Raw genomic sequence first — 144,179 nt, 5'->3', positions numbered from 1 at the left:
AGCATCGCATTGGCAATTACTATTACGTTGTACAGCGCTACGGAATATGATGGCACTATATAAAACAATAAATCATGATAATCATTTTCGTTTCTCATTCACTACTTGCGGAATACAGAAAGATAGAGAAAAAAAAACGTATTTCTGCAATGAGCTTCAGGGAAAAAATATGTTTTTCAATTATTATACCTGAGCGCGGCATATTGTGACAAGCGCGTTCCTCCTACCTACTGACACTCTGTTTAATCTATTAAAACGTCTCCAAAGATAACTCAGTAAAGTGTGGGTGGATTATTGTCAGCGATAGAACCTTTAGATTACTTACAAGATGCGTGTTATATTATTGGATCATAAAAGCGAGTGGAAATTATACATAGTATATATATATATATATATATATAATTAAATAAATATAATAAATTCTAAGAAACTTTCACCTTACTTATTTTAGCCATCGGCCCGACTTACAGCGGCATGCACAGTACATAATCGATATTTGCACTAATAACGCAGTAATACCAGATTGTCATGGTAACAAGAACAACTTTACGCCATTGAACAATATGCATCCTCTTTGATTTCGTTAAATACCGAGGCCATGAGAAGGGATCCCGTTTAGTTACCAACAGACACGGTAACATATGCTAATAATGAAATTGTTTAGTCTGCGTCTGAGAATATAGCCTTTAGTCTAGAATGGCTGATGGGGAATGGGTATGACGCGGTTCACGTCGGTTAAGTAAATGGCCATTAGAGAGGAGGAAATGTGATTATAGCAGGTCTGGGATTTCATGTACTGAGAGACCTAAAAATGAAATGGAAACGCCTGGATTGGCCATAAGGCAGAAGTGGTACCTACTATTGGACTTAGCGGTGGTTCCCTCGCTTCCTTTTATACTCAGTCAATCAAACTCTTTACAAAATTCCCCAATTTTGGAGTTTCCGATGCCATGCCTATGCACTTTTGGGTGAATTTCTTTAGGAACACTCTATATTCAATTCACTAAACCATTAGGTAGGACTCTTTTTGCTTTTGGACAACTTGGTCACACACAAGACCTTACCAGGCACACCTTAGAGGATCTGGTATTGCGAAAGCCACCAAAAGCCCCGAATGGGTCCATTAAGCAAAGTCAGATTAATAGATGGCCTTTGACGGAACTCAACGAGACACTGGGCAGATGTACATGCCTATAGAGTTCGCCTGAATATGACTGATCTTCGTAGACATTGCTGGATGGACACGGGATAAGTTTCCGCTGGGTCTGCTTTGATTTTAAGTGTTTTTCTTCCAAGGGAGACCTGGACAATATGTCTATGTGTTCTGTATGGTAATTGGGGGTTTACTGGCCCATTTTACTTGCCCTTGGCTAGAATTGGCTCATGGGTGAGAGATCCTGTTAAGTATAGTTCTGGAATTAAGTAAATTACATTCATTTGGTATAGTGAACGGACCCGTTATATTATGTTGAGACCCTTATAGTTCCTCCATTGCTCCCGCTGAAGAATCTTTCACACCTTGTGCAAAGTTCTCGCCCACACAAGAGAGATCTGAGCAGAAGTGATGGGTTAGTCCACTAGAATTAGACTAGTAGTGTATTTACCTCCGGCACTGCCCTAGGCTCGCTCCGGGCCGGCACCCTCAGCCGCCCCTCTGCAGTCTCTTTATGGAGGCTTTGCTGAGCCAAGACAGTTTCCATAGCATAAGTAGACCGGTTGAGGAGATCAAACATCCTCCCTGTAACCGGCCCATTTTGTAGTGGGACATTCAAGGGCATCCATGTCTTGGAACCTCCTAAAAAGAGGTCTCCACCTCTCTCATTATATAGGAGCTAGGAAGGCAGGGATGGGTAAAGACGCAAAGCAATCCATAGGTGGGAAAAGAAAAGTAGTTGGAAAGAACAGATGGTAAAATAAATAGGATGGGGTGTGAATGGAGAAGTCCCCCCACAGGCGCTGATTGCCGGTTGGGTAAAGGCAGGTAGGGTAAGCATCGCACTTGGAGGATATCATTGTCCCTTCTTCTGACCTGATTATCTGTGGGACATCAGTAAGCAAACAGGACACTTAAACTTATTCAGTCTTGAGTAAAAGTCCCAAATCTAACGAACACAACTAACGAACATCTGATTTTTGTTATTCACTTGTGCTTTTGGATCTCCCGACAAACCTTTCAACAATCAACTGCATCTGCCCATCGTGGATTAGCGCATGCTTAAAAACTAATATACAAGTAACAAACAGCAACATATTTTATTCCAAATACTTGAAAGAAAGCGGATATTATCCTGGTGTCTTCGGTTCATTAAAGCAATCCTTCAGAAGATCAAGAATATGCAGGGCGGTTAAATCCCACATTATATTTCATTGACCGGCGGAGATTGATTTAACCTTTGATTTAATACCTCAAGAGAAACGCATTTCAGTTGTCCTCGAGAGTACAGGTCAGAGGCGCACATTTGTATCAATGGACGCTGTCAGCCTTGAGCTTATGCCTTGCGGAAGAGGAGTACGAACTTGAATGTAAATGACATGGTAGCGGAGGGCGAAATATAAACTGTTTAGGTTTATTTTACAGAATAAAAACTTCACATTTTTACTCCTTTTATACATCTAAAGTCCTCCGCAGCACTTCTCCTGACTGCACCACTACTTTTACCCCAAATCACCCTCTTCGCTTTACAAATTACTACGAGATCGACTCGATCCGACACTTCACCTCCGGCTGTAAGACCCTCCATTCCTTCTGTCTTTTTTTACAGTTTTTATTAATATGTAAAATTTTCATTGTTCTGTCCTCAAGGCCAAATTTAAGAAGTTTGGGTCCTGTAGCATTATACAGGAAGGGCCCTTTCTCTGGATTTTCTGCCCCTAGCAAGCTCCTTTTCCCCCCTTTTCTCTGCTTTCTGCCTCTTGCATTTTTTATTCTTTCCCCCCTATTTGCAGTATCACTTGCTGACAAGTTTTTTTCCTCACCTTTCTTTTCTATCTTCTTTCCCTTTATTTCTTCTATCTTGTCTGCCATTTAAATTTCTGTCTTTTTAAACTTCTGTTTTTTCCCAACCCGCCCATACACACATATATGCACATATACACATTCATACACATATACATACACATATGTATACACATATATACATATATGTATACCTACACACACTTATATAAGTATAATGCATTCACATACAAATACACACACACACATGCACACATACACATTTGTGTACCCACATCTTCCACTTTCCTCCTGTATGTTCCTTGTGGCCTGTAGCTCCATCAGTGACCGGCGATCCAATTGGGTCCCGCAACGTGAGGCAATCATCTTCCCTCATTGATGAAAAAGTGATGTCATAGCCAGGCGCACAGTGTCAGGGAAGGAGGGTGATTGCCGCATGTCATGGGACACGATGGGATCAACTACCCAACCTGCATAAATACACTGCTGTCCCAAATGCCCCTTCTATTTCATGTCTACAAGGGTTCACAATAACATAACCGTGAATATTTCTTTCATACATCAGTCGCCGTATTAGAAAAAAAACAGATTGCTCTCTTCATTTTTGCGAGATTTCACACACCTGCTGCATTTACTACGGCACTTTCTGGACGGCATCCAGGATTTAAAGCCACGGAACATTTGTTTGAATCGTGTTGTGCAACTATCTTTGTCTCCAAACACTTCTTTTTTCCTACAATTATATATATAAGTATTACATTTTTCAATAATAAAGAAACAAGATTTATCTGCGTGCTGGGCACTTGCGACCAACATGCATTAGAATGTTCCAAGATTGTCCACAAAGATAAAAAGCGGAGCATCCGAAGGTTCCAGTAAGAGGGGAAATGCCTTTATTCAATAAAGGACCATAGTCTGGAAAATTGAAAGGTGAATCAAAAACATGAACGAAAAATTTAAAGCAATATATGTTGGCAATAAATTTGTTAATTAAAATGTGAAGTTGTAGCAACAGTTCGCAAGAAGGTGAGGGTGGAATACATTAAGTATTAAAACTGGCACTAATATATCAGACAGATGAGACATTTTTTGGAACCATTTCATCGGTGGGAAATTTTATTTCAATGTTAAAATATATAATTTTTTTTTCTTAATTAACACATTGAAACGAAACAGGTATTTTTAATTATTTTCAAGTATAAACAACAGGAATATAAAAAAAAAAATACACTTTTATATTATTATTATTTATTGTTTTATACAGCGCCAAAAAATTCCGTAGCGCTTTACACTTTGCGTTGTAATAGGCCTTCCCTGGCAAATGTATCCACAGGAACAGCTGAGCTGGTATAGTTCAATCAGTGAAATAACCTTCAGGCTTTAAACAGGGCAGGCTAGGGTTAGGCCTTCAAATTGTATGTTAAAGTTGGTTGGCTGAAACTGCAACTCTCCTGCCAACTCACACTTTAGTAAATCAATTCCAAAACTCTGGAGTGCCATTGATGGTCATCATGAAGGATCACATGAATATTCTAGAGCAACAGAAAAAGAACAGAAAGTAGAATACCGGCACAAAAAATGTTAAGAAGAAAAGGTTATACTCTTCTTGGTGTGAACAGCCTCCAAGGATTCCTCCGATACCAAATCCAATACATAAAAAAGAGAGCGGAACACCTTTATAGCAAACAACCAATTTTTGGACGTTGCCTAAAAAGACTCAAATTTATATGTGGAGGAAAAAGAGAAAAATACACAACATAACTAAAAAGTTATATTTATTCTTATAAACTAGTTCCAATAAATGATATGCGTGTAGATTACCGGTCACATACCTCATGCAATGAAATTAGGTTCTGCGTGCACACCTTATAGCGTCCGCAGAAATAATGACTACTTTACTGACAGCATCTAGAGCACCTGGTTGAGTCATATTCTAGAAACGTGGTCACATTTGGAACTCCATTAACAAATGAGACTACTGTTGTTGACCTATGCACTTCATATGATGGTAGCCCTAACTGCCCATTCCTATGCCACTGTGCCACAGCAAGTGCTATTATTTAGTACTAACAGAGCATTTAGTTTGGAGGCATCCAGTTGACTCTTCATCCAACACTTGCAACTTTATCATGCCCAGGAAAGCAAGTCTTCCTCATTCTTACTGATGTTAAATCCCTTTGGTGTAACATAGACTCAGACATATTGAGTTAATCTCATTGAGTTGAAGTGAGGTCTGATGACAATGACCCACCTTGTCTATCCTCCAGCACCTTATCCAGGAGACATACGATGAGAAGATGACAATCTGTCTGGCTAGACCTGCACACCTCCTTGACCCCTTGATGATCTTCATAAAAATTGAGATCATGGCTGAAGGTTTGGTGACAGTAACTTAAATACATAGACTGTGATGGCAGAAAAGAACATTGGTTCATCTAGTCAGCTTTTTTTAGTAACTTTCTATATATTAACTCTTTATGAAAGATTTTTGCCATTTCTTGCCAACTCCTTCATGTATCGTAACCTTGCCAACTCCTTTATGTATCGCAACCTATTATACTGTATCAAAAGGGCAATGGCTTCATATTCTCAACGCACTCAAAGACGCAGCTCACTTAGCCCATTTCTTCCCAGTAACCCCTATGGGCATCAGAGTGACACATTTTTTTAGGCCCCTGTAATCAAAATCTAATTAAAAATTATATATTTTTTCTTGTTTTCTCATACATAATTTTGTTACCTTATAAAATAACTAGATATTTTTAATAGGAATTTTCCGATTTGGGAAGCATTTTTTTTTTTTAAATTGGCTATCTCATTTTATCTGCTTTTTAAAAAAAATAAACACAGACAAAATAAATGAGGCTTCCGTCTGCATTTTTACATAAAAATGAGAAGCCATCTGCACCCTCCATATTCCGCTTTTTTATATGAGCAAAGTCATTTTTCACTGTTTAATTTCCATGAATATTTTGCGGTCTACGTCTGTAGGATCAGTCCTTTGTTCGTTCGCACAGTTGCCGAGAAAAGTGCACGGCTCAGATTTATGAGCTGCTAAAATTGCATTTGTGAGATTTCAAATGTCAGATTTGACTTGCGCTAAAAAAAAAAAAAACAATTAACATTTAGAACTGTGCTGTAAATTGTTTTTTGGCCCGTTCCATTAGCCCTATGAAGCCGATATGTTGCTAAGATATTTACCACTAAAAGTGTACTCTTGTCCTCTAGTCCTTCTGTAATTTATTTCATATATCCCGATAGATATGTGTTATTTTTCATCTACCATATTATACTTTACAAAGGGTTAGAGGCAGAGACAATGAATCATTATGTGTAACTATGTCGGTATTATTCACAAACTCCCACAGTGTTATATGAGATAGTACTTCTCAGACGATCATGCACAACACATTGAATTGGCATGCGAGAAAATACCTGCATGATACGTATCTTTATGTAATAGATGAGATTTTATATCTGATTTTCCTAAAACAAAACCAGTTACTGACACCCAAAGCTGAGCTCCTATGGAAGTCAATGGGAGTAGCAGCCGCCAATCACATGTATTCTGAATACTGATTCATTTATAATCCATTTCACACGAATATAACAAATAAACTTATATTGTTATATTTACACTCTACAAAAACCAGGTCCGGATTAGCCAAACCTGGGGCAAAGGTACGTAAGCAAAAAAAAAAAACCATAATGTGCTGCTCGACGTATCTAGCCGACACTTATATCATTGGGTGGCCACAGGCCATAAAGTGTCAGGGCCGCCTAGTCATCTTGGTCGTCCATTTTCCTTATATTTCAGTACGTGTTACATTGTTGAACTCCTCTTGGAACACAAGGTAATCAGTAAGCGAATTCTTGCAAGCAACGAGGAAATTGGAGCTACAAGCACACGAAAATACCACGCAGGTCGTAAAAAACAGGAAACACTTCTGTTGTCCAATTTATTTTTAAGGATCGTAGATCAGAGAGTTCTGCGTGGTGAGCATCCTTCATTCAACCAGTGCAAGACTCCTACGCTTTTGTTTTGTATCTCTTGCTCCTTCACGGGAAGAAAAGCATTTTCTTCTTTGACCGGCTTACTTTCCAAAGCCCAGACTCCTCTCTTCCTCAATCTGCTGAACAGGTTCAAAGATGCCATTAAATGTCTTGTTTTGATTGTTTTTGTCACCTGTTGACATATCTTTTGCATTGAAACCAAAGTCTCCTTTAACTTTGTGCATCGCTGCTTGGAAATTAATCTTGGGAACGATTGCAGTACATGCTAAATGAAGCCCCTAAAAAAATAAATATATAATACCTTAAATATGTTAATATGTCTGTGGAGACCGGCTTATGGTTGATTCACAGTTAAAATATTTAGGTTCATGTACATGTCAGCCAACACCACAACAATGGGCATAATAGATAGAGAATTGTATAGAGCAGAATTAGTCTGGGTCTAGACCAGGACTGGCCATCTGGCGCAATGGGCAATGGCCCTGGGTTCTGCAGTATGTGGCCAGCGTTTCAAGCTGCCAATCAGTATCAAGAATCATCAGACCACCAAATAGGAGGGGAGCTTTACATTTTGGAAGAATGCATATTAAAGTTCTCCCGGAGTTTAGTATGTTTCTGGCTATGCGTGTATCCCAGTGTTCTACAGCCATAAAAGGCACAATAATGTGTTTACAAATTAGTAATCAGTTAAAAAAAATGTATTCTTCTTCTAAATCACATAAATCTACAGCACGAGGTCAAAAAAGTCACCTCAAATGGAAGAACATTTGCCCCAAACCACACAGACCCTAAAACGTAGTTGTCCTTCTTTGGCCACTTGAAACATAGGGAGGTATGTATTAACTTTATAGAATTTTTATCAACCACTTGGGTCACTTGGTAACGTCACAGATGATATGAAAATAGAACTTTTTGATTTTTTTTTGGATCCTTGACACTTAAAAAAAAAAAAAAAAAAAGATGTTTTATGGGATACCAAGAACAGATGGCAGATAGAATCATCTTCATCTCGTGGGATGCGGAGCTAAGAAGAGGACTTGACTGGCTGGAGCATCCTCACTAATAACATAATGACACAGAAAACAGAATGTGAGTTATATAAAGGATAGTCTGCCTACATATGACCTCATCGGTCATACATCATCTACATATAAATTTTAAAATAATAATAATAATAAAAAAAAATACAAGTGCTTTAGTGGATCCTTTATTTGTTAAGTGAATTAAGTCTAGTTTTCACAGTGGTAACTAAATATGTTCTCTTAAAAGTAGCCAGTAAAAAGAATAATTGACAATTCCGATAATGTACTGTACGGTCTTAAGATTGGTTATAATTTTGTCAAGCAGAGGCATGGTATTGCATGCTGTTATGATCTTTTTCTACGTGGAGAGCACTTGAGCACAAACAATGCTGAAACAAAGTTGTTTATAGAACATAATGTCTTTGCCTCAATAATCCATTTTTAGATTAGCCAATATGAGATAATATTTTTTTTTTTCTTTCTGCAAAACTCTGCATGTAACTCTTTACTGATTGGAGTCAAGAAAGATTTCTTTATTCTCCTCTGTGTTTTCACAAAAATACCCTACATTTATCAAACAGAAATTAGAAAAAAAAACGCTAAAATGCTTAGATAATCTATAAGACCAAAAAAGTATGTCTCCTAATTATTGAAATATTTTATAGTTTCAGGTATAAAAAAAATCGAGCACATTGGCAGCATCTCAGTAGGATGGGTCGTACTGAATCGCTCGAAGACTTTACTACTTGATATGTCCTATCTACCCATTGTACAGCGCTACGGAATTTGATGGCGCTATAAAAAACAATAAATAATAATAATAATTTAAACATGGCAGTATCACGGGATGCCACCTTTGCCGTGAGTTCGTTCTTAAAAGTCTTACTTTTTAAGGAACGCTATAGGAGGCAAAAAAGTGTTTCAACCGCAAATGCCCTAGTTTAAGGACCTAAAATGAATTTTAGTTTTATATTTTCATTTTGTTAAGGCATTTGGGGCAAGAAGTCCTAGTGATTTTGCCTTGGTGCGCCTCGTATGTTAATCCATTCTTGTGAATATACAAAGTGGAGATGATCGCTCCATCCAGAGGCAACCAGAAGCTTTCAGTTCTCTACATACTAGAAATCACATACACACAATATATACATTCAAAACTATGTATCAAACATCAATCAAGTGGGCAGCTCAGGTGGTGTGGCCCATCGGAGAGCTATGTTACTCAAAAATAAAATTGATCTATATTGGAACATTTTAAGAAGGACCGTCCAGCAATTTAAGATCTCTGGATTAAACAGTTTGAAGGATGGTTGGCTTGGTTCAACACTTCGACACCCAAATCTTCCGCCCCACTCCCCATCTTAAATGGGGGGGTCCCACAATGTCAGGACACAGGAACGCCCACTGACACCAAAAGAAATGCCCACATGGCGAGGCTTTGGGTAGCCGGAGCCTAAAAGTTTCCAGGTATGGGTACGGGCTATGAATCAATGGCCACATTCTTGTTTTATGGAGTGGGCGGCAGGCCTAGGGCAACACCCAAGGTAAATACACCCCTGGGTACAATACTTGTAAATATAGTAGCCAAAACATTTTGAGATCATTAGTTCTCATGAGCCCAGGTGCGCTATGTGGCATACACTACTGATGATCTGATACCGGTGAATTTGAGGTCCATGAAAAAGATCATCCAGCCACCAAACCCCCAGGTCAGGATGGTTTAGCACCTTGATGTTAAGCTAGACGTGTGTGGTTAACTGGCATAATACATGTGTTTGTGTATGTATGTATGTATGTTTAAATAAATATTGCATTCTAAACATTAAAATGGTATCTGACTGGAATTACCAGGCTGGTACTATTTCCGAGAAGGTGGTCAACAGCTAATCACAGAGGACCACAGTCTGAGACCCCCCAGCTTTTTCCTCTTTGTTCCAGGGGGCATATAAAGCCTCCTGTCCCTCTCTCTTTTATCCTTTTGGGCTTTTTCTCGGGGAAAGGTGTATCTCCAATGATGCCCTTAGGCTCCCTAAGTGACTGGATTCTGGTTGCTAAGCAACCAGGCTAGCTCACTGCAGGGTCTTTTCACATGTATGCTGGGAGCAATGGAGACACATGAAGAAAACTAAGATACCCAAATCTCAGACTTTCTACACCGATAGAACTGTGGCTTTACTGTCCCTTTAGATAACGTTTAGGTGATGTTGCAGCATTATGGCGATTTGCAGATGTTTATCTGAAAATAAAATGGAAAGAATTTATAATGGCATTTAAAAAAGCTGAAAAAATGTGCAAAACTGCGATTGCGAGACGATATAAAATGTCTGCAGAACGCAATGGTTGCACCAAAAAATACATCGGTGAAAGAAAAGGCACTGGAGCGGAGTGCTAAAATCAGACCTGGCGCTTTAAGGCCAGCGGCTATCAAATTCCAGGCAATGCTACTTACAAGTAGGTGAGAGGTCCTATCCACCATCGGCCAACTGGGTATTTGCCAGGTGTGCCCATGGCCAGTCTGTGCCATCACGTCCAGAAGAGAAGTATCTATATGTGCTGCTAACTCCGGTAACATATATCGTTATGACATCATACACTTGTCAGTGACACCCCAAAAGTGATTAATTAACCCTATGAAGTTATAAAACAATGTGAGAGACATGACTAGCCTACTACAGCCTTCACGTGGAAGACGTTACAGGAGTCCAGTATCCTAGTAAGGAATGAAGCAGCAGGTAGCACTCCGGGCGTTACGGATCCGCATGTTCTGTGACACTCAGCCAGCCATAGAAGCGCTTCCGCAACAGCCAGAGAATTGCCTGCGTTCTAAGAGAGTCTTCCGCATCAATCTTAAGGCAAACTCAATTGCACGCTCATTCTTGTGAGGGAATGAGTTGTTTTCAATCCTCAATGTGACAGCATCCCTTGTGGCTATCTGGTCCAATCAGTAGCCGCTTCTATTCTGTCCCCTAGGCTTAGATGGGTGGGGGGCTAGATGTAGAGGGTATCTGTCACTTTTCGCGTTATGGGAAGTCAGCTCATGCATCTAGCATGGCTATGAGTTTAAGTGACTGGTATCATCTACAGGGAGTAGATGATATTAACTTCTACCATTTCTGATGGGAGGCTGTTCCATTTACCAACCGCCCTCTCGGTAAAATACAACTTTCTTACATGAATGAAAAAGCAATCAGTGTTACTGTTCCTTTAAGGTTATTTAACAATGCTTCTGGAGATGCTGTCACTTCTGGATCCTGTAACTCAGTAACACACAGTTTAGCGACAGATATGAATCATTCATCTCATCCCGTCTCTCCATCCATTGGGAAGAGCGCTCTAACGAATAATCTGGATTTTATTCCCACAGGTGACTCATCAGGCAACAGGGTATCTAAAAATGCAGAAGAAAGCCCAGAAAGAATGTCTGTTTTTGTGATTGTGTGTTTATTTTCTGTGCACTGTCCCTTTAAGATCAGTAAGCACAGCTGGGTGTAAAGTGAATTATGAGCATTATCAGAGCAGACAGAAACCCAAAATAGTAGAGAAAAGCACGTAAAAGTAATGGGTCGCTCCCAATAGAGTCCTCTAAACAGAACATGCTCATATTCTGCTTTTTATTCTACACCCACCAGGGCAGCCCCGGAACAAGCAATTGAAAAATCACCAAATGCATCAGGATCTGCACCCTGGAACTGAAAATGTCCCCCATGCCATCACCCCCCATCACATCCCCATTCACAATGGATATCCAAGGAAGACCTGAATGAGATTACAGGGGTCTGCAAACCACATGGCATTGAGTTTCTGGAGTTTCTGCTATATGGGGCAACAGCCCGTCTGCTAAATGGGGCAGTAGCTGCAGTCGGGTAGTTGAGCGGCGGGGTATTACCGGCTGCCTGGCGCTGGGAACGGGGAGCACCTTACGGGCAGCGGCTTCTGCAGCTTCAGGTCTCCGCCTGTCCTCACTGCCCCGCCCCATCACCATATAAGGAGAGGCAGCGCTCGGTAAAGCGCATCCTGGATGTAGCTGCTGGCTGCGGGACATAAACCGAGCCTGGGGTAACTTACCGCAACCAAGCCTGGGGTAATTTACCGCAACCGAGCCTGGCGTAATTTACCGCAACCGAGCCTGGCGTAAGTTACCGCAACCGAGCCTGGGGTAATTTACCGCAACCGAGCCTGGGGTAATTTACCGCTGCTGAGCCCGGGGTAATTTACAGTTGCTGAGCCCGGGGTAATTTACAGTTGCTGAGCCCGGGGTAATTTACAGCTGCTGAGCCCGGAGGTAGCTGATCTGGAGCTGCCTGTCCGGAGACTCTCTCACCCACCCGCAACAGGTAAGGCTCTCCCTGCATCCTCTGGACCAAGTCATACCCATCCCTCTCCGCATCTGCCCCGATACCTGCCCTGATTCTCCTTACCCCATCTTCACTAGGAAGTTGTTTATCGCCTCTGCAGAAGTTAAGGTGAGTGATTAACAATATATACTTTTCACATTATTTTATAAATAAGAAGTAAATATTGTATTTTGTGTTTCTGCTATAAAAACCTGCATATCACCTCCCTTTTACACCGCCTGCGTGTTTAAATATTTGTACACATACATACACACACACACACACACACACATACACACATGTACACACATACACTCACATATACACATACATACACACATATATATATACACTCACACACACACACACACACACACACATATATATATATATATTAATGGGAAAGCTGTTTAAATCTAGATCCAGATGTTTCATATTTTTCACTTTTTAAGTACAGAAGCAAGGATGATGGCATGACAACCGTTAATTGTGTGACGGGCATTGCTAATTGTTAATGTTTTCGTTGACTGTGTTATATTTGACAGCCAGTCATCTAAATACTGGTTGAGAAAGATAATTATTAGAATGTGACTTTATTTGGTTTGTATCTGCATAGAGAAAGCAAAGCTTCAGCAAACAAAGGGTTAACTAGCAATGTGGTTTTTTTTCTTCTTCTCATATAACCCATTTCTTTGTAATATTGGAGGGGCAGTTAATTGAGCTCTGCTTGTCATTTCCAATACGTGTACTTGTGACAGGTGCCTGGGTTATGGCTTTCAGGATGATCCTTATTGTTCTCTTATCTGTACACTTCTTAGACTGATGATAAATTGAATAAAAAGCCCCTGACCCTGTACTTTTATTTAAATTGATGTTAAGGCTCCGGTGTTTTTTTTTTTATCAGTTGTCCTCTGCAGTTTTATTAAATCCCCCAAATCTGACCCAAAGTTAACAGTTTCACATCCAGGGAGATTCGAAATGGATGATTCCTATAACTAGCTTTGCAAAGTTGAAATTAGTCACTTAGTATTATTTTTATTGTTATTGAAATTGTTGCAATCTTGCACTCTGGCTGATAACTCCCATTATGCTGAGCCAGACACACAGGAAAGGGTGTGATGAGGTTGTGGTCCTCAGTAACTGGCAATCCAGACTGGGCAGATAACAGTATATATTCTCCTATATTTAGCTGCTGCTGAGCTTAATGGGCATTGTAGTCCACAACATATAGAGTGCAATATGTTGTGCATCAACCCAATACAGCAGTGGGTTTCTTTTTGGCTTTTGTATCCTCTCTCCATGGCTGGGCATGATGGGTGTTGTAATCCATAGATTCTAAAGTGACAGAGGTTGCCATCTTGTGCAATGCAGAAGTGTATCACCTGTTGATTGTCACTGGAATCTTATTTTTGTATATCATTGGCTATGTGTGATGGGAGTTGAAGTATTGCTTTTTACTTTTCTGCCTTCTTTTTGTGGTCAGTTGGCCATCATATTAATAATATTATTGTTGAAATCGGTTGCCCGCCTTCATATTAATTGCATTTCCTCTTTGTGTAAGTGCGTGTGTGGTCTGGGCTCTGGGGCAACAGGCAAAGCTGTAGGGTATGTGATCTTTAACAACATAGTTTTTTTAATTCTACCAATATTATTAAGGACCTTTAAAAACTTCTCCTGTTGTGAATCCTCTTTCGCAGATAACTGGTGAGACAGTTTCAGATGCTTCGAGATGAGCTCATATTGCACATTTGTAATAAATTAGCGATAAGTGGGTGTTTTGTGCTTTGATGACTTCAGAAGTATTGTTTAGCAAACCTTTGTATTTGCTCATTAATTAAGTTCCTGGGATATACATCGGACTGTGTGTGTTTAAAAATGAAATAATAATATAGTTTACACAATATTTTCCTATAAAAAAAGCTATGTTTCCAATGTCATCATTGTATTTGTCACAGAGGCTTTAGTGTGTTCTGATTGACAATGGGTAGTCCTGAAACCTCTTGGACCCAATGGTTCTTGCAACCACTGCACCACTTTTATGATTTTGCACCAGAACCTTTTTTTTTATCCTTGTCAGTTATGCAAACCACACGTGACAAAAGGTAGGCAATGCTTTCCTGGCCCCTTTCAGCCCCAGAGACAGGATTCAGTCCTGTCCAAAACATATATATAGAATGCAGGCAGGGGAGGGCTGGCAGCCTAAGGCCTGGGGGGCAAGTCTAGTCAACTGGCCCGTTGCACCATCAAAGCGGCTGCGAGCGACATTGAAAGCGGCCGTCGTGCGGCAGTCACTCCACCAGCGCCTAATGAAATTAAAGTGGCCGGCGTGCACGCACCGCATGCCTCAGCTCTTCATCCCACCACTTTTAAGACGTGGGAAGAGGAGCTGAGGCATGGCCATTGGGTCTGACAGCCGCATGATGCAGGGGGGTACCGAGAGTATTTGGCACCTGTGGCAGACCCTGTATGTGGCACCCCCCCACACACACACACACTTTAAAACTGCATAGTTTCTATGATTAGGCAAACATTGACAGGGGTACAGCATATTTGTTATCATTATATGCTTAGGGATTATGCGGTACCACCGTCAATGTGTGCCTATACATTGAGCCAGACACTGACAACCCCTATCACTATATACTAAGCCAAACATTGATGTGGTGTAGGCTTACCACTTTAGTGACTGGCATAGTATATAGTAGGGATGCACCGAAATGAAAATTCTGGACTGAAACTAAAAATTCAGCATTCACTTGGCCAAAACTGAAAAAAAAAACTTTAAAATACTTTATTAAAAGTAACACCAAAATTAGACAAAAAAATCAACAACAATATTAACATATATATACACACAAACACACATATATATAACAACAATCACAATCCTATCATGCCCAGGTTCTAGCATGTGCTGGCTGACTTAGCATGATAGGAGTGTGATTGCTGTTTGCAATTATATATATATATATTAATACTGTCATTGAATTATTCTGTCCAATAAAAGTGTTAACACACCGAAGTTGGACCAAAAAATAATTTATAACAGCAATCACACTCCTATCATGCCTAGGCAGCCACTACATGCTGGAATCTGGGCATGAAAGGAATGTGATTACGGACTCCCTATGCCAAGCTATCCCCCAACACTTACACATCCATGCTATCTGAAACCCTCATTCACAAACATTCAGCATAACACCCATCACTCTCACACACTTACATTCAGCATAACACCCATCACTCTCACACACTTACATTCAGCATAACACCCATCACTCTCACACACTTACATTCAGCATAACACCCATAACTCTCACACACTTACATTCAGCATAACACCCATCACTCTCACACACTTACTAATCCACTCTTTCCTACCTTTTCTTCTTTCACTCTCACTTTTCCTCCTACTCCTCTTCTTCTTCTTCCTGTCCTTCCGGTGCACTGAGTGCGGAAGACGGTGGGCGTGGCTTCAATGTTGTGCCGCGCGCATCGTTTCTGAAGGCGTGCCGGCATGGTGGCACCCCTCAGATGAGCGGCAGCCGGGGCGGACCGCCCCCCTCCCGCCCACGCCAGTTACGCATGACGGCCGCATTCAATCCTGCTCGCGGCCGCTTAGTTTTTAACTTTGCGGCCGCAGCCGCATTGAATGCTCGTCCGTCCGGCCCACCGGCCCGGATTTAGGGCGGCCTGGGGGGCAATTGCCCCCCTGCCCCCCGGCCCAGTCCGCCCCTGAATGCAGGTTAATCCAAAACGAACATGGAAAGAATTCAGCGTAAAGTCCATTTTGCTCTAGACACCCTAGTGGCTATATGTAGAATTGCAAGTAAAACACACTTCAGATCTTTAGGAGGAATCCAAGGGTGCATTTACCTTTCTGCCCCCATTGCCAGCCTTCCGCTGCACACAGATAGGACACCATGATGTTGGGGAGAATGTCTGTGGTTTAAAGTGTTGGGGGTCAGTTTGTCGAGTTTTGTTGTGGCTTTACAAGAGTCCAATTCTTCATAAGCAGCGGTAGTAAACAGCACCACCCTGAAAAGTCAAGGTTATATGACAACTGAGAGATCAGTATATGACAAAAGAGAGGTCCCTTTATATATTCATGTTATCTGGCATTTGGCTCTTTCCTCACCTACCAGCTATTTGTCGCGCATGTGTTGGTTGACATGTGAAATACCACGGCCAGTCATTTCCAGCGAGGGGTCTAACAAGACCATGCGCATGCATAGGCAGAGCATTCCAATTGATTTCAATCGGAGCCCTTTCTCAACACTGATTGGCTGCTTCAAGCAGCCAATCGGCGTGGAGAATCGACAGACCAAAGAGGAGGTTGGGAGCTGAAGCTTTGGATCTCATAAGGTAAGTAGATTTTTATTTAGTTTTTTTAAAGAGTGCATATTAAAGTATTCATCTGTACTTTAACATGCATTCTTTGGTGAGGGTGTGTGGAACATTAAACTGTCCCTTTAATATAGAACCCCTGTTTACTAGAAAGAGAAACTATACAAAATGTTCCATTTTGTTCCTTTTATTTTCACTGATTTATTTAATAATAAATATTTATTTAATAAATAAAGGTTGAAATGGTTAACCAAAATTTATACACAGTTTGTGGCCAAAACCCCATTTTCAGCAGGTTAGCACTGTTGAGCACGGAACGTAACAAAGTATTCCAGACTTTCCAATAACCCATCGTTGTGAAACTAATTACAGACATAACATTTTTAAGATAAAATCTGTATTTTGCTCCGTATATACAATATTAGTCACTTTTCATATTTTATTACTTAAGAATATATGAGGAAATTCTATTTTAGATTATATGCGCTAATTGTCTATGAATATAGCCTCAATCAGTTTGCCAAAAAGGGTTTTGAGGTTTGCCACCCGTAAAATATGGCACAAACTGTTATCTGCTGGCACAAAAAAAATCACCTCTATTCAAGCAGGTGGTGTTCCATACTAAATCCTGAATTCGAGAAAATGAACACATTTTATCCAGGGAATGCTTGGCTTCAGATATGCTCGGGAGAATTCAAAATGATTCATTTATCTCAATAAAGACACTGGTCTGCTTCATGATTCTGCCAGAGATGTGAAAATCATTTGAAAAGACTTGAATGCAGTTTGCAGTTGTTTATACTTATGTATATGTGTGTATATATATATATATATATATATATATATATATTCACATTATGAGACACTGTATTTATAAAAATATATATATTTAAGGTGGTCTTCCCATGATTAGAATCGTGTTACAACATGTTTCCGCAGGATTAGGAAACATGTTATATTCAGCATACTGAGTCAGTCTTACAAATTGGGGTTTTGGAGTCCTGATTTCTGGATTGTACAACCCATTTTGGCGCTAGATAATGGGGAAAGTGTCACTGGTCATTGCACAAAGATATTCCTTTTAGAAAAGATGGTGGCCTTCCTTACCAACATTATGGTCGTTATCGTGGAATATACTTTGCCAACCTTCTAGTAATGTGCCCTTCACCCCTTCCACCCACGTCCAATACCAGTTTGTCTAGGCAATGTTAAGTCTCAATCAAGTCAGAACATTGGTCAACGCTAAGGGGTTTCAAGGTAAAGCATCCGCTATAAGAATTCTAGAATCCCACCATGCGGTTCATAGTTATTTCCCACTGGAAGTCACAACATCAGAAATGTGTCTTTCTCTAGTACTCTGTGGGTTGGCAAATGTGTGTAGGAATTAGGAGCCAGACAATAAGGTCATTATAGTGATACATTAACCCCTTCATGACAAAGCCCATATATGTACGGGCTCGTAATGCATTGTTTTCAATGCGTTTAGGGACCGCCCATTGTCCTTAAGGGGTTAGTATAAAATGGCATAAGCATTTAGGAGCCCATAATCCAGGAGCCATGATGACTTGCCGGCGTGGATTTGTGAAGCAAAATCAGAAACAGGTAACTGAGGGGATCGCAGGAAACCAAGCACCTGGAACCTGTGGAGGAGCAGATCTTCCAACCTGTCTTTGAGAACAATTGTTTGATGTTTTCATCGCCTTTTTCAATTGGAGTTTTATTGGAGTTTATATTAAAGTGTGTCTGTATATATATATATATATATTTACTCACAGAGTCCATTGCACACCATTCCAAATATTCCAAGCCCGGTGCTAGTAACCAGCAGTTTCCATGTAAAACACTTTCAAAAAGATGGTCAGCACTCCAGGTCTTTAAATAGACAATTTCATTTTATTCAAAGTCAAGTCGACGTTTCAGTCATTACTGACTTTCATCAGGACATGACCTGATGAAAGTCAGTAATGACTGAAACGTCGACTTGACTTTGAATAAAATGAAATTGTCTATTTAAAGACCTGGAGTGCTGACCATCTTTTTGAAAGTGTTTTATATATATATATATATATATATACATACATACAGCCCTGGGTAATCTACAAGTTTGACTCGGAGTCTTTGGGTTAAGCACAGCTTCTCTGGATCTCCAGGTCACTTTCCTCTTTCTCTGGGCAGGGGAGCTGCCTTTGGCCACACCCAACTCCACACCCACTTGCCCTTCCTACTCCCATCTCATTTAAGCCTATCAGTGACTAGTCCTATCTCTTGCATCTAGTCCCACCCCCACATATGGCTAGCCTTGCCTCCACACAAAGCCACTCCCACAGAAGAGAGAGCTCTTCAGGTAGCCCACACTGAGAAGTTCCCTGTTGTGTATATTTGACACTCTGTCTTCTTTATTTCTGGTATGGATACAGATGGTTTGGTGTTTTTTTTTTCCATCTGTGGTCAAGGAGAGTAGCAGACTTGATTGAATTATTTTTCACTTTGCTATGCACTCATCACATTAGTAGCGGCCTGATGCCTCTCTCTGGACATGGGGCAATCTGTGACCATCAATGCAGCTCAATATACCAAGTTGGATATGTTTGGCCATAAAGAAGGAGATATAACCTGGGGAAGCTTTGTGGTGGACAATACAAGTCCTTCTAAATTAGAATCCCTGGTGTATCTAATTCCATAGTGTAACTTTTTTTTGTTTCCTTTTTTGTGAATGCTTGAAATTTTTTGTTATATTTTTCTGCTTTCTAGAGGTAGCATTCAGCTGGACATTTACAATATGGGAAATGTTAAAAGGCAATTCATTCACTTGTTGTTAGAAAAGAGGTTACCATAGCAACACGTAGGAAGGCATTTCTCTAACAAGGCAGTGGTGCAGAAAGGGTAAAAAAAAGGAGGGGGGGGTTAAACAATCTCATCATGCCGATATCTCATTAATTCCCAAGCCGCATTGTCACAACTGATAATTTTTTTTATCTTTTGAAATGTTCCTTTAATTATCTTTAGATAACCAATGACGTTCTGTCTACGTGTCTTGGAACACTTTATTGTAGTGGCATTGAGGCTAGCTAATTAAAAGCCATTCCTTTCTCGATGGGCTTCTCCTCTTCTTGCACCGTTATAAGGAGCCTCTGCAAAAAAAATGCACAAAAAAATGCAAAAAAAAATTGCACTAAAACATGGCTTCTGGGTGTGATGAAGTCGTATTTCGGACAAACTATGGAGAATGTCACGATTATTTCTGTGCTGCTGACCCAACAGTCAAAGGGAAACCTATACAACGACCATCAGAACACAAAACAGTTTTAATTAAATGAAATCGAGATGCTCTGAACCTCTTTGGAGCTGCCTCCATACGTCAGTTGAACTTTTGGACCCTCTTTATGACTGCCTTCTAAGTGTTTATTAAATGATGTGATTGCCCTCTCAATGTTTGGCTTGACCAATTGGAAAAAAAATACAGGTGTTCATCACAAATTGTTCTTTCCGACGATTAGTCCATGAGATCATCGCTGGCTGGTAGCACACAAGTCAGGAGGAAGGTGAACATTAAAATACTTGTCTTTTGCCTGGTTCCACAAATGTGTTTCTGTCCGTGAGATTGTAAGCCAAGTAGTAAACAGTCAGCAGTCACCTGACTGTAATGCGTTACGTTTCAGCATGAACGATTGGCAAACAAGCAGGACATAGATACTTAACCTTAAATACTGCCTAGGAAACTAGTGATAGGCTACCCGACGCAGAGCGGTTCCCTGTACCTGTCCGCGAAGTATACCTCTGTTTACCTGTTCCACCTTTCTTAGTGAGACATTTCGAGGAGATCGAGGCTCATGGTTGGAGCTTCTGGATTGCAGTACAAGGTAAGTGGACGTTCTTTTAAAGAAGGTCAAAACATAGAAAACAGCAACTGTGAAAGGGTGAGGAGCAGGGGTGGACTGGGTATAACGAGGAGGCCCTGGCACCTTAAGGCCAATGGCCACCTAATGACGTAAGCACAACCGACGGCACTAAATGACAGGCCGGACGTTACGCTTTATGCTCATGGAGCAGCAGATTGGGTGCATATGGAGCGATGTTGGACAGCAGTCCACTAGGCATTGGCCCGGTGTTCCAGTAAGAGGAGGTCAAGGTTGGCAAATCAGCCAAAGAGCATGAATCTTGATTCTTGTAACAGAGGAAGACCTTTCAGGAGACAAGGAAAGGTATCCGAGTTTCGTTGACTTGTGAACGGCTGCATTTCTAGGGGTTTCATTCAGATGGCCACATCTAGTGTGCACGTGCAAATATTACTGGTGATAGAGGCAACACCACCATGACTATTGCATGAGCATATTGTATTATTTATAATAAATGAAATTAAAAACGGAAAGGCACACAATGCTTTGAAACAGATTATGTTGTCTGTGATTAATGCAGTGATTCTGTGGGGGTTTGAATAACATGGCTGTACTCAAAGATCCATGCTGATCAAATGCCACCGCTGAATATTGATAAATTGGGTAAAAATAACCCGTTATTCATCTGAAAAATTCCATGGTATTACAAGAAAATACTGAAATAAAGCATTTTTTGATGTTCTTTGATATCCTGTTGAGGAACACAAGTAGTCGCTAGAATTCATGAAGCAAACACTACAAATGTATGTACTAAACCACTCAACCATTAGCGTTATCAGAAAACATAGGAACGGAAACACTAGGCAACAATTAAGGTCATTGACATGAATACTGATAGAATGATAACCTATGACGGTGACCGTAGCAAAGCAATAACTACTTTTTAAAGGTCCCGTTCCACTTAGTTAAGATACCGAGCTCTCCAGTATTTTTGCTCACATGAATCTTGGCAGATATTATTCTTTCATCTGAAAGTTTAATCACAGAAATAACGCACTGGAAAAAAACATTTTTTTCCGATTCTATGGCAACAACCTGTCAGTGCTTCTGTGTCACGTGACAATAAATAGGAACGAGGGCAAGATTTTACTTGAATACAGAATTTGGTCTGGAAAGGACTTTCATCAGGTCTAGCAATGATGTGTTATACTGTGTTATACGGCAGGTGGGACTGCACCTTTAACTTGTTAACTTACATAACATACAAAAAACACACTTATAGAAAAATCGAATATACTAATATAACTAATAGAATAACCTGTAGTCTGGCAGAAAATAGAACCGAATCTCCACTGAGTCATCATTTATGGCCGCTTAGGTTTTGAGTTATATTTATTCTCCAACTTGTTTAGACGCAGAAGGTTAATTGGTGTGTAACGTAGTGAAATCAAAGATTACTCAACGCGACTGCTATCTCAGGACAAAACAATTGTCTAATCTGTTCACTGTTTGCAGAATTAGGATAGAAGACTCACACATTTTCCAGAATTTTTAGAACGTTCGCCTGACTGTGAACATCACCATGGTATATATAGAGAGAATTTCTGTCGTCCCTACTGCACACTTTACTTTGTGCTCAAGTTTCTTACAGGAAAGAAAACTTATTTAAGTTAGGGTATAAATCTTTCCACTCTATGGAGTTCACTCTTCTATAATATATGGAAATGTAATTGTTTGAATCTTGATCTCTTAGTAATTGCTAAAGACACTTCATGTTTTGACACGTGCCAGCGTTTTACATATATCTGTGTATGCGTAAATGATTCCAGCAACCGTGATACGACTGCTGTAATAAGCAACATGCCCGAAAAGACTGCATAGTTCTGTTCCATACATTATTTTAAGGATGTCAGATACCCACATACAAGGTTGAGGACAATTCAACCAGGGGCAGGCAGCAGCTTCATGACCTGCTGTAGGGAGTTTCTTGACTCACGAGCTTTTCAAGTTTTAGCTTTTCTTCTGTATGAAGGAACCAACAACCCCAAATATACAGTTTAGCCTTCATGGGCTTCAGCGGTGGAGTCTGGTTAGTGTCCCCCTAGGCAGAAGTGAGCAAGGAGGTCCATGTCCGGTCTCACCTTTACACCGGAGGTGAGCTTCAAGAGTTTTTCCAAAGGGTGGAAAAAAAAGGTTGAGAACAACTCAACCGAGGACAGGCAGCTGCCTAATAGGACCATAGTGGCTCTCTGTCATCATTTGAGTTGTTCTTAAGCTTCTCTGTATGCATGGCTCATGCCTCATCTTTGAAGTGATGAGCAGAACCCATTTTGTGACATAAGTTACACATTAATTTGTAGCATAAAGTGGCAGTTGTAGAAACTGGGGCAAACCACAGGAAAGTTGGCCTCCAGCGCATCTGTTTTTTGTACCCAGTGTCTTCTTTTTCTATGGCGAAGCACATGAGTGTATCACTGGTCCACAACAAGCTAGCAAAGAACATTTTAACATGCTTTCATTATAAATGTATTTTCTATAAAATATCCACTGTTTAAACATCATCTGTCTTATTAGGGCAAATCTTATGGCTCCATCTTCCTTCCTTCTGTAGGAGGCTTGACTTGTAAAATGTATAGTATGAGAATAAAAATGTATAGTATGAGAATGTACCACCCTTCATATGGGGGGGGGTTCCAATTTATTTAACTTTCACTATTTATAGCCGTTTACAGCTGCTCCGATTCCAAAGAATGGAATTAACACCCCAGATTCTACAATACATTATTTTTAATATTTTAATATTTTATTATTATTTATTTTTAATACCAGTCAACTTATATATGTTATATATGTTATATATGTTACATATTGACACTTTGAATGTTATTTATTATTATTATTATTATTATTACTATTTTAATAGCGCTACAGAATCTACTGGTGCTCTATTCATGAATGTAATGTAAATTATTACATTTCAACGTGAAATTATAATTTATGAAAAAGCTGTGTTTAAAGAGTTAAATGATCCTGGTGACGAGAACATACATTGGTGTGTATGTGTTCCCTGTGTAACCTCCATACACGTTGTAAAGATGTCAATTTGTAGAATACAAGGTTCTACTAATGAGAACAGTAATGTTTACACAAGGATCTCCATGGTGATGTTTGGGAGGCAGAAGCCTTTCTTCGATGTTATGAACATGAAGAATACGTAAATGACGATTTATCCTGCCTGCTGTATTTTTTGATTAATGTTACATGACCCCCTGAATACTCATTTCCTTTGCAAGGGAAATATCTATTATATCTGCTTTGAGAAAATCTCTGTTAAAAGGAGCGTGTCTGCATTTATTAAAACGGCTTAAATCCGCTAGAGAGAAGTTCCTGCTTTCTTACCTTCTGTCTTCTAATATTTATTCGTTATTATAGGGAAGAAATGTGCACCAAAGGGCTCGGTCCTGAGCTCGGTTAGATGGAAACCTTATGATTTTGCTGATTGTGTTAAAGCCTTCCAACATTTGGAATGGCTGAAGAGGGACTCGTTGGTTGGTTTTAAATGTGACTAGGTGGTAGGACTTTTAAAAGACCTTTTATGTGACTTTGTGACCTACTGACTGTTATCTATTGTTTTTAAGCCTGATGTACTTAGCTCCATGGCGCTCTGTGATGAGGTCAAGTCACCCCAATATTGTCCCCCACCCAGCTCCAGCCAGAAGGCCAGAGAGAAAAGTAGGGTCTTTGGCTCCCCTTACTGGTGGTGCTCCCCAAAACTTTCAACCAGTAGGACGCTTTAGTCATCCCTGGTGATCACGGTAAAGCTTTGGAACCACAAAGTGTCCTCCAGAGAAGGGCGATAGAGGGTCTGGAGGGTCTAAAAAACTCATGTACAGCCATGATTTTGATTGGCCTTTGGTGGATATATGTGGATGTGAATGTAAGTATGTTACATCCTATTGTACAGCATTGTGGAATATGATAAATCAATAAATAATAACTGATTACATTCTCAATCACATACATACTATGATAATCCACAGCATAGATAACATTTCCTGAAGTAATTGGCAAATACACCCAGTAACTTCCTTAAATCCTCATGTCTGCCCATATTAAGCCTACCTGTTTCATTAGATATATGCATGTGGTTATGGCTGAACCCTAGAGTTTACGCACATATGATTTTATATGACCGTAAGAGTCTCTTCCATCACGCGTTAGCATGACCACTGGCTCGCCTCCACTCAACGGGAATGGAGTAGCACCAGCGAAAATTCATCCTCCCATTCCATCTTGAGGTTATATGAGACAAATACAAGTACCCTCTGTATCTGGCTTTGTCCCAGCTATGCTTTTGTCACCGCTGCCTCAGAAAATTAGTTTTCCTGGAAAAAATATTTCGGGGGGGGGACTTCTATAAAGTCTTAATGAAATGTTTCTGTTTCAGCATTATTCATACGGAGTCTCTGTATTGTTGAGCACAGTACATAATTGCACCCATCTTAAGCATTTGTTATATACTATTCATGGAACCATTTCCCCATATATACGATCGTGATGGGGAGAACAAATTCCTTTTAATATGCAAAGTAAATTTTATAAAGTATAATTATCCTACGATACTGGGCTGTGTGAAGATTTAATTAATGCAAATGTTTTAGTTTCGATTCATTCTGTAGCACTATTGTTTTTATTTCTATAACTCGCTCTCAACCTCTTTTGCCGCCTCCAAACAGCACGACCGATGGCCTCTTCTTAGTATTTTTTAACAAGTTTTTGTTATTTTCAGACATTGGGCTGAATCCTGCCGTACTAATCTTGCCGCGGTTCTAAAATTAGCCTTTTCTGATCGTTCAGACAGATTCCGCTCCTTAGGAAATGAAATGGGTTTGGTTACTCGTAAGACACGTTGGACTAAGGGCTGACATCTCAAAATTTCAATTGATCAGAAGCCAAATTGATTTTTCATTTCAACCCAGCAGCCCTTCCGCCAAACCAATTTCATAAAACCTACACCTAGGAACGTTAACATTCCTACATTCATTTTATGGGTCAGAATCGTGGACATGAAGACTCCTTTGAGGACCACTGTTCTACTTAAATATGCTTACCGGGTATTTATAAATGTATCTAGAATTAGAAGCTTCTTTACTCTTGGGGGGTGTTTGATCACCTATGGTTAGGTATGATGTCTGCCTGGCACAGACGATGGATACATAAAATTAGGAAAAAATGACTTGTTTATATCTCCTGATACTCTGAATCTAGAGAGATTTCTGTATTATGCATTATATAAATATACTTTAGTAGCAAGAAGGAATTTATGAACGTAAAATGAAGCTGCCTGATAAAAGCGCTGGTATCCTTTCTTATTCTTCAAGAAAAAAATCATACCTATGAATAGATTTAATGCCACAATATTTTTTCATTTTATTTTTCCTGGTTTTTTTTGTTTTTTTTAGCTTCCCCTTTTTCACTCGTTTTATTGAACTGGAAATTAGATTCAAAGCATCTCTTGAAACAAACAACATAAACCATTGAAGGGAAGTGTTGGTTTTAAAGTGATAAAAAAAAAATGAGTCAAGCTGTCAGACATAATGAGAAACGGGGTTTGTGATGGTCATTTCACAAATACCCCAATAGGCTGCAATCCGGCACACCGGGTAAATGCTCCAGCGGCAGATCAGGAGCTGCAGCATGCGGACAGTGGTGGGATATGCCTGGCTGCACGCCACGTGGGCATAAAAACGCAGTGTGCGCCATGCATATCCAGTCGTCTGCCGCACTAACGTCATCGGGCAGCTGCTGGCCTTAAAGTGCCAGGGCCGTCATCGGCAGAACTACCAGAGGTACACCAGAATTTGGCAATAGAGGAATAAAGGGAATTTTAAGTATTCTCCTCTATAGCACAGATCTACTTAATATAAAGGACATTGGGGTGTGACATCTAACCCGTAGAGCTCTAGCGCTGATCGGAGATAAATATGGTGTTCAATGCGCTTTGGCCACCAGGAAATATGTTTGGCTAAACATGTCTCTGCAAGCCTAGGAGCTAGGGGGCTGGGGAAGAGGCAAATCATACTCCCTAAGATTTCAATTCTAAGATTATTTTTGATGACATTTCCATTATTATGGATACAGTTATTTTTTTTATTCCATCAGACACAGTGTATACCCCCTGCTCCCATTAAACCATATAAATAATGCATTAAAAAGTCCTTTCATTGTATTTTAAAATACGATCTGATCATCTTATCTTTAAAGTCCAAACGCAGCCGGCAAATTAACCGCTTATATTGCAATGTTCTAAATGGTGGGGTTTTTTTGGGCTGGCTGAGGGTTATTAAATACTTGGTGTTTAACTGTTAGTGACTTCAAAATTGAAAACAGCCAGCTAGGCAGAAGCTAATCCAGCAAGGGAATTTAAACATGCACGAGACAGGCATAAACTATCCTGAATCTAGGATAAGGAACGATTAGGGTCTCTATGTCGGGAAAAATTAGAAGACTAGATGGGCCCAATAGGTCTTGTCTGCCATCAAATTCTATGTTTTAAGAGACCTGATCTAAGCGCTAAACACATTTTATTTTAATTGATGAGATACTGCAGGTGGGTAAATGTTTAAAGCTTCAAATGCTCCCTGTCCTAATGGTAACATGAACAGAAAGGTGGATTTAGCTGGTTCCACACCCGAGCAGCACTGGCCATGTGAATCATGATGCTTCTCTTTTCTCTAATTTGGCTGCCTCCTAACGTAGGTGATATGATCCGGTGCATTATGTTTCAGGTCTTTGTTCTGAGCTGATTTCTTTTTTTGAAAAATACAGCTATTTGACTTTTTTTCCTGTGTTGTAGAGCAGAGATTGGCAGCTTATTCCTTAAATCCACCCACCCCCTACTCGTTCACCACATTTCTAAAGTTCAAGAGAAAAATCAAATGATTTTGAACGTGTCCATGTACTTCTATCATTGCTGTTGTGAACGAAATCTCTAAAACTTCACATGCGTTTTACCGTTGGAGGTCATTTCAAAGCTCAGAATATTCTATTTCGTATAGTTCTTTCATAGAATCCTAGACAGACATGTGTCTCCCTATTCCAGTTCAAACTAAAACCTACTTTGATTTATTTTTATTAATCTAGTATTAATGTTTTCACCTTCCAGCGTGATAATACAATATTTGATTTATTGGTAGTTCAGGTTTGACATACATAGAGCATTCTAATTCTCATTGTACGCGATCAAATGTAGGAGTTCTACATCCATATTGTGTACCCAATTGTGTTTCCCATGGGGAAGAGGAAATACAATGTTCCACGTGTTAGGCGGATGAGCTAGAGACGTATCATTAAAACGAGGAAAGAGTAATTGGTAATCTTTGGTAACCAGACAAGGAGAAAGAGAACGTCTCTGTGGTTGTTTAGAAGTATGAGGCTGTAAGATGTTGAGCAATCAAAGTCAGTCTAGCTTCCGAGGTAGTGAAGGTTTGAGAGAATTTTGTATCGGCTAAAGTCCAAGGGCTTTCAAACTAAGAAAGAGAAATACGATATGACCCTCAATATAGGAAGCCAGGGATTCTCATCAAACAAAGGTTTGATGTTGAAATCCCAAGAGGTGGTCTCAGGTTCCTCCACGTCAACCAATTTAAAGTAACAAATAAAGCCTAGCTGGACTCACAGACCAGGTATCAAAGTTCTCATGCTAGTCTGTGCTGATGTCTTAATGAGAACAATAACTCGGAGAAAGCCTTATTGCCTTCTTGGCACACCTACCGCTGATGACCCAGGAGTTTTGTGAAAAAGTAGGAGAGTAACAAGGTATTTAAGAAAACTAACGAGGGAAGCAAAGTTCACCTTTTTCCCAGCTCTAGAACTGGACTCAGATCCAGTCTGTCCAAGTTGGAGCCACAGACGTAAAGTTGTAAATAAGAAGGTTGGAGCTTGGCTAGCCCAATTGGGACAAACAACCCGTGGCACTTGGCCCTTTTTACCCCATAACTCAATCACCCCTGTAGGGTTGAATAAGATTTGTGCCCTTATACTTTCCCCGGTATTCTGTACAAAATAGAGCGCTCCGAGAGGGCTCAGATCCGAGTAGTATGTGGGTTTTCTTTATTTATTTCTTTGTTTTTGATGTTGCTGTAAAAAGCCGTGAAACACAGCCTCATTCTGTTAGCCTTGACTGCTGACAATGGGAGTTAATTTTCCAATTGCGCAAAATGCTTTTAGCATACTGGGAAATTATATTTGTGAATGCAATGTGTCAGCTGTCAGCAATGGAACCGCAATATGTTTTCGTAACTGTTGCTCCTTAAAACACTATCAACAAACACCGTTTTGTGAAGGTGTCTGACAGTATGTTGTTTACATCTGCTAAGCATCTTATATAAAACAGGAGGAATCCATTTAAATAGCTACATTTATTTTAAGAGTTCAAATGCAGTGCAGTATGTTCCTAAAACGCTGCAAATACAATATGGCCACCTGAAACCGGCAATGGAGAGAGAGGAGTGGAAAAATATTGGGGGGACAAAGAGTCATAAAAACATTGATGTGATGGATAAGAGCCCATAATGTCTTAACTAGAAAGGAGAAAGACTGGTATAAAGCCCCAGGAGGAGCCCTCTGCTGACGAGTAACCCTTTATCTGTAATTCTTTCAAGCCCCTTCATTCCTTGCTAGGATGGGACCCAGTAAAACTTTCTCTTTCCGTTATCTGATAGGAAGGTCTTTAGAGAAAAGTCCAGAGAGTAGTTATGTAATGATGAAGAAACTAGACTAAAATCCTCTTGAGGTGGAATCTCAGACACCTCATATTCTTGAGATCTAAAAATAAGGAGTCGTGAAGACCTGAAATGAGAAACTCCTTTCTTCAAGGTAAAACTTTCATTGCCTTTGCCTCCAACCGTATTAATGTATTCATTTGCTCCCAGCAGGTAAAGGCAGCAGTAGGCTCTCTGGTGGGCATTCCAATAAGACTCCAATGAGTTCCCCAAGCCTTGTTGTGAACACCATTGGCGTAATGGGGTAACTTAGTAATTAAGGAGAAAAAAGTACTTATTGCCATCAAAATCCAAAAGAAGCCCCTCACCCAATTAAGCAATTTTTTTGGCTTTTGACACGTAGGGAAAGTTGGGTGTTCGGGTGTGTTAGTTTGTGTAACTATATTACTGTGTGTGTAAGTGTGTGTGTGTTAGTGTGTATGTAAGGGTGTTACTGTATGTGTTAGTGGGTGTTAGTGTTAGTTGCGCATGGGAGTAGCTTTGGGCGATTTTTGTTATGCCACCGGTGAACACCTCTGTCTTTGACAGTTTACGGTGAACATCTCAGCTTATTCTGATTATATGATTCCAAGTATCTTTAGAATACTTAACGTATATCTAATGAACTCCACCGGTTTCTTCTTTTGTTCTATAAACGGTTAGAATCATAGGGATTATGCAGACTTTTGTTAAACAATTAAATGAAAGTACAAGCGTCCAACATTGTCTACCAATTTCTTTAATAATCCCATTACATTAAGAGTGCTCCAATTTCAATGACAATCCACAGCCTAATACAAAATACAGACTAAGGTCAGCCATGAGCACTCGAAGGCTGGTTTAGCTCCGAGACTAAGGTGTGTGAAGTATTAGATTTTGGCCGGGGAGTCTTTATGATTCAGATGCTAACATGATCCTGCTGAGCGGTTGGCTGACGAGTTCGTTTTACGCCGTTCACCCGGGCTCCACATTGTCTTTTTATTCATTGCATTCAAAGCTCTTCTTGAATGAAGTAGCGTCCAGTTTCGGTACCTCTTTCACAAATAAAACAAGAGACACTTCTTTATTTCAAAATTTTATTAACGTCAGAATGGAATTATTTGTCCGCGGTGCGGACTTAAACACTTCAGCACCGCGACACTCAACCTTTATTAATATGTCATAAAGTGTCAAATATTATAAACACAACAAATTTGACACAACATATATCAATAATTATTGTCAAAACGAAAGACAACATAACCAATTGTAACCATTAATAACCAAATTAATAACCTGCTGGTATGGGCGTGCCCACCTGTATCTCTGCTGGAACTGCCGGCGTCCCCTAGCGCGGCAGTCACATGACCTTACGATTCACAGAGGCGCATGCCCCTGGAGTGTCCTGCACTTACACCTCTGTGCACCACAAGTAACCATACCTAGATGGTTAACTCCTGCACCGTACCAGCTTAACCAAACCAGAGTACCCGGCCAAGGCCGGAGAACGCGACCCCTTGCGCTTCACCGGCTCCCCAACACAGCCTCGGCCCTCTCTAAACCGGACCGAACGTCCAGCAGCCAAATGTCCAGACCAATGTCGGACAAATGAACACCGTCATCACGGAACAACCCCGCAACGTCACCCACCAAGTCCCTATGCCTAACCACTATGCCACCCCGAAAAGCCACAAAACGCGAAACCGACCTATTAACCTGCTTGCGTGCCCGTTCAATACCGGCCAACGAGTTGGCACCACGCCAACGCAAACGGCGCACTATCTCAGACCAAACGAACACCGTCTCCGGGTAAGCGGCCCAAAGCTGAAGCAGGTCTGCCTTAATATCAGCTATCAGCGCCCGGATAGGAACCGAACACAAATCATTCCCACCGACATGCAGGAGCAGGATCCGGGGCACCCCATGGATCTGAACGTGGCGAGACACCTCTCGGGACACACGATCCCAACGCATACCTCGGAAACCGAGCCAGCGGACCGTCAACTGCGCGGGATCAAGACCCAGCTGTCTCCCATTCGGACGCACAGCAGCCCGACGCGCCGCCCAGAAGACATAGGAGTGCCCCGGGATCCAAACTGCTCCTAAAAAACAAACAAAGAAAAACAAACGTCAAGAAAACAACCTTCACAGCAAATGAGGACGAACATACGACAGAAAACGGCTAGACTCCCACCTGCCCAACCTCATAATCACCTCCTGACGCAACCCCCACCGCGCAGCTTCCGTAGCCGCCCCAATCCGGAAGGAATGGGACCCATACTCATCAGCCGACAAACCGAGGTTCGCCAGGGCCCGCTTAAACAAGGCAATGAACTGAAACCGGGACAGATGGGAACCGTCCATATGCACCAGCAAAGGCCCCCCAACCTGAGGCCGAACTGCAAGATAAGCCGCCATACAGTCATGCGGGCAAACCGAAGAACCGGGAAGAGACTGCAAAACAATAAAACGACCCCTGCCCTCCTGATCCGTCTTGGACCTCCGAAGACCCAACCGGACCCCCCCACCGGACAGCAAAACATCATCGAACAGCAGGCCACCAGGGACAGACTTGCTGGGACTCACAAGCTCACCAATACGGAAGGCACCAAAAAAGGCGAGGACAAACGCCAGCCGAAACAACAAGAACTCCTCCCGCGACACACAAGCCCCGTCTAGAAACGCCACCAAATCCAACAGCAGAGGGTAGGAAACCGGCCTCCTAGAATCACGCCTAGCAGCACCCCGCCGATACCCCCGCAGAGCCTGACGGACCATAAAGGTTTTAGTGAAATCAGGCTCACCCCCAGCCTTAAAATGAAAAGCAAGAGCAGACATCCGGCGACCCAAACCCGCAACAGACACCCCACTACTAAACCAATAACCCACCAGCCACAACAGGCACTCCGCCCTACTAAGACCCTGTTCCAAGGCGGACGCCTCGGCCCAAAAAGCAGTCCATTCACCCCAAACCTGATCGTAAAAACCACGAGTAGCAGGGACCAGAGAACGTTGCAGAAGGACCTCTACTCCAGCTCGCCCAGACTCCACATCCAAGCCGGAAAATCCGTGCCCACCTTGTCCGCCCCGGGCGCCAAAGCGAAGAATCGGTCCCACTGCAAACGAGAAAGGGAGTCAGCTATACAATTGTCAACACCAGGAACATGAGAAGCCCTAAGGCACATATTAAGCTGAAGACAACGCAACACCAAGCGCCGCAACAAGCGCAACACGGGAACCGAAGAGGAGGTGAGATTAGAAATCGCCTGAACCACGGCAAGGTTGTCACACCAAAAACGAACCTGGCGATTAGCGAGACGATCACCCCACACCTCCACCGCCACCAAAATGGGAAACAACTCCAGGAAAGTCAAATTCTTAGTCAAACCCGCACGAGCCCAGCCGGCCGGCCAGCTCCCCACACACCAACTACCCCCAAAATAAGCACCGAACCCCACCGCACCCGCGGCATCCGTCCACAACTCCAGGTCCACATTAGTGACCGGCTCCTCCATCCACAACGTCCGACCATTATAATCACGCAGAAACAAATCCCACACCTCAAGGTCCTCCTTCAGGGATCTCGTAAGCCGCACAAAATGATGTGGGGCCGATATACCAGCAGTCGCCAAAGACAAACGCCTCGAAAAAACCCTGCCCATCGGCATAACCCGAGACGCAAAATTCAATTTCCCCAACAAGGACTGTAATTGCCTCAAAGTGACCTTGTGCAGCCGCCGAAAACTCGCAACCAAAAAACGAAGCCTCAGGGAGCCGATAAGACATGTCCCCCGAATCAATTGCAATACCCAAGAAACACAAGGAACTACACGGCCCCTCAGTCTTATCAGGTGCCAACGGGACACCAAAAAGACGCGCCACCTGTTGCATCGTGGCCAACAAAACCGCACACTGAGAAGAACCCGCCGGACCCACACACAAAAAATCGTCCAAATAATGAATAATAGAAGGGAGACCCGCAACCTCCCGAACCACCCACTCCAAGAACGTACTAAACGTCTCAAAGTACGAGCAAGAAATGGAGCAACCCATCGGGAGGCACCTGTCAACAAAAAACCCATCACCCCAAAAACACCCCAACAAATGAAAATTTTCCGGATGAACAGGAAGGAGACGGAAGGCAGCCTCAATATCAACCTTTGCCAACAACGCCCCCCTACCAGACACCCTCACCCAATGCGCCGCCCTATCAAAAGACGCATACGAGACCGTACACAGAGCCGGGTCAACACCATCATTCACCGACTGCCCTTTCGGATACGACAAATGATGGATCAACCGGAACTTGTTTGGTTCTTTTTTGGGGACCAGGCCCAACGGGGACACCCGCAAATCAGGGATAGGGGGGGAAGGAAACGGACCCGCCATCCTGCCCAAACGCACCTCTTTCAACAACTTGTCAGAAACAACAGACGGATTGGCAAGCGCCGATTTAAGGTTACGCGACCGAGCAGATAAACCCTCAACCTTAGACGGAATGCGAAAACCCTCACGAAAACCCTCCTCCAGCAACCGGGCAGCATCCCGATCGGGATATTTAATCAGCCACGGCAGCATCATCTCCAGCCGCACCGGAGTCTCCCCTTTTGCCAGCACTGGCCCTACCCCCTTTCTGCCGCTTGAGGCACTTAGTAAGCGGGTGTGCGCCACTACAGCCGGAGCACTCATGCTTAAAGCGACACAACGTGCCCCACTTGCACTGCCCCTCATTAAACTTCCAGCAGTATCCTTTCTGTTGCCCAGCCGACACCCCTGAACCGGAAGTGCCGGCTCCCGTCTGAAAAGGCTGAGACCCAGGACGACCCGGCGTCATAACGCGCAGCCACAGTGCTATATCTTTATGGTCCCAACGGACCCCAGGACGCACCGCCATGCGCTGCTGGAACTGCTCATCATACCGCAGCCACGCCTGCCCACCATAAACCCGATACGCTTCCCCAATCGAGTCAAGGTAGCAAAATAACCCCGAACAATGCTCAGGCGCCTTCTGACCAATGACACTGGCCAAAATGGCGAAAGCCTGCAGCCAATTAGAAAAGGTGCGAGGAATCAAACGGTATCTACGCTTCTCCTCATCCTCCTTCTTCAAATGCGTACCCAAAGGAGCCTCAAAACAAACATATATCTCCCCACGGGCAGCGTCCGCTAGACGAACAGGATCCACGTCAGCGCGCGAACCCCCAGCAGCCGGGTCAGCAGAAGCGCTGCTAGCGCTAACAGGCGCAGGAACAGGCGAAACAACAGGCGCAATAACAGGCGCAATAACAGGCGCAGTAACAGGCGCAGTAACAGGCGCAGTAACAGGCGCAGCAACAGGCGCAGGCGCAACCTGCCCCACGGCCCCAGCCGGCACCCCAGTAACAGCCGGTACACCTCCACCACTCCCCAAAGCACTGAGACCACCAGCCCCAGGCGCACCATATGACCCCCATACCTGCGCCGGCGACGCACCCTGACCCCCCAAACCACAAGTCGCCACCAGGTCACGAAAAACAGTAAGCAATTGGAGCGCTACCGCCGAGCTATCCCCAGAAACCGCAGAAGCACTCCCACCACCCCCAGCCAACCCCCCAACAGGTGTAGAGTGTGAAGCAAAATCAGAAAATAAAGGAAACAAATGCTCACCCTGAGATGCAGCGCCCCCAGCGGTGGATGTAGAAGGCACAGCCTCCGGAGAATGTGCAGCTGCAGTACCGGAACGGAAGGCAGCAGGAGTGTCCAGCAGGTCGTCCGCGGCCTCAGTGCGTGGAGCAACTGAGGAACAGCCGGCAGCAGCAGCCTCCCCAGCGTCTCTGCAGGCACCCAGGGCTCCACGGGCCCCAGCACTGGCCCGCAAGCTAGGCCGAGACGCAGCCTGCGTGGGGTTCGGAGCCCTCAGCGGGGAAGCGGCCCTCCGCGACGATCGCACCCGGGCGCGAGCACCGGGGCGCCCAAAATCGAGGCCGCAGTCGCGGCCTGTACCGCCAGGCCGCAAGGAACCCGCACCGGCGGCGCCAGACGCCCCGGACGCTCCGGCAACGGAGCCCTCGACCCCGCCGCCAAGCTCCTCCCCGGAGCTGGACCTAGACTGCGGCGGGGATGATCGGTGCGGCGGCACCTCCGGGCGAGGCCTGCCGGCCCTCCCGGAACGTGCCGGACGGGAACTCCGGCGCTTGGTAGGCCCGGAACGGGACACGGGGCGGACCGGAGACGCAGCAGCCACTCTCCGGCCAGACACCTCCGGGCTCAGCCTGACGGGAGGGCGGGAGACCCTGGAACGGCTTGACCTCGACGTCCCAGGGGCAGGTGAAGGACCAGGAGCCGGAGAAGAAGACAGGACCCCGGACAGACGCTCCCGGAGCCACTCAACATCTCCCCCAGCAGCCTCCTGAAGTTCCTGAAGCAGGGATTCCATGCTGGACGCCATCAGGACCTGCAAGACAAAAGGTGAAAAAATCTCTTTGAAAATAATTGCCCCTATAGGCCACGACCCTTCCTTATATATCCCCCAGGGAGGGTAATTACCCCCTCCCCTCTGGCCCTGCACGTGCCTCCAAACTTAACTCCTTCCGTGCTAAAATTTCCGCTTAGTCATGCCTTAACCCCTTAAACCGGCTTGACCATGGGTACCTCGTCCGCACTACATTCATGGGGCCCCTCTGTCCAATTCTTTCCCTCCGGGGCTGTTCTGGAACGCCGCAGTCTCTGAAGGAACCGTTGACATTTACATGGAGAGAACAGGGATCAGACTGCATTTATTTGGAGTCATTTTAGAAATCACAGCCATTGCTTATCATCATAAAGCCCTATTCCCTTTCTGTAATGACTAAAGAAATTAAAAGGGAATTGAACCACTTTAGGAGTCTTGGGAGTTCTGGCCACAAATTATTTGGAAAACGACGGTGTTCTGTGTCTGCATGACACTTTCAAAAGGTCAGCCATGATCACGTTTTAATTGGCTTGCCAAAAAGAAATAAAATAATATTTATACCTAATTAGTAGACGTTCTCTTCCAACCTTGTTCCCCCTTTGTCTTGTTTGAATGATAATTGATCTCATGACACTGCCATATCAGCCATCCAAAAAGAGTAAAACACGTGAAGCTAAAATGGTGATTATTCATATCTCAAATAGGAGAGGGGAATTATTCCTATTTATTTGATTTGTATCACAGTATTTTGCATATGTTACCATTTTGCTAGGTATGAATTCTATAGGGAAGCGTTTGCTAGATTTTCTAATTTATTTTTTTCAATACATGAAGTACAGCAGGTTATCAAGACAAAATATACAAGACTAATCTTTACGACCTAAGCTGGTGATCAAGAGATTTTTAATCGTGTCTGTGGCTATTTTTTTTTTTACATTTTTCTATATTTTGTTATTATTCTTGCCTCTCTGACACTTTGTCCGTAGGTTAGCCCTAGAGGAGGCATTTACCCACACCTGGAATTTAGTTTATCCGCAGCAATTGTTACCAGCAATTATCTATGCTATACCATTAAGCTATATGTTCCTAAATCATTGAGGCTCCTGGTTGGAAGGGTCAAGATCCATTTGTGCCCTCACTTAAAAATGTTTCATAATATCCATTGCCTTGGGTGATGCAATAAATCAGTTTCTAGGCGTGGCGATGACCTCATATACTTGCAGTGTACTACCTCTTGAATATACTGTCAAACTATCCTAAGCGTTCACCATTAGACTTAAAATATTATACTGTATGCTTATCACATGACTTGAATGGATTTAATCAACACATAAGGACAAATAGGCAATCATTATGACTCTAATAAACTTAAGACGTGGCCAACCCAAAAATGGTAGCCTTGCAATGAATGTCGTTTCTACATACAGCTTAACCCCTTAAGGACAATGGGCGGTCTCTAAACCCATTGAAAACAATGCATTTTGAACTTCTAAATACAGGGGCATTATATGTCGCTATTTTCACATGTACATTAGTGGCTTAAGTGTTCTTTTTTTGCAAGGAAACTATGTGTTGAATGCATAGGGTATGACTATATGGTGATTTGGTGGGGGGGAGGTAGAACTTAGTCACCCCAGCCAACTATGAATTATGTCGGTAATGCTCTTCAAACCCATACTCATTGTTCATTATGTAAACCCAATGTGTGTACCTTTTAGCATAGAAACCACAATGAATAACAATGGTTAATAGAAATCAGAGAAAATCCAGAAAGAGACAATGCATTTATTTTGCGCCGCGTTATTCGATAGGGATTGTGTTTTTTTATTACTTTGAGAATTAACAATGAGTAACATTTTTGCTCTTCTGTAATTCTCTTCTTATGAAAACCTGATAAATTAAATTACTGTCACACTGAAGTATAATTACTGTTATACTGGATATTCAATGCCTTTCCTTAATGAGGTTATATTCAGGGATCAAATATTTTTATCTGTTCAATAAAGCAGAGGATGGCTATCTAATATGTTCTGATTATATGTATAACACACACACACATATATATATATATATATATATATATATATATAAAAACACACTGAGACCAAAGTGTCACCCCCCCCATAAACACAACACAGAAACTTTTAAGCGTCTATGGCAACAACCAATCAGCACTTGACACATGCCAACTAAGTATTCCTGTCAAAAAAATATGAAGCAAAATTGTATGTGATTTAAGAATAGATTCTGGCAAAAATGTTTTGGGCATCCATCACTAATAGGAAGGGGAAAAAATTAAATTCAGAGGAGCAGGTGGAATAGAACCTTTATTCCAAAAGATGTTCTCTTTTAGATATAGATCGGGGAACTCGTTATGGTATATGGTTATCACTTTTCTCTGTAACCGGACCATTTATGCTAGCTGGCATATACCTATGTAGTTCAACCTATACAGGCAGAGCAAGGGGATAAGATGCCAAAGAAAAGGACCCTCCTAAGAGCAGGGCCGGCCCAAGACAAAATGCCGCCTGGGGCGAAGTTTAAAATGCCGCCCCCCCATTATCTCCCCCCCCCCCCTTGTACTTACCTTTCAGCAGTCCTGCGGCGAGTCTCCCTGCTCGGTCTCGGTGCCGGCTTGTAATGCTGAGTGCCGGAAATGACGTCATCTTCCGGCGCTCAACATTACAAGCCGGCACCGAGACCGAGAAGGGCTTGGGCCGCCTCTTCAAAAGTGCCGCCTGGAGCAGTTGCCCCACTCGGCTCCATTGTCGGGCCGGCCCTGTCTAAGAGGATGCCCTGGGTCAGGCATTACTAAATATTTGTTTGAACTCAACCCATCAGTACCCAACACATGTGGGGAGTTCCCAGATAGATGCTCAAATATTTACATAGCATGTTTACGTAGTTATCATTTGATTTATTTTCCTATAGGACTATAACCATGTCAACGCTTCTGGAGATAAAAAGCAGCGTTCTTAGACAAGTGCAGAATCGACAGTCATTTCGCCGAAGAGCTGAGACCGAATCTAACATGTCCTCTCAGGAGATCTGCCAGGCTTCTAGCTCTGTCAGGTAATTTTATGGACGTTTTTCTTGGGCACAGTTGCATCTTCTTCTTGTTATGTGTATGATATGATTTTTTTTCTTTTCCTTTAAATTTTTTTTTTTTTTTATTATAAACTCCCTGTGCTGGATTAAAAAGTGGCAAATATTTCAGTGGGAAGTCTGAAAATAAAGCCACAGGTGACGGCGTAGCCTTTCGCGTCAAAAAAGATTAATGTCAACTGAAGGATCTGTAGGACTTTTATGCTAGCGTCAAGAAGGTTGGGGGGGGGAGATATCCCCAAAGGAAATGTTCATTTTTGGATCTCTGATGTGAGAGATTTGCAAAAGATATGCCCTAAACACTCATATAAACATATAAATATAAATGTGAACGTTAACATGCAAAAATTTGGAAAATTGGTGCAGTCATACAAAAACAGAAAAAACCTCTAGCATGAAATATATATTATATATGCTTATATTTGTATTGGTATTATTATTATTTTTTATTATTATTGCATTTTATTTATAGAGAATCATCAGATTCCAATAGTGCTATTACAATGGAAGGAGAATCCTAAATTAACAATAACATGAATATGCATTAAGACTTGTGCAGAAGAAGAGGGCTCTGCTCTTTTGAGTTATTAGGAGGTTGATGGGGATGAGAAAGAAGGTAGACTAAAGAATTGCTATTTTAACCCATTAAAATTAGAACCAAACCAAAAATACATACCCACGAAAAATAAAGCTAATACCTTTAAATCTATCCAAGCTTTAAGGCGGAAAAAAACAATTTCTCCCATTTCCTGGTCACTTTTCCAGTTTGATCAGGAACGCCATAGAATGAATTGTTTTGCAGATCAGTGGTTACTGGTACCGTTCCGGATAAGCGAAGTATTGGTGCACGTCGTACACACAGCACCGTAATTAGAAAAGTAGGTTTCCAAGCAAGGAATCGCTATCTGTAATGTAAACAGTGTGATTAACTTTGCTGCGTCTTAATTAGAAAAGTGCAGCTTTGGTGACTGGCAAATTACAGGCAGGGGCAGAGAGAGAGAAAAAATAACACAAAAAGCAGCCCCTCCCTCCCCACTGCTTTGGTTTTCAATTATTGTTAAAAGAAATGACCCCAATAATTTTTTTTATAATCAGAAACATTGTCAAAAAAGCCCCACTAATGACCTGGTTTTATTTTTGTAATTTTAATACATTTTTAAAATTCTTATTTTAAAGATTTTTTTTATTACATCAAGTGTTAATAGGATACTTTCCAACAAAACGGCCCTTCAGTCTGATGAAGGTTAGGATTTTAGTTGTGTCTTATATAAAAAAATGACCAATGACAATTTGGATTGAATTGTATTTGTCATTTTCTCCTAACAAAAAATGCCAACAGGTCTTACTAATATCAATTGAAGGCTGCTTGAAGGCTTAAAACGCTCTCTCTCTCTCTCTCTCTCTCCCTCTCTCTCTCTCCCTCTCTCTCTCTCTCTCTCTCTCTCCCTCTCTCTCTCTCTCTCTCTCTCTCTCTCTCTCTCTCTCTCTCTCTCTCTCTCTCTCTCCTCTCTCTCTCTCTCTCTCTCCATTCCCTATGAAGAATAAAAACACGTTCAGTGGCTACCTTTTATTTTTGTAATTGTTTTTTTTTATAATATAACTAGGAGTTCTGGTTGAAGTTGAGCTGGCAAAAACACCATTTTGGATTAATTTTAGGAAAACCCCTTTCATGTTTGTGTCTTCCCCTGGATTGACTTTATCAGACATTAGTCAATTTTTTTATTGTGGGGGGGGTGTTATGCCTCAGGTTTCATGTAAACAGATAAGATGATGTTGACTAAAGCTTTTAATAGCTGTCCTGTATCTTTCCAGTAACCAGCTATTGATTCCTCCCCATCCATCTCTAGTTTTTGTTTTTTAATTAGTAAATTATTTTGCTCCTCTGCCGTTTTTTTTTTTCAGAGAGCCAAAGCAATATTATCCTTTGCCTTTGCGAGCCTTATTTTCCCCCGAAACTTTGGAGGATTCTGAGAATTTTAGCTAATGATAGCGTTCTTAGAACACAGAGATTAATGCAGGATTAAAGGAGACGTGAAACGTTACTCCATTGTCCCTAGGTCACAGTCGCCCGTATGCTTTGAAAACATCTGAATAGAGAAACATTGTGAGAAAAATAAAACATTACCGTGCATGGCTTTTTTCCCCATTGATGGGATTTCAGTAGGAAACGTGGAGCTGTCACACCGAACAAAAGCACACATCTACCTCCTATGTATTTTTAGAAAACTGTAATTTTGCCGTGTATATAATTGTAGTATTCATGCCTAATGATTGGTTTGCAGACACTTTGTACTAAATAAGTAAGGCTCCTTAGTCATCATCTGGCATAATCATCATTCATTCTCAGGTGCTAGCTGTTTATGCTGGTTTTCTTTAAAAAATGTGTTGCTTTTAATGTTTTTAGAAACAAATTCTTTGTTATTCTTTATTTGTCTAATCTTCATTCTGCGTTTATCAATAACCTAATATCTCAAGAAAAGGGCATGGGATCACACTTTTAACTAACCAGTACTGGTGGCGATGTCATAAAGCTTGGCAGAAAGTTTAGTTTATATTCAAAAAATGACTTCAGCTTTTATTAGTGATGGATCTTGACTGGACATAGACCTCGGGCTGACCCAGGCAGCTCCCCAGCCGCCCACCATTACTTACTTTCATAGCCGCCATCCTATCCCTGTAAAGACAGGCGGCGTACAGAGTACGTTCACTATGGAGGCTGTGCCGATTATGTTAGGGATATTAATGAGACAAAATAGGTAAAACCAATATTTTATCACACACGCAAAATAACGACGCTACCAAAGATTGTAGTACCACATCCACAATATTAATTTAAGGAGATACCCTATATTTTATCTCCGATCCTAAATCCTTTCAGATCGCCGAAAATTATAATTCAAATTAGATATATATCACCACGATAATCAATCAAAATTATTATTTATTGTCAAGGCAATTTATAAAATTTATATATAAGTCACACAGTGCAGAATACAAAATATAAAGTTCTTAAAACATGTCAAATTGCAGTATATCCAAATACGGTATATTATCGAAAGTTATCAATATGAATTAATACTTTATGAGTCTAACACAGCATTAATTTCCATCCCACTCAGCAACCAAAAATGATAATCAGGGCGGTAATAAAAAGATCACTAACTCTATTATATTAGTTTAACTAATATGACAATTTAAAATAATTTAATAATGTCTAAGAGTAGAGTATTTAGTGAAATTCCTAATAGATGCAAATAATGTCAAACTTCATCTATTGGTAAAAATACCTTTTCATTATTGTCATTATCACGGGTTATAAGCTGCAGTCTCACAAGCCGTCATATACAATAATGCAATATACTTCCCAGAAATAGGGAATTCTATACGAAGAAGACAAAATTCACCTCTAGTTAGAATAATAAAACAATTATATTTACCACCACTTGTTGCTGTTGTCCAACTGGTCCTTGTAGAAGTTAATCCAGGTTCAGTGGCAAGAAATTAAGTGGAAAGAAATATAACTTACTAAAAGTTATATAGGTTGGGACTCAAAGTAATTCTAAGAGTAAGATTATGGTGCCAGGATCTTAAAATTCCAATTCTCTGGGGTAAATTTAAATGAGTCCGTCAGGGTCTGTCTGTTTCAGGTCCGTTTCTTTTTAAGGTCAGCCTTAGGGTCAGTCTCATATTTACACCGTTGTAATTTCTTAATTTACCTCCGAGAGACGCTCTGGTCTAAGAAATAACTTAAGACCATTACATATGTGTTAGGAATTCATTCATGGTCACCCTTATCTTTAGATGTTACCTCCTATATAGTAAATCAGGTCTTTGTAGTCACCCATATCTCCAGACGTTGCCTCCTAGGTAGTAAATTAGGTTTTGGTGGTCTTACGACGTATCCCCAGTGGCGTCGCTACAGGGGGGCAAGGGGGGTTAATCCTTGCCCCCCCTGTTGCCCCCCTGCCGAAATTGGAATAAAGTCGCAATGCGACTTTAAATCCAGTCTTTTTTTTTTTTTTTTATGTGGAGGAGAGAGAGGGTGCGGCCCGCGTAAGATCGGCAGCCAGGGCAACCGATCTTACTTGGGCCGCACCTCGAGCCCTGCTACTTACCTGTGGGAGGGTCTTCTGTACTCTGTTCTCTGCATAGAGGAAGCGGAAGCTAGCAGAGAAGGCAGAGGGAGGCCGCGCCCCCTGCTGAAGTCTGTCAGCAGCATCGAGGAGCTGCAGTGCAGGTAAGGGGGTGGGGAGGGTGTTTGAATGGGTATGGGTGATTGAGGGAATTAATCTGTGAATGAATGAGTATATGAATGAATGTGTGTGTGATAGCATGGATGTGTAAGTGCTGGAACCTTGGCATGATGGAACTGTGATTGCTGTTAGCAATCACACTCCTATCATGCCAAGTCAGCCAGTACATGCTGAAACCTAGCTAGCTGCCCCCCTTGTGTATTGATGCTGCCAGCAGTATGGGGTCTGCACATCACTTACAGCCACCCTGTACCAGCATGTACTGGCTGACTTGGCATGATAGGAGTGTGATTGCTAACAGCAATCACAGTCCCATCATGCCTAGGTTCCAGCATTTACTGGATGGATGTGTAAGTGCTGGAACCTAGGCATGATAAGACTTTGATTGCTGTTAGCAATCACACTCCTATCATGCCAAGTCAGCCAGTACATGCTGAAACCTAGCTAGCTGTCCCCTTGTGTATTGATGCTGCCAGCAGTATGGGGTCTGCACATCACTTACAGCCACCCTGTACCAGCATGTAGTGGCTGACTTGGCATGATAGGAGTGTGATTGCTAACAGCAATCACAGTCCCATCATGCCTAGTTCCAGCATTTACTGGTTGGATGTGTAAGTGTTGGAACCTAGGCATAATGGGACTTTGATTGCTGTTAGCAATCACACTCCTATCATGCCAAGTCAGCCAGTACATGCTGAAACCTAGCTAGCTGCCCCCTTGTGTATTGATGCTGCCAGCAGTATGGGGTCTACACATCACTTACAGCCACCCTGTACCAGCATGTAGTGGCTGACCTGGCATGATAGGAGTGTGATTGCTAACAGCAATCACAGCAAGCACAGTCCCATCTTGCCTAGGTACCAGCATTTACTGGTTGCCTTGGTATGATAGGAGTGTGATTGCTGTGTGGGCAGTGTGGACGCAACTTGTGATCTATGCCTGTAATTTAGGGGTTTTTAAATATACCTTTTAATGACGTGTTTTTATGTGAATTCCAGTTGATCTATGCCTGCAAAGCTGGGTTTTTGCGTTATTCTGTAGAGCCATATCTATATATTTCCATACATTATTTATGTATACCTGCAAATACAGGGTTTGTATGTCTTATTCAGTTGATTAATACCTGCAATGCTGTTTCCATGTATTTATTTGATCTATACCTGCAAATACAGGATTTGTATGTCTGATTCTGTTTATTTGATATATACCTTCAGTGCTGAGATCACAAGTGAATATCAGTTGATCTATACATGTAAAGCTTGGTTTGTGTGTTAATGTGTTGATCTATACCTGCTATCGGCAACTGGGGCTAATATTAATATATATATGGGCAGCAGAGGCATCAATACACAAGGGGCAAAAACACTAAGGGGGGTATAAACGACAATGCAGTGTGAAAAATCCATCCTGATGTAGACGTCTGTGACGTAGATTGTGTCCTGCTGTTTGTGTGTTTTTGGTTATCAGTGTAGCAGAGCCTGTCCTTGGGTGTGTGTGTATAGGTGTTGGTGTGGCAGAGCCTGTCCTGGTGTGCGTTTGGGTGTTGGTGTGGCAGAGCCTGTCCTGGTGTGTGTGTTCAGTTGTCAGTGTGGCAGAGCCTGTCCTAGGGTGTGTGTTTGGGTGTCAGTGTGTCAGAGCCTGTCCTTGTGTGTGTGTGTTTGGATGTGGGTGTGGCAGAGCCTGTCCTGATGTGTGTGGGTGTCTGTGTCGCAGAGCCTGTCCTGGTATGTGTGTGTGTGTTTGTTTGTCGGTGTGGCAGAGCCTGTCCTGTTGTGTGTGTCTGGGTGTTGGTGTGACAGAGCCTGTGTTGGTGTGTGTGTTTGGTCATCTGTTTCCTGGCACTTAACTTACAGTAGGAATTATGTAATTTATATTTATCCAGAGATAAAATGCCCTCCTGAAGTTGTAGTGACTTCAGGGGACAAAACGTTCAAGGCCCTGAAATCATTTAGTGGAAAAGTTATTTATTGTGTTATAATATTTATTTCAAGGATTAGTCGCACTCAATTGTGGCTTCAGGCTTCCCATGTTGAATGATCAAGTATTATTTTAGCCCAATAACAAAAGTATAATTCCATAGCACATTACTTTTGGAAATTATGAATGCCCCCCCAGTTTGACTGTGATATCTTGTGTGCCCCCCCTATATATTGTTTCTAGAGTCGCCACTGCGTATCCCCCATCCCAATTTACATTCCTAAGGATATGTAGTGGCTACTCCTTAACTTTCTCATGGAAGATAACATTAATTGGATCATATATACTGAATACTTCTTTGTTCTCAATTATAGAGGGAACAAAGACACACAGAAATAACCGTTATATGATTAAATAAAATAAAATGGCTCTGACTCCATTTTGTGTTCATGTAAAATACAGAATATATAGAATACATGTTTTCTAGCATAAAATATCTGACAGTTAGGAATAGTGCCCCATGGTGTGCCCCATGGTGTGAGATCTCCGCCTAACGGCCCATGGAGCAGCCACCCCACTGAAACTGCCACCCTACGTTATGTCACTCGTCGTATTTTTGTAAAAGGGGAGGAAATCAGTCCATATACTTCTGTGCAGACAGTAAATTACATTTTAACAATATATAAATAATTCAATAAATTAGAGTTTCTCCTGTGACATTCGATATGTCCGGAACGTCCTTCGTCTCGGAAATGTATACTGTTATTTATGTGTACGGATAAAAATACAGAAAGCCAAGTTTTGTTTGGTGATGGGAAACGGAAGCAGACAGCTTGCTTTTATTTGGTTATTTGTGCTTCTAATTAATGTTTTTTTTTCCTTTTTAGTTTGTTCTGCATTATTCAATTGAAAAAAATGTTTTATTGCGGTCTTGTTCTTGTGACATGGAAAATGCATAATATTCTTATTTTCTTCCATCATGATCTGGTCCATACCCTGGCCCTCAGCCCTTTATGTGTTATTAATTGTTTCTGTAAGGGAATTTCACCTTTTGTGTCTGTTGTTTGCGGGATTGGGTTTTTCTGGTGCCCAACATCAGGCATATCTTTAGCATTAAGCATATCTAGGATATGATGGACACGTTTAAATACATATGGGGGTCATCTAAGCCTATAACCTTCTAATGTTACACTATGACAACATGTCCTAGCATTTCCCCTTTTTCTAAAATATACTCCTCGGCTGTACCTTAATTGTTCCCCATATGTATTTAAACGTGTCCATCATATCCTCCCTTCTTACCGTAAAGGCATGCTGTCCCCTGTATGAAATTCTAACAAAGCCGTACCTTTCTTCCTTTTTATCTTGCAGTTATCCATAAAGCAAAACTTTTCACTTAACCCCATTTTGTTGATTTGTTTTTTTTTGTAGCATTGGATTATTTATTTTAATTATTTTTGCTATATTTAGTTTGATCCCAATTTTATCTTGTGGATTACAGCTATATATTCTTCTCTGTAGCATCTGTTTTTTCTTTGTAGAAACCTTTTGTGTATCATTTAGGACGTTACTCTATATTTGGGGAAGTTCTTCCATAAAATGCATTTTCTTATTTTAATATTAAAAAAATAAAAAATAAGCTGTGATTAATAATAATATATGAAGGCTCAAACATTATGCAGCATGTAATTATCTTTAATATAGTTAACAAGTAACCCTAATACAGTGGTTGCAAGAGATGAGTTACAATGTGTTATATCTGAAGAAAGGGAAATATTATGTAACTTTACATCTTTTTTTTATGTTGGCCCAATGAAATGATCAACCCCAACAAGACTCCATCTTCGTGGTTTATGGAATGGATAATATATTTCAGATATCTGGCATTGTTGTGCAGCATTTCTGTGCCAATATATCCAGGGTAGAGCATCCATAAAAGCGGATTAAGCCACCTCTTAGGGTCTCCTACGGTCCAAGGGGCTCCGTGGAACATGGATGGGAGATACGAATGGTGCGACACAGATATCATGTGACGTATTTTTCTATATTACAAATTAGTGGTTATAATTATAAATATTGCATTCCTCGCTTTATTTTTGTGTCAAAGATGGATTCCAAGTAAATGTTTTTGCATGCGGCCCCCAAACTTCTTCAGCTATCAAGTGTCCCTGAATTTCAGTCCTTGTGATTGTTTTTGACATTTACCAATAAAACAAGTTAATCCTTTTTTGATTAACTGATTGAATTGATTATAAATGATCATTTGGTGGATATCACTAATTTTCACCAATTAGAACTAATATAGTTAATAAAACTTATTTTGTGTGTGGGTTTGTATATATATATATATATATATATATATATGCAACAAAGTAAAGAATCACTATTTAATACTATTTATTTTAAATACTATTTAAAATAAATACACCGTGTGGTCATATATTGCTAGCACTACTATGTGGTACCCCGGTTTTGGCGAGCCCCATCCAACGGTAAAAAATGTTCAGTTCCACTGGGTTGCCTTTTTAACCCCGCTGAAGACGTTCAATTCCTTAGTAGTTTTCTGAGTATTAACCAAGACTTGCGAAGTTTACGGAGACCTAATATCTTTGCCAAATGATTTCCTTTATTACCTGTAAACAACCCAACAAATTTCTCCTCCGAGCTGTCTTCATATAATGGAGACAGTTGTTACATTGTTATTCTTTCTTACGTTGTGTACTGTGTTTCCGTAAGAGATTGAATACTAATATAAATATTCATGGGGTAAAACAAACACAGTGGCTGTTCGGCGTGCTGTAAATTGGTGGTAATGAATGTCTTCTTTCCTCTGCATATACTAATATCAACCTTCAAGAAGGCCCAGACAATTTGGATGCAAGGTCTCGGTATAGAAGGTTGTCATGGAAACTGAAATACATCACACGACAAAGCGAGGGGTTCCCATGCTCCTGCTGCGTCCCTACGCTTTTAAAACCCACTTCTTTTGTGTTCTGATATGTAACGCGCATCTCATTACCTTAAACTTCTATTTAACTTCCCAGAATGTTCCCGTCATTAAGTCTACGTCAGTCTAAGTCAAATGTGCAACTTTAAAACGATTATTTGTCAATTAAACTACAATCTACAAAAATGCAAACAGCATCGATTGCATTTTGACTTATTTGTATTATTTTATTACCCAGAAAATCATGTTACGTAGTAAATTTGTACGAGTCACTATGTTGCTCAGGCCTTAGTAGGCCACTTAGATCTACAGGGACCTCTTAGCCTAAAAAAAATAATTGGTGCTCTCCTATGCGCCAAGCTCATTGTCCTGATGAATACATTTCTCTGAAACTACAATTTAGCTAATTCAGCAAGCAGTAGAGGCTATAAGCTTTTGCCCGATCCAGAAGGAGTACATAGGCCTTTTGAAGTAGTCTGGTCATTAAGCAGGACCTTTTACTTGCAAACAATGCTTTGGCCCCAGGCTTCTGCCTCTTAAATCTTCTTTATATATAAGAGGTTGAGATGTCTATGGCACTCAATAAATGTCATTCATTTGAATTGATTCTTTTATCTGGAAAACGAAGGCATTCAACAAATTGTTTATTGCACATTTCTTATATACTTCATTTCAACAATCACAACATTCCAATAAAGGCGGGATGGAAGGACCAACAGTACAGGAATTTTCCATCAAACTAAAACATTGATGAAAATAGACATATTACTGATCCTTTATTTATTCATTTACAACAAGGAGCACTTGGCCAACAGAGTATTGGTACTCAAAAATAAATACTTAAAAGGAAGAAAGAGAGTAGCAGTACAGAGGAAAAGAGAGGAAGGAAGAGGAGAAAGCGTACTGTTAATGAGAAAGAGGAAAGCAGCCTGTGTCTGAAGAAAAGAGAGACAAGAAAACTCCCAAGAACCAGCACAGGCAGCTACAAGCTAGAGGAAGCTCTGAAGAAAGAACATGATGTTGCCGTGGGCTGGTAGTCCTTCAAGTTGATGCTCTTCCGTGAGCTTAATGGAGCTTTTCCATTCTGTCATGATGACTGCAGAAGGGTAATGTTCTCTTCAATTGTATATGGCAGCCCTAATTACACCAAAGAGCTCACCAAACAACCTATATACATCTTGAAGCATCTAGAAACACCAGGTGGTATCCCTTCTTTCAGAACATCAACTGGGAGAATATAGAAAGTCGGTGTTCAGTTCCTGCACACCAGCAGACATCAACATTAAATATTCACCTGAGGAAATTCTAGCAGATTCCATCGATTTTGGAGATCAGTGGACACATCGTCCACATCCAGTTGCCAGGCCTTTTCTTTTGTTACTCCAGACTAGATGCTCTAAGTCATGGCCAAGTGTCTCCATATTTGTAGAAAACAAATCATATTTTTCATGAAACCAGAACATACTTTATGTATATATATATATATATATATATATATATATATAACGTCCTGGTCTCCAAATCTCTCCCCTGTGGTTCTGTTGCTGATTATTACTGATGTTTGATCCATGCGGCCTTTGTATGGGTAGATTGAGGAGAAAGGAGAACTTCAATAAAAGATTAATACTGTACTGCTCCAATGTTTGGCCACAGCTCTCCTTACTTTACACAAAATTTCCCCAAAACAATTACACTGATTGAGAAACAGCGCACAGTTTTAATAAAGGAATTAATCGAGTTATGCTGAAAGCTGCGACAGCGTCCGTTCCCTTTATTTCGTCTTGAGGTCCACTTCAGCAATCAGCAGAAGTTAAACGCTGGGTTGTGTGTTTTTTTTTTGCATCGGAATAAAAAGAGAAGCGAGTCTTAAGTCTAATTTAACAGCAGGATACAATTTATACATGAAAGCTCTTTGTTGAAATGCCCTTTCCGAAGTCCTGACACAGAGCACACTGGTGGTTTCCGAGTTTTCCATCCTGATGTAAATTTCAGCCTTTTTTCTTTTTTGTCCATCAATTTGCCACATTGCTCCGTTCCTGGACAATCTTACGCAGCGGGGTTCTCCCGATTAAATGATTTCTTCTAAGATTTCTGTGAATCTCGATCGCAAATTATTATAATTAACCAAAGGCGAATAGGTTTGGTGAGGAACAGCTCCTGAGAAGTGTCAGTTTACTTTGCAGAAATAAGAGAAATTGATTACATAATAGTGGTTTAAGAGAAGACAAAAAAAAAATAACCACTTTTATAATAAAATAGGAGGTTCTGCTTAAACTATTACCTGCAGTGAATATCACACCACATGCTGGATTAAAGTCAAATGTTAATACTGAGCTATAATCCATTTGTGTCCTGCCACTCATCCAGTTTAAACACTCAACAGAATTCCAATGAACTCACATTTTGGAGGTGAAAAAGGTCTATTTCCATCCCCAATCAGCCTCTGATTCTTCTTGTTTGAGTACTAAGAAGACTCCCTGGGACACAGTTTATCCTAAATAATCCATAAGTGAACATTTCTTCTTCCTCTTTGTTCCTCCTGCTGTCCCTAAACATAAAAATATTTTGTAGCCAGCAGATTTTCAGCAAAATTCTTTTATATTTAGAAACGAACATTAATTTTATTAGCATTACAGTAGTAAGTTGCCCCTCGTGGGAGGTTACAGCCTGGAAACTAAAGGCTGTCTGGGACTAGCCCCTCCCTTGTCAATATCCCTGCATCTACTGGTGAGTAACTCCACCCTTCATAAAGCCACTCCCCTGAAGAATTACCTTCTGGGCGAGGGGTTTCCAAATGTGGGCATATCCTGGCACTCGGAAAGTTAAGTGGTAGCCTGTTATAAGGTGTGCAGCGGGGGGCCAAGGACTGTATAGACCACTGATATTAGAGCATACAGACGCAGACTGGCCATCTGGCACATTGGGCAAATGCCCAGTGTGCCGCTTGTCAACAGCGCCACACACTGCTGCATTGGGTGGCCACCGACTGGATACCCCCAGCCGGACGCTGCGTGAGCATACAAATATAGAGTGTGGCCACGCATATCCAGCCATCTGCCTTACTTATGTCATCAGGCGGCCGAGGGCCTTGAAGTGCCAGTGCCGCCTGATCATTGCCAGTCCGGTGCTGAGGGCACCAATACTTTGTTACTCTGTACTACTGCAACAAGACGATATCGTTATTTTTTCATCCAGCAACTTTCTCAAGAATACAATTAGAAGGACCAAAACTATTCTACATTAACTGTAGACGTTTACTATATTTTGACGGCAGAAGAAGGAAGTACGACAAGAGGTCATAGTCTAAAACGAGAAGGTCAGAGGCTTGAATGTAATTTTAAGATTTACTTCACTAAGAGAGTGGTAGCTAAGTGGAATAGCTTATCAGCAGATGTGGTGGAGGGTAACACTTAAATGTGCACGGGATAGGTATATGGCAATTCTGAATCCAAGCAGAGACCAAGGAGAGGACAAATGGTCCAACTACATTATCTGCTATCATTATATATATGTGTGTGTGTGTGTTGTGTGTTTTATTTTTCTTTATGCAATGCAGTTTTATCTGTAAGATGTGGTTAAGTGAGTTGTATGTCAGGTTGTCACACTGGGGATAGTCAAGGCAACATCACCAGCTGGTTAAAAAGGTATGATTAAAACGGTATTCCTGGGGTGAAAATGCCAGTGTTCAGAATCCTGGCACTTTTCAGCAAAGTGCAGCAGTCAGCCGAGCTCATGCCGGGATCTCGAGGAGTGACAATCTCCGTGACAGAAGACAATGCCTTCGCCTTCTCCCCTGGAACCCAGCCATTCTCTTCACGCTGAATCGTATACAAAAAAAAAGATTCCAGAATTATTTTAGAAAACTGCGCTTGCACTCGATGAGCAGATGGAGAGCAGCTGATTGGCAGCCGGAGGTCTTTTTATTTTTTAACAAGGGGTGAGAGAGCGAAGAATAAAAAGTACCAATAAGTTTCACAATAGAAGGCGATGGGCTAGAGGACAATATTAACCCCTTAAGGACAATGGGCGGTCCCAAAACCCATTGAAAACAATGCATTTTGAGCCCGTACATGTACGGGCTTTGTCATTAAGGGGTTAATGTCTATAAATAGATCCTGGCATGGATCAGTGACCTCCAATCTAGCTCTAAATCCATCCTGCATTAAAGCAAAAAAAGCTGGAAATTGTGCCTTTCTCTAAAACCTAGTAATTCAATATAGGCATTTTTTTACAGCCAATAAAGGTCAAAACAAATTATAATAATGATCGTATCATAGCAACGGAAAAGCTGAATGAGAAAAGGATAAAATGAAAAGAGCAAACCTTTGTGTTACTTACAGGAAAGATCTAGATGGCTCCATAACCTGTGACCTAAATTGTTTTTTTTTCTAGTATAATATGATGATGTTTATGTAGATAGATGCAACTGCAATAATATTTGTCTGCGTGTCAGTGTTCTAAATTAGAATGACGTCGTGATCGTCTCTCGTTGCTTGCTCAGAGATTTTCGTTTTCAGATACAGTAGAGTCTTTATGAGGGTCAACCATACCTGAATAATCAGAATTGTCTGGCAAAGGTTTCTGGGAGTTGTAGTTTGCTATCAACTGGTGCACAATACCAAAGCCTGTGCAATGCTAATGTTTATCTTTTCAGTTTTTCACTTTTAAAGTTTTAAGTATTGCCACGGAGCCTGATTTGTAAAATACATTTTTAAAAAAAGTAGGAGTATGGAAATATACAAAATAGCAAAGATCTCCACTGATTATGCAGCTCCCTGGACCAATCAGGAGAGATCAGATGATCTCCCCAACTTGCCCATGATCGGGGGTCGGTACCAGCATTGCTCATGGTGGACATTTACTGGGGTCTGTGGTGGACACATTTATGATGTTTTGTCGACCATCGCAAACTTTGCCATGGACACTGGCGTCCTTGTACAGACATTTATCCTTGCCTATCCCTGCCCATGATCTTCACTGCCCCATAAAAGTAGGCAAACTATGAGTAACAGTGCGCTGCCCCGTAAAAACTGGGACCCTAGTCTGTATACATGTCCTACCCATCTTGTCTTATGGTCAGGCTCTGATTTCCCAATTGTTACATTATAAAACTGTCTGAAATAACATTCAATACAAGATACAAATACTTGTACTGCAATGACAGTAAAGCATATGTTTGCACCAATTTCTATCTTTGCAGTTTGCTGTTGGATCAAAAAAAGACTTAATTTAGATTATTATTTGATATTTAAACAATATGTTTTCTGCTACAGGTGCCCCCCCCCCAACCTCTAGTTTGCCAAAAGCCTAGACCTGGCTCCACTTGGTGGCCAACTCTTCGTGTTCCTCTTTGTCTTCCTGGGGAAAAAAATCTTGGTATTCCAATAGATTCGCTCGTACGGACCTTTAACTCCTGCCGGCGAAACTCCCCCCTGGGGAGACCATTTCATGTTAGTTTTCACGTTCGCCCGAATACGAATGCACTAGTCTACGTTTAACACACATTTTCCATTTATATGGGTTTATCTAAGAGAAACATCTTCCAAATTAGCTCCGGAGGTCTTGACTCGCCGTTTCCCAAGTTTATTATTATTTACCGTGCATTCTAATTATCCAGCACGTAGAACTATTGTTAGTTAATCATACTGAAATAGTCACCTACTCCAATACACGATTTGCCTTGTGTGAAAGTAAAATAAAATTGACCTTTAGATTCTTTTCATCTGTTTTGAGGTTTTTTTGTATTTATATTTAAAAACAACGAATTTTGTATTCCAAATGATATGTATTGTATAGTGTGAGTACAATAATTCCTATTAATTCACTAATAAATAATTGCACAGTGTATCATGCTAGGGTAAAATAACCACGGAGAGCTGTCTTGTTATCCTGGGTTTTTACAAATTATTTTCATGCTAATTACTTTCACAGAATTGACCTCTGAAAAGTGTTTCTTTTTTAACAACCTTAATTGGCGAACTTCCCCAAGCTGTTACTGAACCACCATCCACACAGAGGAGCATTAAAGATCAGACTGTCAGATGATAACGGAATTATTTATTTTCTTTGTTTCTTTTATCTTGAACCGAGTAACCACTTTGTAAGTTGTCTGCTAGATCTTGCTTACTTAGAACCTGCGTCTATCTGAAGTGTTGACAGGATCCGTCTTAAATTAGGGGTTTATTCTCTAAACCATCACAGTACATTAAACTCGTGTTTAGTAAATAAACAGAAGCGGATCTGTCATTTTAATCTTTTACCTGAATGTTTTATCCCAAAAAGAACAACGCAAAAGCTTTGAAGAAGTTTTTTTCAGCTGGTATTCCGACAAACTGTGCCTGCATTAGGGACATGTGACAATTAAGCATTCCCTAAAAAAAAAATTGATCAGGGCAATATTTTATTTTATTATCTCTGGACCTGGCCAGTTATAAAAGTGTTATTTTTGGAAGATATAATAGAATAAAGTATCTTTTTATCTCACTTTAATTTGCGTAATGATGGGCCAAGGCTGGTTTGATCCTGTATAGTACGTAGTTAAAAGGACAGTTTAATGTCCCAGGCAGCCCCTGTAAGAATGAATGCATCTTAAATGACTTTAATATTGCTTAAAAAATAGAAGAAACAAAATAAAAAACTTACTTGATGTGGAGGCTGCAGCCGTGCAGCTGCCCTCCTCCAGGGACTGAAAATTATTTCCACTGATTGGCTGCTTGAAACAGCCAATCATCAGCAGGTAATCAATGCCATTGAAATCAATGGGAACCTTTTTTACAGGCATCTGAATGAAGCCGATGCTAAAGCTGACTGGAGGTGAGTTTAGAAATCCAACCCTATGCCATTTTTGGCAAAAATCTGCAATTACATCAAATGTTGTTTTTTTTGTTTTTTTTTAAATAGTGTTCAGGAAATCTGCTTTTATTACAGTTAATTCGTTCATCCCAAAATCACTAATATTTTTCATATTTTAAATGATTCGATAAGATTAACACTGAAGAACAAATTAACAATACGGGCATTAAGTGCTTCCCCGCCGTCTCACAGTAATTTCTGGGCTCCTGTAGAAAACTATATTGATTATGCAAAAAGAATTGTTCCGTGCTGACTTTCTAATTACACATTGTTTATTTGGAAGGTTACAGACAGTAACTCGGCCTCCTGGGTAGTTCAAATAATCAGCTTGTTGGAACTAGAGAAGAAATGCCACCAATTCCAGCCCGCGCCGTATAAACAAAATGTCCTGACAGCAAAAAACACAAAACAAACAAAAAAATTATGGTGTACGAGAATATGTAGCATTTCAAGTAATGGAATATGTGATGTCTTTTTTTAACAATGATCTCAAGTCATTTCATCTTAGAGAACTGTATGGAAAAGGATCCGAAGATCCAATGGAATTTTATCCTAAAGGGTGTAATAAATTAAATGCTGCTATTACATTCAAAAAAAAAATATGTTTGGAACAAATTCTAGCCAAATTTCTGGATTGAAAATTTTGATGCGAAGAGAGGTAACAGTAAGGTAATTCAGCCACAGATCTCAGCTTCATTAAAATAAAACATTTGGTATTTTAAACCAAAATCGCTCCAAACAAAATTACAATGACTGACAAATAAAAGGAGTTTTGGTAAATTAAAAAAAGGCATATTTTGTAAAATTGTAAGCTTGTAAGCACAGGATTCCCTTCTCCTTCTGTACCGGAATATCTTAACACGTGTTCATGTTATTGTCAGTTTTGTAGATTGTAAATTTTAACGTTTTTGCTAATTTTTACCCTCACTTATTGTAACAGCGCTAAAAAAATCACATTAATTTAGAGTGAAAATAACTAACATGCGCCGGAATAGTTTTGGCCTGCAGTCCTATGGATGTACCCGCTCCGTGGTTCATCATTTGGACGTAGAAGAGGACAAGAGGATCTAAACTGAGTCTAAGATGGGCATCAAAACGTATTTGTGTGTTCAGATGTTGAGGTTTTGACAGCTGCAGCGGACTCATCACCGGCCGCGGGCTTCGCCTGCCAGGAAACCGCATGAATATGGAACCAAAGAACAACATGGCGTGCCAGACTTCAGTTCTGATTCATTTTATTTGTGTGTCGGCGCAATCTCTTGTATAATCTGAGCAAAAAAAATACTTAAATTAAGGGGAGTGTATGAATGATCATCTCCCTGACCTGTACAGAGACCACCTAGAATATTAAAATGTATATGAAATCGAAATGCAAATGCACCAACATTTCAACAGATATCTATTATCTACATTTTTGGCACATTTTGCTTTATTTAAGTTTAAAAAGCAAGCCAACAGAAAGCCAAACACGCAATTAAAATGTCAAAAGATACCGAAATAATTGACTTAGTTTTGGTTAGTTTAGCAAGCGTGGGGGAAACCTCTTGTCATCAGCATCGCCCAACAGCCATGGCTGGGAGTACATAATGGCCGGACATAAATATGAAGTCAAATGTTCCGGGAGACCTGGAACAGGTCCTCTTATACACCCTAGATAGGTGCGGTGGCGGCATTTAATTCTCTGAATGGACAGAGGTCCAGAGACAGCAAGCACTGAGCGCAAACACTATGCCGTAACACCGTGGCCATGTGCCAAGAAACTAGTATAGCAAGGAGAAAGGTAAGCAAGAACAGCCGCATGAGCACTAAAGAGCCATAGAAAAATACACAACTCCCATCACACAGGGAAAAGGAGATATGCATTCCTCCACTGCATGTGCTGGATGTTGGGGTTATTTCCGCAATCGAAATAACTGATTTTTTAAAGATTTTTGCATTTTCATGCATACAAGGCAAAATAATAGTTACCAGGAAATGTCGCTATGATATGAGGCTGTTTGTTTGATACGCTATGGATGCTTGTTTTAGTTTTGCCTTTAACATTTTAACAAAAATTGTTCCAGGTTGAGCAGGCGCAGAACAGATTGGAATCTATGACCTTTGTGACTTTGGTCTTATGTTGTTGATGTTCAGTACAGCCTCCCGTGTTGGTCTGGATTTTCTGTCCCTGTCAGTAAAGCAATAAATAAAATCCTCGGCTGTGCCAGGAAGGGTTGTGTGTACTTTCTACCAGAGCAGGCAGTGGGGAAGCCAATTACCTTCTGTAGGACACCTTGGGTAGGCGAGCATCGTGTCCACCATGGGTTGAATTGTTGATACTCGGAACGCTCCTAGTCTTGGTTGATTTGCAGACCAGACATGCTTCTTTCTGGTTATTTGCGAATGTTTTCTACTTTGGACTGGTAGATGTTGGACAAATACATCTCCTGTCCACCCCTTCACCATAATTCTTCTTGTTAAGAAAAGGTTTCCTGGAAAAAAACATCTTCCAAATTAGAACCACAATAAAAATCCACAGATTATTCAGACAGAGGTAGCAGCCTCCTCCCGATTTTAAGGAGGCATCCAACTAGGTGAGGGCCAACAAGCAGGATCTGAAGAAGACTTAATCGAAGCCACCAGGCGTTCACCATGTTGTATTGCGATATTATTATTTCATTTAGTTTTGCCTTTTGAATAAAAGCTTAATCACGTCTGCTCTCCGCAGGGAGGACACAGGCGACTTCTTTGACAGGATGAGAATCGTACTTCAGAAACAAGAAAGTATGCAACGTTATTGGAGGAGCGAGGTACAAAATACTTTCCTTTTGCATTTTTTTTTTTTTTAGTCAAGTCACGTAGTAAAATTAATGGGAAAATACCTCTCAAACAAGGAGACCTTTAAATCTATTTCTTTCACATTAAATATTGATACGATAGAGTGATTAAAATTTCTCATTTATAATACATGTTAGTACAGCTGATTAACTTGAACATATGGTCTTAGGAAAAAAAAATCAAATTTTAGTTTCTGTTGTTTTTTTGGGGGGGGTTGCCTCGAGTCAAAGTAGAGCGTTTATTTTCTTCTTTTGTTTTTCAGAGTGTTTTAAATAACAATACACCACCACCCCCAGAAAATATTGGGGAACACAAAGCGGCGGAGAAGCTGATATTAACTAAGAGAGAGGTATTTTTAAATGTATTTCAAGAAATATGGTTCAGCCAATGCTTTTTGTTGGTTTATATAATGCCCTGCAGAATGGATTTTTCATAACAATCAAGAATTTAAGGTTAAAGAATGATCACCTTCCATGTAAAAAGAATCTGTTCCGAAAAGATGTCCATAATGTGTAATGAATGTTAGATGTAATGTTACGGAGTTTGACGCATTGTGGCCTTTTTTTTCGTCTCTAAAGATAGAAATGTTGTATGAAGAAATTTTGTATACTCTGGTGTACAGAACTGGAGCTGTATCTTCTGAACATGTGGCCAGTGAAGAAGACCTCTTTCATTATCTGCAAAAGGTAAGTTGGACACATGCAACTTTGTAACCAACCAATAAATCCTGCCATCCGGTTTATAGATTTTGTTTAGCGTTCGTAAAAAATAAATAAATATATATATTTGCCTCTAAATGTAGAAATTCTCCCGTTTTTAATAATTTCAAATATGAGCGTCTTGTATAGCAGGGAGGTCATTATATTGTTCCTGTTGGCTTGAATTATAGCATAGAGGCCGGGAGAAAAATGGTGCTAAAGCAATCCGTTTGTTAAATGTGTGACGGATTCCTTGTTGTAAAGACAGAAATTAACTAACATCCTATGTTAAATCTACCAAAGTGACCATAATAATCTCTGAAGACCTCCCCATTGTACGTATAAATTGCGACGATTGCCACAGGAGGACATTACATCTCTTCCAGTCAACTATGGACACTCGTGCAACGGTTGGGTTCCTTGATTGGAAATCTCCACCAGCCCAACGACCCACAGAACCTTTCTACACTTCTTAAAAGACCCTGCACTAGGTTCATAGATTTTTTCCCCTTTGTTAGGTTGACCTTGCCAATTCATGTCCCTAAAACTGTAAAAAAAAAAACTAAATTCTACATAAATGCGTCCAAGCTAGAACCATAGGGTTAGCATAAAGCTTTATCGATGTCTTTGTGTCTAAAAAATGTTCTCATAATAAAAATGTTTGAAGGCCATTAAAAAACATTTAAAAAAAAAATTTCTACAGGTATTTGGAGTGAGTAAAAGTGACCATGATTCCATCCTACTCCGAGTCAAGGAATCAAAGGTAATATCAAAATTGAGAAATTCTGTAACATTCAGTATATTTCGGTGGCTGCCCTAGGTGGACATGGAATGTGATGGGCGTTGGTTGCCATATTTTTGGGCTATATGGGCAAAAAACAAGTTTATCTTTATAAAATTAACCAATCCTAACAAGGCGAGTAAATGACTAGCCCATGTCTAGGAGTTCTCAGTTCCATTGGGACAAGAGTCCGGCGGGATAATCGTTGTGGAATCCGTGGACAGCGGAAGTCTTTCTAGCTGTGAATAGCTTATGCAGCTTTTCGAGAAAAATAAAATAGGTAAATAATAAAGGTCAGGAGATTAAGAAGAGCTACATGCTGGTAACCTCCGCGTCTCCTACTTACCACATCTGCTCTGTTCCTGGGTGAGTATAATGCCACTGGAGGGTAAAAGGTCTAAACTTTTTACATATAAATAATAATGAGGTTCCTGGAGCAAAGCATAGCTACAGCTCGGAACAAATAATTCTAACAAAGGTGACTAAAAACAAGATAACATCCTGGAGATGGGATTCGAGAGCTATAATGACGGTACGAGAGGCATAATGCAAGTAGGTGCTTGTGTCGAAGTATTAAGGACTCCAAGTGCAGGCCGGAAAGAGTAATTAGGTTTGTTAAGGACGGGAGATACAGTGTTTCCATTCCATAGCAAGGGTTTTTTTTCTTTCTTCAAGGAGGCATTTTTTCAGATGAGACATTGGTAGGATGAGAAAAGAATCCAGCTTGGTAAACACTTGTACGGGTCATTTAGTTCACGTACACTGTTTTCATCAACGCAATACCAGACGGAACATTATCTCTGCATTTTGTTGATGGCAATTATCTGTCTAAAGTAATACATACCATTCGTATCGTGCGCCTCTTCAATGATAAAATTGTGAGACTATTAGAAATGTCAGTTTAGGGGTTTTTTCTCGGAAAGTGGATTACTACTGGTCTTGATCACTTTATTGTATGTGCATTTACTATTTCTAACAGATCTTGCTATTATAGCTTGGCCACTAAAACACTCTTGGTGGCTCTAGTTCTGGTTTGGTGGTCTTGCTGGTAGCCTTGCTTCGCTGACGTAAAAACAGACATCAAGAAACACTTACAGATGTTCTCTAACCCCGCAAAATGTTGGGCTAAGAACTACAAGAAGCTCTTCAAAATTAACCCTTCACTGTGAAGTCAGGTAGCTGGAATAATTCCAACAAACGGGTCATAAAATACAGAGATCCAGCAGATATGCCATAAAGCTACTCAAGAACTCATCTGGCCATGGTACCTTTCTAATAATAATTTAATATAATCTAATTATCTAGATTATCCCAATCTGGAGTGTCAATCAGTGCATGGCTGGTCTATCGCAAGATGGTTTAAGGGTATGTGAGTCAACCAGCTCAACCAGACAAACGTCATTCAGTATCTGTATGTGTGTGTGTGTGTATATGACACCCATGGCAGTATTTGTATAAAGCAGATTATGCCGTATTGTTTTATCCTTAGATAAATAACAGCGTTCAAGACCAGGTAATACATTTATGGCCATGCCTGGGTTGTAGTGCAAATATTCAAGATGCCAATTTTTTTTTCCCCCGTAATGACATCGGTTTTCCGACACATGAATCTGTCATCTGCTTTCCTCTCGACTTGCACAAGAGAGCCGTCTCACATCTCGGAGCTCTGATAAAATGCATGCTAGCTCATCTCATAATCTCATAATAGAAGCCAGTATCATTTAGCGCTAGGGACCTCGATCGTCAGACTTTGAAATGTCAGTGGTAAAGGGGATTTAGGAAATGGAACCATCCAGTATTTCTCACTTGCTTGTCTGTTATCCCTGGAGTCGAGAGATTAGGAGGTGATGGCCGTAGTAGCATTAATCTTATCTCTGGGACCTAATGAAAAGGTCTTATAATGGGCTTTTTCTCAGCAAGTGTCCTGAGCAGTAACTATACCGATATCCATTCTTCACTAAAGGACCAATGGAGATATCTTATCGAGATGTGTCCAATATGTAGATTTCAAGAGGTTACTCAACCGTTAAGTGTACCAAGAAAACATGAAATAAATATATTTTAGTTGCGATTATAATAAAGTACCTTTTTTTTTTTGTTTACTTCTAGGCTCCAGTCTACGCCTTAAAAGTCACAGTTGTCCAAGCCAGAAATTTGCTTGCTAAAGATGCCAACGGTGAGTTGATCCCTTTAAATACTGCCAAGACGGAATGGTTTGAAAGATAGGATTCCTTTGCGCCCGGCTTCTCCCTGGCTCGCTTCCTAATGCTTGAAGCGTAACGAAAAAAAAAGAGCTTTTATGACTTTGCTGTAAGTCAAGTGCTGGTCTTTTTCCTTATCTGTGATATATAAGACAATTTCCTTATAAAACTAAAATTATTTATTTTGATTTAAAGGGGCTAACAAATTATTTATAAAACTCCTTATCATACATTTTTTTTTTCTCAAGAACATCCAAACCACTTTAGGCGATGATACATATTAACAAACTCTGATAATGGAAAAAAAGTATATTAGGGCGACTTAAATAGTACAATACGATCTCTACATTTTATTAGGTTAATTACTAGAAGAGATTGAAATTGTTAGTCTTATCTTTATCTAAGTGGTTGTATTATGGGTATCGTGGTTTCGACATCTCATTAGAGGTGGAGGAATGAGTAGGAGCTGAGGTCTCTTCCTCTACCATTTGTGATTGAGTCTCGGTAAGAAGGGCCCGGGGTATGAATCTTTTGTTGCCACCGACCAGCTTGTTGGCTGACAAGAGTGTCAAGAGATGATGATGCTGGAGGAAGGAAATATTTGGACTTCACACGTCTCCGGAAAAGGAGCAACTTCTTCCTCCGCCATATTATAGTGGCCTACTAGTAGTTTGAGATAGAGGGAGAAAAAATATTGGTATTGGCCTACCCAAAATCTCATAGCCTACAGCGAACAGCATGCAATCTGATTATCAGGGAGCTTAAAAGTGCCTGCATCCCCATTAGCATTAAAGAGACTTCTGATTCCAGCCCGCAAAAAGATAAGCAACGTTCCCCAGTCACTGAAACCCATCGCACCATGCTTTGGCCAAGAATCCTTCTACTACACAACGGTGTCCTTCTCAGCTTTAAAACACCCGTCGCGGTACGTGGAAGTAGCTGCACTTATTTTTAGCTCCCTTTAATTTATAATTCACAAAGTCTCTCTGTATAATATATCAAGGCAAAGAATAAAGTCATCGCCATCCGCGTCTGAGCGCATCTGACATAGGCCATAGAGACAGGAGGCCTTGTGCTTTCATCACAGCGTGCACCGATGTAAAAGTTTTGATTTTCATTCATACTTAAACTACAACTTCCGCTCTTGTCTTTTTTTTTTATAAAGGATTACATTAAATGGAATAGTTTATTATCATGAAGTTTATTTAATTCTTCTGACCCCAGCCAGGAGAATTTCCAGCGGCTTGTATACTCGGAGTTACAAGTCACTTTTCCAAGGCTGTCAGTTAATGTTCTGTCCTTAACATCATCTACCAGTAGTTAAAAAACAGCCCTGGAGACCTTGGGCGGCTTTTACTGTAGATACGCAGCTGCGAAATCTTCTTTTCTTAGGATTGCTTCCGACCTATATGGAGGACCGAGGCTACAGACTTGTCAAGAACCATTAACATCTCTTTAAGGGAGTTTGTTGTATGTGGATCAGAAGCACCCGCTGAAATATACAGATCTGGCACGTATCAACTGTAACTCAAATTAAAGAAAAAAACATCATTAGATACAGTGGATAATTTGAGTTGACGCAGCAATGTTGGCCGTGAGGAACAGCGGATTGTGGAATATTGTGTTCCATTCTCTCCACCTTTGAGTCATTGGTGGTCCACAAGATAACCTGGCTACTGTATAGGACCCCAAGCAAAATAGGAGGAATGCGCAAAAGCGGGCTTTATAATCCTGCATATTGTGATTGTGGCCCCCATATTGTAAATTAAGGATAAAGTTTCAACCTTAGGGCAATCCCAGTAGCATTATACCCCGGTTCTTCATGTGTCAAGTTACCATATCTTCCTGTGTCACTAAACTTATAGAGCCCTGTACACTGTGCCATCTTACATCTATTTCTCTCTATTGCACTGAGCATTCCCATTAGCCATTCTAAACCCTCGTTCAGCCCTCATGTTATATGACCCATTATGAAACCAAAACCCTTTTCCCCCAGACCTATACCCATTGAATTATTTTCTCACATCATGTAGACAAATAGGGGGTTAGTTAGATCGTTGTAAAGTGTATTGCCACCCATTGTCCCAACAATATTCCATTTATTGCTCTGGTGGTTGGCAACAAGACTTGCTCTTTATAACTGACCTGCAGTATTTTCCATTGTAACAAATATATTCCGCTCCCATGCATATACACCCAGCGCTGCTTATTCTGTTTGCCTTTGATATTATCGAAAAACTCAGCAGATTATGGCTGAGCTTCAAAATAAGATTCTAGGTTCAGATTTAGAACGCTTAAACCCTTTAGATGATTGTGAAAAGTCGAGGAAGGAGTAGTGGTGAAGTACAGGTGAATCCTTCTGGTGGAGAAGCGTTCTTAACCTTGCCGACCTCCAGGATATGCTTGAAAATGAGATACCGCTCGTTGTATTCTTCATGGTGGAATATTTTGAAGGCATGGGTGGCCACCGAGGGATAGGCAACCTCATTAAAAAAACAACAACAAAAGAAAACATTCTTTGTAAGCCATACAATATATGGTTGACTGCAAAGTAATTTTTTTTCTTTCTTACAGTGACTTTTTTTTCTCTTACTTTTCCTTTTTATTTGACGTCTCTGCTCCTTCGAGAAGTAAAAGAGACTGCCCTGTTGACGCGCACTATTTCAATCCATTTTATTTCTATTTTGGGGACAGGTTTCAGCGACCCCTATTGCATGCTGGGGATTATGATCATGCAAAGTTCAAAGGAAACCGAAGAGAAGAAAGAGCGGAAATTTAGCTTCCGAAAGAAAAAAGACAAAATGGAAAAGCGTTCCAGTGTAAGAGACGTTCTGCTCGCCAAGTACATCCAAGTGACTGAAGTCAAAAGCAATACACTGAATCCGGCGTGGAATGAAAACTTTGTTTTGTGAGTCAAAGTATTTTAGATAAATGGCAGACCATAGAACCGAATAGAACAATAGAACTGATGACTGGTTGTTTTTTTTGTCTATTTTTTTTTCAATTTCCATAACACACTTTCTGTTTTATTTAACAGTGAAATAGATGATATCCATAGCGACCAACTTCACCTGGATATCTGGTACGTGACTCTAGTGGGGGTGGTTGGTCTATGTGCAGATGAACGACGTGAGAACGACGTGAGAAACTCACACGTGAAGACTCATTGAGACTCATTGAGACCTTACCTCCCAAGTGTCCCTGGTCAGGAGGGATAGTCCCTCTTGGAACCCAAATCCCTGTGTCTCTCTTTCCCTAATGCCTCTCTTTTCTAGGAGCTCCAAAAAAGCCCCAAAAGTCAACATAATGTGTGTTCACGTCGTGTGACTGAAATGCCTTATTCCTTTCCTAAATACCTTAGACGCAAATATCAGTGAATAGCTCCCAAAATCAACGCACCTCTGAGTACGCCAGCAGTAAACGAGAAGCACATGCAGGATGAGGATGTATTTAAGGTGGTCGCGGCCGTCGACCTGGCCCAGGGCAGATTCCCAGGCTGCTTCCCCAAGACCTGCTTCATGCTACTCTATTCTATTCTAAAAATCCCCTAGAGAAAGTAACATACCATATTTACATCATTATTATTATTTATTGTTTTATATAGCGCTGATATAATAATATATTTGATTCATTATAAAATTATGGAGATAAATATTTAACTGTTAGACAAAGCAATAAAAAAACCTGCGCTTGTTCATGTAGTTTTTTTAAAAAGGATATTTAAAATTTCTGGCTATTTTCTAATGCATGTGTGGCGTTTCAGGGACCATGATGATGACGTGTCTGTCGCCGAGGCGTGCAAGAAACTAAATGAAGTCAGCGGATTCAAGGGGATGGGGAGGTATGATATCATTTAATAGAGATATCTTTATCCTGTGCTGGGACTTCCAACCTTTTATTTAATTAAAAAAATATTATTTTTAATTATTATTAATTAAATTATGAATAATAAAAAAGAGCTGCTAAGAAAATACAAAAAAAATTACTGACATATTATTTTATTCATGTTTCTTTTTTTCCCCTGGAATGTACAATTAATACAAATCCTTCTTTCCCCATTTGAAATGTTGGGCGGTATGAGTATGTGATGAAACAGAAGAAGACTAGTAAGTCAGTACGGTGTTCTTTCAGACAAAAAAATCTAATTATATTCATGTATTATAATATATTCCATTCTGAGCCCCGTCGACCGACGTGGAATTTATTATCAAGTCATTCTTTTTAGTAAATCTCCCTATAGATTATTTCGTTGAGGAATGTCATTCACCGCGTTAACTGGATACTCAATGTAACCATAGTAATCAGATTATAAGTAATTAAAGAACGCATTTCCTTCCTCATGTGACCCAGTTAGTCCCCAATCTATGTAATTTCAAGAAGACAAAATAGAGAGGCAGTTGGTGCCAAATTACTTGTGGCATGTGCCATGTTTCCTTAAGACAGCTCCAGAGTTGTATCCCTGTCGAAAGGGTTATTATTTTTATATTTTTATAGCAGAAGATGGATCATGGTTTGGGACATCACAATTTGGATCTAATTTTCGGAGTTTTGACTTCCAAATCCTAATGCTTTGAGTTTAGCAATGGACTTGAAAACTCTAGACCATACATGATAAGAGGGCCATAACTTCCATGAGGCAAGATGGCCTAAGGGGTATGCTTGGGTTGGCCACCAGCCAGGCCTTGTGCCCCCTTCTGCTTTCGGAAGTGGAGGTGACATGGCTTCAGTCTGGAACTACCAACCCTGCCATGGGCGCCAAGTGCCCTACTTACAGCATTGAATCATGAATAGTTCAGAAGTGTTTTTTGGATTTAAAACATTGTCCCCGATCAAAGAAAGTCCTCTGATCCTGAAAGTCATGTAAGAACAAGCTGTCATTCTCCCTTTCTCTAGAATGTATGGCTTAGCATTCAGATTCAGTAGCTAGAGGTTTGCGGCTTGGCTTACAGTATGTGTCATTATTTATTTAATATATATTACAATGTCTGCCCCGGCTGTGATTATGCCTCATTTCGTGCCCACATCCCTCCTTTATATTTAAATGGGTGTATAGAGACCCCGCTCACCCCGACTGTGCTCTCCCCGCCAGGTATTTCAAACAGATAGTCAAATCTGCAAGAGCAAATGGAACAGGAGGATCCGCAGAGGACAACGCAGACGACTTCTTGGGATGCCTTAACATCTCCATTAACGTAAGGAACGCAGGAAAATAAATTACCTTTGCTTCGATGAGAATTACTTTTGCAGACTCGCCCTGTGATGTTCGGTCTGCATTTAGCTCTACGTTCTCACAAATGGCACCAAAGCACATTTTTCCCTTAGAATGAAACTACAGAGGCAAAGTGAAAGAAAGAGGAGCCAAAAAGTTTTATTGCTAGACCAGGAGTAGAGGCTGAATAAAGTAATGAGTGTTCCACCTTCTGTGACCTCAATATTCCACTGCATTTATTTTTATCTGAAGATAATGTAACCTCCTCTTTTGTTAATCCCAGGAGATTCCGGTCGGGGGGTTAGACAGATGGTTCAAGTTGGAGCCAAGGACCAGTTCTTCACGGGTTCAGGGAGATTGTCACCTGATAATTAAACTCATCACAAACCAGGTGAGTTTCAATGACTTATTATAGTTGAGCGGAGAGTGTGGTGTTATAAATCGAAGACATTGCCTGTGTTTGTGGGAAGGACAGAAATCTAACTTAATCCCTGTATTCCCAGATATAATGATATTCGGAAAGCCCTCCATCCAATACCCCTGGTTATTCTTCCCTAAGGATGAGCCTTCTAAGTAGGCTCGAGGCCTCGCTAGCTGCACCAAGGTTCATAATCATCTAGGGTTTTATCACAATGTACCACACCAACCTACATTAATTACTTTACATAATTCCACCACAAATTGTGCTGTAAGCCCACTCCTCAATTATATATACTTTTATTATTATTATTATTTATTGTTTTATATAGCGCCATCAAATTCCGTAGCGCTGTACGTTATTTTGTTTCCACATCTGGTACAGAATTAATGTGAAATGGCTTGGTTTTAGGTTTTTGCTGAACTTGTACCATAAATACAAAAATAAGCACAAAAAAAGATACTGAACTGATACCAAAATAAAAAAAATGAAGATTCTTACCAATAATATAAGCACATGTACCGGTAATTGCAACCAAAATGGCAGACAGGCAACATTTCAACTGCTTGCCTTATTCAGGGACCTGACGAGTTCTTCCCAATTTTTATTATTTTACCAATCTTCACATATTATTCAACCTACTCCATCACATAGCGAACATGGCGATTCTTCTTTGTAATCAAACACATTATTATCAACGGTTCTTTTAAGCCTATAAATATGAAACGCGTTTTACAGCAATGAGCAGCGCCTTTCAAATTTATGTTATTAAAATATTTTACCGCGCGTATTAGGAATGATTAAAACCTTTGCGCAGCTTTTAGTTCCCCCGTCGGCAAGGCTTTGTGTTCCTTTTAATCCCTACCTCGAGTCAGATATGAAATCTTTGATTCCAAAAAATATATATATATCTCAGCTGTAATCCAATTCACAGTATTATAATAATGCGGCATTATAAATCCCAGTTAACAAATGTGTTTGCAGAGGGACACGGCTTTAAGCAAAAAAGCTTCTGGATCGGTGATTCATGAGATGCTGCTTGGCCAGCTGCTCCAGTACGAACACCGGCAGACAGAGGTAGGACGCGCGCTAATTCTCATATTCTCTATTGTGTCCTGACGCTGGAACGGAGATCGCCAGGAGAGTTTGACTCTTGTAATATTAATCCTGCAATAGACCATCACAAAGACTCGGTTGTAATGAAACGCCAATGATGACAACCAAATGGCTCTATTAACAGCTCGGAAAACCCGTTACTGGTCTCAGGGTAAAGATATTCTGCATTAAGTCACCTGTATTCAAGCAGAGACTTCCGGTGTGATATACCAGTGGGATAAGCACCGACTATCACTGTATAACAAAAGGAGATTCATGTAGAAACCCTGAGATTCCAGACAGGACCTGAACTTCTTCAGCATGTAATACATTGGTGCTGGTCGCTGTGTCCTGCCATCTTGTTCTTCATACAGTCACCCATGAACATGTAAAAGTAAACCTTCCTCATGGAACAGGGAATGATGTCTGTGTGCAGCCTCACCAGCCCTGACTTTAGTTTGTAGTTATCACTAATTCATCGTTGTTGTTGTTATTATTATTACCCAATGAATGCTACTCATTTAGTGGCCTCAGAAGAAAGAAGGCCCGACTTGACCCTTCAACTGAATAGGCCCTGCAGCCGGGGGATTTACTAACTGAGCTATCAATTTATCAAATAACGTTAGTTATTGGCATGAGTTTACTCAAATATTTCTCTGAACTTTTACTCTTGCGATTGAACACTTACCATATCCCGATATATATGTTTTTAAAAATAATTCTGTTTTTAGGCAGAGTATTGGAACTGGAAGGGAGAGCTCAGCAAGCATGCCTTCACGTTGATGTCCCACCACAGCATGCAGACCGACCTCTCTGGTCTACAGCAAGCTATCATGTGAGTAGTTGGCTTAAGTATCGAAATACATCAGAGATTATGATATGACTGGTTTTCTATATTACGATAAAAAAAAGCTTTCAAAATAAACCCAGACTCCTAGTCAATAAAACCGCAGGTTTCAGAAGAGACTTACACTCAATCCACCAAATGACCAACGAAAATTACCGAAGAACATTTTGCTTTCCTTGTCTGCCCTTTACCTACTCGAGTCGAAATGTTCTTTATCTCAGTCGTTCTAATTCTGTAATGGTGCGGCTCTCTAGAGTTTTTCTTTTAGACATCTGTGATTAGTCCTCTTCTGCTATCTACGATCAGCCGTAAGTAGTATTGGCAGTCCAAGACTCAAAGACACCTTGTGGCACTACCGGTGGGAATGAGATGCGTGTGTGTGTCCATTCCTTAACATATTTCTTTATGTTTTCTGAGAGTATATTTTGTCTGCTTCAGTTCCTATGATCTGCGCCAAGCTATTATTGACGCCTTCAAAGACATCTAAATGGTACAAAAGAAATGTCAGAAGCCATTGATTTATACCATGCAGCTTTATGGAATAGAAGGCCAGAACATCCATCTAATCCCCTTTAGCGGCAAGAATGATACTTATTGATCTGTGTGCTCTAGCACCTGAAGGGCCTTTACTCCTCTTTACTATACAGAAGATGAGTTTTATTACTTAGAAAGCTATTTTGCTTCATGACAAGAAGGTGCCTTCATTAGCAGTTGGCATTCTGGAGTTCCAAGTTCTAAATAATTCTTTAGAAGAGCTTTCCCAAAATAACTTCTGAAATAACTCTTAAGATTCCATTAACATTTCAAAATCTGCTCAGACTTAAAAGCAAAATACATTTCAGGTAGAAACTGCTATGAATTAACTGTACCTTTCTATTACTTCTCCATTGTTTGTGAAGAACATTAAGTATCGTAAAGCTGTCACCTGAAATACGCAAACATCTGACTCGCACAGGTGCATCATTTGGCACAAATCGCACCTAAAAGCATCTCGTGGCCATCCATTAATTCTTTTGTTGTTCTCTGCTTTGCTAGTTTGCGTCTTTTCTATTCTGCATACTAGGCTTTTGGAAGGAGAACATTTGTGAAAATGCATCCTTTAGCGGATATTTTATTATAATGCAATAATAAGTTGCTGGTGTGATCAGTTGGGTCAATAAACCAACTGAATAGAGGGTTCCTTAAGTCGCTCCCCTTAGTACATTGGTCATGTCGTTTTTTGCCTGTTCCATTCTAGTTGACCATCTCAACCATTCAATGTATTCCTTTGTTGAGATACATTTTAAATGTCGTTCTTTTCCATTCCCTGCTTCACGGCCATTTCTGGTTTCCTTGATGTTCTCATTAAGAAATAACACGGTGAAGATGAAAACTAATCATACGCTGAGCTATCAGTGCTAAATGTTTCTTAAAGGCAATTTGAAGAATAACTTGAGGGATTTTTCTTCTATTCGTAGAAAATGGCAAGCTTTTAGCAAACATCATCAGGTTCACACGATGGACTACAGCTACCTTCTAGAGCTCCTGAAACACATTGAAGAACAGTGGGACCCTGCCATGTGCCAGCGAGAACAGGTACCCAATTTCCGGGGGCAAGCTGGTGAATTTAATAAACCAATCAGCAACTCGATAGCTTTCTTTCATGGTTTGGGGGGAATTGGGGAGTTATAGTTCATCAACTGGAAAGCCACACGGTTGTCATCCTCTTTAGAAGACACTAAGTGATTTGTACATTACATAGAAACGCAGTCAATGCTGGCTGTTCAGGGTACAAAGTAGAATAAATGGGATATAATATCTTTAATGAGATAATATTATAAAAAATCTGTTTTATTTTTAGGCTAAATATTATTTCAAATAGAAAGTGGGGACTGTCCCCTGAAAATGAGGACATCCGGTCGCCCTATTACATATATGTTCAGTTACATAGGTAACATGCTATTCGTGAGGACATAATAGCATTAACCCTTAAAATCCCCTGGGCTTCCTCACCATGACTCCGATATTGGGAAATCTTACTCCCCTTCTGCGGTTCAACGTCTTGTAGCCGTAGCGAAAATGTATCCAGGAAACATAAGCTTACGTCAAAACCATTCGAAAAAAAGGGCACCGTAATTAGGACCTTATTGCAGTGTTTATTTTGTGAGATTTTAGTTTTGCATCTCCCTAGTCAAATCATACCCTGTACCTGGCAGTCACGTATTCTGTACCCAGCGACTCGGAGCATGAGTGGAATTCCAATATAAAGATTTACCACCCAGTGGATCGAGTCATTTTTTTTATCTAGTGTACATCTGGTTCTTATTTTAAATGGTTTACTTAAAAAAGAACAGCATTATAAGGGCAGAAAGGTCAGAAAAAAATTAAAAAAAAATACTTAAAAATACATGTCAATTTTTATTTTATTTTAAAAAAAATCCATTAGCCTGGGAGCGGAGTAAAATAGGCATGTTTGATGATTCAGGGCAGAAATAATACAGCAAAAATGTAATTTTGGTTTCATTGTCGTGGAATCCAAAGAGTGTCATTAAAAGCGAACCACAGCTAAATGATATGAAAGAATAACACAGAGAGGAGAGCTCTGAAGCGGCTTATTTTTTTCGTTTAAAGGAACAAGGAGAATTCTTCATTTAAGAACGTATTCTAAGATGTGTGCTGGTTTTACTAGAATTGTCTTCTATCTCCTGACCTTCTCTTATCCTACAGGCAGAAACACAGACATGATGGAGATTTATCAAGTCAACAGATCCAATGAATATGTCTGTGTCTTGTGAAAAAAAAAAAAAAAATCTCCAACTTATAGTATATACATATATATATATATATATATATACACATATTATACAGTATATAAATTATATATATGATTACAGTTATAGGAAAGAAGAAAATGTATAAATGTATAGGAAGGGTGGGATTCTGATGAAGCCCTCCATGCATTGTAAGAGGGATGTCCTTAAAGGGGACACTCAGCTGTTATATGCAATAAAGTGCATATTGTATGATGAGTGTCCTTTTAAAATGTAGTTATTTCAAAAAAGCAATCGCTTTTCATATACAACATTTAAGTTGATAAACACTTGGGGAAACCATTTTTTTGTAAATATTGTTTATTATAGGCTTGTTCTTATTTGCTATCCATTTCTATGTTCTATTCCTAAATAGATTTTTGCTCAGTTTCCCAGGGTATATCCGTCTTTTTTTTTTCCTTCTAATTATCCAGGAAGCGAGTTTGGCCGAAAGCTTCACACGTTTCACCGAATATTGCTTCTTACTGCTGAAAAAACTGAGAGACAACTTCCCGGTTCTGAACACGACGGTCATTAGCCGCCTGGAATTCATGCTAAGGTAACGTGAAAAGTGTTGGCGTGGTCGGAGTATACTGCAGCGCCGTGATCAAAATCACATCTCATTAATTGGCTTCACCTCTCTGCTTGGTCACAGATGTCTCGGCCAAATTCACAACATGCAGGCTTTTAAAATGGTGTGTCCTTTTAATAATGAACTCCATCTGGAAATTGCAGCCGTCTTAAAGGTACAGATTCTTTATATTTTTTTTTCTTTTTATGTATAATTTTACTAATACTTTGAACTCTTACAGGGCACCTTGACGGATAATTTTTATACCGACGAAGTCTCCAGGTTGGACCCAGAGCCTCCGGGTGAAGCACGGCTTCCCTGGGTCTCCTGGTCTCTTTCTTCTTTCTTTGCGTAGAAGATTGACATTTGTGATATCTTTCCTCCCCTCCCCCCCAGAAACTAAATTTTATATATAAAATGTGTAAAGGAGAGGAAAAAAAAAAGGAAGCAAATGTTTAATATGGATAAACGTTGTTATCTTCGCAGCAGACAGCTGCTTTACCGTATATTTCTTTCACAAATATTGTACGCCAACAAATTACAATCATCTGCTTTTATGGGTTATTTTTAAACTACCGCGCGGAATGAAATATTTTATGTAAAATTGAAGACAGGGGTCTGGCAGCGCGGTACGCTGAATCGTTTCTCATCGCTGCGTGAGGTGACACGATATTATGATAAATGTCTGGTAAATAGGAGCAAACTGCTGTCTCGAGGCAAGTACAAGTTACACAGCTGTTCCCAGCCGCCCGGGCTCCTTGTAGATATGCTAATGTATGTGATTTACAGCCATCATATTCCAATCATTCGCTATATCCCAAGCCAAACCACGGTGAGAAAATGCGGGGGAACCAAATGTATTGATTTAAAAAATCGCTACCCAGGCAAACAAAACGAACATTAATAATTAAACAAAATCAGTGTTTTCTTCCCAGACAGGTCTCTCACATCTCATGCGTTAGGGTTGATGTCCCTCGAAGCTAGGATCTGGTGCAAAATCAGTTAAAAGAGGAATGCTTCTAAAAGTACATGGTGCAGGGTTCCGTTGAGCACCTACATGTTTATTTCTCTCGATTGGGGGGGCATGCAGAATCCCCCCTTTTGCCCCTTTCCCTGCCGAACAGCTATTTGTTGGGATATACTCACCGCGAGTCAGCCCCGGTGCTCGGTAAAAGTTGGGAGCGCTTAGCGTCGATTTCAAATGGAGCACTCGCCTGTCACTGATTGGCTGCTTCAAAAAGCCAATAAAAATGAGTGAAGTTGCAGCTTCTCCTGAAGTTAAGTGCTTACCCCCCCTAGGTTTGAGTAATTAATACTACAGTATTTACAACTTTTCCCTTGATCTCCTGATCCGTCCGTTGACTGGGGAGGGCAGGATATCACTTCATCCCTTTTCGTCCTCGGTCACTGACACCGGCAAGCAGCTTGGAAGACATAGAGGACCAGAGGAGATCAAGCAAATGCAAAGATTCCGAAGCACAGCACCCGAGACACCTGTGTTTGTCTTTTATTCTCGGCAGAGTGCCCCAAAAAAACACTCAATGTGCGTGACATGAAAAGGAAAGGACTTTCCATGTCTGCTCTCACGCGTACCATTTACTTATCCTAAGATCTGTACGTCTATAGTAATGGTTTCCAGTTATTCTATAGAGGGCTGCATACTTTTCTTTGTTTGGAAACCAGAGATTCATTACTTATTGGCAGAATCAGCGCTTTATTATGGAAAAATCACCCCCTATATTGTAGAAGATAACTTTGTCCTTTCTGTTATCATTCTCCAAGACGTGTCAGTAATAACCATAACGATGAGGACCATAACTTAACCATGTCCCAGATGTAACACATTAGCTTTTTCGCACATGATGGGGTATGCAGATACTGGCCATGGGTTTGCTCGCCTTCCATCACAAACCGTGTCCGCCATTGTACCTGGGAACACATACATTCATCACGTGGGCTGAGCGCGTAGAGTCCCCATCACAGCAACACCATGACATACAAATTCAAACAACACCATCAGCGTTGTAACAGATGGGCTCCTCACCTGATTAGCAACATCCTATCAGCCTTTCAACACAAACCCTCCGTAAAATGTTACAATGTTTATACATCCCCATTCTCATTCTAAGGCCCTGAACATTCTAACCGGCACCAACAGAACGTTATGTTATTAGGGAGATTTACCCATAGTAACCATCAAATGCAAATTCTGGTTGCTCGGCAACATGGGCAACGCAGCTGGGTACCCCTGTACCACGCGTGGTATTTCACGTCCTCCCCAAAGGACACTTCAGGAAAGCTAGAATTCAGGACAACTTGGGCATTTTTTTAACAATTAACCATTTGCTTGTGATTAGAGAATGGGAAGGAATTGATCCGGATCCATAACTATTAGCTAACGGAAAGGATTCCTTAACTTATCTCTGTACCAGGAACAGACTGCAACAGAAGCCAAAATACAAGAATATTTAGAAAAAACATGTAATTAATCATGTTATTGGAATAAAGCGTATTTATTCATTTATTGTACATTTTGTGGCATAACATTGTTATTAAAATAGCTATTTGCTAATCAAATCTAGAAATTGAATTTTCACGGAAAACAGCACATTTAACTGTTTTAATTAAAAATGAACTAAACCCATGCATGTTTAAATTCCCTGACTATATTAGCCTCTACCGCTTCTGATGGAACGCTATTTAAGTCATCGACCAACCTCTCAAACTTTGGCAAAATAACAAAATCATATTAAAAAAAATACAAAAATAAGGCATCTAATTAAATATTCACCAATCACAAACATTGGTGGGTTTTTTATATTTGATTTAAAGAATTTGTCTCTTTAATATGTGCAAGTATTTTTTTTTCTTTGCGTCAGCACAATTAAGATCACACAAAAGAAATACATTAATGTTGAAAAGGTAAATTCAAGAATTTAAGTCGTTGGATTCTTTTAATTTATTTAAGGTAAAATATGATAATTTTACAATTAATATCCTCTGGCTACATAGCGGCGACAGATTCCGCAGAGCTGTACACGGGGTTTATAGGCAATAAATAAAAAATATTTATAATAAAAGTATTATAAAAATACTTATAATACAGTAATAATGACAAATATGACCTGAGATAGAAGGCATGGAAAGCCCCGGTCTTTACCTCTTTCAATCGAAAGGTTAACTACACGGATCTTTATAAAGAAATCCAAGAAAAGGGCAAATATTGGTGTTTTGAGCTTTTAATTTATTTTTTTCTGTTTTAACAAAGGTGAGACGGCTGTTGATATTTAAAGGAGCTCCTTTTTCTATATCACAACTATAGACTATGAACAAAAAACGACACAGCGTCGAGCAATTGAATTTACTCTCCGTGTGCATGCGTGCCGTGTATGAATGCGACACGCGAACCTTCTATTATATTGTTGGCTTCCCTTATTACTTTACAAACAAAGTTTTGCACACAATGTCACGCAGAACACTCGGGGGAAATGACAACCGATCATTCCTTTTTTTTTCTCTTTCAATAACCAGGAACATGAGAGCCCGCTGAGCCGAATAACACTAAACATTGGCTTTTGTAAAATAGTAATTTGGTTAAATGCAGGTGCTCGGGTGCCGCGTGCGGAGAAAGCAGCCGCGGGCGGGTGGGTGGGTGCCTTCCACAAAACTAATTACTGCCGTTTAATGTTTTCCAGAAAGGCACGTTGGAATGGTACGAAAAGATTTACACCTCCCTCAAACCCGCAGAAAAGGTGCGTTTGTTTGTAAAACATGACCACAAATGATTGCTATTATTGTTGTAATTATTTATATATATATATATATATAGAACCTGTAATTCAGGCAGAACCCCATGTAACAAATATAGACAATTATGGTTTACGTCCAAGTTGTCCTAATACCTAATCACTGGTTCTATACAGAATTAAAATAAAACATAAATATGTATCAGAACCCCAACTTATTAAAACAGCCCAACTTATGTGGTTATCCCTCCCCATTATGTTATTTCTCCTCTATTGTTGATTGGTTCAAGTAGACTTTGTAAGGATGGGTGGAGGAGACGGTAGAGAACTTAGATTGTGCCACCTAAGGTAAGACTAAATATTCCCTGTTGGGCTGACCAACAAACAACAAAGGCACAAGTTATAGGTTGGTTTAATAAATTAAAATAGTTATGACAAAATGGAAATTAGAGTTTCCCTTCAACCCTTTAGAACTTTTTACAACTGGTGGGGGAATCGGGAGGAAAAGACGTGCCATCAGAGCTTCACAACCAGTTTCATAGCACACGGGTGGAAATCTGTAGTTAAAAAATATGAAAAAACACTAATCTGTTAAAATTAACAAGAACAATGATGTCATTACTAATCTAAAGTGCTTATGTAGGTGCCCTCATCTTAGTAAACCCGGCTAGCGGGTGTTCCGTCCATCGAGCTCCTCATACTGAAAGGTTTGTTATTACAGAACGACGTGGAGCAGCTGAGGTCTTTGGTGCGTCTGGCAGATGCTGTACACGAAGATGTCGAAAAATGTCAGAACATCTACAACAAGCTGTTTGTCAGGTAGGACCCACATCCTCCTCCAGAGTCTTATCGTGAACTTTCGATGAGCTTTTAGTTACATTTACATTTACAAACCTCAGGCAGGGCCGGCCCTACAATGGAGCCGACTGGGGCAATTGCCCCAGGCGGCACTTTAGAAGGGGCGGCACTTTGCAGCCCCAAGCGTTTTTTTTTTGTTTTTTTTTGAAGCGGAGGAGAGAGAGAGGGGCACCGAGTGGTTTTCGCCCCTCTCTCTCTCCTCTGCGGCGAGTTTCCCTGTTCGGTCTCGGTGCCGGCTTGTAATGCAGAGCGCCGGAAGTGACGTGAATTTCCGGCGCTCAGCATTACAAGCCGGCGCCGTGGCAGCACAGGGAGACTCGCCGCAGGACTGTTTAAGGGTAAGTACCGGTGGGGGGTAGATAATGCCGCCCCCCCCCCCCCGGCGTTGGCGGGGGGCGGCATTTTAAACTTCGCCCCAGGCGGCGTTAAGTCTTCGGCCGGCCCTGACCTCAGGCACCAGGTTTCAGGTGTCTTTTTCTAAAGAAGAAGGGGCAAGTTGGAGAAGGGGTTTCATTTTTTGTGACTCATCAACCAGGCCATTCAAAAGTGGGGTAACCATTATAACCATGATCAAGTAGAAGTGAATTCCAGGGAATATAAAGTGCATGGGATACGTTAGAAGAAGACTCTCCAACAAGTTCTCTAAATGCAAAACTACAACTAGAACCATTCCATGATTTTTTAGGGTAGGACTTTGCGTTGCGTATTGTCTCGGTTACCACCAGGTGAACCTTTCATGGGCGCTCTAGTGAAACGAATATCTGACCATTCAAGGACTCAGTGGTGAAGAACAGTTATTTACCGTATTTGCTCGATTATAAGACGAGGTTTTTTTCAGAGCAAATGCTCTGAAAAATACCCCTCGTCTTCTAATCGGGGTCGTCTTCTAATCAGACCTCAAATAGAGTCTGATTAGGAGACTAAGATCCAGATCCCCCGCACCGCTGCAGGGGACCTGGATCCTCCTGTCTCACCCCCCCCCCCATCATACACACTTACCGGTGCTTCCTGCTGTATTGCCGGGGCAGCGGGTTGACGTCTACGCGATCCGCGTAGACAACGTCCGCTGCAGCCGGAAGGAGGTGTGGCTAGCAGCGGGGGTTGTCTGCGTCCGTCGCGTAGACCTTCCCCGACTGTCAGAGATCTCTGATCTCTGACAGCCGGGGAAAGTATACGCGACGGACGCATACAAACCCCCGCTGCCAACTCCACCTCCTTCCGGCTGCAGCAGAAGGCGACGTCAACCCGCTGCCCCGGCTGGAAGCACCGGTAAGAGAGGGCTGAGAGGGGAGAGAGGAGAGAGGAGAGGGGAGGGGAGGGGAGGGGGGGGGAGAGTGTGTGTGTGTGTGTTAGTTAAATGGGGGCATAGGGCATTTCTGGAGTGGCGTTAAGGGGGCATTTAATAGAGCACTCTGCCTCCTGAAATGCCTTATACCTCCCTATATGCCACTCTGCCCCATAATATGCCTTTTAACCCCCTAAATGCCAGAGTGGCATATAGGGGTATAAGGCATTTCTGGAGGCAGAGTGCTCTATACAATGCCTTTTAACTCCCTTAATGCCACTCTGCCTCCTGAAATGCCTTATACCTCCCTATATGCCACTCTGCCCCATAATATGCATTTTAACCCCCTAAATGCCAGAATGGGATATAGGGGTATAAGGCATTTCTGGAGGCAGAGTGGCATATAGGGGGTCAAAAGGCATACCATGGGGCACAGTGGCATATAGAGGGTTAAAAGGCATATCATGGGCCACAGTGCCATATTGGTGTGGCAAGCCTGGGGGCAGATGTGCGTAACTGGGGGACAGGTTGGAAAATACAAGAAATAAAAACAAAAAAAATATTTTTCTCAATCATAGCTTTTATTAAAAAAAATAGTTTACATGAATTAACATTTACTGGTAAAACTTTTTTCCTTTAGGGTCGTCTTATATTCAGGCTTTTTCTTTTTTCCTAAGTTAATATTCAGATTTTGGGGGGTCGTCTTATAATCAAATACGGTAATACTTTTGTAGAGAGTAACGACGTCTAATGTGTCTTTTATAGTGTCGTAAAGGTTGATTTCTTCAGCATCACCTACCGGCAGCTTGAAAAACTGGTAGGTTTCTTTAATTGTTTCCTTAATTTTTTTTGAATTGATGATTTGCCTTTTCTCATAATTGTCACATGATTTAAAAAATCTACCGGAAGCTCACACAAAATATACAGTTTGGATTTAGTTTAATTCATTTCTTTATTTACTTTTATTTACATTTTTCTTTAAAACATTGGGAAACAATTTTTCTTCCTTCTTTTATGATAGATGGAATTCTACGCTCTCTGTGATATATGTTTCCTTGCTAATGTATGTTTTAAGTTGCATATTAGGCCGGGTGCATGCAAAGACTTTTACTGATGAGACATAACAGTCCAACCTTTGATCGTGTTGGTAATAGGTGGCTGATGAAGTAAGCTCAGTAATGGCTGAATTTAAAGGAGCAGAACACGAAGGCACTCGTTCGACCCATGATATTGGAGAGACTCTTTTTGAACTCTACATTGCATTAAATGAGCTGAGACGGTTTAGGGATTACCTGCCTTTGAAGTAAGTGGCGCAGGGTTCCAATATTAAGCAGAGACGCACTGGTATCCTTTACACTTCTGTCTAAATATACAAGGATCATGGTAGCCCAAGTACACATCCGACTCCCATGGAATGTTCCAGCAGACACTTGGCCAGACCTCACCATTAGAAGAACATCAAAAAGTATTAAAAGTATCGTAAGAATACATTTTAATAAAATGTGACCCAGAGAGGCAGCGCTCAACTGGAGGGTCCCCAGGCACGGCCATATACTGTGTAAAATACCACATGGACTTAGAAAGGTTATTCAGAGACCTGACTATTGTTTCATCACAATTATTTTTTTTAATACATTAAGGTTGAGAAAGACTTCAGAGGGCAAAGAATTTAAATAAAAAAAAGGTGGTTAGAATTAGAATCCCAGATCTGCTTGTTCCAGAGACTGCTCTTACTACTGTCTTATATGTCATGGAAATAAACCCTCTGCTTCTGTTTCTACAGAGACAACAAATCTCTAGCTTTGTCGAATTTCCATGATCTTTTCAAAGTCTCAATTCACACCTGGCTGCAGACCATCCATGAGAAAACCCGAGACAGGATACAGAGAGCCGTGGAAGCAGATATGGTATCGTTAATCCTCCAATACTCCATAGACTTCCATTAGTCAGAGTGTCCAGCTGTGTGATCAAGACTGAGTCACTCTATTCTTTCAGGCAGTATGATAAGGAGTCAGGGTGTATGTCTTGTAGATTGGGTTATATAGATAACAGAGCCAAAACATATACAAATGGCCTATTATTCAAAAACTAAAACTATTAAAAATAGAAACCTTTAAACCTGACTCCGGGTTGTACAGCCCCACTAAAAGTGTTGATTTTTACATGTTATTGTCCCTTTAAATATGAATATCATCCCATGAGAGCATGAATATCATACCAACGCTGTGCGGCAGTTCTGGGTGATCTGCACCTTTTTGTATATTTTTACAGACAGCTGCGCAGATGTTCCGGCCCGCGGCTAGCTACATTTTTTTAAATTCTGGATAGATTGTATCTGTCATTCGTTCAAAAACAAACATGAAAAAGAGGGGATCACAAATAAAAACTCTTTGCGGAGCACACATCCCTTATAAGAATTCCCTTTGGGGACCGAGTCTTACATTTTGCAAAAAGCAAGGTTAAAATGGATGTCATTTATAGAATAAAAAAAATGTCTGGTTGTTAAAATCCCCGGCTATGATTATTATTCTGGGAAAAAGGATCTTGTCGAAAATAATTAGCAGTTTGCTTTGAAAAACCCCCCCCCCAGATATTTAGCATCAGTTTTGGCAGCAAGTGGGGACCCTTAGACCTTAAATGAGTTTTAAAGTCACTTACAGATGAAAATACATCATTTTTATCCAATTATCAAGAAGGTGGTTGGTAAAAGGCCTAATTACACACATTTATCAGAGCGTATTCAACAAATCAAAAACCACTCTTTATATGAGAAAACACAAAGAATGTGTTTTATTAACACAATTTCATTTCTAAACACATTTCTAATGATCATCATTAAAATTGTAAGGGCTACGGAGCATTGTGATACCAGGAAATCATTCTGAATGCCTAGAAAAGAGAGACCGGAAATAGAAGAAATCAGGCTTTTGGGACTAAAAGAGGGACTGTGCTTCTTAAAAAGGGACACTTGGGATGCACGTAGTATGGCTTGGAGTGACATGGTGACACTTGTCATCTGGTGTTTATTATTACATTCTGTATCTGAATCAACAGAAGGCTGGAGGATTGGTGCAGATACATTTGATAACCTTTGACACTCAGGATGTTGCGTACATGTTATTAGATGCGTGTTATAGATGCATATTATAGATGTGTGTTATGTTATAGATGCGTGTTATAGATGCGTGTTATGGATGTGTGTTGTAGATGCGTGTTATAGATGCGTGTTATGGATGCATGTTATAGCTGCGTGTTCTTGCGACCCCCCTGCATTTCTTTAGTGAACTCCTTTGCGTATCATGTCGGGCATGTTTATAATATTTACTCATTATACATCATGGAGTTGGTTTAATTCACTTAGATCGTTGGTTTACAGAAAATCTGAATTTTTGGTCTCGTTTGCACAGCTTGAGTCCGTAGATTCACTTTCCAAGCACAGCAGCTCGGCAGTCGATGTCACAACTTGCTTCTCGCAAATCAAACAGTTCTGGGCACAGCTCGCTTGGCCCGACTCCGCCGAGGCCTTCGTGTTTTTAAGTCAACTTTCTGATGTAAGTAGGAGAACCCGAGCAGATGGGAAAAAATAAAGCGATAGAAAATAATTTATTCTCTAGTACCAGATCTATGATTGAGAACACTTTTTTAGTAGGCCCAGGACATGAAGGGGCAGAGCAGCAGTAACTTGGCCAACACTTTAATCAGGGGCATCAAACTTTCAAGCCCTAAGACCCACAAAATGTCCATAATATAGAGTGGCTTGATAGATGGGGATAAATATGAGTCAGAGTCGACCCTAAAGCTGGACTGGAAAAAGCCCCTTTTCCCATTCTCGCTGGGTTCTTACAGAAGAACCTGTGGGTCCTCGTAGCTCGTATGTAGGAGAAATGGGCCAAGGTCTAGCCTCTGCCGTTCTATGTTTGGCTTTCCCAGCTTCACCGTATATCCTTGACTGAACACAAGGACCACTTCAAAAGGGTCTGCTCTAAAACTGGGACATCAAAAATCCTTACTAATGTGTTGTCCTCAAGGCCTAGAGGTCAACATCCATGGTTTTCAGGAAACAGCAAGGGTAAGAAGTCAAAAACATAGTAAATTTGGGTGGTTGTGAACAGGGCTATACACTTCTACCCCTCCCAGAGTATCTTTATCCGGAGATCTATCAAGAATCATTACTAGATTTCAGAATCCAGGCGAGTCGGTAGCGACTTTCCTCGGTCTTTGTTTTTTATAAAAATTAACAGATATTTTAGGGTTTTCTCTAAAACATACTGAAGCGCATCCAGCACCTATCCTGAATTTCAGAAAAATAGTCTTTATTTTCATTTAATGGGATGTATTTACTTCATAGGATATGTGTAAAGCGGCTATATGTTATTCAGAAGCAATTAAGCGCAAAGTTGACAAAAGTCATCAATCAGCTGGACAAGCTGCGATCACAGAACAGGTAAAATAAAATAGACATTCATTTTCCAATAAGTATACAGCCATCGATATCCGGTGCTTAGAAAATAAACTGAAAACGTTCATGTCAAACGCACACAGTGCCAAGAGGGGTGAAGATCCTTTAATTTTGTCGTCTCTCTCATCAGCTCTGCATAATCCTCAATAACATCGAGCACGTTCGTAAGTTTATGGCTAACGTTTTGAGAGATCTGGACTGGAAATCCACAGAGACATCGGCAGAACATCAAGGTGGGACGGAAGGGAAACAGCAAGTGCAGAAGGCCTTGAGCACGCAGATTCAAAACATTGACATAGACATGCAACGAGAGGCAAAGAACATGATTTCTCATTTAACTGAGAAGGTATAATCAAAGGTTCTGTAGTGGTGCGTTGGGGACGTCATGTTTGTGACCACTGCCTTACTTATACGGCATGTAGATTTTGTAGAGATGTTTTTATCAGATATATTATAAGAGTGAAATGACCTTTACAAACAGGTACATGGGTTGGTACGTTTTAACCAGCCAGTACAACTGCCCACCTTGGGTAACATCTGTCTTGTCTATGCAGATGATCGGGGATATAAAGAAATATATACAGCACATAAGCCTGTCTCCAGACTCCATACAGAATGATGAGGTGGGTACTTTGAATTGGGCATCCAGGGGGGGGCTAACCCGTAGACACAAGCTTCAAGTCTTCTTCCCATAAAACCTTTGCTTCAAGAGTTAGGTCTTCACTATAATAAGTTAGCAGCGAGTGTCACCGAACCAGAATTCTTCTGTAAAGTCATCAACACTTATTGCATTGACCACAGGAGTGTTTTTAGTCGAACATGAGGTGTACATGAGGAATCCTCAATGAGTACTGATTAGGGTTCTTCTCCCAGCCTGCCACTACTATAGTATTATATATTTATATATATATATATATATATATATATATATATATATATATATATATATATATATATATATATATATATATATATATATATATATATATATATATATATATATATATATATATTGATTTGTAAAGTACGTTTAAGGCCTTTTGGACAGAGAAATAAGACACTATTATTTCCATGACTATGATTGTGTTCCCTGTGGGGGAACATGTAGTCTGATAAAAGAGAAGACGATAGCAATGTATGCGAAATCTGAAACAATAAACATGATATTTTTACTATTCAGCGTATTGGTCCACCTAGAACTGTAGGCTATTCTTAGAAGAGACTTCTCTCTTGTTTACAGAGAACTCAAGAGAAATACTGATAATTGACGGATAATTCATTTGGTTTTACAGCTCGTCCATTTAAACATCTGTAATGTATCTGTCATTTTAATCTCTAACATATGGCGTGTAATTTGTTTTAGGCCGTGTCTCCTCTAATGAAATATCTCGATGACAAATTAATTATTTTAAGTGAAACCTTGGTCAAGGAAAACCTCTACAGGTAAGACGAGAGCTTTATTTGCAAGGATCAATTCCACCAAGTAAAACATCGTAAATCTTAATTGTATGTCCACAGGGCATGGTCATGATAATATGCAGTTATGGAAATGTTACCATCATGGATCTCCATGTACAGATGGTCTGTGAGTTGGGATAACTGCATTGTAACGCTATCTCTCCCCAGGGTCCTGGAAGCTCTGTGGTGGCTTCTGTTGAAATTCATTATTGATGCTGTGGATTCCAACAGGGGAGTGTCTGTGGAATTCTACGGAAGGTTTTATTATACACTCGAGGTAAAGGGTTATACGTCACAAGTGCTCGATTTCATCTACTGTACAGACCATAAAGCAACGGAAAGCTAATGCCTGTGTTGGAAAATGTTACTGTGTGTAATGTGTGTGATTGCTTCCCAAAAAGGTGTGACAGCTAAAAGCGCACCCACAGTCTGTCCCACCGTTCTACTTTTACCCGAGCAGAGGTGATTTCTGCAGATGGAGGTCTCTAAACTAGCGGTAAATCTTAATGCAGGTTGTAGACGTAACGTAGAAAAGCACATTCAGGGCTGGCATTAGGTGCCCTGTGAGAGTTCCAGCTGGACAGGGGATTCCTACACCCATCAGCCCTTGGCAGCCCCTTGGCTTGTGTAGCCCACCACTCTGTGTTGAAGCTGTGACATATTAACCCTTTAGTAGCCTGTCCTGAGGATTTTATTTAGTGACTTGCCAGATGTGTAGCCCAAGTGCCACTGATACCTGTCCTTGTGACTTGTCATTAACTTAAAGATACACTGTGCCAGCTCAGCACACCTTCCATAGACGTCGTTAAAATGCGCTGCGTGCATTGGGATATGACATCATATCCCAGCACTGTTTTTTTAAAGGCACACACCGCCTTTTATGGTACAGAGATGCTGACCACAGAGGGTAAGGCGGCTGTGGATGCTGCTCTAGGTCGGACCTAGGACCTAGGGCAGCTCCAAAGGTCCCTGCCTGAGACCCTGGGATTGGGGCCAAAAACCCTGAGACTCAGACTCAGAACCTGAGAGTTCCCAGGCATGGTGGCTACCTTCCAACGCCCTCAAAAAAAAACTCCATTGATTGGCCTTTTCTATGAAGGGTTACAGCTTCTGCAGACATTTCCCAAAGCTCTTTTTAATTCTATAAAATTGATTCTTAGTGCTTGGGAGAGGTTAGTTACCCAAACCAAGGTCCGATTAATCTCCATTGTTTGCTCATCTGTCCGTATGACCGCGGGGACTCTGAAACTGTAAACAGACAATGAATCCAAATAGCTGTGTGTGTTTGAGGCCGCTGGGCCGCCAGCCTCCCTCTAATTGTTACTCCCAAACAACCATTCAGCAGCAAAACAGATCATACATCCTAATTAAAATGTTTGAAAATGGGTTCCAAATGCATTTTTTTCCCAAACCAACTGGAGCATTAAGGTCACTGACTATTTTTAAAACAATTCAGCAATTCAGCTCTGTGGCTCTGTTGGCCAGCGGCCCACCTGGCATTTGCAAAGTATGCCAGATGCCCCCCCCCCATATTACAAATGCTTCAGAGCTCACCTAGGGGCCCCTGGTGGTCTTAATCCAGCACTGACAAATCAGAACCTCTGATGTTTTTTTGGTTAAATATTTTTTGGCTGGTGTGGACTGATTTATATAGTAAAAAAAATGCACAAATCTGTCAGCTGCCTATGGTCCCTCACCCCCTTCCCTAATGTCACTCACCAGATGCTTAGAATGTAATACAGTCTGAACCCAGTGTGGCTTGGCACACATATGACATGTCTTTAAATATCTTTTTTTTGGTGGCTGGATGCCCATGTCTGCTTCTGAAATCTAAAAGTGACGGAAAATAATTGTCTTGACGTTCACAACTAATGGGTTTTCTGCCTTTTGCAGGCTCTTGTGGACTTTTTCCACGCGGAAGGACAAGGGTTACCGATGGACACCTTGCGGAACGGAGATTACAGGGTAATTGAGTTTAATTCTCATCTTTAAAACCTCTCTAGGGTTCTCAACAACTGCAAAGATTGTCATATTTACTAAAACCTAAATAGTCTATTGAAGCGGAGGAGGAATCAGCGCCTTGTACGTTACAAATTACCAAGACTTCACTGTTTCGTACATTATACAGGGCCAGTCTGGCTCTTCCTTCAGCAGAGGCTCGCTGGGGTTGGCAAATTAAAAAGTCAAGGAGTTGAAACCCCAACACTCCTCATTGTTGTGTGACGGAACGTGTGCTTTGTCTTTCAGTTTTTAGAAGAAGAGCTCCGTTTAAATAAATGCTCAACAAGCGAACTGATTGAAAAATATTACCTGGACAATATCAAGGAGCAGGTGGGTAAGGTGCAGAAGCTGCGTGTTTTGGTAGAGGAGATGTCGATGGTTCTTTTATAATGTTTTATGTGCTATTTTTCAGAGATCAACCGAGCAGAGTAAATATGGGAGAATAAGTGTTAAGTGCTATTATGAAACTTCGGAGCAGAAGCTGTATGTGGAAGTCTTACACGCAGCTGACCTTATTGCACTCGACGCCAATGGTAAGAGTTCAAATAAGCCGAAAGTCCACTCTGGACTGGTGCTTGTCTGTATCAGCATCAATCATTGTATTAAAAATTGTGTTTCTGACCAATAAAGAAATTTAAAAATAAAGAAATTAAAAAAAATGAGGTGACCAATCACAGACTAAATTGAATTTCCACCTCTGCTCCAAAAGTTGATCGTTGAGTTGAATACCCTCCCTGCCGGAGGCTACATAGCCGGGGAAAGCTTTCATACGCTCTTGGATTCTTTGTTCTTTATCTGGAACACTTCACCCTCAGTTAGGGCACCTATCTTAGTCTTCGTGTTATGACAAGTGCAGTAATATTAAGCAATAAAAGAGAAAATCTTCTGAAAGGGATGTCCACAGAGAAGCAATTTTGGCCAAGTGGTATTATGCCCATCAGAATCTCTTTCGTAGCGTGGTGTTCTTGAATCACAAGATCAGGTCTTTAACATGTTGACAAAGATTGACACAGAAAAGGATGCCCTTGGGGGTTACCTTGATTTCCAGCCCAGAAGAACCATATTTTTTTCTTTACACTCTTCCACTTGGCCATGTGCTGGTTCATCAGTGCCATAGCTTGAGCAATAAAGTACTACCCCTGAGAACCACAAATGATCAGTCTTGGCCAATGGGGAACGTCAATATGTAAAAATCAGATAAAAGCAGCAAAATTGGAGACAGAAAGACTCATTGCCAAAGAGAGTAAAACAAACCCCAAAATGTTCTTTAACTAGATAAATAGTAAAAAGGTTAACAATGAAAGCGTTGGCCCCTTAAAAAGTAATGAGGGAGAAGTTATAGACGGGGATCAGGAAAAAGCTAATCTATTAAATATATTCTTCTCTGCTGTATTCACAGAGGAAAATGAAATGCCAGGTAATATACAGCAGGATGAGATAAATGCCCCAGTACATGTCGCCTGTCTAACGCAGGAAGAAGTGCAGTGCCGCCTAAAAAAAATCAAAATAGACAAATCACCAGATGGCATTCACCCCCGCGTTCTAAGGGAGTTAAGTAATGTAATAGACAGACCCCTATTTCTAATATTCAAGGACTCTATAGTGACAGGGTCTGTTCCCCAGGACTGGCGCATAGCAAATGTTGTGCCAATATTCAAAAAGGGGACAAAAAGTGACCCGGGGAATTATAGGCCTGTTAGTTTAACTTCTGTTGTGTGTAAACTGTTTGAGGGTTTCCTAAGAGATGCTATTTTGGAGAATCTCAATGAAAATAAGTGTATGACTCCATATCAGCATGGGTTTACAAGGGATCGGTCCTGTCAAACTAACCTGATCAGCTTTTATGAGGAGGTGAGCTCAAGACTGGATCGGGGTGAATCGCTGGATGTCGTATATCTTGATTTTTCCAAAGCATTTGATACGGTGCCACATAAAAGGCTGGTACATAAAATGAGAATGCTTGGGCTGGGGGAGAATGTGTGTATGTGGGTAAGTAACTGGCTCAGTGATAGGAAACAGAGGGTGGTTATTAATGGTACATACTCTGAGTGGGTGACTGTTGCTAGTGGGGTACCACAGGGGTCAGTTTTGGGTCCTATTCTTTTTAATATATTTATTAATGACCTTGTAGAGGGATTGCATAGTAAAGTATCAATCTTTGCAGACGATACTAAGCTCTGTAACGTGGTTAACACAATAGAGGACAGCGCACGATTACAAATGGATCTGCATAGGTTGGAGGCTTGGGCTGGGATGTGGCAGATGAGGTTCAACACAGATAAATGTAAGGTTATGCACATGGGGAAGAAAAATCCAGGCTGGGAATATGTATTAAATGGGAAAACACTGGGGACGACTGACATGGAAAAGGACTTAGGAGTTTTAGTTAACAGTAAATTTACCTGTAGCGACCAGTGTCAGGCAGCTGCTGCTAAGGCAAATAAAATCATGGGGTGCATCAAAAGGGGCATAGATGCCCACGACAAGGAAATAATTCTACCCCTGTACAAGTCACTAGTCAGACCACACATGGAATACTGTGTACAGTACTGGGCACCAGTGTACAAGAAAGATATAGTGGAGCTGGAGAGGGTTCAAAGACGGGCAACCAGAGTAATAAGGGGAATGGGAGGACTACAGTACCCAGAAAGATTATCAGAATTGGGGTTATTTAGTTTGGAAAAAAGACGGCTTAGGGGGGACTTAATAACTATGTATAAATATATAAGGGGACAGTACAGAGATCACTCCCAGGACCTATTTATACCCAGGACTGTATCTATAACAAGGGGACATCCTCTACGGCTGGAGGAAAGAAGGTTTCTACACCAGCACAGACGGGGGTTCTTTACAGTAAGAGCGGTGAGATTATGGAACTCTCTGCCAGAGGAAGTGGTGATGGTAAACTCAATAAAAGAGTTCAAAAGGAGCCTGGACGTGTTTCTTGAAAGCAATAATATTACAAGTTATGGATATTAGATTAATAGGGACAGAACGTTGATCCAGGGATTTATTCTGATTGCCATATTTGGAGTCGGGAAGGAATTTTCCCCCTGGTATGGGGCAATTGGCATCTGCTTCATAAGGGTTTTTTGCCTTCCTCTGGATCAACACAGTAGGGACACAATATGTATATAGGTTGAACTTGATGGACTTTGGTCTTTTTTCAACCTTATGAACTATGTTACTATGTTACTAATGCATTTGAACCGAAAAATTCCAACTCCTTATAAGAAAGTGTTGGTGTTTCTTCTGTCAATTAACATTACAATTTCTCTAGGTCTAAGCGATCCATTTGTCATCATTGAGCTCTGTCCCCACCACATTTTTCCACTGGTGAAAGGTCAACGGACGCAAGTCAAGGCAAAAACTCTGCATCCAGTCTACGACGAACTGTTCTATTTGTAAGTACATACATACAACATATAATATATTAAAGATAACCTGGATTAATATTCCCCAGGTTCCTGAGGAGCATTTAACTCAGATCGCTTCTCAGAAATATTTGCTTCATATAACAATTTTATAATTTGTGTTTTTATTCCAGTTTTGAATGTAAAATTGGGCTGTAGACTTGCATCCAAAACGTTTTGCAGCGGTTTAAGAAAATCTCTTTGTATAAAAGCAAAGTTACTACCCCCGTGCCCAAAACAATGATTTGTATTATGCCGCTGTGCACTGAGCTGTCACAATAGATGCTCATTAACAAGATGTAGGAACTGCGTTGTATACCGAGGAAGGTAGGATCCCCTTTGTATTATTTCTGAAGGCATTTAGAGGAGAGACAGCAAGTATTCACAGACTCCGCAACTTGAGTATTGCAGAGTACATGGTCTGTGATGCCCGGCCATTACCTGGTATTTAATGCACTCCTAAGCAGTAAAAAAGACAGAACAGATGGGTCAGTGCTGAAGATTTCCAGATCTGTAGATGTTACTGTTATCGTCCCTACGCAGAATACTATACTGAGCAAATAAACTGAACATTCTAATCCGATAGTCCATTAAAGCGCGCTCGATGCGGATCTATATACCTACTGATCACCCCACGCGGAGCTTCGTATATTAATGTCCAATTATCACGCCAAAATGGCGACATGAACACTCGAAACTGGAGATAACCAACAGGGTCCAAGCACTTCATCCAAAGAGATGGAGAGCTCCCTGTTGCGCACACTCAGCGTAGGTGTAGGAATGCCGCACAAGTCACCGCTGTTGTGGGTAAATCTGAATTAACGTGCGTCATTCCGTCACAGCTCAGTATCTTCTGAACAATGCAGAAGAAAATCCGCATGTATCCTCTTCACGGTTATGGATCACGACTGGCTGTCCACAAACGATTTTGCCGGTGAGGCTGTCCTGCCTATGAATGTCATATACGGACTTAATAGACCTCATATCACTGGAGGGGTGAAAAACGTCCAGCCAATCGTATTGAAGCTTACAAGACCGAAAGCCAATGGTAAACAATTTATTTAGAACATTATTTGCAATTTGTAAAGCACACATGAATCTTAGGCAGACCCGCTAAGACACTTAAAGGGAGATCATACCAACTTAACAACAGGGGAGAGATAACTTAACGGGGAGGAATAATCATGCAGATCCTGGGAACGGGAAGTTAAGATCACTGCTTCCATTGTGTAGACATACATATATATTATTTTAACCTGTAAATAAGGTCACATTTTATGATCAGTAATATTTGTTCTCTTTAGTCAAGTCCATTCTGAAAATGCTTGATGGCCGAATGGACAAGGAAGCGCAAGACTTTGTAAAGAAACTTAGAGAAATGGAGAAATACATGGAGGACGACTGAACCACTATTTACAACGTGAAACAAAAGAGAAAGGAAGTTTAACCCGTTGGCTGCCAGAGGGGACAGCACACTGTTGTGCTGTAGTGTCACGGGTCATTCCAAGCGAGAGACTGAGTTTAGTAACTTCGTAAAAGGGGTGGAGGGGGGACAATGTTTCGTTTGATATGAGTTTCCATATATCTATTGTTAAGTTTATGGTCTGTATATGAAAACCAATGTTTTAAATATTAAGTGTTAATTGAATATTGTTCTAAGCGGTGTATGACGAAAACACCCATTTCACCCAGTAAGAGCCTTTTAATTGTAAATCTATTCTGAGGGAATTCTAGAATGCATTAACATCCAGGCGTTCTCTACAACTTGTCAATACAGAGAGATGCTGCGATACAACAAACAAAAATGTTTTAGCGCCATCTGTTGGAGTATTTGGGAAAAACAACAGTATTTTGACCGAAGCTGGGGTACAGCACTCCTCCAACTGATGTTATAACTCCCAGCATGCCTAGCCAGCCGAAGGCTGTTGCATACCCCCCCAATAAAGAAAATCCTTAACCCCCTACTTATAGAGACACGATAGGATCAGATCAAAAAGTAGAAAAGCCACGGAAATCTGATACCCTGTATAATAAAGAGCATCTCCATAATACAGCACGCATTCCGCCTTACCCCAGGGCCGTTGATACTTGGGACACCATGTATCCATCCGGTGGCAAGCTTATAAAAAGCTCTGCTTAAAGCAGGTGTTCGGTTTGCTGTATGGCAAATAACAGTAATGTTTTCAAATAATCCCGTAAGGATTTACTATCTGAGACACATCTGGGAACGGACTAATCACAGGGTAATGATGCATTCCAGAGGGGAATATCCCTAGAATAGAGTCCTGTTTGTTACTTTATGTTTGCATAACGCTGAGAAGATACAGTGGCTTGTATAGTTTTGTGTGTTTCTAAATTGAGATGTAAGGTTTTGTTTACTATGAATGAACTTTTAAAAGTACCTTTTTGTAGTGTTCATTGGAGCTTATGTGGCAGACCAAAATGACCTTTTCACATATATATTTACATGTTCAGAGTTGTGATGTAACTTGGTATGCTCGTGAAAAGAGGGAAGTGAACTTTATGTGGATTGGTTCTTAAATATACCCAAAAATTTGGTATTTTGTGTAGGAAACAAGATAAAATTTGTTTCATGTCTCCCAACTCATTGCTGGGGCATAGGGGCAGTGCCTTTATCTTCTGGGCAAGGGGAGTGGCTTTAAGTCCCACCCACTCAGTTCTGGCCACTCACAGCAGTTCCACTTGTTCTCTACCCTCCCAATGCCCTCCGTGTCCCGTCTCTCCCCCGTCTGGTCCTGGTTTCCATATGAAGAAGTAGAGGGAGAGACCCCGTTACATACCTCCAGTCACCAGGACTGGACCTAATCAAGAGAGCGTCGGCACCGTCTATATGTCGTGTTATCACGTATTCAAACCAACCACCTATTTTTTACATACCTGCGATAAAAGATTTTCACGGCCAATTCTGTATATCCCAGCAAGAAGCGGATATTTATAAACTGCCTAAAACTGTCACAAAAGAAACAATAAATATAAGTTTCAGACCAAAACGCGTCCAAAATGCCCAATGGATTTCATGACAAACACGTTGAGATGTTATTAGAAGTAAACACAAATTATATGCGGTTTCTGTGCTCTCTGTAGGATAAAACATAGTAATTTTATCTGTCCGACATAACAAAAACCAGGTAGTGCAGATGCCAAAAAAAAACTATATATATTGGTGAAAGTGGGTAGAAATAGACCCCCCCCCCGCAAAAAAAAATTCTCATGTAGCAAGTACTCAAAGCGTGAACCAATCATTTCATGGGACGGAATGCTCTGCACGTCGCTTGTAATCTGTGCCTGGAACTGAACCTTTCTGGCTGGAGACCCAGGGCCACGCTCACGCTGAATTTGATCTCTAAAATCAAAGTGTTGCTTCATTTCATATTTCTAGGTATATTTTTATATCAGTCTTGATGTAATTTGATTGTAGAAACTGTCTGAAAGAACAGAGTATTGCGAAGTAAAGTACATTTTACCTGTTTGATGAAAATGTTTTATATTTGTATTTTGCATTTAATAAAATGTGAAAGAGCCCAATTCCGTCTTTTCCTTAATGCGCCAAATATTTTAGCAGCCTGTCCATTCTTCCTCTGTCATTGAGCTTGAGGCTCAGATAGTGTTAATTAAATATTATAATTAAATTTCTTCCGCTGCAACACTTTTACATTGGGTTTGCATTCTCAAGTTCACAGTTATGCATCTTGAACTGCTGTTTACGTATTATTTTGGAAACGTGCTGCCATCTTGGGACTTTTATCTCCCAAACACCTTTTTGCAAGCAGCAGATATCAGTCGCGTCCAGGGTTCAATCTTGGGTTTGACGTCATAAAGGGATTTCAGCTTCCTTCGATGCCACAAACGGCTGCCGTCCCAAACCTTACTACAAATTAATACAATGCAGTACAAAAAGTAATGTGCAAAGAAGGAAAACCCCTGGTTATATACAGAAATCCCCAATATAAATGGATAATGGTGACCTTCTTTTAATAACATTTACAAACCAATCTCCTTTAAAAAATATTGACAGTGTGTTTATTCCATACGGATAACGGAAAGCATTTTCTATACAGTGTCCATTATTTGTAGGCAATACCCTGATATTGTTGTCTTACTTTCTAGTCTCTAAGTCTCTTTTTGACACCTTTCCATACAACAGGTTTAGATGCTGCTGCCACCTCCTCCTCCTCCTCCTCCTCTTCGTCACTTTCCTCTTTGGATGACCTTTCTTGTACCTCTTCATCTGTGTCTTCATCACTATGATCTTCTTCATCGTCATCATCATCGTCGTCGTCCTTCTCATCATGACTCATCCTGTTGAAGGAAAGCCTGCATTAATTCTACACAAACATAAGTAATTTGCGGCTCTCTTAAAAAAGAACGAAGGGGGATATAAACGCCAAGTGTTTTTCTACTGGCCATGTTTGTTTTTTTATGCTTTTTTGGGCATGTAAAAATTACTAACTTGAGAATTTAAAATGACAAAATGTTCTTAACAGCGTTTGAGATATTAACAAGCAAAGGAGACATTTGATGAAGCAGCGCACTTCCGTCAACGGAACGCATATGATATTTAGTGAAATTCCTCTGATAGTTACCCCTTTGAGGTGATGGCTCTGTTGGGGTTAGAAAATTCTCTTCCGGATTCAACATCAAAGGGATCTAAAATACGCAGAAGTACAAATAAACAGAGTCATTTAGAAAAATCCCATTTCTCCAATTAACTAAGTAAACAATTACGTAATAAGCATTTTGAAAACCTAGCTTGTCTACCACCTTTCGTACTTTAAATACCAATTAAGCCTGGCAGCTGAAAATCAGACAGGAAACAGTAAGTTCCACTTACCGAGAGCTTCTTTTCCCTGCCGATCCCTGGTGACATTTAGATAGATAGACTCCTCCTCCGTGCCTGAGATAGGGCAGGACTCCAAAACACTTAAAAGCCCCTCCCCACCTGCTATCCTCAGTAAATACCAAAGACCACACAGGGAAAACCAACCATGATGCAAAAAATACCAGGGATCGGCAGGGAAAAGAAGCTCTCGGTAAGTAGAACTTACCGTTTCCCTGCCATCCCTGGTGACACTTAGCCTCTTCTTCAGGAGACCGTGGAGATGGAAAAAAGGTGGGCAAAACGATCTCTTGGTTTCTGTGAAATGCCGACTGAACCTTAGGAGAGAATTCTGGAGGCAGAGATAAGACAACCTTCTCCGGAAAGAAACGCAGAAAAGGATCCTGCATAGACTGGGCCTGGAGCTCGCTGATACGCAGTCTTCAATGATAGTAGATGAAACGACACTGATTGAAGAGGCTCAAAAGGTGGCAACATGAGTCTACGAAGGACGAGATTAAGGTCCCAAGGAACCATCTTGGTGACTGGCCGAGGACGCATTCGAACGATGGCTTTAGAAAATCTTCTGACGACCGGCAGAGAGAACAGGTCAACTCCCAGCAAGGCACTGAGGGCAGAAATCTGGACCTTGATCGTAGAAGGTTGAAGCCCAAGGTCGAATCCTTCTTGCAAAAAATCCAGAACCGATCCTGGGGAACAGGAGGCCGGTAGAATCCGTCTGGAATCGCACCAACTGCAAAATTTTCTCCAGACCTTAATATATCTGAGGGAGGTAACCCTCTTCCTACTGTGAAGAAGAGTCTCAGTCACTGAGGCAGAAAAACCCAGAGCCTTCAGGATCTTCCGCTCAACCTCCAGGCCGTCAGCTGGAAGACCTCCGGATGAGGGTGAAGAAACTGGCCCTGACGAAGAAGGTCTTTCCAAGCCGGGAGCCTCACAGGGCTGTCGACACTGAGGTTGATTAAGTCCGAATACCATACTCGCCTCGGCCAGTCTGGAGCGATGAGGATAACAGAGGCGCTGTCGTTCTTGATCTTCTGAAGAACCTTGGAAATCAACGAGATGATCGGAAAAACATAAGCAAGATGGAAATTCCAGGCCTGGGCGAAGGCATCTACCTACCGCCAAAGGATGATGCTGAGGATTGAGGGAGAAGAAGGCCGGCACCTGAGCATTGACCCTGGAGGCCATAAGGTCGATTTCGGGTAAACCCCACTGCTGAACAATGAGCCCAAAGGCTGCGGGATGTAGAGCCCACTCGCCGCTCAGAACAGGAGTTCTGCTCAGGAAGTCTGCTTGAGAGTTCAAAGAGCCCTTGAGGTGAACCGCGGTTAGGGAGATAGAACGTGTCTCCGCCCGGAAGGAGATCCTCAGAGCTATACGGAGAAGCTATTGTGCTCGGTTGTCGGAGCGCAATAGAATGTTCTTGTGAAGCAGCCAAGGTTCCCAATGATGCAGAGCTTTTTCCACTGCAAGCAACTCCAGGCAGTTGGAAGGAAGAAGTCAAACAGCTGGAGACCAGAGACCCTGAACGAATCTGTCTAGATACGTAGCTCCCCAACCTCTGGTACTCGTGTCGGTGGTGAGGAGTTCTTTGGCTGACCAGCTCCTTCCTGCTGCTAGGATGTCCCTCCGAAGCCACCATGTGAGGGATGCTCTGACCTGGGACGGGAGAACGACGAGCTTGTCCAAGGCGAATAGACTTCCTTCGGGAAGACGGAGGATAAAGTTCTGCAGAATCCTCATGTGGGCCAAGGCCCAAGGGACTGCGCATCTTGTGGAAGCCATACTGCCTAGTAGAGACATGCACGTTCTTATAGAGCTTCTGGGGGCAGAAAGAACCTTTCGGACCAGAAGACAGTCGTCCAGGTAAGGAACGACCGAAATCCCTTGAAGTCTGAAATGAGCTGCCACCACTGCCAGGAGTTTTGTGAAGACTCTGGGGCCTGCTGATAGGCCAAAACGGGAGGGCCTGGAACTGGAAATGTCTGATACACGAACCCAGAGGAACAGCAATGCGTAGGAACTGCTGATGAGATGGATGAACAGGAGCATGCAGATAGGCATCCTTGAGGTCAATAGAGACCATGAAGTCGTGGAGACATAAGGTGTCTAGAGTGGATCTTATTGTTTCCATCTTTAAACGGGCATACCTGAGGTGACTGTTCAGGAAACGTAAGTCTATGATCAGACGAAAACCTCCTGTTGCTTTGGGAACCAGAAAGACAGGAGAAGACACGGGAACCAGGGCCTGTAGCTTTACAAATTGCTGTATGGTAGACAATAGGCAAGTCTGTTTCGCCCCAATCCCGAGGAAGGTGGGAAATCAAGAAACGTTCCGGAGGTCTGCGAAGAAACTGAAGCCGGTAACCCTGGGATATGATGGTTCTTACCCAGGGGTCCCGAGTGATGGAGAACCAACCGTCTCTGAAAAACCGGAGCCTCCCTCCCACAGGAATGGGGGTGGCGTCATGTGAAGCTCTTGGGGTCCTGGGGCGCTTTGGGGAAGGAGAATCTGTCAAGTCTCCCCCTTCCCTGAGGGAATCTGCCTCGGAAGTCTTTCTGGAGACCCTCATAACAGCGGTATCAACTAGAGGGTTGGCACAAAACTGGTCGAAGTCCTCATCGAAGGGAAATAAACGTCTCACCCACCTGGACAGGTTAACCCTTCTTTCCGGGTGGTGCCATTCTTGTTTAATAATACCTGATAAAGCAGGATGCACAGGAAAAGAGGCTGAATGTTTAGAGAAACTGGCAAAGAAGGGGTCCTTCTTTAGGGAAGCCGTCTCTTCCAGATGCATCGCAGACCTCACAGTGGAGATAAGAGTCTCAATGTCATCTATGGGGAACAATAAAGAACTCTCCTCTCGGATCTCTCCTTCCTCAGAAGAACACTCCTCCATTTCTGGATAATCAAATTCTGAGTCAGATAATAATGGCTGACGCTCCAGGAGCAAGGGATCTTGCACTGCCGGAAGGTGAGGGTAAGCAGAAACAGGAACAGCCTGACGAAAAGCAGAGAAAGTAGACTGCATCTCCTCTTTAAACCAGGCCAAAAATTCTCTTCCACCAGAAGCTTCCGAATCTGCAACTGATTTTAGGAAAGCAGAACAAAGTTTCTTCCTTGAATCCGGAGCACTGCGCATGTTTGGACTTCATAACAGACTTTTTAGGCTTGTCCTCAGCAGAGGGCGGCTCAGGGTTATCCGGAGCCGACATAATAACCTTAGATGCAACAGCACCCTAATAGCATACACAGCAAGCCGACAACGCAATCACCTACTTACCTTACCCTTTAAATATCAAGTAATCAGACTGCAATCAGGCTGTCAGCCGCAACAGTAGCAGATTTTGGCGCCAAAATTTTCAAATCCGGAGTCCTGCCCTATCTCAGGTACGGAGGAGGAGTCTAAGTGTCACCAGGGATGGCAGGGAAAAATTAATACCTCAACGTAAAACGAGAAACTATGAACTCCAGAAATCAGAGGACTTAAAAGGAAAAACAATCAAAATAGAATGCATATAGATAAGAATACTAATCTAATGTTTCTCCTGATGCTGTGTAGTGGGCTGCGCATGCATACATGCACACCTATGAGATGCAGAAATTTTCCATTATATTTGACAGAAATAGCTAAATCATATGATGTTCACATTTACCATGCAAAGTTGGGAAACAGGACACAAGGTTTCTGAATCAAATAGAAATATATTTCTGATATTAATGTATTAAAGAAATAACAGCAGCTGAGCTTTTCTTCTTGTAATGTGAGAATAATCACAGCTACACCTACCAAATTCTTCTGTTTCTTCATCGTGAGCACCGGAGAGGAACGCCGTCTCTACCTTCTTGACGTCCTCCACACTCTGACAATTGCTGTACTTTTCTAGCAGACCTTTATTCAGCTCAAGGAAGACTTTACCCCACTTGAATTTCCGCAGAAGAATAGTGGCTAGTTCTGGAAAACCTTAAGAGTGAGAAAAGAACAAATACATTAAAGATGTAAGTAGCAGCCCTGACCGACTATACTGAACAACAGTTACAAATAAATCCAGCGCACACAAAGAGGGTGACACGTTGCTTAACTTCACTATAACCTTCTCACATGTTTCAATACTCCAATGCACATAAACTCAAATACTAGCTGTGCCTTCATGCAATTATATTACGTTAACAAAGGGACAGAAATGAAGGGACGATTTGCTTTGTTTGCATTACTGCGCATCATTTTTACTTCTATGGGAAATACCGTATTTGCTCGATTATAAGACGAGGTTTTTTCCAGAGCAAATGCTGCCCGGACTAAGCACCGGGGACTCAGGGGACCTGGATCCTCCTGTGTTATGCCCCCCCCCAACTTACCAGTGCTTCTGAGTCCCCGGTGCTTAGTCCGGGCAGCGTGTAGAGCTCTACATGCTAAGAATGCCAATCCCCCTTAGCCAAATGTTTTATACGGCAAAAAAAAGTAAACCCTATTTCACCATTTTTGAATATGGATTTGAATCCTGAATGATTTTTTTTGCCTCACTTATCTTAGACAGTTATCCATACCCACAATGCAGAACGTTGCGGCAAAGGCTTCCACGCAGGACAGCTTGCATGGGCGCCCGTAGTTCACAGGGTTTGCAGCAATCAAGTATGGTAGCAGCCGCGCATGACCCCCTCTCATCTTGGCAAAAGGTGTGTCCTCGAGTTTAGCCCAGGAGCAGTCTATGACCGCCACGCCACTGTCTGCAACAATCTGCCTGAGAAACGGGGAGGAATCAGTGGCGCTGTACATACAATGTAAACCAACCCATAATCCTTACAATCACGCCATCCTCATACTTTCAAAGACTACAACCAAGGTATACCCGTTACCATTAAATCCCGCACAATTTACCTTGTGCTCAGTAAAACAGGTCATTGGTTTCCATGGTGACTGCTCCACTTTGCTCTGCAGAAATACAACTCGATATACAGGAAACACTCAAACTAAACCACTTACTTGTCAACAGGAGAAACATATACGGTTCCCATAGGACTCAGAATAAGACCGTTGAACCTCTGGTTGATGCGAAGGCTTCTGACTAGGTTTTTCCGGATGAGCTTTCTTCCAGTGCACCTCTTTGGGTCACAATGGCCCAAGTCCCACATGGCCAAGGGGCAGGGGAACTTCACCTCACATCCTTCATCCTTTGCACCCCCCTGAACGCTGGCTTGTAAAGTAATAACAATGGGAAACCAGTTAAATCGCTGAGGCTGCATTCACACATACCAAGCAGATCACTTAATACAAACAGGACCATTTCTTCCAAACGAGCCTATAAGTACTATCTGACGTTAGACAAACATGCTGACTTTGCAAATTGCAAATGATAAAAAAAAAAAAAAAAAAGTAAATTTTACGATCTCCCACGGATCTGGAACACCTTTCCACGGTACAATTCTATACACACTTCAAACGTTTGGGATCACTTACATTTTTTTTTTAAAGAAAAGCAAATGTTGTCCATTAAAGTAACATTAAATGGATCAGAAATCCAGCGCAGATGGGGTTAATTTTGTAAATGACTACTGTAGCTGGAAATGACTTATTTTTAATGGAATCTGTTCATAGGCATACAGAGGCCTTTATGACGCCCATCACTCCTGTGTTCCAATGGCCCTTTATCACTCCCATCACTCCTGTGTTCCAACGGCACGTTGTGTTCGCTGATCCAAGTTTACGTTAAAAAGGCTAATAGATCATTAGAAATCCCAAACATTTGAATGGTAGCGTGTATGTGCGTGTAAAATATATATGTATTTAACAACAATTTCAACTCGCCATGAATTTCACTAAACCACGACTGCTTGGGGCTCCTCCAAAGAAGCCGTTCCCTCGCGGACCTTGTCAGCGGCAGGTGAACAGAGGGAAAAAATGAACAAACGAAATGGGAAAACACGGCAGACGTACCATCCAGAGCTTCATGGACCTCATTCACAAAGCTTTCAAGACTTTTGGAGGTTTTCTTAAAGCGGGACTCCTTGTATTTAGTAGGCTTCCCTTCTTTTGGGGGCTTCTTTCTTCCCATGGTTGTCGTTTACTAGGAAAACACAAAGGCAAAAAAGTTGTGAAAAGAAACTAAAAACGTATTTACGCCGGAAAAACAGCATCTCAGAGGGGATATAATAACATTGTATAAATACGAGCGGGGTCTCCGGTGACCCGATCATTAATAGAACCGTACGAAGAACAAGAGGTCGTTCTCTGAGAAGAGACGAGCGAACATTTCATACGCAATAAAGGAAGAGATTCTTTACAGTGAGGGCAGTAAAGCTACGGAATTCACTGCTATCAAATACAATGGATGCCTTCAAAACGCGTTAGAAAAGCAGAACATCTGCGCTATAGATCACAGAATAAACATTCATATTTTTGATCTTCTTGATCCAATTTCGGAAAAATTGCTTAATTTGGAAGTTTTGACTTGTTCTTTCTTTGTTTTTTTTTTGCTCAAAAGCAGAAAGGATTGATGCATCCGTCCGTCTCCCACCCACCATCGTTACCAAATATAAACTACTTCTATAGGTAAATTTGATAAAGCTCTATAACCCCCCAAAAATGGAGGCTTTTATTAGGGCAACATAAGTAAATGCGTTCAGTTACTCCAGCTGTCAGAGCCTTAGATGTCTCTTCTTGAGATGGAAAAAAGCTATTTCTAAGAATTACCGACAGAAAAAAAAGGGAGAAATTCAGCAAGAGCGGCAGAAAAAGGAATAACATCCGTTTACTGACACAATCGCTGCACCTGGGCCGCGGGTTCGGTACAAAAATCTCCATTCCTTCCACTCCTACAACTTCAGCCATAAATGTAGAGACAACCCACTCACTCTCACTCACCTCTAACACAACACACATTCTAAGTCCCACTCACACTAATCACCTGTCTTCAGGAACATCATACATGCCACTCACCTCTCCCTCACACTCAAGCCCATCACACAGTCCACTCACCCTCACCACACATTCCGCTCACCTCTCCCTCACACTCAGGCCCATCACACATTCATCTCACCCTCACCACACATTCCACTCACCTCTCCCTCACACTCGCCACACATTCCATTCACCCCTCCCTCACACTCAGGCCCATCACACATTCCACTCACCTCTCCCTCAACTTCATCACGCACTCCACTCACCTCACGCTGTACACATTATGTTCAGCTCGTCCTTCCCGCCTCCCCCAATAGCCATGGAACAAACCTCTTCGGTCACACACACACAGATGCTCTGTAAACCATGAGCACGTCAGTAAAGCAGCTGTCTCTCCAGTCCCTGACCTTCTACAGCCCTGTCTTAGAGGCTTCCACTCACGTACCCTACCCTACCGACCGCCTCACTCTAACCTGTTACACGTGAACCGCAAAACCCACCGCACGCGCTCCCGGCATGCACCGCGCGGCAACTTCCGGGTGAGGCGGAGACCCGTGAGTGTCAGTGACAACAGGATGGCTCCCTGGCTGGGGCTGCTGTTCATCTGGTGTGAGTTACCCGGGGCTTGGGGCGGGGAGGCCGACGGTAACCCGCGGTGTCTGTACAGGCCTGTCCGTATTGAGGTGAAATACACAAAACAAACGGCCGCCCATTGGATGTCAGAAATGTCAGGCAGCGTGGAGCAGCACCACGGGAAAGAGTTAAAGCTTAGTAACCAAACATAACGTGACCTAAATTAACACCTTGTATACCAGTCCTCTCTAGTTTCCTTGCTTTAAAAACACAACGTATAACGGGATTTAAATACAGCAGAGAGGTTTACTTCAAAGGAGAAGAAACGTTACAACAAGAGACTATCATCTAAAACTAGAGGGTCAGAGGATTAGATTTGTAATGGAAGGAAGTTTTACTTTATGGGTGGTGGATAAGTTGAGCAGCCTCTCCGCAGACATGGTAGATGCTAACACAGCGATGGAGTTTAAACATGCATGGGATAGACATATGGTTTCTGAATACAAGACCAACCACTGATTAAGGAATAAAGTGCAGACTAGATGACTGAGTAGATCTGATCTGCCATTAAATGCTATGTTTCTGTTGTGTGAAAGCTGATCTCTCGCAGCCAAAAATTGGTGATTTAAGTTAAAAAAAATAAAAATAAAAAAAACCCAGAAATGAAATCTGTTTTTTCTATTCAGTGCACCCTGCAGCCGCAACAAAGATGAAGATTGTGGAAGAACCAAACACTTTCGGGTAGGTGACGCGCAACAGGGGCTACATTTAACACAATTATTATACTTATTATTACATTATATTATCTTATATACAATTATTATACTTATTAGTACATTTATTATAATATCTTAGATACAATGATTATGCCTATATTATCTTATATAAAATGTATACTATATTATTACACTTATCTGATATAGAAATATTATACTTATTGTTATTATACGTATATTATCTTTTATACAATTATTAGCATTATTATTATTATACTTATATACAATTTTTATACTTATATTATCTTAAATACAATTATACTTAGTTATTATACCTATATTATCTTATATACAATTATTAGACTTAAAAGGGAGTTCCTGTACACCAGTACAAAGCGTACGAGGGATCCTTTTTATGCTCCACATTGGCTCCATAAACACAGTTGGGGTCGCATTACTGTATTATATTGCCGTGTTTATTAGTCAACATGCCTTTAAATGTAATTTTATTTTTCTAAAGGTTGAACAACCCATTTTTATCCCAGACAAACAAATTGCAGGCCAGAGTGGAGCCGTCGGCGGTTTCAGGTATGTCGCGCCTCGTGTTATCAGATGGCGAAAGGCAGACTAGAGCCGTCACTTTTGATCAGTGGTCCAACAGACAATGAAATCATAAACATTACTTCTAAGTTTGGAATCTGGCACATAAGTCTTTTCACGACATCTTTATGAGAAAGGGAAAACATTCTTAATATTTCTTTTTTTTTTGTCTTTTCTCCTGTGCTGGAAAGAGACCACATTTTAAAAGGGAGTATGAATCATGGCGACAAGTGGCCAGTGATTCGCCCCACTTCTTCCTAGACACATATATATATTTGGTGCTATTTAAACAGATGCAATTCAATTTTATTTTGTTAATGCAAAGTTAAAGAAAAATATATATTTTTTTACGTAAGCATTAAATCATACAAATATTATCAATATATATATTTTTTTTTTCTTCGTACAGGACCCTCACATCTATTCCGTTTGGCTGGAAAGTGTTTCAATTTTGTAGAATCATCGTAAGTATTAAAAGGCAATATAAACGTTGTGGCAGGACGTGTACGAATGCGTGCCATCAATGGAGGCAGACACGTAGTTCAGCAGCCAAGCTCTGCCAGGAGCAGCTAGGTATCTGTAGACTTAAACGCAGATTCTTTTAGAGGACTCCTTCACCTACTTCCACCATATAGAAAATACATAGGTTGCGATTACGGATGACCCACAATCATCATGTCGCATGGTTTTGTTGGAGTCTTTTGTCTAAGTTGATACCTTTTATTGGCCAACACAGAAGCAGCTGTAAAGTTATATAAACTTTCAGGCCCGCAGAAGAAGAGATTCTCTCGGTTACTGAAAGTTTATGTTGCTTTATATATTTTTTTGTGTTGGCCAAATTAAAGGTTTCAACTTCGACAAAAAAAAACGATTTTTTGGTTGGGCTAATATGGCTACATATCGACTTGCTTGGACTGTAAGCTCTACTGGGCTGCAACCTCCTTTTCTGATATATTTGTACCTCGATCAGAATGTCTGTAGACCACAGTGCTTGCTATATGACTGCACTTGTTGCACCTCTCCTTTTATTATACCGTAAAGCACCAAGTACACCCGTTAGGGCTTAATTAATACAAATAAGCGTTTTCTTTTTGCCAGATACAAATATGAATTCTGCCCTTTTCACAATATCACCCAACATGAACAGTCTTTCCGTTGGAATGCATACAGCGGAATCTTGGGGTAAGAGATAACCATGTATTGTCTTCTTTTTACCGTTTCCATCAAACAGCCCCTGGACACCCCATGCTGGACCTCCTCCAACAAGCTGGGAGATTTAAACTGCACCCATGTGTTGAGACACATGCTTGGTACATTGGCTAATACTGTTATCTACACGTGTGATTTTTACACGCTTGACCTGTTGGAGGAGGCGTTTTAAGTACCAGTCTTCAGCAGACAACCAGTTCCCCAGAAACCCATTGACCGCTCTGATTATCCACATAGTTTTATCAGAGATCCCAAGGAACCTGTTGACTTCATGTTCTAGGATATGGCATGAGTGGGAAATTGAGAACAATACATTCAGCGGCATGTGGATGAGAGAAGGCGATTCCTGTGGAAATAAGAACAGACAAACCAAGGTGAGGCTGGATCCTCCCGAGTCTCCTTTACTCCCTCTCAGAGCTCCCTATTTCGAGTATTCTCATTTGAGAAGACATTTCCCTGTTGCATTTTATTCAAACCCCTTTAATAAAACTCACCAGCGTTTCACGTGATTCATGACTATAGTATATAATTCAACAGGTTAACCTAGTTTGTGGAAGAAGCAACAAGTTAGCCAAAGTGTCGGAACCGAGTACTTGCATCTATTCTGCGACGTTCGAGACTCCGCTTGTCTGCCACCCGCACTCGCTGTTAGGTAGGCTAACCTTACATTCTGGCCATCCGGAGATGCAAAATGTACGTTTCTTATTGAGTGAATTCATCCTCCTTCAGATCCGGGGAGCACTCGAACATTTTTGCCCTATTTAATGATTTTCATTTGAACGCACCAAACCTTTGAATCGTTAATGTCGGGTTTCTTTGTTGCAGTGTATCCGACGCTCGCGGAGTCTTTGCAGTTAAAATGGGATGAAGTTGAACAGTTGTTATACGATGAACTAATTACCCAGCAGGTGTGTACCTGGGTACACAAAAAAAAAAAAAAGACATTTAAGGGAATGGAAAATGAAATAAATATATAAAACGCATTTCTGTAGTGTAGTCGGCGCTGCCCATCGAGCTGCTAAGCCCCATGATGACCACGAAGCACCATGAGAGATGTGGTTTTGAAAGAAAATTGTACTTTCATTTTAAAAGTTAATTTGTAGGAGCAAACAAAGTAGGAACTGTCTGTTAGAGGCATTTTGTAACTGTTGATGCTTCCAGGGCTACAAGAAACTACTGAGGGGGATCTTTCAGGAAGCTGGCTACTTGAAATCCTCAAACGACGAGAAGAAAGAAGAAAAAGAAAAGGAAACAGAGTCCAAGGGCTTTGACTTGCTGGAGAAGTGTAATGTGGTAGGTTTTATGCAGTCAGAAAAGGATGCAGCTGTGTGCCAGAATTCCGGTTGTCATTAGAAGCTCATCTATAATAAGAACAGCAATGCCTTCAAAAACATAGCAGCCTATAGGAATTGGCATAATAATAAAAAAAAAAAGGATGTTTAATAGCAAAAAAAATGCTTATGTTAAAAGTTTAAATTAGCCAAAAGATCATAGTTAATGAAAGGTAAAGAATGAGCTCCCGTGGTTTGCTGTGAAGTTGGTCCCAGTATCCAGGTGTGCTCTTCTCATTTTAGGCCCATAGTGATTTGACCAAAGAAGTAAAAAGGCTGCAAGAAATTTTGGACAAACACAACATTTCATATGAAACAAATGGTAGGTAAAGCTAGTCTGATCCAAAATGAGATGAGGAGGGAGTGTATGGCGTTAGTGTCACGGGTGAGCCTAGGCTCAGTGCTTAGAGGGAGAGCGTTATTGTGTCGATATGTAAGTATATAGTAAGTGGATGTTAATAGGACATTTCCATGTTAGTGCGCGCATGTACTAACTTCTGTAACTGAAACACACCAAGGCACCACTAACCCTAGACTCACCTCTGAAAATCGGAGTTTGATGGTATCCAGATTCTATAGGATGAGATGGGAAGCGTATTTTGAAGGCCACGTTTTGTTTTTTCTGGGACTCTGCATATTAAAGGCTACGTGTTTTATATAAAATTGCTAACCTTTCTCCAATGTAAGCTTCCACCAGACAAGAGGCCAATCCAGTTGGAATAATCACACTTGCCATAAAGGTTGAAGATAAGGACCATCTTCGCGGTGACACTGGAGACAGAGATGACCCTTAAGGAGTCTGCTGGTTCCAACATCAGCAGTCGCCGAGATGCTGTTTTTCATCATACTTTCCTGGAACAACTCATTGAAGTATTTTGGCTGTTTTTGTACGGTGACTTTTGTCTGGCTTACATTTAGTAAAAAGAAGGACTTTGATGAAATGGGGGACATTTATGCTTCTGGAAGAGTAGCGTTTCAGGCATTCCGTGTGCAGAATGCATCAATGTTCTGTATCTGTGCAATACAAGTTTATGTCCAATTAAAGATCCTGTGTATGCTCCTGTATTTTCTAATTACCAATGATCATACTATGTGACCCCACAGAAAAAGCGAGGCTGCTCGCACAGTGAATGAGTAGCCAGAGAGGAAGATGCCAGTTAGGTAAGGGGGTGCTAGAGGGAGGAGTGTGCGTGAATGTACGTACGTTAGTGTGTGAACATGAATGTATGTGTAAGTGGTTTGAGGGGGGAGTATGAGTAAGTGTATGTAAATATGTGTGCCAGTACGTATGTTGGGGGGGGGGCGCAAAGGACTAGTGGGGCCACTTGGCTTTACTTGCCCCCTGGGCCAGAAGATGTCTCCTAACAGACATAACTGGGAAATGTGAAGTCTGCGGGTGAAGTGCATCCTCCCTGGGTCTCCTGGTCATACTTCTTCTGTGAGGGGTTTAGCCGCACAACCATTCCCGTCCTAACCCATTTAGTGTTACCTGGTGTTAACCCATCACACAGCCAACCATGTGCTTCTAGTTGTAACTCCCCCCCGAACCCCTTTAGAAGAGCGAGAGCTCCATATAGCCTACCCTGGGAAGTGTCCAGGTATGCTAATAGATTGTAAGCTCTCAAGAGAAGGGACCTCTTTCTTCTTCTGCACCAGTATGTCTTACGTGCGTCAATCTCTGTCAGTTTAGTATATAGTCAGCATTTAACGGACAGGTAAATTATTTTAATGTACTAATCAGTAATGAGCAGAGCGTGCATTAAATTAGCTTCATACACATACAAAGATCAGTCATAAAAACACAAAAATAAAGATCAAAAATTCTTTTAATTCCCATATTGATAATAAAAATAATTCAATGAATTTTGTAAACCATTGCATAAATGCTATAGTGTAAAAGTTTAGTTTTTTTGTAAATAAGTGTTAACAATTTCCAACGATTCACTACAAGTAAATGATTATGCAGTTATAAATAATACCGTCTGTATGAGGGGGAAAAAAGAATTCCATTGACAATACCATTCTTTTTGGATACACTCAAAACCAGATTAACTTTCATAAATTAATACATGTAAATTCTAGAATATTTAAGGTCTTTTGCCGACCACAGTTACACAAATATAATATGACAATATTACTCATATTTAAACACTAGTTACGATAAAGGGTATTCTGAATGTCAACAAATAACCAAAAGGATATGTTTTAATAATTTTAAATACAAATTGAAAAGATTCTATAAATATGCAGCTTGCATTCCATTGCAGATTTACCAAACTTCCAAAAACCCTGAGAAACCAAAACCTGTTTTGTTTTTTTATTATTATTATTATTCATTTCCAGGTAATCACAATGCTTTAATGTAACATTCACATAAAAGAACATGCTTTAATGCATATTATAATAATTTGGCCATTTTTCAAATTTGTCAACTTTTTAAAATTATTTTTACTACAAAGCCTATTAACATTTTCTTAACATTAAATAAAGAACATCTTTATTTGCTGTTAATTTGCTTTTTAGATTCAAATTCCTACAAAATTTGCATAAAAAAAATCAATACAATATTTTTGTTGATCTGATAGATAAGGCCATGTAATATTTTATATATTTTGCATAAAATAACCACTATTGATATGATAACATTTCCATTTAATGACAAAAAAAAAAGACATAAGATAAATATTTCCTTTATGTCTAAAATGAAGTGGATTTTTAACATTTTCTTCAAGAAGTACGTTTTTATAGTTAGAGGCGAACATTAGCGATAAATTTAAGTCCTTCCAATACATTCGTTTTAAATTTAAAACCTGGCGGTTGTATACAAAGAATAATTACCCGCTAAAAGAGTATTTTGTGAACATAAAGGAGAAGGTTCTGGTAACACTCACGGTTACTCTTCCAATTACATGCAAGCTGCGCGTACTCATAATGTCACATTTTGGTACATTTCTTTGGTCTATTCCTTTTCTTTGCAATTGATTAAGTTAACGAAGAAAACTTTTTTGCCCAACTGGGAAGAAGCAAGGATATTGCATGGATCCTTGCGGACAATAGCACCTAGAATGTTTGTTTAAGTAGATGAAATAAACAGCTAAGGTGTGGGCATCAAGTTATAGAAAATGTAAAGTTATTAAACCACTTAAGTTCATCAATCATATAACAAAGCATATGGTAAGTATGTGGCACAGAGATTCACAGGGCCAGGCAGAATGACTAGGTTTGTAGGGGATTAACAGTTGGCCAAAGAAGTTATATGCACTGAATTACAAGTAGCCATTGCCAAATGAATGAATTTTCTTGAGCATTTATATGCCAAGATCAAAGCCTAAAAGGGACACTCCAGCCCCGTTCCCCACACTTCTGGACAGCTCCAGCACCGGCTCGGCGTTCATCCCGCACACATTCGCCGAAAGCAATCCTTTATTTATTTTAAAAGTGCTTTCCTGGCGCCGTTTGGCTGCTTCAGTGGCGAGAATAGTCGGACCATGGACGAGGAGGGCCGCTGCAGCTTCTATCTAACGTCAGTCCTTTTATTTAAAGAATGGATATTAAAATACAGTGTATCTTAATATGCATTAATCTTTAGTGTGTATCTCATGGACAGTAATATTTATAATATACATTCCGTAGCACTGAGAATCTGCATAGCCGATTAACACGCACTGTCCTCAAATCACCGATAAAGCCTTTATATGCAGTTGGGGATCTATTCGCTCGTAAGTGTGCGCTCCTATGCAAACCAGGGAATATTTAAAAAAATAAATAAAAAAATCTAGTGCAATTTAAATTTGAATAGAAAAAAAAAAAAAAAAAAACATACCTACTTGGAGAACTAAGGCCCATCAAGGGAAAAATCCATGAAAATAGAAATAACCAATATGCTATGTAAATAAGAAAGCTGGCGGCATGTTCCTTGGGCAACCAAGACCATCCTTAGTTTGAGGAAACCATGAGGGAACACAATATGGAATGTCTCTGGAAGTTTAATTAATTGATAGCTGCCCATACAAAAGTGGATTTTCTTCCCCCAGAGGAAAAATTCTTGTTGCTTTCCTATAATTTTTTTTTTTTTTTTAACAAAAAAGAACCACAAACCAAAAATATTTTAAAGACCAAAGAAAAGCACCATAATTTTGTGATACCCAACTGCATAATTGAAAGCATATACAAAGCTAAAATAAAAATTCCTTAACATCACAGAGTAAACAATGAAATAAGAAAGTAAGCATTAATGCATATGGCCACTCGCTCTAAACTACGTTCGTTTACTTCTGATCATAAACAGAATATAATCAATGAAACCAATGCTACATATATTAAATTACTTCCTAAAAAACAACAAAAGAATGTTATTCCACATTCCTGACCGATATGAACTTTTCTCTAAAAACTAACAACATTTTCTAATAAAGTTAGCAAAATAAAAAATAAAAAAAAAAGTTCCTACGACAATTTGCTAATTTGGTCACTTTTGAAATAATTACCAAGTCACGTTGTACACTGATTTAGCCAAACGACACTATTGTAAATGTTCAAAAAATTATTTGGCAAAGACAACACGCAAACAAAAACACACAATTAAAAAGTTCATTCATATTCACATCAAAATACAGTCATCAAAGCAGGTCGTATAAAGAATTGGTTGGATTTTAGCTCCATTTTTTTTTCGTTAGTACCAATGCATAGTTTATTCATGCGGATTCACATTTTTTTTTGGACCTAAAAGTGTTTCATTTTGGAATAAAGTCTTGGTTTGGGATTTATTCAGAACAAAAGTGGTTAGTAGATACAATATAGGCAAAATGAACTTCATTGCATATTTGCTGATCCTATGAATGAACTTAGAAATGCGAGAGTAGAAATACACAGAAATTCAAACACAGTAGATGGTCATTTACATTACTATACGCGTCACTTTTCAACGTAACGCGGGCGCCGTTTTTCTATATGTAAAACAGCTCAGTTAATAGATACAGTGTTAAAATACAGTATATAGTTTTTATTCTGAAGTGCATTCTCTTACCTATCTGCACTAAAATGTAGGTGGGGGGGGGAAACAATTCTGATGCAATGGAACACACAGGTTCTCCAAAAGAAAAAATAAAACAAAAATTATAATAATAAAAAGCTGGTTATTTTCTTTGCTCGTTTAACATACTCTATGTAACCAATACGACTTACAAAAATTAATAATTTGGAATATATATATATATATATATATATATATATATATATAATATATAAGCACCATTGCCTGATTATGATTTTGTTACATTTGTTGTAATTTGTAAATTTTATTTTATTTTTGCATCGGAATCTTAATTGGCTACTAAAATATCAATTCGATATTAACTTCCAATTATTCAAGCATGCCCACAATAAATGGAAAAAAATAAAAATAACAAAAGGCTGAAAACAAAAACCAGACTTAATTCATTATGTAACTAAAGGTTTAACTGCTATAAGGCATAGGCACTTGAAAAGTGGCCATGTGACCTCATTTCACATCTTCAAAGAGCTTATAAATGCATGATATCATGAGGTTAGGATTCACATAAATTATGAATTTATGAAAAAAGCTATTAAAATTGTTCACGTACTATAACAGATACGCCATAAACAGCAAAATAGGTTTAAAGGGGAAAAAAAATAAAATTACAAAAAAAATGGTTCCTTCAATAGAATGATTTTTTTCTTTTTAATGCTCAAAAGTATTGTAAATATGTGCCTTCTCATTAGCAATCAATTTGCTGGTTATAATTATAAATACTATTAGTTTGCACTTACTTGAAAACTGTAAAAATCCTAAGCTTTTTTTTTTACCACTAATATATATATATATATATATATATATATATATATATATATACGGTTTATTTAATAAAATACTAAATTCAGCATATGAAAACCTAACAATAAATTTACTACACTAATTTTAACAGTAATAAAACCGACATGAAATCTTTCAGTTCACAGTACACAAAAAAAAAAAGCTCAATATTAAAGCATTTAAAAAAAAAAAAAAGTCTAAAAAGCAGCATAAAGCAATTTATAATAATCTATAAACAAAATCCCTGGTTAACAAAGTGCTTTTACAAGAAAGAAAAAAATTCTTCAAAACAACCTAGTTAAGAAATAGTGCTAGACCGATTCCAAGCTCACGAGCTATATGCTTAACATTGCTTTCACACGAAGCACCATAATGTACATAAACTGAGAAATTCTCACTCCGCAAGCAGGATGTAGATAAACCCGTCTGTCGCCAGACACTCATTTCTCCCCTAAAGGAGTTTGTATGTATGTAAGCCTACATCTGCCAGGGATACTTTGATACGTCGTTGAGATTGTTCATTCAGGTAAGGATTGTATAAGATGTTCTTTCTTTCGATAAGAAAAGGTTCTGGTTAAGTGCCAACTGAATCGTACGGGGTTATTTGTGTAGTATTCCACAGGCAAGCCTCTTGTTCTGTTTAAATAAGTGGTTTCCAATCCATATTTGCCCATTCATAATATATATATATATATATATATATATATATATATATATATATATATATATATATATATATTCATAAAGAAGCAATAGAGGGTCAATATAAATTGTGGTATCTTCTATACATGCTATAAAAGAAACGGTTAATATATCTTCCTGCCAGCTTTTTTACTTTACATTTTCTCCTTGTTCCCTAGGGAATAGTAGAATATAAGATTGCTGGCTTTTGGGCAAGTTTAACAGCTACTTCAACCATACATTTAGTGTAGCAAAACAACAATTTAGAGGAGATTTACTTGCAGGCATGACATGGTGAAAGATGTCATCATAAGGCAAGTTCTGGAATTTCTGTAAAGAAATGAGCATATTTCATTAAAAATACAGGACTAACCTTTATATCCATATTCTGGAAGTCTTACAGCGATACCCTAATACAGCCAACACCCGACATAAAGCACATTGCCTTCCAGTGCACGAAGGTGATGCACACAGGCACGCTCTTCCTGAAAAGCTTTTTTAAGGTTAATTTTAACTGATAATGCCAAAAAATTTGGAATTTAGTGTGCATTTCAGTGCTTCCAAGAATCTGCAATCAAGCTGGTTTAGGTAAAGAAAAACCATCGATTATCGATGTCTAGAACTGCATCTCCAGTCCTCAAGACACACTAACAGGGAAGGACTTAATCATTTCCACTTTCTATTCCAGCCGGGAGATTCATAAAACCTGACGTGCCTTGAGGACTGGGCTGGGAGCAACCCGCCTACAACTCAAGGTCTAGTGAACAAGCCCCCTTGTTTTTTGTGATCACCTAGGTGTTAATAACACGGCTGCAACACAAACAGATTTTTTTAAATGCATGTAAAAACAGTTTCAAAGTTTGGCTTCTTTTTTAGGCGTATCAGCAGTCTTACTGAACAGACAAATACAACATGTAGAGGCGAGGAAGCCAGCGCAGGCTTAAGTCCAACATATAGTCTGGCCTTGCCGATCAGGAGAGGAGTAGCTTAAGTCAGAGCTCAGCTGGCCAACATCTTCTCCCGTCGCTCGTCTATGCCGTGCTCCAAATGCTCCTCATCCAGGTCAGTTTACTGGACTAGCGTTTGGCTCACCTAATTCCGCTCGTACCGTGCCAGTGCCCATTTCGTCCACCTCTTATTCACATTGTAGACAATCGGAAATATAATTTTTGGCTTGTCACATGCCCAGGCTGAACTCCATTTGAGAACTATATTGATGTTAAAGCACTAGGAACGTCAGACGCATGAAAGTAATAAATTACGTTGAATTCAACGGATTTAGAAAGCCCTAGTGAACCGATACATTTGAAACAGAAAATCCTTGGTGTCTCTGGACAGCAGAGATCAGTCTGTCACTTTTAAGAGATACATTTTTCAACTATTGTTTCTATCTTCTATAAGAGATACTAAGACCTAGAATGCAATATTTAGTTTGATTACATGATACATGAGTTTCTCAGCGGAGGGGGGGGTTTGATACATAGCTGCGTAAAACAGTGTTATCACCATTTGATTCTTTTGGTCTTGCAGTAAGGACATTCTGGTTTACTAGAAGCGCACTGCTCACATAGTACATAATGCTGGCAGAGCTGTACGACTGTACTTCTATCTTGTTCGTGGCAGATGACACATTTCTGGGAGCGAAGCTGGAAAATTACCTGTGGGGAAAAAAAAAAAAAGCAACAAGCAGGTCAAGTAAGAGTTTCAGCACCAGCTAACATAATACATAAGAGGGACATCTTAAGCTTAGATGCCGAAGATCAGTAGTACGCTTTCCTTAAATGGTTTTTCATTCACCAAATGCATTAAAAGCCGAGATCCAACATCTACGGCTGGATGAGCCGCAAACACACCTGGCCTGGTTTCGGGTCGGCGAAGGTCTTCAAAACAGTCGATTCATCTTCCTTGAACCCAAAACATCTACAACTCTCATTATTTGGATCATTAATCTCTGGTGTATCTCCAGACAAGTTCCTTCAAAAGCCATTTATGGCTAAATGGTGCAAGATCTCAAAGCCAATGCAGCCTGCACTCCAAATAAATTATACGTTTATATCTCCTTCCCCTTGTGCCTTCAATTTAGTTACATTTGTATTCTCCCCTTTTACTAAACCCAGCGATACTTCTATAAAGACATGAGAAAGGCAACTTCTGGCTCGTGTGTGCGAGTCAACAGCCATTGTCCCCGAGGTGTCTTAGAGAACGCTTGTTACGCTGTCCCGCTTCCATAATAGCAACATCTACAAAAAACAAACTCTCCTCCCTTACCCCTTCGACTGTTTCCAAGTCAGAGCGAAGTTGACTTTTCAAAGACTGTAGCTTTGGTAAAGGGAGTTTCTCTATGTCCCCAGAGTTTATTGTCAAGGAAAACTGGGGAGAGATGCGCAAGACCTCAAAGTCTTCTTGGAGCTTCTGCAGCTTGACTTCCACCTCCTCCTTCTGCAGGAGCGCCAACTGCCTGTCCGTGTCGGCTTCTTTTGCTCGCCTCTTTGATTCTTGTGCTTCTTTCTGCCATGCATCACATGCCTGCGGGGGGCATTCAGAGATACATATAAGACAGCACTTAACGTGCTTTTCCACAATGGGTTAAAAGGCAAAGCATTATATAAACACAATGCACATGGAAAACACAGTAAATAGTTTTATTTCTCTAAACAATTTCAGCCCAACAGCTGGTGGTTGATTATTATTATTTATTGTTTTATATAGCGCCATCAAATTCAGTAGCGCTGTACAATGGATAGTTTACCTGCTTGACTTGTTGCCACGAGTCTTCCCATCTTTTTATCTTCCTCTTTGCTTCATCAAGCTCTCTCCTGACACGGGAAAGCTCGTTTCCATTTGAGCTCGTACTGGCAGAGGGAGTTGTACCACTGCTGAACACTGGTGACGGACTCGGGGAGAAACTCCCGCTGACAAAGTCCCATATGCTGCCCGTCACTCCATTTAAGCCTGTTCATCAGACGACAGAAGCAAAAAGGTCAGAGGGAAAAACCAAAACCAGCGACTAACTTTGCTAGTACGATATTATCATTTATGTATGTAATGCTTCTTCACGTACAGACAAACCTACCTAGAGAGTTGTGAGACGTGGTAGATGTGCCTAAGACGCCATGGTCTGATTTCACGGACTGAGCCGGCTGCTGGCGGGGAGCCATACTGGATGCCAGGTAAGACTGGGACAACGACTGGGACAGAGAACTCAGAGGGGAGGTCGAAAGAGAGGACGACGAATGGAGGGAAGAGGAGCGAGCCAGAGAGCCAGGTATATTGACAGGAGCCGAGCTTCCTAATAACCTCTGACCTAAGGAGGAAACGGGGAAAAAATAGGAACTAGATATAAATGACAAAATTAAGTTATTTGTAGGCGCTGGAACTATTTTTTCCCATTTCAAATATTTTCTTTTTCTTTTTTTAAGAAAATACATAGCATATTTCAATATTTTACCCCCTTTTTGCTCCTAATCCTTTAACTCTTCTCTTTTCCTTTAAAACTCCTTAAGAACAAAAGATCTGTGCAATCGCACTATTTTTGCTTAAAGGGGAATTTAATGGTAGATAAAGACTTGGCCACATAGATATAATCTTATAATAATGAACACGTCAGCAAAAAAAAAAAAAGTCATCCCTTCTTGCTGGAGACACCTGCCTTGGATAGCCCCTTATAATGTATTCTTAATTCTTAATGAATTTCCTCATCTGAATGCAGCTCACATGTTACTCCAACTACCACAAATCTCCACAGAGAATAAGGGTGACTGCATTGCCGAATTCTTCCAGGTCGTATATAATTTGCAAGTATTGCTGGCTGCCACAGGTAAAGTGCTGCCCTGCAGTATGTAGAATGTATAAACTCAAATCGGTATTAGTTATACATCTCACACACTGCAGGGCAGCACATTTGGGAAGTGGTATTCTGGTTCTTAAAAGTGGAGCAATCACCATGGAAACCATTGAAATGTCCCTGTACATCAGAACATCACATTGGTTGCTGTGATAAGACTACTTTCCAAACTTTGCACCAAAATGACGTTTTAAATGTAACCCCGCGTATCACGGCCACCATTATAAAGTGATCCATAGCATTCCATATAGAATGGCTTTTCCTCGGCCACAGAACCATTCTTCATAAACACGTCCCAACGTGTGTATCTGTACAACTTCTGTGTATCTGTAAAGCGTCAAACCAACGCTCTACTCAAAAGCAATGGGAAGCATTTGATTTTGAATTCACGATTCCATCTCTCATCAACATTCCAAATATGGAGTTCTATAAACGTTAAGCGACTTAAAGGGGCTTTGATTAAAAATAAGCACGGACACTTACTTGATAATCCAATGTCACCATTATCCGTGTCTTCCAAGTCTTTATCTACAGAAACATTTATATTGCTAAAATGAAGATCCAGGGCAGAACCTGTCAAGGAAAATATCCCGTTACATGACATTTCCACTCTGTAATAATAAAGAAAATGATCCAGATTATTACAGTGCTATCAAGAGGTAATTATCTTAAGGGATAGAAAGGTCGCAGAACCTCTGTAAGAAAATGCTGGACTTATATTAAGGTTTAAGACAGACAGGTTTCTACGATGTTAAATATGAACGGGATTAGAGGCGACTGGAAAAATCAACAATTTGGGTACACAACGGACAATTACTACATATAGGACTGTCAAATGTCTGGGGAAAGTGACAGATCCCCTTTAAGCACAATGATAATTTGAATTTGTTAATAATCTAAAAAGCAATTTGTAAATATCAGCCACACATATGTATTTACTTCCCAATATAAATAATATTAATCAGTCATCGCTTACACTATATGCCCTTACAGGACAAATTTGGAAACAATAAAAATAAACATTCATAATTATTGAAACAATACCAGAAAACTATAATTAATTCTAGTTCAGCTCATTCTTTATGCAGTTTTTTCCCCCCATAAAAATCCTGATTCTAGATATTATTGTGATTTGGTTAATAATTTTCTTTTTAGTATTAAGGAATATTTAAAATTGGAGATTTTTGGTAGTATGATTTTTGTTAAAAAATTCTAGCATATATATGGCATTGACAGGCATGACAGAGTGTGACTTCTTTCCACGATTTAATGCAAAAAGTATTCAAATTGCCGACGACAATCATTAAGAAATTGTAGCTTTAGTAGTGCGTCTGTTGTGAGGCCAAGGAATAATTCCCTAAAAGCCTTGAGATTTCAGCAGCAACGTCATTATAGCAAACTAATATCTGAATTTTATTTTGTGCTTCTTAAATAAATCCAAAAAATAAAAATAAATTTAAATTTCAATCTCGTGGAAGCTTGTCTTCCATGCTGCTGAACATAAAAAATATTATGATATTAGGATAGAGAGGCAGCAGAATCACAGATGCCCGCTAGTAACGCGTTACAAGAAGCTGCTCCCCAACGTCTTGGTGAAAAACAGACAAATTGCCCCTGAAGAGCCTCCAGCGGATAGGCATCCCTCCTGCAGCTGAGTCTTACGGCAGATCAGATATCCCCCGACACACTGGAAGGTGATCTAGGGAATTTAGACAGCAGTGAAGAATGCCTGTGGTGCGGCTGACTAAATTAACCCCTTCAGTGGCAGGAGTGAAGAATCCATTCTCCTCTTCCTCTGCCTGCCCGATGTATTCAGCCCTGGTCGGTGTTGTACCTTTAGATGCTGGCATTCCCACATACATACGCGCATGCACCTATGCACTAACAGAACTAAAGATAAATTGCCTGGGAAAGTTAAAAAGCTGCCCAGTTGCCAATAACGCTACTATTGGCATCCACTGACATCAAATACCTCCCTACTATAGCACAGCATAAAAACTAACAGACAGCGGCAGAAGGTAATACATCTGGAAATGTAACGAATGGAATAATAATACCTCGTCTTGTCTTTTATTTTAAAGGGATAGAGCCAGCGTCTCGGACCTGCTTCCCAGCCGGGTAAGTGCTGACTCACCGCCCGCAGTCCCACCGCCCGCAGCCCCGGCTCGGCTCACACATTCTACTGAGAATTCTCCTAGAAGAGTCGGCTAATCGCAGCGGCTGCCGATCATGTGACCCCTGGAGCCGAATCAGCTGCCTGTCATGCCCTGCTAGGCGTTAAAGGGCACTCGCACGCTGCAGCTTCCGCCCACCTTTACAGATAAGCGCAGTTGCTGCTGCTTTAACCTGCCCAGCTCCTGTCCCTACAGAGAAGGAGCATTTAAAGGGATACAATATATAAAATAATGTGACCTTCATTATTAATGTGTATTCAAGTGCATGTGTCTATGTGTTTTGCTTTCCTTTAAACTAAGATAAACAAGTTTACAGCCAGCAGTTCACCGGGCGAACTTAATGGTCATTATTCTAGCAGCAACCCAGGAATCTGAATGTCTATGCCTTGTATGCTTTTTACGCAGTGTATCATTTTGTGAGGCAAACATTATTTTTGGTCCAGCCCCTATACAAAAGCTTTCCTGAAATCCACCTGAACACCTAAAACGGCAACGCCAGCCAAAAAATACTACGTTTTCTCTGAATGTAGCAAAAGGCCCTTTTCTTGGCCCAACGTCACACGTGTCATGCAATGTCACCACCATATATAAAAAGGTTTCATTTTTCCAGCGTTACTATACTTTAGCATGTAATCGGATTACTCCATTGTAAAGCATTCCAAGTAGTTAAATAGCAATACAACTTTTAATATATAGAAAAAAACAAAATAAATCATAAAAAAAGTGGCCCAACTGTATTTTTACAGTATAGACACAAAACATAAAAAGGCTTACCTATTACTGATTCAACTGTATTACTAGCAGGGTAGAATGGGGGTGCTTTGGAATTAACACTTGATAGCGCAGTAGGGGATGAACTATCTGAACCAATACTGGATGCCAGACTAGAGGTTATACTGGAGGTTATACTGGAAGCCAGTGGATTTACCACTGAAAAAACACTGAGATGGCTCTGTTTAAAAACATATATAAATGAAATAAGTAGATGCATATTTTGGCATATGAAATAAAAAGATAAAAAAAAACAGTAACTGTTGTTTGCTCATCTATGCTTTTATATTAATGCAAGCTAAAATCAGGATGTTCTTAGCATTCTAACGTAAAGGTGCTGTTCCACCTAAAATGCTAAATGGATTAGACGTTGTTATATTATTATCCATTCTTATACCTAAACGCAGCATTAGCTGCTAGCGCTGTTAAACGTCCAGTTTCATCCCAAAAATAATTTGACGGTACAAAATTTTGTTTGGAATTTTACAGGGAATGCTTAATTGTCATGTGACACATAAGCAGTCATTGATAGGCTATTGCCAAGGTTTATATGGTTAATAAATGTAATCCAAGTGGAACAGAACCTTCAATATGTCATGGTTTAAAACAACAAAATAGAATAGAAGAAACATTAAACTGATGTAAACACATTTATACTGCATTTTTTTATTTTTTTTTTAACTACTAAGCAGCTGTGAGGAATTTGAAATATTAAAAAAATTGCTTCATTACTAAGCACGCTGTTAGGATGATGTTACAAAGATTTACAGGTGGGATGTGTGCACCAGGAAGGGGGCGCATGCAGGTAAATGTTTATATGCTTTAGAGTTCATGTGTTATTATATTGATTGTATTTATCGAAAACAGATTAAAAACAAACATATAAACGGTTATGTTTTTTGGATTGAACCCCTAATGTTTTATAGTGTGGAGGGTTGAAAGCACTTTAATTGGATATAGGGTTCGGATTTAATATGTTAAATGATAGTACAGCACTTGCTTGCGAGTTGGAAGTTTACACATAAGTGTAAGGAACATCGAGAGAGAGGGAGAGCGAGAGAGAGGGAGAGCGAGAGAGAGGGAGAGCTTTTTGTAATGTTAGGAAAAGTAAATATTTTTAGAACAAATTTTCCATTTTTTAAATGCTTTTTTTATGGACAGAAATCTTTAATATTGTGTCACCGTACAAAGCAAGAAATGCCCATTGACAGCGATCACTACACAGCGCAAGTTTCCAACTCGCAGATCCAAGTACGAGCAGCTCCTGTACACCCGAAATCCAAACACGATGCTTCAAATATTTAACGCATGCTTTAGCTGCAGGATACAGTTGCTGAAACGGGGCACAGGGAGCACGAGTAGTTTTATCATACCTGTTTATTGTCTTGATCGTTTCCTTTATGATTATTATCCAGTGACAGGCACTTGTGTTTTGCCTGCAAAAGCAAAAGAAATTTCAGTAAAGAACCTTGTAAATTGAGAGGGATGGTACGGCGAGACGCTGTAAAAGGAATAACGTGTCACTTATCAGTTATTATTGCATTTAATCAGCTGAACAATTGATTCAGATATAAACTTTGTTTTCGATTTTTATGTATATTTTGTTATTTAGAAAAAAAAAAAAATTGTAAAAAATGGACCCATGACACTTTGCATGAAGATGGGCTGGTGGCCATGCCGCCCACTCCAGATTCTCCCGCTGATCCAGGCCCCTTCTGGCCCATAGTATGCAGAGCCAGCTCTGTAGCGGACTGGCGGTAAATTACGTGATATCCTGCAAAGCAAACGTCACAAAATATAAAAGGGACACACAGTTATCATATGCATTAACGTGTATATGATGGCTGGAGTGTGCCTTTATTCCACTGAGCTGGCCCTTCATAATACATAGTTCAAGATGTGTTTAAGATGTGGGTTGATGTCCAAGATATCTCTCCACATTAATTATGCATTAACCAGGGCTAAGCAAACCTCGCAGGGGATGTGATTGTGATGAAAATTACGTGTCTGCCAATAAGAAATGAAAAAAAAACAACAACACCTAAGAGGTTTGAAATGCTTTTAAACAAAAGAAACAGGATATTTGAAGAAGAGAGAGAGACACAGACCCCCAATCTCCTAATGTGTTCCTTGTAAAAGGGAATTGCTGGTCTCTGCAATTAAGGAAGGAAATGACATTGAAGCAAGGTGGTATTTGGAAAGATTTGTTAGCCCACCTTGCAATATATCGCGGGCTAGCTTGGTATTTGTGACCATCAAACGTCAATAATAATTCTCAGACGGGCAAAAACCGGTTAAGCGATTCCGCTGCAAAGTTTGGAATTTGGTCTCAACCACCATTGAGAAAAATAGAAAGCCTGTGCTCCCTGGACTGTTCCCACTGGTTGCTATGGTGATAAAACCACAATTCAAACTTTGCACAGAATCGCTGGTCGCCAGCATGACAGCCTACGGCACGGCCTCCAAGCTTTGGGAGAATCTGTAAACAAAAAGCCACTGAGCCAAAGTTTCAGATCCACAGTAGGAATAGCACTACAGATTACATCACGGATACTCGTTATGATGTAGTTGAAAGGATGTCACCGAAATGCTTACATTCACTGTTTGTTCATTCTGGTTCATGATATTGTTTGTACAGCTCAGGGCGTTGTTCCAGTCGCTGGAAAGGCCTAAACTGTCCATAGAATAAAGTGAATGGCCTTGCTTCAAATGACAGCCTGACTGCATCATGACATTCATGGCTTCCTCTGCAGAGGGAATGCCTTAAAACAGGAGAGAAAAACAAAAAAGTACAATTAGAGACATTGCAGGTATCACCAAATAGGCATAAGACTGGACGTCTGCCTCAAATGCCTATAACGAAGTAAGTTACCCTGCAGCTAGCTTGAAATCTATTATTAAAATAAAGTTTTTGATAGATATTAACAAGGTTTACTGTTTGTGACAGGTTTATGTTAAAAGCGAGACAAAAAAAAATTCAGGAAGCAAACATGGAAAGAAGACAGAAAGTCCTCCCTAGGCGGCTGCCGATTGACTGGCCCACCCATCATGCTCAGCCAACCATACATATTACATCTGGTGGACGTAAACGAGCCCGGTCCTGGTATAATGAATTACTTACGTTCAACATGTGCAAATGCACAAAAGGGACCTCGTGGACAGTAACCGGTTTGTCTCATGTCATTGCATTTGGTAGATTTGTAGATCTAAAGAAGACATTAATCAACAAGTATGAGGCTACAGAACACCGTAGTGCCGCAATTGTTGATAAAAAAAAAACAAAAAAACAACGTATGTGGAAATACTATAATACGCCTGTGCTTGTTATACAGAAAATAATTTTGCTAAAATGCAGGAGAATTAAGTGTATTTCTGGTAAAAAAGAATTGTAGAGGAGGGAGTGTGATATAAAGAATATATATATTCATTATTATATATATCATTATTTAATATTATATATATCCACACACGCGTGCACACAGACACACCGATATCTTACAGCAATGGTATAACGTAACTATGGACCAGACACAGATGTAGGAACCCATGGGGGGTGAACATATATTGCTCCTCATCTCGCATTAAAATGAACACAGTGGTTCTCCTAGGAGAACGCTTGGTTCCCTTTCATCCACCTCGGTTTCTACGCCCATGACTCTGAATACGTTGTAACAAAACGCGGAATACAATCTCAAACACTAACTAAACCCAATAAAATACACAGGGTGCAGTCCATAAAGTCTGGTTACAGACACATTGTCCGATATCCCCGAGAGATCACGGCCTGGCCTACCTCTGGATGGAACTGTTGCTCTGTGCGGGAATGACAGTACTGGCAATTGTCACCACTATCACACTTCGAAGGCTCGCCCCACTCGTCGCCATGTTTGACACTTGGACATGGAGTAGATCTTTAAAGAAAAAGGGCATTACTTATAAATAAGGGGGGAAAAAACTTCAGAAACAGAAAAAAGAGCCACTAAATGATGGTTGTAACATCAGAGCCGTTTCAGACTCTCACGGACCGGGAGCATTTGGGCTTCTAGTGAGATAAGGGACCGTTCTAAATGTTACGCAGCATCAAGCTGTAGGCTAGATGGATATATTGCATGTACTTAGCGTTCCTGGGGTTCCTCCATTTTCATGTACCTATATTTAAATTTCCGAGGATTGCGCCTTCGATCTCGGCTGTTGTGATAATGCGGACAGGCGTATCCTTGCCGGCACAATCTGGGCGGTTTAGTACATTGCTCTGTTTTGTAGCTGGCCAACACAAAGTTTGTATCTGGAGGGAGAAGAAAAAAACAATAGGTTATTCATCAAATGACATCTACCACCTCAATCATGAATACTTTCAAATAAGTTTTTGTTCATGCTCTACCGATTATTACATCCACACATTGATGAAAAGAACAAATTTCTTATACATGTAGAGCCATTCCTGTGATAGGGATAGGGTAACGTGATGTATATATCTGTAACATTACTATGAGAGAGATTTCACTACACAAAATGTAGTACATTCTTTATAGTCAGTGCACCTATATAGATAATTTAGCTACACAGACAGACCGATTTTACGTTGTCGAGTCCCTGGTTTTCTTAAGGATTGAGTTACGAAGAAGAAACCTAATGCAATTATGATAATGTGTTGTGTTGTTCTTTAAATATATAAAAAAAACGTAAGCTTGTATTAGCGAACACAAGAGTGATGGGAGTGATAAAAGGCCTCTGTACAGCTATGAAGATATTCCATTAAAAATCAGCCGTTTCCAATTACAATAATCATTTACAACATTAACCCCATGTGCGCTGGATTTCTGATCCATTTCAAGCTATTTTAATGGTGACTCCAAACACTTGAACTGTAGCGTTTATATAATGTATATAGACAGACACAAATGTAGTAAGTTTATAAACCAACAAATCGATATATGCTCGTTTTGAACCCTGGAAGTTTCTAATAAATCAAATAAGAAAAACACACTTGTAATAAGGGAAATTTTAACGAGGCAAATAGCACGTCATGGGCTGTCCAGCAGGTGGCACTATCCATTCACATCTCAATATAACTCAGCACAAGCATTTACAATAAGAATCCCTTTTTTTATCTTAAGTTGGATAATTGTGAGTTTGGAAAAACTTGAATACAATCATATAGAATTATTACAGCGCCTCATATACAGGATTGTGATGATTCCATTATTGTATGTATATCTTTGGCTCAACAAAACCAAATAACCAAACCTTGTGTCTGCTGTTCTGTGTGTATAGGCTAAAGCTAAATAAGTCTCAGCCGCATTATGCCGTTTGGCAACAACCTCCAGGTCTGTTAAATCCAATCCTAAAATATATTCCAAACACTTTATTTATTCACATAATAAACACTTGTGGGTCGTTTCAAGCACCTGCAATCCACAGAAAAATGTCACATTCATATTTCTACAGTGAGATCAGTCCAATGCCCCAAAATCCCTCATCTGGCACAAAAGCCAACGTGGTGTAAACTGTAGTTCAAAAGGTTTTATTCCTTCTGAAGGTGAGCAGTTAATTTTTTAAACCATTAAGAAAGGAACCCATCCTCTTGGTGGCTTAAGAAGAAATGGCACTCCAATAAAAGCCACTTACCCGACTAGTCACCTTAGAAGGAGCACCAGAAGAGTGTGTTAATTTAATTCGATGTCGTTATGTCTCATTATGTTTCTGGTCACGCCACCTTTTCAGAGAATGGTACTTGTTCAGAGATTTTTCATTACCTTGCCATCTGGGATCCTCGGTTAGTATTTTTTCAATCATCGCTTGGCTAGCCAACACTCCTGGCTGCAGGTCATGGATTCCGTCGCCGCTTCCAAGCTGTCCGTTCTGTAAGGCTTCCTGAGCCTGGATTTCCCTGCATTAAACATATGAGTTCGTTAAGGTACTCACTTTCAGGAACAGCTTTCCTTACAACCAAATATTAAGGAATGTTTATATCATTTTAATAATGCGTGTCACGTGCCTTTACAGATTTACAGATAAAACCTTTGGAGAGCTTCTACTTCCTACATCATGGAGAGCTGGACGGCTTCATATAGAGGCGTAATCCATACATGTGCTTTTTATAAAAAAAAATCCAGTTTCTGTCATTTTGGGGTAGGGGGGTGGATTGTGCATTTTTCCTGTTAAAAGTTAGGTTTTCCATACTAGTAAAAAAAATGCATAATTACCCCTGCCCCCAAGAGAAGAAACATGGTTCCTAAGCTTTTGCTCAAGAAGTTTTAAAAACTGACAGATGGAAGAAGCAAGAACTTGTTACGATTCCAGTTTCATCGCCTAAAAATTAAAGCTCTTGGAAAGTGCAAGGAAACCAGATGCACCGACTACACAAAAATCTCTCGCTCTTAAAACACTTCCATGCATTACCCAAAACATTGCACACAACAGCTGGATTGTCCAGAAACATATAAAGCCCCGATTATACTCCAACGCGTTACACGCTTACATACAATATAGGAGGACGGGTTGGTCAGAGGCCCAGATTATGTCCACAGAGGTTCCAAATGAGGTCTCAAACGTGCTCTATAAAGATGTATATACCATATTGATACAGCAGAAGAGTTAACCTGTGCATCTCTATGGCATAAACTGCTCTTAGATACAGTCAGTCACAAGCCAGGACAGGCGCTCCAGGTCCAGATAAGAACCGCAATGCGCTAGAGGTGTTCCTGCTCCGAAAACCGTTTCTAACGGCCTTTCTAACGTATTTTAAAACCATAACCGCTGTGGGAATGGAAGATTCCCCATTAAAATATCCAGACTCCAAGCTTAATTAGGCACGGGCTTCACAACCTTTCTACTGAAACCGTACTTTCTTTTTGCAACCCTACCAATCCAATAGACAGTACAGCACAGGTCGCTGTAAACGGACAGTGTTTCCCTGATGTATTTTTTTATATATTTATCATACATAATAATACAAATCTAATAAAGTATTATTAATATATATTTTGGAAGAAAAAAAAAGTCTTACCTTATATCGTAGACAGGAGGTCTAAGGTCGTGAGGACCGTGGGCAAAGGCACAATGAGGTCCATTCTTCGCACAATGCCCTCGAGCATCTGTTTCGTGAATACAAGTACCGGTCTTGTAATATCGCAAATGATACTTTCGTTCTGTGTCTCCTGTCGTCCGATGCAAATATGGACAACTGTTTAACAGAGAAAAATTACTTGCCGGCAGCTGCATTATTTTATATTAACAATAAGGTTGGGCACAGAGATCACATGGTAACTAAACGCAGCACAGGGAGCATCGCTTTGGATTCTGTGATGGCTAACTCCAGACCCAGCGTTCCAAAGTTAAGCATGGAAAACATACATTCTGTTTCTTTATGCATCGCATATGTCAAAAACTAGAACTGGAATTTACTTTGGGGCATAATTCTCCATCTGCACTTATGAATAATAGATCACTGACAAAACTATGGGGACGTAAAATGTGCCCTACTACATCCAGGCTGAGGGGGATAAAGACACAAGATACTAAAAAGAGTCATGGGAAGGGCATTCAATAAACCCTGGCTGCAATATATGTTTAACATAAACTACCTTGTGTCTGCAGCCTGCAAACGGGAACTCTGTGCCTGTAAGGAGCAACATTTTTGCATTTTTTTTTTTTTAAAGAGCTCAGTATAATATGGCACAAGAAATGCGTAATAAATGAACAAATCTGCCATTAAAATATCAAAGTAAGGTTTTAAGAAAAGGAATGCGGCACAAATTGATTACGTTACTTAAGTGACAGGCCCGCTATAACATACTGCAACTACCTCTTGTAGCTTAAAAACAAAATTACTATGTTGATTCTGTTGATATCCTTTCCTTCGTCTCCAAAGCTAAGGACACAACTTACTATAGCTCTGCAAAAGAAGTAAAATAAACATTGCACCATCAGATAAATAAATCATTAACAAAAGGGCCACTGTATCCAAATCATATTTGGCAGCAAATTAAGACCACACATAAAACCTGTTTTCACAGCACTCAGAAATCATTTAATCAGTGTACGCACGTCTCTTTGAAGTGTCCATGTACTAAAGAAAAAAAAAACAACACAAGAAATTCCTCTTCCGTAGCCTTCGGTTCCCTTCTTTTCCTCCTCATACCACCTACTCAAAGGCAGCTGCAGGGGAGGGCCGGCCCGGACGACAGGAGGCGACTGCCCAAGCCGGTCCAAAATTCATTAAACATAGTCGTCCGGACAATGCAAGACTTGGAGGTGTGATGGTTTAGAAGTGTGAGGCTTTTTATGAATGAACACGTGTGTGTGTGTGCGTGTGTGTGTTAGTGTGTGTGTGTGTGTGCGCGTGTGTGTGTTTTATGGGAGGCCACAAGTGGCTGAGAGCCCATTCTGCTGTATTAAGAAATATATATATCTGAAGCAGAGAGACAGGCTTCCTCTTGACATAACCTGTTTCACTTTACACGCTAATTACAATAGGAACAGCGTTTAACCAAATGCACTTTTACATAAATAAACATACTGGGAATCAATTTGCATGAAATTGCTGCATTTTTAAAGTTCTCTTTGTCCAGCGACATTAAATGTGCAGAAAATAATGAAATACACAATCCCACGCACGCCGTGCGATGAATGGCACCGGGATTAACACATTGCTGGCCATGCTTCACGCTCTATATCTCTTAAAACTGAGAGCTGTAATCATCTGCACGCCTCTGTTTCTTATAACAGTCCTTTCATTTTAGGGAACATTGTGCATTAACAATCGCGGGCACTTTCATTTATGGCAGAGGCTCTTGTTTTTTTAGAAACCCCCCCCCCCCACGCACACCATAATTACTTAGTTAAAAGAGAACCATGGAAATAACTATATACTATTTACCTTTAAATGTTTGCAGAACACTCCAGCCCTATTTTCAGTAAAATACATACGGCGGTCAATGCTGCGTGGACCGTGTTTGACTTCATGTACAGGCAAACGTAAAATACCTGCGCTACAAAATGTGTCATTTAAGGAAGAATACTTAAATATTCAACGTAGCACAATCTTTCGGGACGGGGGTACGATGAGGTATCTGCTTTAACTTTGCAGTCACTGTAAATATATAGGGTGTGGGGAGGTTTATGGACTGGGGCTTATCTACTTTAATAGTCCATGTGTTATTATTGTACCCTCATGGCCTAGAAGGGCTACACTAAGGAGGGGGGGGGATATAAATTTCAAGGAACTCTATAGTTGGTCAGCGGAAGTTGTATTATTAAAATGCGTCAATGTGCGCTCCATTCTAAACAACTCGGATGAAGGATCTGTGCGAACAGGTAAGTGTGTAGACACATCTGCATTTTATTTTCATCACATCAGTGCTGTCATAGCAACTAAGAATGTTGGCGGCAGATTGCCACGTACCGTCTTATAACGCGCCGCTCGCGAAAATAAAAATAGAAGCAAGCAATTCCTTCAAAATCTTACAATACCTTGTATGTTTCTGTTACTGGCTTAAACCTGCAGCATATCGCGACGCAGCATATCACAACGCAGCGCGCAGGGAACAGCCACTGCGTACTCCTGACGCTTAGAGTCATTGCGGCCAGCCGTTCTAAATCATACCCCTAAATGGTTTGGACACCAAGCAGTACTATGAGTAAGGTTTCTAAAACTGCATTTAGTTTAAAAGTATCGTTCGGCATACCACATGCGACAGCACCTTTAATAAACACCAGGGTCTGGGTCAATATCCACAGTGACACTTCTGACCATCCAAGGAAACGACATCATCCTCCTCCCTTGTATAACGCTCACGAAGAGATTAAAACCACACAACTTCATTAACCAAAAAAATAACCCCAAAAAGAGGACAACAGCCAGTTTTCAGATAAAGGATTCTAACGTCACATCAATCTTTTTTAAGTTACAATTTCCATTAGCCACAGTAAAGGGAATACACTCGGTCCTAGCAAACTTTTTTGTTGTTAAAAGGTTTGTGTTGACGGGCAAATCCTACACCGGATACACATTAACAACCGATCTCCACCCTCAAGGACCACAGAGCTGATCCTGAAGTAAACAGGCGATGTTATCATGGAGCTCAGCGATTACAGAACATTAACAGATTGTCTACCAGCCAGGTTTGGTTTTAAGCACTTTCAGCGCCTATGAATGCTTAATGTATTCACAGGTATATAATATTGATATTAATATAATATGAATACAAATATTGATTCCCATTCAAAGAAGAGCCAAGGGTGGCTGTATGGAGAGCGATAAACCGGGGTAACCCGTCGGGAGTAAAGCAGCTCAGTTCCAATTACATGTATGACGGTCGGAAGGACTGGAATGCTTCGGGTAGAAATAGGGAAGGAGATATGAAAAACCGCGCAGAAGGGGAAGCGCGCGGCCAACACAGATCCAGCAGCTTCCAAGATCAGGCAAAAAACAAAAACAAATGTAAAAACTTACAAGCAAATGTTTATTATTAACAACCAGGGGCTAATTTACCTGTACAAGGAAACTGATCTGCCACGAATGGGGGTCAGTATGGCTGGTATATAGATACAGGGATTTGGTAAAGGAAAATGCAAGAGTTACACCAAAGATATTCCAAGTTATTTGCATGGAGGGTCATTCACTGGTGAAACATTCAAAAGCCAAAAAGCTAAAGTCCAATAAAGTGCTCCTTTCACAGACTTCAATGGTGAAGCTTCAAAAGAAAAGACAAAAAAAAAATAAAATAAAAAAATTGTCTTTTTGGGTCTATCCTGCCCGTGTTTTGGACAGGTATGGAGCACTCCAAAGATAATGCTTGTATTTTCACACACATCGCAGGATTAACCGATATTAAACATGTCTGGACCTTGAACTTTGCACCCAATAATGGCACATGAACCCTTCGAGTGACACATTTATATTACAAATACAGCAGAATCAGGAAAAGGTACAAAAAACAAATTTAACATGGACCTCTATGTAATTGTGGAACATAAGACAGATCAAGTGTGTCATGCCAGACACCATCGCCAACAACCATCGCTTCCAAGCCATGTGACCACATGAAGTCAGGGCCAGGATCCCATTGGTTGCCTAGAACGGCGTCGGGTAAGGAAAAGCCAGCCGTACGTGCCAGCTGTAACATAGTAACATAGTAACATAGTTCATAAGGTTGAAAAAAGACCAAAGTCCATCAAGTTCAACCTATATACATATTGTGTCCCTACTGTGTTGATCCAGAGGAAGGCAAAAAACCCTTATGAAGCAGATGCCAATTGCCCCATACCAGGGGGAAAATTCCTTCCCGACTCCAAATATGGCAATCAGAATAAATCCCTGGATCAACGTTCTGTCCCTATTAATCTAATATCCATAACTTGTAATATTATTGCTTTCAAGAAACACGTCCAGGCTCCTTTTGAACTCTTTTATTGAGTTTACCATCATAATGTCACAAGCGCGTCTAACAACAAGCCAGCATACGATCTGCCCGCCTGATGAAGCAGAGCGGCTCCTTTCTCAGAGATTCAAACAAATTAAACATTTTGTGGCTTACGGTATTTCAGGAATTACGCTTTGGAACGGACTACTTATTTACTAGCGCGTAATCGGTTGATTGATGGGTCAAAAACAAGAATGCCAGATATGTCACAGCCTATTCATAGCTGCAGCGTTCAATTAACCAGATTGCTATGTGGTAATCAGCGATATGATATTTGATGTAGAATTTCCACGTCAAAACGAATCATCTAAAAGCCGAATTGGAAATCTGTGCTCTCCTGAAGCGGATCAGTCACAATCTCACCCTTCGCGGCCACCATTCTAAATACACCCGTCCAATGAGGCTCGCAGATCTTCCTGTATACGGTGGAGCAGCTAGCCTTATTCTTCGGGTGGTTATTCCCCCCCCCCCCATTATTCTTCCCTTTCAGAAACGCAGAATTTGACTGCAGATAAGAACCGTTCGGCACATCGAGGTTTCCCGACCTTGATCAGTCTTGGTCGTGAGGATAGTCGTGTGCCTATCCCATGCAGTTACCATTCCCTTTGGGGGCAGCTGCAAGACATGAAATCGATACAATTGTCCCTCCTCCATAAAGGCTGTTATAAGGCATTTAAGTAAAAGAATTTAATGATGTTAACAGGTTGTTTTGTAACGATCTCCTTTAACATGTTCCATGCAGCTGCAATACCGCCAGGTATAAAGCAGGATGACCACGTCTACCGCTTTTTCCAATACATATAATTTTCTCCTAGTGCCGACCAGCACAGGTTAAAAGCTGATTAACACGTGTGATAGCTGATTAACACGTATGTAATTCATATTAGGTTATATATTCACAACCAACGCAGCAGTGGAAACCTTGAGGGTTAAAATAAAATTAGTAATAGCAGTCAGAATGTAAACCTGCTTTATCTACTTTGATATTTTAAGAAATCTAATGAAATCGGATAACATATAATGTGCTCGTTCCAGCTTAACACATCAGAGTATAAACACAGTCAATTATGTCTTGCAAGGCCCTCTAATGGAACGATTAAGATAAGATGCCGTCTGCAGTGTTAATAATTAATTGCTGCTACTAGTCAATACACCATCCTTTGTAAAGCGGAGTCAGCCAATCTACAATTACTGCTGGATTCCCGATGGCCATCACCCTCAGCCAGCCTCTGACTGTCAGGGGGTTTGTAGGTTACCAGTTTCTTACCACATGCTGACAAAAATCATTTAATGTAACAGACAAGGATTTTCTTCTTTTTGGAATTCTGAGCGTCACCAGGTTCTAAGCGTCCGCATTGAGTTCATTCCAAAAAATCCGGCATAGAAAGCCTAAAGCTCTTTTTTTTTTGTTTTTTTTTTTTGCAAACATCAACAGCCCTACTCGTTTCATAGGCTTCCATCCTACAGATACCAGAAATTCACAGGGGAGCAATACAAGTGGGAACTTGGTGTGATCAGGATTCTGCAGTCACATACATACCCACTTCCATTTATTTGCGCTTCACTCTGTAAAGTAAATGTAGCGGCTTCCCGGCAGAAGTGGCGGAGGCTAATACAGTGAAGGAATTTAAACATGTATGATATAACCATAAAGCTATCCTGAATCTTAGACAAGACCAAGGCCAGAGTAAGTCTCCACACGAGCAAAGACTAGATGGACTGAAAGGTTCTTAGCGGCTGTCGAGTTCTTTGTTTCTATGGAACACGTTTTCAAGAAATAGTCACTTACTTACTGGAGTGCAAGGAGATCAGGAGCTGTCAGCTACAGACGCGGACCGCATCTCCATCGGCAATTGGTGGCACTACTGGAAGTAGAATAGCCCTTGAATGATTGCCCTACAGAGTCCTTACTGAAAAGCTTGCAGTGCACACACCATGAAAAAGGGATCCAATAATTTAAATACACATTTATATGGAATGTTTCGATAAACAGCAAGAAAACAAACAAAAAAAGGCAGCTTGAAACAACAGTAAGCGCCAAATCAACCCAGATTCTCCAGGGAGCAACGTCAGAGCTGTCAGGTGGCTCCATGTCAAGCGAGATACATTGTCACAGACCGAAGTGTTTGTAAAAGGATGCAGATAAGATCTCCTGAGTTCTAATGCTGGGAAGCCTGACACTTGTAAAACTCTAAAAGCAATGGCACGTGAAAAGACATTTAGAGTTCTGAGATCCGGACAATCATGTGGCAGATGTAATCACTCAAGTCTTCTCACCGCTTCTTACATTATGCTGCCCGACCCAATCAATGGCAATCAGGAACGTAATAGAGATAATTTAATGGTGAGGAATAATCATGCAGATCTAGAGAAAAGGACGTCAGGGCTTCCGCTCCCACTTTATAATGACAAGGTGGGTTCTTTATCCATATAATGCATCACGAAACACCATTTAATGTGGACAGAACTGGAAAATTTATTTAAGGGACAGATCTACTAAAAAAAAAAACAAAAAAAAAAACTGTGAGTGGGATGCAATAATGGACTAAGAAAAAAAGAGGGATGTTTCATTTCTTCAGTAATGGAATCTGGACTATATGATGAACAGCAACACGAAGCAGGCAAAGGAGGGAACTTTTCATCCTTTAAAGCTCGAGTAGCAGACGTGTAACTTGGCACATCTCTGTCTGCGACACTTCCTGGTCAGCTCGGTCTATTATTTTCAAACACATACAAAGCATGGCTAAGGAGCGCCTTCTCCTCTTACTGAAAAAAGCTAGAGGAACTCATTGAGCTTCTATTTTCTACCATTGTTATAAGGGGAAAGGGCACGATCCAGCAGAAACATAACGCAGATAAACCAGCGAGCATTTCTCAGACGTACAGGCTTCATTCACGGCCATCGGTAGAGCGGCGGGAGCTGAGAACTCCACCGGGGAGACAGAGTCTTTGTAGGCATAGAGGAAAAATCAAAAGCCTAAAATATTTATTCCCTGTATAAAGAAGCATGAGCTACCGTGAGCTTAGTACTTTCTCCTCCTTAACTCTTTCATTATTGCATCAGATGAAAAAAAATACACAGAATTAAAGATGATATTTATGATTAACATTACATACATCAACAGAGAATTATATATTTGGCAAAGTATGGGGGTCCCGAGGGGAAGTTTAGAACAAATAGCCTTTGCCATCTGTGAACATCGTACACTCCAATGTGCTGCGGCTCCCCACGAAGGTGAGCAGCCAGCAGACGGGGACCATTCCTCGAGTTCCTTTTCTTCCTTTCTAGCGGTCAAAAAATTACAGTTTAAATCACAAAAATTTTATAAAAGTTCTATTTTCCTTTGCAAAGTACCTAACGCCGGTATGATGCCTGGAGAAAAGTCCTTTACGTTATGCACCCAATACAAAAATACATCTTTCTGTGTATATATGTGCATAACTTTGTATATGAAAAGGGTTCGGTAACTTATAAATTGTGCAAGACTGAATATACTGACTGAAGTATAATAACTAAAATAATCATAAACACGAATAATAAATATTATTAATAATAAATGTTTTCTTTGTTGTTTCTCTTAAGAGATGCACTCCATTTAGTTAATGAGACACCAAAGGTAGCTGGCAAGTTACCCCAGTTTACCAAACGTCTGCAACACTACGTTCGACAGCTCATCAATAGATTACAAATAAATTCCTCGGATTCAACATATTCCCAACATAATCCATCCAGAAACACCAAAAACAACAGGATTTTTTAAATCTCTATTGTGTATTTCAAGCGGTGCTATATGTTGTATTTCGTCCGAAGTAAAAAGTATAAAACTGGTAACCGAGTCGTATCAGACGTAAACGAAAAGAAAGTATTTTTTTATGAACATCTAATTAGTATTAAATAATAACCAATTAATTGACCAGCGAGGACGTAGAGGGTGATGGGGCTTCACTTACTCATCTCCGTCCGGGCACATTCCGGTGGTTTCGTCGTATTTTGTACAATAAACATCGGGGCTGTAGTTAAAAGTCCCATCGCGCCTCCGGATGGGTCGGCGGCGGCGTTGGTTTAAGAAATGCCAGTGGAAACAGGTGAAGGGTCTGTGCTGAGTACATTTGTGCTGCAAAAACAGCGGGCACTGCTCCGTCCTAAATTCCTTTAAATACCTGTAACATGGATAAAGAAAGTTAACGCGACACTCGAAGCACCTATAACCACTTACTACTACTTATGACGCCTTCACCCAGTGGGGGTTATTTATAAAGAGGGGTTATAAAAACCACAGGAACCCACTGACGGGTGGCCAGGTCCCTAGGTTACCATGACGATAAGACCACATTACATCAGTTATACTTAAATCCCAAAGGGATAGTCTCTCTCATAAACAGTCTGGGTTTTATACCCAACAGAAACACTGGCGGGGAAAAAAAACCCAAAATGTACACGTTCCCTATAACAAGATTAATCCGTGTAAAGTGGAACCTACACTCATACAACATGTTTATTTATCATACATGTTCTGCGTTAATAACTAACTGAATGTCAATTTCATGCCCGGGAGCCGTGCAAATGCCAAAACCCTTAACAGGACAGGACACGGTAATGTCTGCAGTCCGATCACTCCGTGTACCCGATTAACCCTTTTAAAGCAGCAAGGGAGCAAGTGGACATAAAGATGCAATAGGGAGGACGTAAAAAAAAAAAAACCGTGATCTCGCCAAATGTAACCCCTTGTGTACTAGGCATGCCCACCCATCCACCCCAGGCTGAACCCACACAGTTTAAAAATATGAGTATTCCAAAACAGAATGCAACAACAACGGTATAAAAAACAGGGTTTAAACTCAAAATTTCTCAATGGATGCATATCTACAAAAGGTAACGGAGAGGCAAAGTTGTAAATGTGGAGTAATCACCATGGAAACTCATGGAATGTCCATGTTGATATAAAACGATTTCAGAACCCCCTCAGCTTCTTAGTGTGTGATAATAAATTGTTACCGACGGAATGAGAGAAACCCATAGGGAACCCAGGCAGATGGTGACAGACATGGCATTCTTTCAGTCTGCTGCTGTTTACAAAGAGACAATGCACCCCGAAATAACTGGGGCGCCGAGCAACAAGTGCCCGGTACGCAAAAAGTGCGTGTTTTCTGTTAACGGTTCGAAAGGAGGGAAAGGGTTTTATTCAAAGGAGAGACTGTCCAGGAATGAGCAGCCGCCGCTGGCAGCGCCATCCACAGAAGCGAGTTCCGCCACAAACATGCCGTATGCGACGGTCTGGAAAGGGTGCAGTACGCTACGCAATCGGCGTAACTGCTTCTGCAAAGAGGGGTGGTTGCAGGAGGTGCATATAGCGCGATTCGCAGCGAAGCATTCAGTTCGTTGGCTCGGGCTGATACCGAGAAACCAGACACGATACGGAAAGGACCTGCGCCCATCTGTCTGGGATTACGGGTGCCATTGGGTAACGGCAGCTCTTTGTTAAAAAGGTCTGTGACGGACAATAACGCGATTGCGCTCGGCAGTCGAGTCCTTTTCCCGCACTTACGTGTAGTGAGTTGGTTTCTCGGTCTGCGGGGAGCCGCTCAGCGCCGTTTTCGAAACCGACGGCATTTTCAGTCAAAACAAAGCTATACGCATGCGCGGGAATCCTAGCGCCACTGACTCCCCCTCCTCTCACAGACAACACTCCCCGCCACACCCCCTCTCATAAAACATTCCCCGCCATTTCCCCATTTCCCTCAGCGACAACACTCCTCGCCACTCCCCCAACCCATTACTGACAACACTCCCCGCCACTCCTCCACCGCATTACTGACAACACTCCACTCCCCACCCAATTACTGACAACATTCCCCCCCACTCCATTACTGACAACACTGCCCGCCACTCCCCCATCATATTACTGACAACACTCCCCGCCTCCCTGGCAATACTCTCTGCCATTCCCGCTTCCCGTCAGCGACAACATTCCCCCTCCCCTCACTAACCACACTCCCCGCCATTCCCCCCTCCCCTCGATGAAAACGCTCGCCGCCACACTTGCTACCATAAGACATTCCCCCTTCCCTTCAGCGACAACACACCTCGTCACTCCCCCTTCCATGACTGCACTCCCCGCTGTTCCTCACACTGACGACACTCCTCCCTCATTGACCATTCCCCAGCCACTCTCTCTTCCCTCACTGACAACCTCCGGCCACTCCCCCTGCCTTTACTGACAATACTTCTCGCCACCCAGTCTCTTCACTGGCAACAAAAAAACGGACACTCCCCTATCTCCTTCCTGACAACAAACCTCGGCTACTCCTCCGTGTCTAAAGACACTCCCCATCAATAGTCCCTAGTCACCCCCCCCCACCCGCAATGACGGCAATCCCTGGTAACTCCTCCTTATGATCACTAAATCACCCCTCCCCACACCGTCAAACATCGCCTGGTCACTCTCCTCTAGCTACTAACATGCCCATTGTCCCTTCTCTCGCAACGCACAATGCTTCAGAGCCACTCCTCCCGCTCGCTGACAGAACGATCCCGCCTCCTTGCTTCACTAACAACACTCTATGGACGGCCCGCCTCCTCTTTATGAGGACACGCCCCCTCAATGCTAGTATTTGGTGTAACCCCAGTAGGAAAACCTGTCCAGACCTGCTGTGTGTTTATCAGCGATGACATCATCATTACTGTGCATTCGTTTATATAGCACCGCCTGGACTGGCCATCTGGCACTCGGTGGGCCGCTGGCCAGAAGCACCGCGCACTCCTTGCTGCAACGTGCAGCTGGACATAATTGTAGCATGCGACCGAGCTTTTCCAATTGTTGGCCCCACTTATGTCATCAGGTAACACTGGCCTTAAAGTGCCAGGGCCATCCCGCCATTATTGCCAGTATGGCCCTGTAGCACCATCATATTCCACAGCGCTGTACAATAGGTAAACAGGACATAAAAAGTAGTGCATTGCATAACAATTTGCGTTTACAGAAATACAGGGTGAGGGGCCCAGTTTAAATCATTTTATAATCTAGAAGGGAGTGGGGCCCCAAAATAACACCTCCTGTTTTCAATATGTCCGTAGCCTTAAATAAAGCTCATAGAATGATTATTTTTATCTTTTATTTATCAGGCGCCGACAAACTATGCAGCGCTGTACAAATTAATTGGAGCAGTTAACACACGCATCACAAATATACATTAATAGATACAGACACATTAGGAGAAGAGATCCCGGCCTGTGAACTGCCATCTACCCTTATGGTACCAAATACAAAGTTCCTGGCAGGAATGGTGGGAGTTTGAGGGCTCAAGAGCTTACAGTCTAAGGGACAGACTGAGGAAGCCTGACTGTGCCAACATGACAAGAGACACTCTGATTATCCAGAACTCAACAATAAAGATAAATCTGGGAGCACCTGATATAAATTGTCAGGTATATTCCTGGCTACTTGAATCTATACAAGGTAGAGTTAAGGCTTGACATATAAGTGACTTCAGGCCCATTCTTCAACTAGAGGACCATACCATGTAAGGCCACGGAGGGACACTTTTACTTCAGTAGGCATAGACTTTTTAGGTGTTCTTATGACATATTGAAGCCTTATTATATGGAATGTCCCATTATCATGAGATTTAGGCTTGTAGAACACTATGATAGACTCACATCCACCAAATATCAGAGGAGGTAAGAGGGAGCAAATAAGGGACGTGGGAGGTACGGAAGTTTCACAGAACCCTAAAAACATTTTATTTTGTTTAAAAAAAAGGTAAATTAACTCCTCTGGAGCTCCTGATTCACGTCTCAAAGCATCTATACCTGGAAATCAAGTGATTCCGAGTCAGCCGCCCGGTATCGGGTGAATACACAGAGCTCATGTAATATACCCACTTCATAGAACTTGGCCTGTGAGAGATCTAGCGCTTCCAGCTGATCCTGACCGCAGCAACGCAGAATCCCCTGCTGTCTCTGGAAGAGACAGACTTCCTTCTAGAGCCTCTCGTTATGAATCTATCCCATGTGTGCTGATAGCTTTGGGATCTGTAATTATTACACTGTACAGCGCTACGGAATATGATGGCGCTATTACTTATTACAGGACTACCCCTCTTCTGAATTTACCTATGAAAGACGTGAAGAAGAATGTATTAACCCGTTGTGTGCTTGTGTTAGGTCTCTATTATCACTACAATAAATGATTGATATATTTAAATAGGGGTATTGTAGTGTAAATGAAGCCGTATTATTATTGTAATATCCCCTGGCAGTCTCCATACCAATAGATCCAAGTCTTATATACATTTCAGATCTCTGTGAAATAATTTATTCATCCTAATACCAGGGATCTGCTGCTTCTCCCGAACTCTGTGTTTTATAGGTCCATCTTAACTTCTATCATGTCCTGTTTTTCATTGCCAAATTCTGGCTTTGGAATTCTGATAAGCAGGCTGAGTGTGGTGGGAGTGGTAGCCAGATAAGTAGCCTTCCAAGTGGTAGAAGTGAATCCAGTGAGGGAGGGTAAGCATGCACACAATGGGTACAGGGCTATCCCCAACCAGCCCATTCACACTATCAATTGTTGTCCTCAGTAGGCACGGTGCTCCATAACTTCCCTTATTAGTTATTGTTTTATATAGCGCCATCACATTCCGTAGCGCTGTACAATGGGTAGACAGGACATAACAAGTAGCATGTAACATAACAAATTGACTTACAGAGGCAACGGGTGAGGAGGGCTCGGCTCAAAGGAGCTTACAATCTAGTCATTAACATTGTCAGCCCCTGTAAGCCTGATAGACACCCCTCTGGGGGGCAGAATCCCTATCGCTGGGGGATCTCTATCCCTGGAGGGGGGGGAATCTCTATCCCTGGGGGGGGTCGCTCACACAACAAGAGCAAAGATAAACAAGAGGAAAGCGACTGCATGAACAAAAACGTGTCATCGTAATATCCTGGATGATAAAGACCCCCTTTGCCTGTGAATGGGGGGCGACTTTACAACTACCGCCATCGCCACCTCTCTTTGTCTTCTTTATGATTAACCCTTTCAGCTGTGGGGGGGGCACACAGATTTTTTTGTTCAGACCCATTCGTATGCAATGAGGTAATAATACTGCACAGAGCCCGTGCCAGAAGGTACTTGCAGATTCTGTTTGTTTACTTAAAGAAAGTGTTAATCTTCACCAACCTTTATGTGAAAAATGATGTCATTTGGAATAGATCCTCTAGCTGTTAAAGCTGAATGGTGGGCGCTCTTCTCTGCCTTTATTATAAAAAGTGTTAAATTTGCACTTTTTGTGTTTGTGCAGAATCTTCCTCACCTGTTGTTTCTTTAAGTCAAATTGCTATGTTATATACTTCTTGTTATGTCCTTTCTACCCGTTGTACAGCGCTATGGAATATGAAGGCGCTATATAAAACAATAACTAATAAGGGAAGTTATGGAGCACCGTGCCTACTGAGCACAGCCCTTTGATATAGAGAGGCCACGGTGCTTAAGGATCGCCGAAGATTTGGCTTTTTTGGTGCCTTTTGTGGTTCTACCTCCCCTTGAAGGGGGGCAAAGAACGTTCGGCCCTCTCACAAGCCTGTTGGAAGTGTGATCCCATTAGAAGAACTTATATTTACAGGCCTCGGGCCTGATGAAAGAAATCTATGTGCGTACCGGTGTGCGTTGCGTGACAATCTACATGTATGTACGCGAAACATAGAAGCATAGAATCTGACGGCAGATAGGAACCCCTCGGCCCGTCTAGTCTAAAGGCTCAATTTTTTACTATTTGGTTTAACGTTTAAGTTTTGGGGGGCTTTATTTTTATGATATTCATTATAATTATCGTGTAATGAGAAGCATGGTGTTTCTTAAACTGGGTATCTTCTGTAAAGTGTTTTGAAAGGGTTAAACAGAAGAGAATACAGGGCGGCAATACTCTGAGTGGTCAAAAACTATAATAATGAGGAGGAATGCTCTATGTCAGAGTCTGCCATGATGTAACTTGAGATATCATCTGAAACCATTTGTGTGTCCGGTCCATGTAAAACCATGACTGCTCGCTCGTATTTAACACCTTAAATGCTGGCCGCACGTGAAAAGCTAAATCAATTCTATTTTTAAAAACATAAAATGTAGATTTTGAAGGCAGGTAAGGATCTGTCTGAACGATTTACACAAAATAGACGGTACCGAACATATAATGTAATTAGATTGTAAGCTCATAAGACCTGGGCCTGTTTCTCCTACTTTTAACGTGTATTAATGCTATTAACGCCTTTAGAATTGTCTTTGTTGAACGTTTTCACGGTCCCATTTTCTAACAGCGCTACGGAATCTGCTGGCGCTATATATGAATCGGTATTAATATTTATGATATTATTAGTTCTCTTATGATCTGTTAAACAGCCATCACTGCTGTTTTCTCTGCCACCTCTCATAATAAGTACAGGGCTTGGCTTATGTAATATTATATTATTTGAGCCAATAGCGTGCGCTATACGGTCCCTGTCCCGTATACAACGTGCTACTCATGCATTTCGATTATTTTGCATTTACAATATCATATAGCACAGGGGCAGGACTAAGGAGGGGGCTTGGTGTGCTATGCTCTTTCAAGCCACCAATCAGACGCGAGCTCATTAAGGCTTGTCCAATAGCAGAGCAGCTCCGGGCAAACAAAGCCGTGACGAAACCCAAACTATATAAGGAAGGGTGGCGGGCACAAGGATACGTTAGTTGATCTCCTCGTTTGACCGTGTGCGGGTGGTGCTGGTGATCGGTGAGTGGCTTCTTATCCCGGTTTCCGGTTCTCTTCGCGATTTTATGTTTTGAGCGTCTTTTAGTATTTAGATCGTGTTTACTTTTCCTCTTCTTTTCGTTATGCTGTAAGGTGGTACCTAGAGCTATAACCGGACGGTTTCCGGTGCTTTACCGGATAACGATCTCCGTTAACGTTTTTTTATTATTGGGTTTTGAGTGACTAAAATAAATAGTAGACGTGGCGAGAGTGGCTCCCAGTGTTTTCTAGGCTAGGTCAGACGGTAATTTCCCGCTCGCCCCCTCCCTCCCACGGATATCGCTGCCGTCTGGGCGCCATGTTGTCTCGTCGCTCGGGGATTGGGGGGGATAGACGGGGACGTGAAGAAAGACCGCCGTGTAATGGAGGATGCGGTCCGTGGCTGTAGTGACCTTATCCATACATCTCAGGGCCGGCACCGGCAAACTCCTCCTCCTGGGGCCCCAAACGGCGTGGGGTCTCTTTCCTCTCAAAATAACCAGCTGCTTGCCTTTTTCTTTATTTCCAAATGCTTTCATAATTTTTACCTTTTTTTGCGCCTAACTTGGTGAATACACCGGTCAGGGGCATCGTGCTGGGCTGTGCTAGATGTATGTGATGTGTTCCACTAGTTTAGTAACGGGATGGGGTTGAGGGGGGCCAATTACCTGTCGTGGGGACCGTGAAATCTAAATATTTTTATAGTATGTGTAGTGATGATCGCGTAATGGCGGGTGGCTGAGTAGGTGTAATGCACAGCAGCGGCCGCTAGGGGCAGTAGTCACTGGGATCCTTATTCAGCAGGCTCACTGCGATAGGCTGGTGTTGCAACAATAGTTTCTGACCACTGGGCTTAAAGAGTTAATTGCCCCATGTGACTTAAACTTGGGGTGAGTAATGCAGGCCCTGTGGGGCTGTTGCCTGGTTTTTCTGCCCTTAGATTATATCTTGTATTCACTATATGGCAGCTTCTGGGGTAACTTAATGTCTTGCGTCCTGTTAACGCAGTTTCTTTGTTGTGATGGTATTTATTTACTGAAATGTACTTATTTGCTGAAATGTACTAACGGCAACTTTATTCTTTCTTTAGAGTTTGCAAGTGAGACGCAATGGCTCGTACCAAGCAGACTGCCCGTAAGTCCACTGGAGGAAAGGCTCCCAGGAAGCAGCTGGCTACTAAAGCAGCCAGGAAGAGCGCCCCTTCCACAGGCGGTGTCAAGAAGCCTCACAGATACAGGTCAGTCGCTTTTATTGTCAGACGTGTGATATTTTGGGCAACTTTCCCTGCTCTAAACACCACTCTGGCAATGCTAATGGGAGTCGTTCGTCATAACCTTCTATTAACAGATGTGTGATTGAGACCAAGCCATTCTATTTAAAGCCAAGGGTGTATAGGCAGCCTATGCAACTAGAAAGGTTTCCCAATTGCCACTATTCTGGGAAACATTTTAATCTGACACTTGTAGTATGAACTGGAAGGGCTTATAAAGCTTCCGCACTATGTAAACGGGTGCATATGGCAGTATTGGGGATTGCAGCCCCTGTGTGGCCATTATCCATTTTGTTTCATGTTTAAATGCGGCAGCATGACTCTAAGATCCTTTCTACCACACAGGCCTGGGACTGTTGCTCTGAGAGAAATCAGAAGATACCAGAAGTCCACTGAGTTGTTGATCCGTAAGCTGCCGTTCCAGCGTCTGGTGAGGGAGATTGCCCAAGATTTTAAGACCGATCTGAGGTTCCAGAGTGCGGCTATCGGTGCTCTCCAGGTGAGCGTCTAAAAACCATTAACTGCTGTGCCGTGTAACACAACTACCGGTCATGGCTGTGTCTCATCTCTCAATTCTCTTTGCAGGAAGCAAGTGAAGCGTACCTTGTTGGTCTCTTTGAAGACACTAACTTGTGTGCCATCCACGCGAAGAGAGTAACCATTATGCCCAAGGACATCCAGCTAGCAAGAAGAATCCGCGGAGAGCGTGCTTAACCTTTGCTGATACTTTGTTTTTGGATCTTAGTTTTTTTGGGTTTTTTTACGAACTGTACATATGTGGTGTCTCTTTATTTTATAAAGGGTTTGTTAACTGTAGAGTAGACAGTCTATTGGTAGTGCACATTTTATAAGACATTCCCTTAATCCTCAGGTTTTTCATAAAAGTTTCTATCTTCTGCTAGTCAACTCTTGTGCCCCCTTTCATCAGACATGTTAGCTTGCATGCTTATCTTTTGTTCCATACTTTGGTAACTCTGTGTAACTCATTGTAAATAAACTTTCCACTACCTCATCTTCCTGCAGTGGGTTTATTTGGAGTCTGTGGCCACGGCTGTGAGTGGGTGATGGATGTAAGAAGGGTTTATGTGAAGTTACAGGGTTTTGTGACAAAGCACTTGCCTGCTGGATCATCAGTTGGCACATTTCTCCAATGTCTCTTTTGTCCTGTAGGTGGCAGCATTTGGGGGGGTTTGGAATGATGCAATATTCAGTTACTACAGCTATGGTAATACGTCAGTGGTCTGCATGTTAAAGGTTGCTACGGCACGAATACCGTTCCTCCCAATGTCAAATTCCCTCTATAAAGCGGTTTGCCTATTGCAACAGGAGTAAAAAACATATGTAATCACTCCTGCCTGAGCACTTAAAAAAAAAAATAAAATACTAAAGTTTGCTTGTGGACGACTTCCAGATACCTGGTGTGGATTTTTTTTATTTTTATTTACTGGGGCTGTCGGCTTCTCCAGGAGGTGAATAGAGACTTTTTGTTTTTTAAATAAATGCAGTTAATTTGGTTTAATCTGGAAAGGTCATAGCTTTAATATTGAAATGATTTAATTGCCAATGCTGGCAAGTTTCTCTTGCAATGACTGAGCTCTGTAATGCATAATTCAACAGCTAAAAAAAGACTAGCTAAACATCAGACTGCTATTTATACGCAGTCAATCAAGCTATTCCTTTCATAACTTATCAGAGCTGAAACCTAATTCTGCTGTGAATAGAGCAGCATTTTAACAGAAGCTGGTATTCTGTCTGGGGGTTAAATATGGAGTAAGAACGTGTCGTGGCAGTTGAGGGAAATGCTTTTTGCTCAAATACAGGTCAAGCTTCTCT

General features: G+C 40.9%; 5 protein-coding genes across 6 annotated transcripts; 3 read left to right on the top strand and 2 right to left on the bottom strand.

Annotated features, from left to right (window-relative positions):
- The first annotated feature begins 38,618 nt into the window (after positions 1-38,618).
- Positions 38,619-90,802, top strand: BAIAP3 (BAI1 associated protein 3). The gene is made up of 33 exons (XM_089497471.1): positions 38,619-38,749; positions 57,459-57,540; positions 57,831-57,917; positions 58,147-58,254; positions 58,970-59,029; positions 61,157-61,223; positions 63,943-64,156; positions 64,286-64,330; positions 65,012-65,089; positions 66,338-66,440; positions 66,741-66,848; positions 67,860-67,952; positions 68,702-68,805; positions 70,275-70,392; positions 72,041-72,165; positions 72,262-72,352; positions 75,873-75,929; positions 76,645-76,742; positions 78,832-78,883; positions 79,221-79,369; positions 79,850-79,973; positions 81,474-81,617; positions 82,415-82,510; positions 82,656-82,871; positions 83,080-83,148; positions 83,889-83,968; positions 84,152-84,260; positions 85,877-85,948; positions 86,231-86,314; positions 86,397-86,517; positions 89,265-89,388; positions 90,240-90,445; positions 90,702-90,802. Exons 1-33 carry the CDS (start codon positions 38,619-38,621, stop codon positions 90,800-90,802), a joined length of 3,516 nt encoding a protein of 1,171 aa, XP_089353597.1.
- Positions 90,803-93,521: 2,719 nt separating this feature from the next.
- Positions 93,522-100,312, bottom strand: TSR3 (TSR3 ribosome maturation factor). The gene is made up of 6 exons (XM_089497470.1): positions 100,195-100,312; positions 99,244-99,454; positions 98,808-99,001; positions 98,050-98,223; positions 94,002-94,065; positions 93,522-93,717 (listed from the first exon to the last, which is right to left on the bottom strand). The coding sequence occupies exons 1-6, from the start codon at positions 100,310-100,312 to the stop codon at positions 93,522-93,524; spliced, it is 957 nt and encodes a 318-aa protein (XP_089353596.1).
- A 2,115-nt stretch (positions 100,313-102,427) lies between these two features.
- GNPTG (N-acetylglucosamine-1-phosphate transferase subunit gamma) lies at positions 102,428-106,380 on the top strand. The gene is made up of 10 exons (XM_089497469.1): positions 102,428-102,471; positions 102,967-103,034; positions 103,456-103,510; positions 104,145-104,228; positions 104,536-104,629; positions 104,793-104,907; positions 105,081-105,163; positions 105,417-105,548; positions 105,830-105,908; positions 106,274-106,380. The coding sequence occupies exons 1-10, from the start codon at positions 102,440-102,442 to the stop codon at positions 106,378-106,380; spliced, it is 849 nt and encodes a 282-aa protein (XP_089353595.1). The 5' UTR covers positions 102,428-102,439.
- Positions 106,381-113,602: 7,222 nt separating this feature from the next.
- Positions 113,603-135,926, bottom strand: UNKL (unk like zinc finger). Of its 2 annotated transcripts, XM_089497497.1 has the most exons (15): positions 135,862-135,926; positions 134,267-134,476; positions 125,899-126,075; positions 124,646-124,779; positions 123,039-123,174; positions 122,683-122,800; positions 122,011-122,095; positions 121,485-121,651; positions 120,263-120,325; positions 118,893-119,070; positions 116,428-116,517; positions 115,174-115,404; positions 114,850-115,052; positions 114,369-114,626; positions 113,603-113,758 (listed from the first exon to the last, which is right to left on the bottom strand). In XM_089497497.1, the coding sequence occupies exons 1-15, from the start codon at positions 135,924-135,926 to the stop codon at positions 113,603-113,605; spliced, it is 2,271 nt and encodes a 756-aa protein (XP_089353623.1). The 2 variants fall into 2 exon arrangements, with proteins under 2 accessions (XP_089353623.1, XP_089353624.1); XM_089497498.1 differs by lacking the exons at positions 116,428-116,517; positions 118,893-119,070; positions 120,263-120,325; ... (6 more) ...; positions 134,267-134,476; positions 135,862-135,926 and having other exon boundaries at positions 113,603-113,763; positions 114,524-114,626; positions 115,174-115,258.
- Positions 135,927-142,185: 6,259 nt separating this feature from the next.
- LOC149283523 (histone H3.3A) lies at positions 142,186-143,060 on the top strand. The gene is made up of 3 exons (XM_089497495.1): positions 142,186-142,313; positions 142,692-142,845; positions 142,932-143,060. The coding sequence occupies exons 1-3, from the start codon at positions 142,186-142,188 to the stop codon at positions 143,058-143,060; spliced, it is 411 nt and encodes a 136-aa protein (XP_089353621.1).
- Positions 143,061-144,179: the final 1,119 nt, after the last annotated feature.

Source organism: Sceloporus occidentalis, unplaced genomic scaffold, assembly GCF_023333645.1.
Source record: "Sceloporus occidentalis isolate IW3139 unplaced genomic scaffold, rSceOcc1.0.p SCAF_103, whole genome shotgun sequence".
NCBI lineage: Eukaryota > Metazoa > Chordata > Lepidosauria > Squamata > Phrynosomatidae > Sceloporus > Sceloporus occidentalis.
This window is presented reverse-complemented; position numbering and strand designations above follow the sequence as displayed.

What these genes read in the sequence shown, in the direction of transcription:
- BAIAP3 (XM_089497471.1), top strand. Translation starts at nt 38,619, where the DNA reads ATGTCAACGCTTCTGGAGATAAAAAGCAGCGTTCTTAGACAAGTGCAG. An exon ending in TGGAATGAAAACTTTGTTTT is followed by an intron (nt 64,157 to 64,285) that starts GTGAGTCAAAGT and finishes TTTATTTAACAG; the next exon opens with TGAAATAGATGATATCCATA. An exon ending in CGCCTGGAATTCATGCTAAG is followed by an intron (nt 72,166 to 72,261) that starts GTAACGTGAAAA and finishes GCTTGGTCACAG; the next exon opens with ATGTCTCGGCCAAATTCACA.
- TSR3 (XM_089497470.1), bottom strand. Translation starts at nt 100,312, where the DNA reads ATGGGAAGAAAGAAGCCCCCAAAAGAAGGGAAGCCTACTAAATACAAG. An exon ending in CGCAACGTTCTGCATTGTGG is followed by an intron (nt 98,224 to 98,807) that starts GTATGGATAACT and finishes CTCACTCTTAAG; the next exon opens with GTTTTCCAGAACTAGCCACT. An exon ending in TGAAGAAACAGAAGAATTTG is followed by an intron (nt 94,066 to 98,049) that starts GTAGGTGTAGCT and finishes TGCGTATTTTAG; the next exon opens with ATCCCTTTGATGTTGAATCC.
- GNPTG (XM_089497469.1), top strand. Translation starts at nt 102,440, where the DNA reads ATGAAGATTGTGGAAGAACCAAACACTTTCGG. An exon ending in ATGAACTAATTACCCAGCAG is followed by an intron (nt 105,164 to 105,416) that starts GTGTGTACCTGG and finishes TGATGCTTCCAG; the next exon opens with GGCTACAAGAAACTACTGAG. An exon ending in CATTTCATATGAAACAAATG is followed by an intron (nt 105,909 to 106,273) that starts GTAGGTAAAGCT and finishes CTCCAATGTAAG; the next exon opens with CTTCCACCAGACAAGAGGCC.
- UNKL (XM_089497497.1), bottom strand. Translation starts at nt 135,926, where the DNA reads ATGCCGTCGGTTTCGAAAACGGCGCTGAGCGGCTCCCCGCAGACCGAG. An exon ending in AGAATGAACAAACAGTGAAT is followed by an intron (nt 120,326 to 121,484) that starts GTAAGCATTTCG and finishes TTGCTTTTGCAG; the next exon opens with GCAAAACACAAGTGCCTGTC. An exon ending in TACAGTTGAATCAGTAATAG is followed by an intron (nt 116,518 to 118,892) that starts GTAAGCCTTTTT and finishes TTTCCTTGACAG; the next exon opens with GTTCTGCCCTGGATCTTCAT.
- LOC149283523 (XM_089497495.1), top strand. Translation starts at nt 142,186, where the DNA reads ATGGCTCGTACCAAGCAGACTGCCCGTAAGTCCACTGGAGGAAAGGCT. An exon ending in AAGAAGCCTCACAGATACAG is followed by an intron (nt 142,314 to 142,691) that starts GTCAGTCGCTTT and finishes TCTACCACACAG; the next exon opens with GCCTGGGACTGTTGCTCTGA. An exon ending in CGGCTATCGGTGCTCTCCAG is followed by an intron (nt 142,846 to 142,931) that starts GTGAGCGTCTAA and finishes TTCTCTTTGCAG; the next exon opens with GAAGCAAGTGAAGCGTACCT.